Below are 144,179 nucleotides of genomic sequence, written 5' to 3'. Positions count from 1 at the left end.
AAAGACATCAACAGTCTGCATGAGGATATGAAGAAAAAGGATGAACTGGAGGCACAGTCCACCATGGCATCAGGGGCACCAAGACGCTCTCTACCGCCACCAGCGTCGTCTCATTTTTTTATATTTTTTTTTACCTGTGCTGTCAGCATGCTGGGCATACAACACAGAGTATTTGTATGCCTTTGCATCTAGGACAGAGTTAGTCTGTAAGTGGAGTTCAAGTTCTCAACCTGCAATGCAACTCTTTATTAATTATTAAATCATCAAGAACTGCTGCAATAACTCTGTCCTGTGGATGACCTGTAGAATGACAAGAGCACAGTTTTGGTTATGGAGAGTCACCACCAACCCCCCTCTTTGGAGAACTATTTATCATGTTTGGGTCTATAAACAACTGATCAGTACTCCAAGAGGGGGAGAATCACCACGGTGAGACAAATAAACATAGAAACAAACAACATTTACACAAAAACATGAATATTGGACAACAACATGTATTGAAAAACTGAATTAGGTCCAGGAAAATTGGAACTACAACTGGTCACGTGGCCTCTTCCTGTCAAAGTTATGCCAGTAAATGAGGGAGGAAAAGAGAGGAAAGCACCCCAGGTTGCTGGGGTGCACTACAAGCAGGTGTGCGTGCGCCCGTGCGTGTGTGTGTAAGATGTCCACCAGAGAGTGTACATGACTTATCCCAATTGGTACTGGGGTAGAAGGTCGGTATTATGTCGTGGCCCCTCCAAGCAACCCAAGGGGCTCCGAAGCCCCCCGATCTCCACAGCCCCGCGGACATCCCCCGGCTGCATGAGATCCCTGGGTACCCAGCCCTGAGGCCACGGAAGATCCCCATGCCCCAGAGAAGCCAGCAACTCCCACGCCCAGCCCGAGGAGCATGACCAAGTCCCAGGGAGACCAACCCCCGGGCACAGGCACAAGACACAGCCGCCGGCACAGGCGCAAGGCACGGACCGCGGGCCTGGATCGCGGCCCCACGGTGACAGACAGACCCCCCACCCACGCCCCGCACAAGGAGGGAGGCCCGCTCCACCGCAGCCGACTAGACTTCGCGTAGCAGCAAGTGCCCAGCGCGGTGTACCGCGATGTTACACCCCCCCCCCCCCGCGATGCTGGCAGGCTGCCAGGTATACAGGCCCTCCGCCACCCCCAGCACCCGGGGCGCCCGCCGCGGAGAAGCCCTGCCGCAGAAGCAAAAGGCCAACAGCTGCCCCCCACACCCCAACCCACACCCACAATGACAAGCAGTCCTCCCAGGGGCCCCAGAAGGCACCCGGCAGCGCTCTCCGCAGCTCCGCCAGGTCGCAGCACATCCCAAGCCACCAGGCGCAAGCCGTCAGGACTCCAGCCAGGCCAGGAGGTGGGGCCCAACCATGCCCCCACACCGACCCGCCAGCGACCGGCCACACTGGGGAGAAAAAAAAATAAAAGGAAAAACCCCAGCTCTCAATGTGTGCTGTTGGTAATTGCAGTTACAATTGCGGGGTTGGGGGTGCGAGTCCTTCAGGCATGTCGAACCGGGATCACTCGCACCCTCCAGTCCCGCAGGCCGTGATATAATAGAGTGTTGTTCGGAGTAGGATTGGTGTGCCACTGTATGTGTTGTAAGATAATGTGCGAATTTTTGGGACTGACGACAAGCACGCTTGGGCAGGAGCGTGACAGGCAAGATGGCAGCTGCCCGCCACATCCCCACCCACATGGCCTGTACCCCGCCCATCTCGCAAGCCCTCGGTCTATTGTGTGGTGTATGTGCTGAGTATGAGTTTTGGCACTGGGAGAGATAGGCGAGTTGCAACCGGATCGATCCACCGGCGCAGCAGGCCGGGGAGCAACCACGCAGACCCCCTCCCCCCGGACCCAGTGTGCCCACCTCCCGTACCTGGTGGCAGCCAACCCACAGCGATCAGCCAAGGGCGCAGAGCGTCTGCCATGTGCCTTCGCCATGTTGGGCAGCTCTGTGTCCCCATCAGGCCCCTGGTCAGCCCCCAACCGCTGAGCATACGGACTACAGAACAGAGGGCGGCAGACGGCTCCCCCACCCTCAGCCCGACCACCCAGTGACGAGCACCCCACGCACCGAGAGCGTCAGAGGGCAGGTACCTCGGCAGCCCAGTTTGATGAGAGGAGACTGCCACCCACGAAGGAGGCCACATGGTGAGCCCCACACCTAGCACAGCCAGCCAGCTTCAGGACTCAGGTTGACAGGACCAGACGGAATGCCTAACCAGCCCCGGCACGACCGGCCACCCCCCCCCCCCCCCCATCCAGGGGATGCAGAGGGACACGCAGCCGCAGCCACCCCATCCGCGGCCGAACTAGCGACCCACACCCCCCGCCCCCAACCCGAGCCCCAGAACCCACAAACCCACACACGGACGCCAGTTGCAGGTACTCGCCGGGAGCACGTCCCACCCCCCCCATCCCCCCACCCCCGGAGACAGGCCAGCTCAACTCAGGCAAAGTAGCGGGCGCCACCACCCAGACCACCCAACTCCCTCGTGGGGCCCCGGGATCCCCCAAGAACACCGGCCCACGCACCACGGATGTCCTCATAGCCGCCCATGCAGCCACCCAAACGTGGAGCCCCAGCAGACCAGGAGTGCCTCCACATACCCCAAAGCGCAACGACATTGCACCGACTTAGGAAGACTCAAGTATTAAATGATGGAGTTATGTCACTGATAAAAGTAGCCCATATTTCATTAAATGAATCAACATTGTTTTGGGATATTGCCAATAGTTTTTCCATTGAGATGTAATCTATTAATAACTGCAACCATTGGGATGTGGTGAGATTATCTCTATTTTTCCAATTGAGTAATATAGTTTTCTTGGCCATTGTTAAGGCGATCAAAATCGGTTGGTGGTGTTTCAGTGGTGGGTCGACTGAGGAGAGGTCACCGAGAAGACATATAGATGGGGAGAATGGAATGCGGCAACCCAGAAGGGTTGATAGCTTCTTGGTGATGTTGGTCCAGAATGCTAGGATAGGTGGGCAGAGCCAGAAGGCATGAAAATAGTCTGGTGTCAAGGGAAGAGTGGGGCAAATGTCTTCATCCACAAAACCCATTTTGAACATTTTGTGTTCCGTGATATGGGCTCTGTGCAAGATCTTATATTGGATGAGTTGCATTTTGGAGTTGCGGGTCATAGAAAAGGTGTTGCTGCAAATAAGCTTCTACAGGTTGATATCGGTGGGAACAGCAAGGTCTCTTTCACATTTCATTGTAGGTAAAGATAAGCTGTCGTCTATTTATAATAAAAGTTTGTATATTCTGGAAAAGGGATTTTTCAAGTGACCAATATGAGTGAGATGTTCAATCATTTCAGGTGGTTGTAGGATGTTGTTAGACAATTTGATTTAAAATTGTAGAGACTGCTGTAATTGAAGGAATTGAAGGAAGCCGTGGCCACTGATATTATACCTTTGGGTTAAAGTTGGGAAGGATATAAGTGCATTGTTTTCAGTGTGACCACTGAGTTTGAGGAATTTCCACCAGGTTGACAGAGTTGTTGCCATATGTGGGTTTTTAAAGCAATTATGTTTCCTTATAGATTCGGTAATGAATGGGAGATCAGATGATGATAACTCCTGACATTCAGATTGTTCAATGTCTCGCCATACATGGGCCAATTGTTGCTCTGGTTGTAACCATTTAATTATAAATTGAAGATGGTTTGCTAGATAGTAGTATCTAAAGTTTGGGGCTGCTAGGCCTCCACAGTCGGTTTTTCTGTCGTGTTGCTAGTTTAATTCTCAGTTTCTTGTATTTCCAATAAAATTAGTTGACTATTGAGACGAGAGTATTAAACCAATGTACTGTTGGTTGCACGGGGGTCATTGAAAATATATCGTTTATTTTTGGAAGTGTATTCATTTTCACTGCTGTTATCCTACCAAAAGGGGGGTGGTAGCTCAGGCGGTAGAGCTGGTCGTCTAGTAATCTAAAGGTTGCTGGTTTGATCCCAGGTTCATGCTGTAGTGTCCTTGAGCAAGACACTTAACCCCTCATTGCTCCTGATGGCTGCGTCCGGTGTTTCAATAATTGTAAGTCGCTTTGGATAAAAGCGTCTGCTAAATGTAATGTAATGTAATATAAGATTGAACACCTCCGGTAGGGATGGTAATTGGGTTCCGTATGTACAGTAGGATATCATCTGCATACAAACTGATTTTGTGAACAGAGTTTCCTGTTTGTATACCTACAATATTATTGTTTTGACGGATGGCCGCCGCGAGGGGTTCAATAAAGATGGCGAATAGTAAAGGGGAGAGCGGACATCCTTGTCTTGTGGCGTGAAACGCAGTGAGGTGTAACTGTTGGTGATGACAGAAGCAGATGGAGAGTTGTAGAGGATTCTGATCCATTGAATGAGGGACTCTCAAAAGCCAAATTTGTTGAGGATTGAAAAGAGATATGTCCAATTAACTCTATCAAATTCTTTTTCGGCATCCAAAGAGGCAATAATAGTATTAAAGTTGTTTTTTTTAGATATACACATCAGACTGAATAAACAACGCATATTTCTGGAGTGTCTGCCTTTGATAAAGCCTGTTTGGTCTGGGTGAATTATGAATGGAATTACTTTTAAATTTCTGTTGGTTAGTGTTTTACTTATAATCTTAAGGTCGCAATTAATAGGTCTTATGGGTCTGTAACTGGAGGTGAGGGTTTGTCCTTTTTGGGTTTTAGCAAAACCGAAATTAGAGCAGTATTCATGTGCAGAGGCATGATGGAGGTTGACTTGACCTCTGTAACCATTCTGATGAATAATGGGAAGATAAGTGGCCAGAAGTGTTTATAAAATTCCACTGGGTAGCCATCTGATCCAGGTGATTTATTGTTGGGCACAGAGATGTGCGCTTTCCTGAGTTCTTCAAGAGTAAGTGGTTGATCTAAGGTGGTAGCCTGCTCCGTCGAAAGTTTAAGAAGGTCCATATTATCAAGGAATGAGTGAATGTTTGATATATTCGATTCATTATCCAAGTGATATAGGTTATTATAAAAGTCTCTAAATATGTTATTGATGTCTTGCGGAGAGTATGTTCTTCTACCCTGTGAATCTTTGATGGATGAAATAAGTGATTTTTCTCTATCAAGTTTCAATTGATTGGCAAGAAATTTACCTGATTTGTCATTGAATTCAAAATAGTTTGCTCTTGTTCGTTGCATAAGGAATTGTGTCTTTTGATGGATGATAGTATCAAGTTGAAATGTAATTGTCCTGATCTCATTTCGGATTTGCTCAGAAGATGAGTGGGCTTGATGAGAGTGCAACTCCTTTAGTTGCTGTTAGAGTATATTTTGGCATTCTTGTCCTTTCTTTTTCTTGTGAGTGTAGAATGAAATAATACTACCTCTTAGAACTGCCTTAGCTGTTTCCCAAAGTAAGCATGGTGATATTTCTGGGGAGCCATTCAGTTCAATGAAGGAAGTTCTCTTGAAAATAAATGATTACATTTTTTATCTGTCAAAAGTGAGGTGTTAAACCACCACCTGCCCGGAGAGTTCCGGTTTGTTTCATTTATCAGGTTGAAAATAATCGGCCCGTGATCGGAAATTACAATAGGATGGATTTCTGGATTAGTGATTTTGGACAGAGCAGAGTTACTTGTTAAGAAAAGGTCGATTGTAGAGAAACTTTGGTGGGGTGGTGAGTCATATTTGTATTCTCTAGAATGTGGGTTATTTGATCGCCAACAATCCCCAAGAGCAAGATCACTCATACTGTAAATTGTTTATAGTGACGAATGCCAAGATTTGGAAATATTTCTGGTTTGAGAACGGTCTAAATTTGGATACAGTACTGTGTTGAAGTCTCCTCCCAATATGATAATTGATTCAGAAAAATCTAAAAGTTTTGAAAATATATTGTGAAAGAAATTTGGGTCATCCTCATTGGGGCCATAAATATTAGCTATGATTAGTTTGATGTTACCTAAAATCCCATTAATCATTATGAAACGCCCTTCTGGGTCTGATATTGTGGTTTTATTTTGATATGGGATACTTTTATCGATCAATATAGATACACCTCTTTTTTTCTAGTTGTATGATGCGGAAAACATTTGATTAACCCATTTAGCTTTGAGTTTGAGGTGCTCAGATGCAGTGAGTTTCTTGCAGTAAATAGAAGCTGGGGTTCATCTTGGTGAGGTGAGTTAGGATTTTGCTATGTTTAGCAGGTGAGCCCAAGCCTCTCACATTCCAACTAACAAACTTAATGGGTGTCAATGAAGCTAGTTAGGGGGTGATGGCGCAGTGCATCCAAGGCAATAGCTATACTACCGTTCCCATGCTTTCCCATAGATAAGTCGGAGCTGCCCCGCAACCACTGATTAGGACTGTCAGCCAGCGCCGCCTCTGGAAGGACAGTGCTCTCCTGGCTCGGCTGCTGCTGCTGTCCCTCAGAAGGTCCTCTGCTGCCGGACCTCCATTCATGCTCATCGTTGGCTCCTCCATGGTTCGATACATCACCCTGCCTGCAGCAAAACCCCTCTGCTACTCGGATGCCCGCGTCCAGGACATAGACACGAAAATCCCACAGCTGGATCAAAACCCATCTGCCTCCACTGTTCTCATCCCCGTCGGAGACAACAATCTCAGGAACAAACAATCAGAAACACTTAAAGAGGACTTTACGAAGCTTATTGACAGTCTTCTACAGGTGGCCGTAAAATTCATGCGTGTCCTTCAGCTACACACATGGCTAAAGGGATACTGCTGCTCCCTCAACATACCATTTGTGGCCCACTTTGGCACCTTCTTAAACCACCCAAACATCTTTAGACATGATGGAGTATATCCAAACGTTCACGGATCACGTCTCCTCACCATGAACATGGAATTTATGTTGAAATCCTCTCTTCACTACTGATCTTTGGAGAGAGGCTGCGGAATAGCTTCTCTGATATCTATAGCTGAAAGGAAATCCCTCTTGGAGATTTCACGTCTTTTGAACACCTTGCTATATCTATAAACTGTGGTGCTCCGATTTTATTCATCACTGTCTATCGACCACTAAAATCTAAATGAGGCTTTCTTGATGAATTCTCTGAGCTACTGTCCAAGGTCTCCACTGATTATGATTGTGTAATTATCTCAGGTGATTTTAACATTCATGTTGACAAACATGAATGACCCAGATGCTCAAGACTTCAATAGCCTATTGGAGGCATTTGACCTCACTCAGCTTGTTTCTGGACCTCCCCACAATAAACAACACAAAACTTCAGGTTCAGCATGAAATTTACAAGGATAGACTCAATCAGTACAACATAGAAATTAAACAGGCCAGATAGTCTTTCTTCTCTAAAATCATTAATGAAATATCAACAATAGGTACTTAAGTGCTCTTCTCCACTGTTGATCGATTTATTAATCCACCATCTATAGCCCCAAAAGAGATGCTCGCCCCTGAAAAATATGAAGAGTTCGATACATTCTTCAGTTACAAAATTATAGCTATCAGAATGAATATACAGTGGGGCAAACAAGTATTTAGTCAGCCACCAATTGTGCAAGTTCTCCCACTTAAAAAGATGAGAGAGGGCTGTAATTTTCATCATAGGTACACTTCGACTATGAGAGACAGAATGGGGGAAAAGAATCCAGGAAATCACATTGTAGGATTTTTAATGAATTCATTGGTAAATTCCTCGGTAAAATTAGCTGTCATTAAACCACTCCTGAAGAAGAGCAATCTTGATGCAACAGTAATTGCCAATTATATCACTTTTCGAAGCTGCCCTTCCAATACTTGAAAAAACAGTTTGCCTTCAGCTTAACAACTATCTAACATCAAACAGCCTTTTAGGCACTTATCAATCTGGTTTTCGACCTCACCATTACACAGAAACAGCACATATTAAAGTTGTGAACGATCTGCATATAAACACTGATTCTAAAAAAACGATCTGTTCTTCTGCTCCTAGATCTCAGTGCTGCCTTTGACACTGTTGACCATCATATTAAAGAGATTCCAAAAATGGGTTGGCCTATCTGGCCCGGTTCTAAACTGGTTCAGAACCTACCTACAGGCAGTTCTTTGTGTCCATTGGAGATTTTGTGTCGAACAAAGTGGATAATATATGTGGAGTGCCCCAAGGTTCGATTCTTGGCCCATTATTGTTTAACCTCTATAAGCTCCCACTTGCACATATTATAAAGAAACACAAAATAAATTACCATAATTGTGCAGATGATTCACAACTGTTCATATCTCTATCTCCTGATGACCTACTCCCATACACTCCCTGATAGTGTATGATATCCCCTAATGATATTTGTGCATGGATGTCACAGAAACTTTTACAACTGAACAAAAATAAAACAGAAATACTCATCTTTGGTGCAAAGGCTCAGGGACAGAAAATTGCAGCTCATCTCAGTTCCCTGTCTCTGGAGAGCAGAAATATGGTTGCAAAATCAGCCTTCTCCCATCTAAAAAACATTTCAAAATTAAGAGGCCTCCTGTAAAAAGCGGACTCTGAAAAATGTATCGATGCATTCGTAACGAGTAGATTGGACTATTGTAATGGCCTATTCACCGGCTTCCCAAAATCAGCTGTGCAGCATCTACAGTAATTCCAAAACGCGATTGCAAGCGTTCTTACTCGGACAAAAAAGTTTGAACACTTCACACCTGTTCTTAGATCTCTACATTGGCTCCCTGTTAAAACTAGCATTGATTTTAAGATTCTGCTACTTGTATATAAAGCTCTAAATTGCCTTGAACCTCAGTATATAAAACAAATGCTCATTATACACAAACCAGCAAGAACTCTCCGGTCCACAGGCACTGGTCTTTGAACCATCCCTCATACCAACTCTAAAGGAGGGGAGGCTGCCTTCTGTATGTATGCCCCAAGTAAATGGAACACCCTGCCTGAGGTCTCTATGTTGTGAGATTTATGTGTGTGTGTGTGTGTGTGTGTGTGTTCTGTATGCTATGAGATCTGTTTATTATGCACTGACTCTTGTTATGATTGCACAGCCATTTTTTTTGATTGTATTTCTCTGTAAAGCGCATTGTGTTGTCTTGGTATGAAATGAGTTTTATAAAAACAATGTCACTTCACCTGACCTTGCACAATGGTCGAAACCATGCCCATTTGTGATAAGCAATCCTAACCAAAGCAACCCTCCTGTTGGTGCCAACAACATCCAATCATGGGTTCTCCATAACCCTGTGGGGGTGCTCATAAACTCGAGCTTTTTGCTGCATGCGGACAACATCTTCTTCCATGGGTGCAGCCTCAGGTATGGTCAATATTGCAGCTGTACTGGAAAAAACTGCATCTAACAATTAAACTGAAGAAGAGAAGTTCGAGAGAGTCGAGGTCTGAAGATATAAGACTTTATTATCACTTGTAAGAAGGGACAACAGAATCTGAGTTGGTTTGGCAAAGAACTGCCGAGCCGCTCACGGACTCCTTCTTTTAACCTCTTTCTGTTGGTCGAGAATGTACACCTGTTTACTCAATTAGGATCCCTTCCTTCCTCCTATACGGTCAATAGTGCAAAGAAGCCATTTGTCTGCATTCTTTGACGTCAGTTACAACAACAAACCTCCCGACACTAGTCCAGGCCACATTTTATGAGGGGATGTTTGCATTCACACACCTTCCCATGTCATATGGAATGTTCTTCCTTATTTAATGGTAGAATATAATGAACATATTTCTTTTAAATGTACTAGTAAATTTCTCCCATATATCCCCCCTTTGGGACTTATTAAGTCCCAATGTCAATTACCATTATCTTTAATAACCCAAATTTACAGAAGACTACTTGCCGGACTGCTAGATAAATGAACAGTATTCACATTTGATTACCTGGAAAAAACGTCTTGCTTTCTTATCATCACAGGAATTTCAACCTGTTTCAGGATTTTCAACCTGAACCTTTTACTTAAGCAAGTAAAAAAAGGTTACCAAATGTGCGATACCCTATAAGTGTTTCAATCCTCTGAGTTGGTACCCAAAATGAAATATATAATCGAATATAAAAACATGCAATACAAAAATTAAAAATAAACATAAAAACCTTTAGCATACTTATATCAAATTGCATATTATTGCAAAACATCTTAACATGAGTACAAGTTAACTTAGTAAATCACTTAATAATCAGTTAAGCATAATCAGTTCAGTTATAAATGTCATGTAAGCGGCAGCCTGTTATTTAAGTATTCCCAACATATTCCCATTCTAATCCTTTCTCCTCACCTATGCCTTTGGACAAAAGGAACATTTGTTTGTTTAGCCTAGATTCTATCATGGACCTTAGTATTGGAATACAACAACAAAAAATCAATCCCATCATTGTGAATACAATCAAAAGAATTAATCCTATTTGAGCCAATATTGTTCCCCATTTTCCCATACGCAGTTCTAGCCATGACATCCAATCATTCCCATGTCCCGCATTGTCTTTAACCTCCTGTCTTAGCTTTTTAAGTTTATTCATGGCAAGTGTGAATGTTCCGTTTGGTGAAGTATTATTTGGGATAAAGGTACAACACATTTCGCCTATGAGTTCACACACTCCTCCCTTCTCCGCTAAGAGCCAATCTAATGCTTGCCTGTTTTGCCAAGCCACAGCGCTTGTGGCTTCCAACTGTTCACCTAGGGCGGATAGAGCATCATCCGTATAGTTAATAAATCGTTGTTGATTATAATAAATGTAGTTAATCCATTCTGCGTTTTTTACTAATCCTATTATCGGCATGATGGCTTCAAATCCTGCAGCTACTTCGTTCCTGGCCTTGTATATGCTTGGTATACCTCTGGGTTGTCCTATTTTATCAATTTTAATTCCCTCATCCGGTTTGTATTCTCTTTTTTTCCTATCTAATCTATTGGTCTCTAAATTTTTGACATCCCTGTCTAATGCCGGAAGTAACACAATTTCCGTTACGACTCGTACTCTTGCACACCTTCCATACCATTGCACAGGTAGCATGGCACGAATAATTTTGGTCCCACAGATCCAAAAATGATCTGCTATTACTTAATCCTGCTCTAGTAGTACACCTTCATACCACATGTTTGCCATAAATGATTCTGCTGCTATTCGGGCAGGGTCTGTTGGATGTTTATCACTTTTTATCATCGGTGGTGGGCTTTTGTCGGTCTCATACATGGCAACATTCCAGATTGTCTTACATTTAGCTTCTTCCATATAGCCCACATCTACGGCATTATCTAGCTTTTTGTCGTTTTGATAACAGTCTAATCCTTCCTCTACGCAAAAATCTGTTCCTAACGGAAGTGTTGCCTTGCCTACTTCGTGGGTCAGAGTTACATCCATTTCTATACATTTGTTCATTGTAATTCCCACAGGCCAATTTTCGTGTATCAAATATTGGGAAAACCTTTCTGTTCCAAGAAACATTAAACATCGTAGCGGACACAACTCGTAATGATATTGATTCTCGTCCCAGGATATACTCGTTGTTACCCGTGAATTATTTAGTTTGGCTAGTCCTTCCATCACTTCCTCCTCTGTTCCTTGAATCTGTTTTTCGTTGGTTCTGCATTCTTCCCAATCATGTTCATAGTTTACTACATATGATGCACTTTGACGATTTTTACTACATAAATAGCAATTATCTGCATCTATCTGTTCCCCAGTAAACTTAACCCATTTGTACCAGCTATTTCCTATTGCTTGATCATACAACCTGTCAAAAGTTATTTCTTTAATTTTTCGTTTGAAGTGATCAGATGTATCTTGTTTAACAGATATATCCTGTTTTATGGCTCTTGTTGTTTTATTTGATCTTTTTTCAGGATGGACATCCTCTATTGCTGTTGCCTCTGTGCTTAAGACATTTTCTCTTGGAGCTATTGTGGTGATTGTCCCTTTCGTCTGAAAAATGGATACGGCATCATCTGTTGTTATCACACTACCCTTTACGGTGACGCTTGTTATATTAGTATTATTATTAATTATGTCCGAATCCATAGTTAATATTTTATTTGCCTTGGTCATATCATTATTCTCTTGTATTATGCAAGAGGCATTTCGTCTTAATAAGGAAAATATTTTTGTATCTTCACGTATATTTGGAATCTGCAATTTCGTAATTTCTAGTCTGTAGTGGTTTATCTCATAGTTCCATTGATTTGTAGGTTCGACTGTAAAACACCAGTATGCATGAGTCTTTGAAATACTTATTTTGCATTGTTCTTGTCCCCAGATAATTGGTTTGAACTTCTTAAGCATCATTACCGCACATTGACGTTCTCCATCTGTCATAACACTTAAGATAATTTGTTCATTGTCAAATTTTACTTCTTGTGGGGGTGTTTCAATATGTAAGGCTTGTCTCTCTGACCTCTTTTTCCTTACACTGTTTACTATTCCTGAATACCTCGGGGCTAGCCTTTCCTGCAACACTGTCATGTTTTCTCTGTTGTTACCATCTGATTCCTGGTTGTTCCAGGTCTGCTCTGTTAGTGTGATTTCATCCTTCCTCCGAATCCGTCCTTGGGCCACTGGGGTCTGCCCAAAGCCGTAGAGGATCAGGAACAGCTTCATCAGCTTCAACATCATCATCATCCCGGCTGGGCTAGGTCTGGTCTTGGGGTGGTGGGTCAGTATCGGGTGCGTCTGCATCCGACTCCTCCCCACTCTCTTCCCTCGTCCTGGGTTGCGCAGCTTTCGTGCAGTGGTTGAGGTGGTACCAGGTGGAACTCCCTTCCACCTGGATGGCAGTTGGGGTTGCATTGGTGACTTTGTATGGTCCTTCTCTCCTGGGCTCTTTCCACTTTCTCCGGAACACCCTTAGGTACACCTGGTCGCCTGGTTCCGCCCCCCTTGGTTGGTCGTCTTCTGGTTCTGGTACTCGGTTCTTCTCCTGTTGGAATATATGCTTATGTATTCCAGTTAGTTGCTTGATATATTCTCTAATTTCTAATTGCAATTGTTCCAGTGGAGGACCCTTATGGGGTCCTCTGAGGTTAGGTGCAGGCATGGGTCGACCCGTGAGCATTTCGTGCGGAGTTAAATGTGTCATTCTGTTAGCTTGCATGCGATAACTCATTAGTGCTAATGGGAGTGCATCTACCCAGTTCAATTTATCACTTGCACAGATTTTGTTAATTTTTGTCTTGATTGTTCCATTCACTCTTTCCACCATTCCTTGTGATTGAGGGTGATACACACAACCCAATCTTTGTTTGACATGTAATTGCTGTATTACTTGTTTAACAGTTTTTTGGATAAACGCAGAGCCGTTGTCTGAGCTTATTTCTGTTGGAATTCCAAACCTTGGCATGACCTCTCTGGTCAAAGATTTGATTACTGTAGCCGCACTCTGATCTTTTGATGGGACTGCCTCCACCCATCTGCTAAATCTGTCAATGACTACAAGCATGTATCTTTTCCCATTTACTTTTTTGATCGTGTCCACATAGTCTAAGACTAGATGTCTGAATGGTCCCTCTGGTGTTGGAATGTGTCCCAATGGGGTGGTGATTGTTTTTCTTACATTATTTTTCGCACATACTTCACATTCATTGAGCTGATTTTCAACCATTGTTTGCAAGTATGGTGACCAAAAACCTTGTTTTCTGATTCTCCTTACTACTTCCCCCCTTGCGCAATGGTCAAAACCATGCGCATTAGTTATAAGCAATCCTAACAACGCGGTCGGTGCCACTAACATCCCATCATGAGTTCTCCATAACCCAGTCGGAGTGCGCACCGCACCCCTCTTCAGCCACATGTTTTGCTCATAGACACCAGCCTTCTCTTGCATGCGGGCAACATCATCTTCAGTAGGTGAAGCCACAGGCATAGTCAACACTGCCTGAATCAAAACACAACTGTTAGAGGCTCTCTTGGCCGCCTCATCTGCAGCACTGTTACCTTTTGTGACATAGTCATTTCCTTTCTTGTGTGCCTGACATTTGATTATCGCCACTTGCTTAGGTAGCAACAATGCCAACATCAGTTCCACAATCTGATCACAATGCATTATGGGGGACCCATCAGTCTTCTTAAAAGCCCTCATTTTCCATACTGCTCCGAACAGATGACACACACCATGTGCATATGCAGAATCAGTATATATGTTCACAATTTTACCTGCCCCTTCCCGGCAGGCAGCTGTAAGAGCTTCCAATTCAGCCACCTGTGCTGAACATGGTTGTTTACAATAAGAACTTTGAATGACAGCGAAAGTTCTATCCGGGTTTTGTCGTACTACTGCAAATCCTGCATGGTTACCCAAATGATCTCTGTAGCACGAACCATCTACAAACAACTCCTCCTCAGCCCCAATTAGTGGTGTTGACAACAAATCAGGCCTTAACTTGGTAAACGTCAGAGAATCGGTCACACCGTCGTGTGACATCCCTTCAAAATCATGCGGAATTTTTTCTGCTGGGTTAACCGTTGAACACCTTCTGATGGTAACATCGGGGAACGTAAGCAAGGTCAAATATTCCAACAACCTTGCGTTTGTCAACACAAATTTCCCCTGTTCGATCAGTTCAGTAACTTTATGATGTGTAAAAATAGTTACCGGATATCCCATCGTGATGGACGAAGCTTTGTCATAAGCATACTGTACCGCAGCTAATCCCTGATAACAGGGTGGGTAGCCTTGTGCTACTGTATCCAATTTTGAGATATAATATGCTATGGGTTGATTTCGCCTCCCACTGCAGGATTCTTGCATTAGTATTGCTGATGCGTACCCCTGACTCCTATTTGCTACATACAATAGGAATGGTTTTGTATAGTCTGGAGTTGCCAATACACTTGCTCCCTGAAGTTCTCGTTTGATGCTTTCAAACGCTGCCAATGCATCTGCATCCCACATAAGTTTAGCTTGAAGGTTAGTTGTTCCTATGTTCTTCATTATTGCTCTTAATGGTGCAGTTTTAAGGGCATAGTCCTCTATCCAATCTGAACTAAACCCTGTCATCCCCAGAAATGTCATCATTTGTCGTACCGTGTCTGGTTTAGGTGCTTTGCTAATCCCCTCGAGCTGATTGGGTGCTATGGCTTTAGTTTGGTGTGCTATCAGCCTCCCCAAGTATTCAACATCTGTCTGGCAGTATTGTAATTTTTTCCTGGATCGTGTTAATACAGCCATGGAGTCCTCATGACACTGTTCCAATGTAGGAGAACAGATCAGGAGATCATCCACATACTGTATCAGTGTACCATGTAGTACCAGTTCGTTCAAATCACTTTTCAACACCTGATTAAACAAATGTGGAGAATGTTTAAACCCCAGTGGCATTCTTGTATAAGTGTATTGTTTACCTTTATATGTAAATGCGAACAAATGTCTGCTTTTTTCTGCAAAAGGTACACTGAAAAATGCACCACATAAATCAATCACTGTGAAATACTTGGCATCAGGAGGAACGTTGGTCAGCATCGTGTGTGGATTTGGAACTTCAGCCTGCATGTCCTCAACTACGTCATTGACAGCTCGCAAATCATGCACCAACCGCCATTTTTGTTTATCTGCTTTTAGCACAGGAAGCAAAGGAGTGTTACAGTTACTTTTTGTCTCTATTATAACACCTGCCTTTATTAGTCCTTCTATGGTGGAAGCTATGCCTGCCTCTGCCTCGGGTTTCATATAATATTGTTTTCGCCATGGCAGTTGAACGTTTGGTTTGGTTTGGATTTTTACCGCGTTAGCTGAATGCACTAAACCTACATCGGTGTCAGATTGTAACCATACCTGTCCAGGTATCGTCTCTTCCATTTCTGTCCTCAACTCCATCTGTCTGTCCCTGAGTAGTTGTCCTGCTGTTAGTGGTTCCTGTTGTTTTTGAATCACTTCCACTTCCTGTAAAATGCCTGTTATGTGTGTCTAGCACAATATCTTCAAATTCTTGCCCCCAGGTGTTTAGCTTCGAAACCCTTGTTTATCAGTAGGGTAATGTGAAGTGCTCTGTCAGTGTCTGTGAACCAATCTTTGATTGCTGTCGACTGATCCGCATCTTGTGCCGTCATAGCAGCACCTTGTGGTCCAATTACGATGTGTTGCGATTCAATTGCCACTTTTTTTCCTGTGGCTTTCTTTTGCCATTCTTTTTCCAATTGCGGGTCCTGCTGTGGATCATATATCAGGGTGCAATGATATCCTATCCTTGACTCTCTTGCTTGGGGAATTTGAGCTCTAATGTATTTTCCCCATTTGTCCACTGTTTTGCTGACTTGCTCGTGGAGTAAATATTGGCAGTGTCTGGTTTTGATACCACCATTTGAGGTGCTATCCCTGTTGATTCAATCAGTATGCCTTGTGGTGTGCATAATATTTGTATTCCTAATTTACAAAGTGCATCTCTTCCTAATAAATTGACCGGTGTGGTGTCTGAAACCAAGATGGGTATCGTAGCTACACGTTCGTGTAGCTTTAATGTCACTGGAGCTGTCATGGGTGTTAACTGCGTTTGTCCCGGAAATCCTACAGTTTTGGCAAATTTTCCTGCCATGGGGAGATGAGAGGCATCTTTTTTACTTAGACATGTGTAAGTAGCTCCAGTATCAACCATCATTGGTGTGCCTCTATCATTTATCAGAACCTGCAGTGTTGGTTCCGCTTCAGCATGTTTCGTAATTGCTACATGCTGACCCTCCCCCTGAGGATTCTCTGGGCACCCCTAGTACCCTTGACCCATAAACGGTCCTGTCTGTTTCCACTGACCTCTTCCTTGACCTTGCTGACCTTGCCACTGCTGTCCCTGCTGTTGTCTTGGTGAGGAAGGGTTGGTTAAACACTCGTTTCTTGTATGTCCTTCCTGGTTACATCCCCAACATACTATAGGCCCTCTGTACTGTCTCGGGGGCCCCCGTCCCATGGTGTAACTAGACTGTCCCTGCTGCTGAGCATACCTTGGATATTCCCGCTGTCCCCTATACTGGTTCTGTGTGTTTCCACCCCTCGGATTCCCACTATTCTGCGTATAAACATTAACCACAGGTGGGGTGAGTGACCCTTGGCTCTGAGGCTGTTGTGCCGGGGGGGGTAGTGTCTGTTGAAGAGGTTGGATCTGTGGCGGGGCCTGTTGGACGTTTTGCATTGTTGCAACATCTGGTTTCACAACAACCGCCTGCTTTTTCTTTACTTTCTTCGTGAGTTCTTCTAGCTGAAGCTGTGTCCGCTTTCTCTGCACCTCTTTGCTTTGTTCTTGAATCTTCTGTTCGTTTTGTCGATATCTCTCCACTGCGTGGACCAGATGATCGCTGAACTCTTTATGGGGCATTGATGAGGTCAGTCCCACCACATCTCCTAGCTTGCTTTTGACCGGGCCAGGCAATGCTTCTACTATGGCATTTCTGAACAGCATCGAGATCAATCCATCATTTTCTGGATCTTTCTCCGTCTCCAATTGCCACCTCCTAACTTGGTTCTGCAGGAATGTTGCAGGGTTCTCTGTGTCGCCTATTGTGTGACCCCACAGGATCTTGTGGTCTATACAGATTGGATACTCGCATCTGAGTGCTGTCCAAGTTCTTTGTCAATAAGCGTCAAATGTGGTTCCATCAGAGGCCTCGTCCAACAGTTAGCTCAAACCCCCGTTTGTTAGTATGCTCTTCATCTTCTCTATCCCCAACACTCTGGCCAACAAAGCTTTCAGATCACCCACCGCCATTATATTCCCTATGGTGTTTTCCTCAAACATCCCTATCCACTTTGCAGCCCCTTTGTTAATATTAGGTAACTTTTTTACCAATCCTTCTAAATCTTGGGACCCCCATGGGATATATTGGGCTTGTTGTCCTTTTACCAGGATAGGATATATTCCTGAATAAGTCTTAGCTGCTCTTTTCTTTCTTTGTGATCTCCTAAGTTCCTCTTGCAAGTCGAACACTAGGGGAACTTGCGCTGATATACTGCTGCTGGGCTCGGCCCCCTCCCTTTCTTTCCCTGGTGTCCCACTGAAGCTCTCTCCCTCATGGCTGCGCTCCACTGTCATCTCCATCTGGCTGTCTTTTAACCTTCTTCCTCTATTAACCACCTCGTCTCCATCACTATCACTTCCGCTATCACTACTCCACTCGTTTGCTGTCCTTCTAAGGCCTTTATAACAGTCCATCTGTAAGGGTGGTCCTCTCCCTCTCTGTGTTCTACAAGCCTTATCCCTCTCTTTGTCCAGCTTAACCTCCCCTTTAACCTCCACCGTACCTGTTATCATTTGGTACTGTCCTGTGTTATATGGAGGTGGCTGAACCTTTTCAACTTCCTCAACTCCACTCAACATTTCCCCAGCTGTTCTTTCTCTCTGCCTCCACTTTGTACCTTCTTTTTGGAACATTGCTAATATTATCCTCTCTCTTTCTCTTTTCTCAATCGCTTTTTTCCCGGTTTTATTTATTTTGTGATTCTTCATCATCACCTGCATTTCTTCACACACCGTTGCATCAAATGTTCCTCCCTCTGGCCACTTTGTTCCCCATTTGGCAGTCCTCTTACCCCATTTGGCTGAGATTTTTATTATCTCCTCTTTATTTAAAGGGTTTTTTTTAGTCAATATTTCCACGACTGTAGGGGCCATGATACTAAATAATGTATGTAACTATTAATTATCTAGTTTTATTCTGTTGTTATTCACTACAGTTTACGTTCACGCCTTTTCCTCTGTCTTCTCCAAGTGAATGTAAAGCTGCTCCACTCCCTTTTTTTTTTTTTTTTCTGACTTGCGGCCCCGGAGCTCCTCGACCCCCACCTTTTCTCTTGTCTCCTCTCCTCCTTTCTAACCCCTGACTCTCTACAGGCTTCCCAAGCCACTCTGCTCGGCCCTATTATTAGAAATGTATTTTATATTAGTTGTTAATTACAATACCTTATCTTCACCTATATCTCTATCTATTACTTCTAGAACTCCTTCTCTCAGCTAATTCACTACAATAGACGAAGACAAACACAGTTCTCTGACTATGCAGACCCTTTCTCTCTTGAAAGGCGGTATCCCAGATTTACCAACACATAACAAAGCTCCTAACTAACACAAAACAACACAAAATAACTCTTTCGACCAACTGGGCCCTCTCGTCAGAGGGAGTACCCCAGATTTTTAAACTTCAAAACAAACTTAAAATAGATAATCACATAAGTGATAAGCCTCTGAGCACTGTCCCTATGCTTTTAATGGACTTTCTATATGATTACCCGCAGACAAAATTAAAGAGATCTATACAGGCCGTCTCTACCCTGCTTACCAAAAATAGATCTTATACAGGAAAAACAAACTTATAATAGATAATCACATGAGTGATAAGCCTCTGAGTACTGTCCCTATGCTTTTAATGGACTTTCTATATGATTACCCGCAGACAAAATTAAAGAGATCTATACAGGCTGTCTCTACCCTGCTTACCAAAAATAGATCTTATACAGGACGTCTCTAACCTGCTTACCAGAAATAAAAGAGATCTATACAGGCCGTCTCTACCCTGCTTACCAAAAATAGATCTTATACAGGACGTCTCTAACCTGCTTACCAGAAATAAAAGAGATCCATACAGGATCGTTTCCACACTCCGCTACAATGTGTATAAATCACAGAGCGTTGTGTGTGCATGCATGCGTCAACTTCATTCCAAGCCACTCTCTTTCTCTCTCCTCCTTCTTTACATATATGCTTTTGGTTCTTTTTGGAGAGACACAACACCTACCACCGGGCGTGAGAATCGGGCAGACAATGATCACACAAATTTACTAAACTAATAGGTAAGAACAATGCTTACCTTTTCAAGTTGGGTGGCCACCCGTTTTTGTGTGACCCTTGCCGGTCCCCGACCCACAGCCCAGCAGCTGGCGGGTCCCTGTTCTTCAATCCTGCCGACAACGCCAAATATGTAGTGGAAAAAACTGCATCTAACAATTAAACTGAAGAAGAGAAGTTCGAGAGAGTCGAGGTCTGAAGATATAAGACTTTATTATCACTTGCAAGAAGTGACAACAGAATCTGAGTTGGTTTGGCAAAGAACTGCCGAGCCGCTCACGGACTCCTTCTGTTAACCTCTTTCTGTTGGTCGAGAATGTACATCTGTTTCCTCAATTAGGATCCCTTCCTTCCTCCTATACGGTCAATAGTGCAAAGAAGCCATTTGTCTGCATTCTTTGACGTCAGTTACAACAACAAACCTCCCGACACTAGTCCAGGCCACATTTTATGAGGGGATGTTTGCATTCACACACCTTCCCATGTCATATGGCCCACAGTCAACAAAGCACTTATTCATGTCTTTGCTGACCCTTGTTTCACACACACTTACTTCATTCCTATAGCATATGGGCAAGATAACGAATGTTCTTCCTTATTTAATGGTAGAATATAATGAACATATTTCTTTTAAATGTACTAGTAAATTTCTCCCATACAGCATTGTTACCTTTTATAAGATATCATTACCTTTCCTGTGTGCCTGCCATTTGACTATTGCAACTTGTTTAGGCAGTAGCAATGCCAACAGAAATTCCACAAAATTATCACAATGCATTATGGGGTACCCATCTGTTTTATTAAATACCCTAATTTTCCATACTGCTCCAAACAAATGACATACACCATGTGCATATGCACAATCTGTGTATATATTTACAGTTTTTCCTGTTCCGTCTCGACAGGCAGCTGTAGGAGCTCTCAACTCAGCTAACTGTGCTGAACATGGCTGTTTACATTGAGAACTTTGAAAAACAGCAAACGTTTTGTCTGGGTTCTGTCTCATTACTGCAAATCCTGCATGGTTTCCCAAATGATCTTTGTAGCAAGATCCATCCACAAACATCTCTTCTTCTGCATCAACTATGGGTGTTGGCAATAGATCTGGTAATCAAAGAATATTCTTTAGGGTGACATTCCTGATTGCATCCCCAACACTCCGCCTTCTGTGCTGGCTAGGGAGTCCCTGCTGCTGATCATATCTAGACTGTCCTTGTGGCCCCCCATATTGGCTCTGTCTGTAGCCATAATTTAGATTGTTCCATTGATTTGGATGTTGCCTGGCATTCTGAGCATATACAGTACACTGACTATGGGATTAGTGGGTGACCCTGGGCCCTGCAGTTGCTGTACTGGTTGTGAACCTGATTGAGTGAGCGAGGCCATTGGGTTCATCTGGACTGCAGCTGCCATGCCTTGTACTTTCCTTTTGTCCTTGTCTTTACCTGTCAGCTCCTCCAGTTGGAGGCGGTATCCCAGAACAAAATATCACTTCTGACCAGGCAGAACCTCTCTATTAGAGGCAGTATCGCAGATCAAAAATTCCCTTCTGACCAAGCAGACCCTCTCTATTAGAGGCTAATCTTAGAACAAAAACTTACTTCGGATCAAGCAGACCTTTAACAAGATTTGTCTTCTTAAAGCTGTATCTCAGAAGGACAACTGAAATCACAGTCCTTTAAGAAAATATCAATAAACCAATAAAGGCTTCCGAAAATATCAGCAATAAACTACAGAGCTTTTCAAAAAATATCAGCAATAAACCATAAAGCTTCTGAAATTACCTGCAATAAACCACAAGACTTCCGAAAATATCAGCAGCAATGCATCACAGAGTTTTCAGGTATATCATCAATAATTTAGCTTTCAAAAATCTTATTTGCAATTTTTAATAAATCACAAAGCCTTCAAATACTTTTATGAGCAGTCTGGAATATCACCTAAGATTTCAATATTGTTATTAGCCACATAGTAAATTACAAAGCTGTTGAAAATACTAGCAGTAATTTATCGAACCACAAAGTTTTCAAAAATATTTTCAGCAATTGAGCAAAGCACCAGGCTTTCAAAAGGTTTCATTGGCAATTTAGTAAAACACAGAGCGTTATGATTAGTGCATGCACATTCATCCACGGCTTCCTCTCTCTTTTCTTTTATGTATACAATGGTTCATCATATGGCCGAAAAGAAGAACAGGGGGAAGGCATGTCCGGAGACAGCAGGAGAGGAAGAAGGGTTGGAGAGTAGAGTTGAGAGTCGGAACTTTGAACATTGGGACTACGAAGGGTAAAGAGAGAGAGCTTGCTGCCATGGTGGAGAGAAGGAAGGTAGCTGGACTATGTGTACAAGAGACCAGGTGTAGGGGAGTAAGGCCAGGAGTATCGGAGCCGGGTACAAACTATTCTACCATGGAGAGGATGGCAGGAGAAATGGGGTAGAGATAGTCTTGAAGAAGAATATGTCAAGAGTGTTTTGGAGGTGACAAGAGTGTCGGACAGAGTGATGAGCATGAAACTGGAAATTGATGGGGTGATAATGAATGTGGTCAGTGCATATGCTCCCAAAGTTGGGTGTGAGATGGAAGAGAAAGAAGAATTCTTTAATGAGTTGGATGTAGTGGTGGAGAGCGCCCCCAAAGGAGAGAGAGTGGTTGTTGGAGCAGATCTCAATGGACATGTTGGCGAAGGGATCAGAGACATAGGTGATGAGAAGGTGATGGGTAGGTATGGTGTCAAGGAGAGGAATGTGAAAGGACAAATGGTGGTGGATTTCGCCAAAAGGATGGAATTGGCTGTTGTGAATATGTATTTAAAGAAGAGGGGGGAAAACAGGGTGACATACAAGAGTGGAGGAAGGTGCACTTGGGTGGACTACATCTTATGCAGGAGGTGCAATCTGAAAGAGATTTGTAACTGCAAAGTGGTGGTAGGGGAGTGTGTTGCTATGTAGCATTGGATGGTTGTCTGTAATATGACTCTGGAGGCCAAGAAGAGGAAAAGATTGAAAGAAGAGCCAAAGATAAAAGGGTGGAAGTTGAAAAAGAGGAGTGTTGCATGCAATTTTGGGAAGAGGTAAGGCAGGCAATTGGTGGGAATGAACGGTTACCAGATGACTGGGAAATAACTGCAGAAGTGGCCAGGGAGACGGCCAAGAAGCTACTGTATCATGTGTGTGTATCATGCGGGAAGAGGAAGAAAGACAAGGACTCTTGCTGGTGGAATGAGGAAGTACAGGAGAGCATAGAGGAGAAGAGGTTGGCGTAGAGAAATGGGATACTCAAAGAGATGAAGAAAGTAGACAGGAGTACAAGCTGATGCGACACAAGGCGAAGAGAGAAGTGGCAAAGGCAAAGGAAAAGGCATACGACGAGTTGTATGAGAGGTTGGAAAGTAAGGAAGGAGAAAAGGACTTGTACCGATTGGAAAGACAAAGGGACCGAGCTGGGAAGGATGTACACTAGGTTAGGGTGATGAAGGATAATGATGGGGATGTGCTGAGTAGTGATGAGAGTGTGTTGAGAAGGTGGAAGGAGTACTTTGAGGAGTTGAAGAATGAAGAAAAGGAAGAGTGGATGATGGCCCACATGACATACCTGGGGTAGCATGGAAAAGTTTAGGTGAGATGGCAGTGGCATTCCTAACAAGACATCCTAACAAGACAGTTTAACATCATCCGGGAACGGCAGAGAATGCCGGAGGATTGGAGAAGAAGTGTACTGGTACCCATCTTCAAGAGGGAGACGTACAGAGCGACAGTAAATACAGGGGAATAAAGTTGATCAGCCACAGCATGAAGCTATGGGAAAGGGTAGTGGAGGCTAGGTTAAGAGGAGTGGTGGGGATCACCGAGCAGCAGTATGGTTTCATGCCACGAAAGAGTACTGCAGATGCAATGGTTGCTTTGAGAATGCTGATGGAAAAGTGCAGGGAAGGCCAGAGGGAGTTGCATTGCATCTTTGTGGATTTAGAGAAAGCATATGATAGGGTGCCGAGAGAGGAAGTGTGGTATTGCATGAGGAAGTCAGGGGTGGCAGAGAAGTATGTAAGAGTGGTACAGTATACGTATGAAGGCAGTCAGACAGTAGTAAGGTGTGCAGTAGGTGTGACGAAGGCATTCAAAGTGGAGGTGGGATTGCATCAAGGATCCGCTCTGAGCCCTTTCTTGTTTGCAATGGTGATGGACAGGTTAACAGATGAAGTCAGGCATGAATATCTGTGGACTATGATGTTCGCGGATTACATTGTGATCCATAGCGAGAATAGGGAGCAGGTTGAGGAGAGTCTCCAGGCTCTCCTCAACCTGCTCCCTGGAGGCATGCATTAGAGAGAAGAGGAATAAAGTCATCAGGGGTAAGACAGAATACATGTGCCTGAATGGGAGGGAGGGCGGCGAAAAGCTGAAAATGCAAGGAGTGGAGGTGGAGATGGTGGATGAGTTTCAGTACTTGGGGTCGACCATCCAAAGCAGTGGAGAGTGCGAGGGAGAGGTGAAGAAGAGAGTACAGGCAGGGTGGAGTGGGTGGAGAAAAGTGTCCGGAGTGATCTGTGATAGAAGGGTTCCAGCAAGAGTGAAGGGGAAGGTCTACAGGACGGTAGTGAGACCAGCTATGTTGTACGGTTTAGAGGCGGTGGCACTGACAAAAGGGCAGGTGGCTGAACTGGAGGTGGCAGAGTAGAGGATGTTGAGATGTTTTCATTGGGAGTGGCAAGGATGGACAGGATTAAGAATGAGTACATTAGAGGGACAGCTCAGGTTAGACAGTTCGGTGAAAAAGTGAAAGAGGCGAGATTGAGATGGTTTGGACACGTGTGTAGGAGAGATGAGAGTTACATTGGGAGAAGGATGCTCAGGATGGAGCTGCCAGGCAAGAGGAAAAGAGGAAGGCCAAAGTGAAGGTTTATGGATGTGGTGAGGGAGGACATGCAGGTGATTGGTGTCAGGGAGCAAGATGCGCAGAACAGAAGGTATCGGAGGCAGATGATCTGCTGTGGCGCCCCCTAACGGAAGCAGCCAAAAGAAGAAGGAGATGCTATGTTGGTCCCTTTTCTTCAATCCTCTTCAGGACACAAATCAATGTCATGGAAAAACAACACTTAACAAATTAAGAGAAAGATTAGGAAACCAAGGAATTAACAAAAATACCTTTATTAACACTTTAAACAAGTAGTATGAAGGCCAAGCAGTTCTGCAGAAAAGCAGATTTTCACACACTTTTATACCTTTGCACACGCCTATTCTTGGGGCTCCCCTTTCTGGATTCAGCTCCACATTTGTTAGAAAAATTATTTAGCTGAATGCCTTGATTTCTAATAAACAATGAAGAGGAAAAAGTTCTTGGTCTCAAAGTGAATTTATTATCTTGTACAAGGGCCGGTTGTACAAGGGTTGGATAAGAGATGCGCTTTAGAGCAGCTCTCTGGGATCAACAGTTTATTTTGGGGAGTCAGAGAATAAGTTTGGCGTCACAGATTCAAGATAAGGCAAACTCTGTGAAGGAGTGGATGTTGATCCCCCTTTGTACAGCTATCTCTTTAGATAGTTCACAGTGCGTCCTGGCTGTGGGAATTAACACTGTGTGCTGATATTTGATTCCATAGATTTAGATATATTGTTACACACACAAGTTTATATGGTCATGGTCACATAACATAGCAAAGTAATTAGGAAAATTCCCATCAGCCTCTGAAGAATCCTGTTTCTGTATTGCCCACCACCACTATTTTCAAACCTCTAATGCTGACTGCATGTTTTCCGGATGCTGATGTTCACTGGGGGGCTCAGGAGCTGTCTCCTAAGCTGTCTTTACGCCACAATTAGCTTGCCCTTCATGACAGTTTGAACATAAAAAAGATCTAACCTTACCCTCTCTAACCCTGCAGATCTAAACTTACACCATATAGGCAGGTTTCCCTACCATACTAACAGTTCAATGCTTAACGCATAATTTACGTCATTATTTAGAAGTTAGGTAACATAATTGACCATGAGAAAATGGATAGTTGATCAAGTGTTATTGATCAATGCCAGTCAGGCTTCTATTAGCTTGATGACTGCTGAGATCTCAGGCTTAATGTTTTTAGTTATTAGTTGTACCTTTAAGGGCATAAGTAAAAATTATATAAATAAATTAGGAATATAGTATTGAACGCAAACATTTTAAAATAGTTTGGTATGTGATTCACATTATTTTTTTTACTTACCCTCTCTAGTTGCTTAGCTTGTTTTTGAAGTTATGTGGAGCCCCCGGTAATGTTTTTTTTTTAGCCCCATTAAGTAAAATTATTTTGGCTGATTTGAGTTTATTAATGCCAGCACATTCATTTGAATGTTGATAGTTTAATGATCTGCTTGGGTCATAGATAAACAGGACTTCCTAAAATACTTAGAACAAGATGGTCACATAGTTTATTTTTTCCTTAAACTCCAGCCGACACAAAATAACGTTCACTATTGGAGTCATGACATTTATTTTTGTTTTTACTTTTCTCCTCAGGGTCGTACCCTGACATGGCATTTTTGGGCTGTTGTGATTATTGTTGTTTTCTGATCGTGGAATGAGGCAGCGTCCGCCCAGCCATTAGATGGGAGAACGTTTTCATTGCTTTCAAACAATCTTTTGCACCTGCTCCATGTTGGGTTTGCTGGATTTCTTTGACTGTGGATGAGGGAGATGGGTTTTATGTTAGCTGTGTTGTTGCAATCTCATGGAGATTAATTATGTCCTGTTGCATACTATACTCAGAAACTTGGTGCCAGGGTTATTGCCTTGATTACATGCTGTAGCCTTTATCTTGCTATGAAGCAAATTGGCCAATTTCTCTCCGGCAATGTCTCTCCATCATCAACATGTGAAACTTTCACCTCGCTCATGTCCCTTTGAGGTGGTGCACTGACCTACCCTAACTTCTCTTCTTCCCTCTAATGGAGATCCACATGACTGCTTCAGCCATTGTGGCTTCGCGCCCCCCAGATCTTGCTACTGAAGCTCTTAAAAAGTTCAACTACGATAATTTAGACTCATGAGTACGACTATTAGTAGGGTTTTCATTTTTCATTTTGTTTGTCTGTCCTTGTATAAACCGTGTTTGTCTATTTTGTACAACTGGTTGTGTTTGTGTTTCTATTTATTGTAAACTGTCTTTTGTTTTATTTTGATTACATTAATATGTGACCCACCGCAGCAAAACCCACCCTTTTGCGCATTACTAAAATCGCCAGTAGCAGCAAAATAAGTTGAAAAAACCTTTCTTGAAGGAAAATTAGATTTTTCCAGATTCGTGTTCCTTTGTATGTTTTTTATATGACAATATGAAACCGTTTTAATAGAATTCTACCTTTAAATCTTACGTATTTTACACACACACACAGAGACAAAGTTGTGGAGGGGCCGTATCACTGACGTCACCGTTCACGTCATCGACGTCATTCGGTTTCACTTGTCTGTGAAAATTCCATGCTGTTATTGATTATGAGAAGCGGGTGGGGGAAGATCTAAATCATATCGCGGAGCTCAATCTGACCAGTGCAACAGATCCAAGTCAGTTTAAGCAGTGCGCACTGGACTTCATTTTTCGCGATGATAGTCAGTTCTCCGACAGCGACGGCGAATCTGATATTACTCCGGACTTGGAGAACATTTCAAACAGCGGATTTCAACCCGAATGTGACGATGAAACAGAATATTTTCAAGAGCCACGGGAGGAGACCACCGATGCGCCCGTTGTTGTTACAACGGAATAAGTTGGCGACGTGATGAAGTCCGTTGAGGTTGGTGATTTAAAGTGATGATGATGTGGCATGGCCCCTCTCCTAACACTATATAAACACCGGGTCGGAGCCTCAGTGGTGAAATAAGCTAAGGTGACAGTCCGGAGCTCGGTTTAAAACACAGTTTTGGGAATAACCATTAACCATGGACTCATGCCAAATCATGGCGCAGATCCCAGGGAGAGGGAGACAGGGGGGCAAATTGCGCATTGTGCATTACGCATGGAAATGGAGTGATCGTGGCACAATTTGGACTAGGAACTATCCTCAAGGAACCAAATTCAAAACCAAGTTGCTCCCGTGGAAAAGTAAGTGAATGTTTTCAGGTTCACTCTTATGGTTGTGAACTTTGTAATCTGATTCTTTCATATTGCATGGAATAGAAGTCGGTGGTTCGGGGACACCAGAACTCACTGTTGGGTCTTCTGGAGGTGTAGTGGGCCTAATTCATAAGATGGTAATAACCTCAGTGAAATACTTGTGCTTGCACTTGTGGTGGTTGTCACAGCTTGGTCGCCAACTAAGCCATTTAGAGCTGGTTTCTGGAGATTTACATATGATGGCACTGCCTGAACCCTACACAGGCCTGCAAACATTGTGGATAAATTGTTAGGCAGCAATCGTATTGGTTCTCAGAAAGTGACTGGTTGAGTGTGATCACTGCAGGTCAATTCCCTGGATCGAAAATTATGGCTAATTTCCTGACTTTTCTCCAATTGTTCACTGCCTTTTGTTGGTGGTGCTCTTTATCCTGTTTGTGTTAATTCTGTAACTCATCTATTGTTATGCCGCTCTCTTGTTAAGGTAAAAAGCACAAAAATAAACTGCAAAGAAAACAACAATTTCTAGGCCCACCTGAATCTGTCTCACTTGGCCGATGAAGTAAGCACATCTGCCAGAGCCAAGAACTGCAATTCCCAGGGGGCATGGCATCAGCAGGCCGCTGATGACATCATCACCATCACACCTGAGGCCCAACCATATTAATCAAAGCACCTCCTGCTGCTCCTCATTTTCAAAAAATATGAAGCTGCACAAACAAAAAAAAAACTGCACATACACACACACACACAGTCATGCGCTTGTACAAGGTGTGCCTGGAACACTAGCGATCGTCTGTCAATGTCAAGGCAACCTGAGCCTGCATCCCTGTGTTGACTTAGCAGGAAATGGAGAGAAGATGTGTCCTGTTACAGTACTGTGCTAGTTCATTTCCTTTTTAGCAACAGGACACAAAGTGAGCTCATTCTAAAATGGATTATCATTACCATGATATTCCATATTGACACATACAGATGAGCATGGGTTTTGGTTAATGACTAAAATAAAAATGCATTTGAAATAGCAAGAAGCAAGCCAATCTCAGCTGACAATTGGTTTAAAGGATAAATTCGCAATTTTTCATACCAGCTAGTAGCTACTTTCATACCATACTAGCACAACCCCGCTGAATGTACGATGTACTATTGAGCCCCTTCAAACTTGCTGCTGCTTCTCACTGTGTTAAACACACATTTTAGTATTTTTTGCAATTTTAGAGCTTACAGAGCTTATTGTGCATATATGTATGACTGTATGTATATGTATGTGACAAATAATCTCTTGAAGTTGAACTTGAACTTGAACTTAAATGCAGTGGGCAGGGCAAACAGGGGCCAGTATAAACAAGTATAAAAAAGACAGGCCCAGCATTTTAATAAGTCCTGCGTTGAGAAATGGCAAACCTATCTTTTAAGGCAGGGAGACATCGAGACAAACACATTCACTGGGAAACAATTTCGAGTCTCTAATCCGCCTGATCTACAATTCCGGAGGTGTCTTAGGAGTTGGCAACAAAATAGCCGCGTGGACTGTGCGGTATCACGAACAGCAGATCTCTGTTAAAGGACCTCAGTGCTCTCACAGGTTCATACAGGTGTCCTGACCATTAAGTGTTTTGAAAGAGTTGTAGTCAACGTCATAGGGTATTCACGATTGTCCCGACTTTAAATAAACCTCAGGAACCATTTTCATGTATATTCATTCATGTTTTGGCCAGCTCCCGAATGGCCATAATTCCCCTGGGGTCCAGATAGACACCAGACTCGGAGAACACCACTCGGAGTGTACTTTCCACTCATCCCCATTATCTTGTTCCTTTTTAAATACGCAGCACTTCTGTAGGGTATTCATTCGTCTCTTTTATTCATTACTCAGCTTATCTGTTTATACTCTTCCCTGTAAACATGAAGCTTGCTGCTCCTAATTTCTGCCGAGCTGCGGGAAAACTCCACAGGATGACAGTTTACGATGCCACACCAACTCCTGCTGCTTGAGGGTGAATGGAATCTCCAGTTATTTAAAGAGGACCTATGATGCAAAACTATTTTTTTCAGTGCATTTGCTCATACATTTTGATCTCCGACGGGCCTACCAACACACAAACTGCGAAATATGACAACCCAGTCAATATTTTGTGGGCTGTCTATTTCAAAAAACATGTGGTGAAATAAGCCTTTCAGACTTGAAGTCCCTTCCTAGGTCAAGAAGGGCTTCTGTCAAATGGGCACCGCCCTCCATCTGAGAGTAACTCCACCCATGGCTGGAGGGTGACCGGACCCACGAGCATCTGCGCTAAGAGCTAATCATGGGAAGTGCTCTGTTGTTGGCTGCAGAGACCACTACAAATCATTTAAAAGAAAGAAGAATGAATACCAACTTTCCGTGATAAAACCGCAGACGATGGAAAGGTAAGTACTTGCTGTGTGTTTCTATCTTTCTGTGTGTGTGTGTGTGTGTGTGTGTGTGTGTGTGTGTGTGTGTGTGTGTGTGTGTGTGTGTGTGTGTGTGTGTGTGTGTGTGTTTGTCCACGGTAGGTTGACTGTACTGTGCATCTCTCCATACAAAAACGTGGATGTGTTTATTTCATTTTATTTTCTGACGTTTCCGTAATTGAATAAAACCAAAAAAAACAGGCCCGCCGTATCCTGCAGTGCTCCAAGAGCCAAGCCGGTCCAGACCCCGCGGTGAAAGTCAGAACAAACTTTAAAATTAGACCTTGTAGATCGAATATAAGTGAAGATTCAGCAACTGGATTGCTTATTTCTTGCCTCAAATTTGTTCAGAAACTGATTTTAGTGGACTGATAAGGTGAAAAGATCAAACCCCATTGGCTCACACGATGTAGAACTTGTGCTCAAACCCCATTGGCTCACAGAACTAGGGGCCTCAGGAGGGTGCCTCCACCCACAAGTAAACAGCCCATTTTGGAATACTATGGTTTTGAGGCATGTTACAATGGCTTCAATGCATAATCTGAGTGGTATTTTCAGCAAAAAACTAGTTTTGGGGACTTCAGAGACCATATATGAATCTGTTGAAATTAAGCATAATAGGTCCCCTTGAATGATTTAAGAGGTTGTCGGCACATTCATAAACGGTTGTCATAGCACCTCTACATAACCTATAACTGAAATGTAATGGGTTCTATGCCACTGCTGTAAAATACCCGACTTCTTGTCTAGTTCAAAATTAATACAAAGTCATACACAAGTCATACATATGTGCATGCAGTAGAGCACACACAGAGTTCATGTCAAACTTTGAATGCACCTAAGATTTTCACACTGCAGGTACAAGTTGCCCAGATATGTTTTTTGGTTTTTTTAAACAATGTGAACAGAAAAGATCCCACTGAAAGTGATCTTTTATTTGCAGTCTTAAATCCAACTGACATCCCACCTGTGGTGACGCGACCTCAGTTTGGGCAGCTTGTCAGGTCAGAATTGTTGTGACTTTTACATCACTTCCTGCAGTCAAATGTAGCCCTCGACATTCACATCACAGTCCCATCACTACTCGCCAGAGGTGAAAATAATGAATTACAAGTACTCTTGTTACTGCTGTAACAGTAATTTTATTTATAATTATAATAATAATAACAAAATATTATTTACAGATCACTGCAAAGTCTGGTGGTGACACCCCTTATAAATGCGCTTCAATTGCACCAGATTCCTGAAGACAGTCGCGCAGCACTGCCTTTTTTATTTTGGTCTCTGCGCTATTATCCCCAGCTCTCAGCAGACGCTAATAGCTTCACAATAACTGTGAATGTGTATGGCTATTAGTGCCGATGGTTGTGAATTGCGCACTGTGGCAGTTTAACCTGCCACACACCACCCGAATGGTGTTTTCAGGACCCTCTGACACAGAGACACAGGCGATGGGTTTGAAAAGTACCAGTTTTATTGTAGAGAGTGGGCAAGATGGAACAAGAACAGAGCAGATGGAAAACAGCTCCTCTTCTGTGTGTTTGTGGGGATGGGGTATTTACCTGTTGCTCATTGATTGGTCTAATGATCAACAGGCCACAGCCACCCTGATCCCGGGCCCAATTACCTAGGCCCAAGACAGGTGTGGCTGCTTAAACCACACCAGCCCTACACCACAGATGCTTTTTGCAATGAGGTTCATTTGTATAGAAATTTTGCAGCAAATTATATATAATACCAAATTTACCAAATATGCAAAAAAAGCACCGGTGCACTGAAATACTATTTGCGTGGCAGGGCAAATAGGCATTAGCAGTGCATTTCACCATTTGTGGGTGCTATGTGAACTAGATGCTTGCTTTTTCTGTTATTTGCGCTGGTTTATCAGCCGCAAAAGCCACGCAATCCCTTTGTGAAATCTTCCTACAGTATGGAAACAGATCATTCACTCTCCTGTCATGAGAACCAACAGCTGTCATCTCCTCATCCCCTCTTCTCCCAAACCACATTAATAGTTGGGGACTCCATAACCAGAAACATCCATTTCTTCAATGCAGCCACACACTGCTTCCCTGCAGCCACAGTCCGTGTAATCCTGGGTAATCTCCCGGGGCTGCTGCGTTCACTCCCGTGTTCTATAAAAAGACTAATTGTTCACCTAGTGTCAAGCGATACAGCTCGTCAGCAGTCTGAGCTGCCCACAAATGATTTTAACAACTTTTTAAAGTTTTTAAGTAGTTGTGGAAAGTCTGTTTTTATTTCCGGTCCTATTCCCACACTGGCCCGTTGAGCAGGACGTTTCAGCAGAATCCTCAGCCTCCACACTTTGCTCCAGTCCACCTGCAGACCTCACAACATCGGTTTTATTGACAATTTGAACCAGTTTTGGGATCAAAACCACCCCAACAGGTTTGGTAGCCAAATGCTAGCAGGCAACTTGCACATCCCATCCCTCTTCACATCCCATACACCCTCCCCGAAAGCTCCATCTCCATCTACAGTATAGTAGCACCTCAGAGTACTCCCCCCACCGCAAGCTCCCCTTACCGGTCCTATATGTCACCCCCTCACCGGGCAACTTCCCCATACAGACCATTATTGAGGACTATTTGTCAGTGAAGACTGCGCATCTAAAGGTGGAAACAAATGGATCACTATGGGGTGTGCGTTGGGAACCTCTGTCAGCTGCCTCGCGCCTCTGCCTGCTCTGCTACTATTCTGCCTTCACCAGTCAAAATGCTCTGATCAATGCTCGGTTTATTATTAATAAGTCATTTGTCCTTAATCATTAATATTGCACTGAAAGTATGGACTTTATATTCCTGACTGAAACATGGCACCAGAATATGGATAATTCCCATCTCATTGAACTTTGTCCTGCAGACTGCTCTTTTATCAGCAAACCCCAGCTGAGGGGTCATGGTGGTGTACTTTCATTTTTTCACCTTTATTTCATTCTCGGGGATACATTGAGAGGTGAACCCTCATTTTTAATGATGCAGAGATAACATTAGGCAGAAAAGTATTACACAAATAAGAAAATTAAAAAAAATAACACAAAAATCAACATTGCTTAAAACAATCCCTAGTTAAAACAATTAAATTCTAAAACAATGAGATTTGTAAGCATATTTTTAAAATATCCCAATGGTATCAATGATTCAATATTTAAATTGCATTGTAGGATATTCCACTAGTCCAGAGTACAACATTAAAAAGCAGTCTTTGTGAGTTCGGAGCTGAGTCGGGTTTGATAGTGAAGTGATATAAATTGGTATTATTTACACACAGATTCATTACATTTTTTTCGGGGAGCACTTTGCAAATGAACATATGCCAGTGTTGATTTGGACCCGCAAAGAGAGAGGGCCAGCCAACTTTTCAGGTATCACCAGTAATAAAATTAAGAGCAGAGTGATATATAGCGTCTAAGGGCTGAAGGGTGGTAACAGCATCATGTCTATTCACCGCGTTCCAAATTATTATGCAAATGATATTTTTTTCTGATTTTCCTAAATAGTTGATGCAAATGACAGTTAGTATAATTTTGAAGTCATCAAACCTTAGGGTATAATTTGAATGTTATTGAACAAACAAGATGAAACAATGATAACAGTATTTTTTTCAAAAATAAAAATCTCAAAACGCACTGTTTCAAATTATTACGCACAACAGAGTTTCAAAACATTTTATAGGTTGTAAAGAACTGAAAATGGTCATTTGTTGAATTTGCAGTATTAGGAGGTCATATTTACTGAAATCAAAAGCTATTTCAATCAAAAACATCTTAACAGGCCATCTTTGATATCACCTTCACAATTCTTGCATCCATTGAACTTGTGTGTTTTTGAAGACTTTCTGCTTGAATTTCTTTGCATAATTTCAGAATAGCCTCCCAGAGCTGATGTTTTGATGCGAATTGCCCCCACCCTCATAGATCTTTTGGTTGAGGATGCTCCAAAGGGTTGAGGTCAGGGGAGGATGGGGGCCACACCATGAGTTTCTCTCCTTTTCTGCCCATAGCAGCCAATGACACAGAGGTATTCTTTGCAGAATGAGATGGTGCATTGTCATGCATGAAGATGATTTTGCTACGGAAGGCACGGTTCTTCTTTTTGTACCATGGAAGAAAGTGGTTAGTAAGAAACTCTATACTTTGCCAAGGTCATTTTCACACCTTCAGGGACCCTAAAGGGGCCTACCAGCTCTCTCCCCATGATTCCGGCCCAAAACATGACTCCGCCACCTCCTTGCTGACGTCGCAGCCTTGTTGGTACATGGTGGCCATTCACCAACCATCCACTACTCCATCCATCTGGACCATCCAGGGTTGCACGGCACTCATCAGTAAACAAGAATGTTTGAAAATTAGTCTTCAGCTGCTCTCTTAATCCTATTAATTTGTCTGGCAGAAACCTTCCTCATTATGCCTTTATCTTTATCAGCCACAAATCTCTTCACAGTACGATGATCACGCTTAAGTTTTTGTGAAATATCTAATGTTTTCATACCTTGTTCAAGGCATTGCACTATTTGACGCTTTTCGGCATTAGAGAGATCCTTTTTCTTCCCGTATTGCTTGAAACCTGTTGCCTGCTTAATAATGTGGAACGTCCTTCTTAAGTAGTTTTCCTTTAATTGGGCTCACCTGGCAAACTAATTATCACAGGTGTCTGATTGATTTCAGTGATCCAAAGAGCCCTGAGACACAATACCATCCATAAGTTTAATTGAAAAACAAAAAATGTAATGTTTATGACGCTTAAATCCAATTTGCGCTAATAATTTGGAACGCGGTGTATATTACATCACCATAATCCAAGACAGAAAGTAATACAGTCTCAACAATTATTTTTCTGCTAAACATGGGAAAGAAGGTTCTATTTTGATAAAGAAAGCTGGAAAGTTTCGGCTGCAGCTGTTCAACCAGTTTATCAATATGTGACACACCACAGCAAAAGCCGCCATCTCGCGCATTTTTTAAATCGCCAGGAGCAGGCAAATAAGTTAAAAAAAACCTTTCTTGAAGGAAAATTAGATTTTTTCAGATTCGTGTTCCTTTGTGGGGTTTTTTTTATCTCTCAATGTATTTTCAAAACCCAGTTTGATTTATAAATAGTAGAAAAATGTTAAAAAGTGGAGTTAGATATTCACATTCGATAACATGGGGAAACACAGTTCACTTACCGAGACGCGGAACAGCGCTGAATAACGCCGAACGATCGTTTCCTTTAAAGCGAGCATCCAGATGAAGATCATTCATCCATATTCCATGTGATGTGAAGTCACAATGTGAGCTGTATGTTATGTAGCCATGACGCTTTGTTTGTCCGCCAACCCCATTTGCATTCTGGGAGCTGGCTGGATGAACCTGGTGTGGGTAAAACTTTGGGGGTGATTATCTCAGAAACACGGTTTGCCTCTCCCTTGTCATTAACAAAAAATTACCCTAAATTATGGGGTGGGTCACATATGAACTTTAAAAGTGAGTTTGGTATCATCAATCCAGATGCCTAAATATTTAAAGCATGGGACTCACTCAACAGCTGTGCAGAGTAAAGTGCTAATCTGAAGTTTGCTATAATCGATTTTTTATAGCCCGATTTCCATTATGAATAGCATATATTTTGTTTGATCAATAAGTGCCTCTTGAAGAACATTAAAATAAAGTTGCAGATTGTCAATAGCCAATTGTATGGAGTCAGCCCAACAATGAACGATAGTGTCATCTGCGTACAGATGGACACTATTAGTATTCAAAGAATGGACAATATCATTGATATAAAATGTGAAAAGGACCTGTCCTGAAATCGAACCTTGAGGGACACTTTTTGTTATCGATAAAATGCTGATTGAACATTACCCATTTTCCCACACTGCTGTCTATCAGAGAGGTCGTTTTGGAACCATATATAAGCACTAGGGTCACAGCAAATACTTAGCAGTCTGTTTAAGCTGTCATCCGCAGCCGGTTCTTGACCATGCCCCTTTGTCCACCACATACCGCCACCGCCCAACTTAGGCCCAGGAACCATCCGGCCGACAGCCGACCCCTCCCGCACCCCCAGAGAGGGAGAGAAAGTCAGCCACGAGCATCTGCGCAGCCGGCCTATGGACCTGGAAGTTGGAGAGCCATGTACCGGTGGAGCCACTGCAATGGGGCATGGTCCAAACAGAGGATGAAAGCTCATCCCAGGAGGTAGTAGCGGAGGGAACCAACTGCCCACTTGATGGCTACACTCTCCTTCTCTTGCTCTGAGAGCTTGCAGCTGAGGTACAGCACCAGACAATCAGGCCCCTCCACCTCCTGGGACAAGACTGAGCCCAGCCCTCTGTTCAAAGTGTTGGTCTGCAGACAGAAAGGGAGAGAGAAGGTAGGGTTAAACAGCACTGGCTTCCCACAGAGAGCTGACTTTACACTTGCAAACGCCTGCTGGCACTTCTCTGACCACTGGACCAGATCCGGGCTGTGCTTGAGTCCCTGAGGTGGGCTGGGCTCACCGCCAACCCAAAAAAGTGTGTTGTGGGACAATGGGATGTACGGTATCTGGGGTATCACTTGGGCGAAGGCCAGGTCTGACTCGAGCTTGGTAAAACCGCTGCGGTCGCAAACAAGCAGAGACCCAAGACCAAGAAGGAGGTGAGACAGTTCTTGGGGCTGGCCGGCTACTATAGGAGGTTTGTCCCCAACTTTTCAGAGCTAACCAGCCCCTTGACAGACTTAGATGCTCCAGATCTGTTCCAGTGGTCAGAGAAGTGCCAGCAGAAGTTTGCGAGTGTAAAGTCAGCTCTCTGCGGGAAGCCCGTGCTGTTTAACAGTAACTTCTCTCTCCATTTCTGTCTGCAGACTGACCCGGCGAACAGAGGGCTGAGCTCAGTCTTGTCCCAGGAGCTGGAGAGGAACTTGCGGCTGTACCTCAGCCGCAAGTTCTCAGAGCGGGAGTCGAGGTACAGCACGGTGGAGAAGGAATGCTTAGATATCAAGTGGGCAGTCGGTTCCCGGTACTACCACCTGGGACGAGCATTCACCCTCGGTTTGGACCACGTCCTGCAGTGGCTCCACCGCACGAAGAACACAAACGCCCGGATCACCCGGTTGTACCTGGCTCTCCAGCCCTTTAACTTCTGGGTGGTCCACAGGCTGGCGGCGCGGATGGTTGTGGCTGGCTGGATGGCTCCCTGGCCTAAGGCATGCAGTGGTGGTATGTGGCGGACAAAGGGGCGTGGTCAAGCACTGGCTGCACACAACACCACGGTTCCTTTTTCGCGGCCTCCAAGCTGCCATGGCAACCAAGGCGCTGATTGGGCTGATTCGAGGCAGGGAGTTTTCTTAATGTTTGTCTGTCTTACAGAGGGAATCGTTGCACAGGGTCATGAGCAGCCCAGCAGCGGAACACCATTCCTCCTGCGCCGGAGAGGATCATTATTATCCAAATTATTATAATCATAATCCTCAGTTGTGACATATAATTGTGGGCCGTGTTGTGAAACGGACAATAAAATTCTCGCCATGTGGGCGCACCACAGCCAGAATGACTCCGCCTCCCTCCCTAAACCCTTACCTGTGGGCAGAGACCCCCACAACACCAAAACTGAAAATAAAAGAAACTACCCTGACACAGAGCAAACAGGTCACAGGTGAGGAGGCTGGGCAGCTGTGACAAATGTAACACTCACTGCTTGTTTGTAGTACTTGCTTCACTTCACTTTATAAAATAAATGAAAGCCAGAACCCCAAAAACAGCATCCAACGTGCGCTAAAATGACAAATCAAACCAAATAGCTACTCGTTTGGTGCCACATCCTTTGCATTATCTCCAAAGTTATAGTTAGTTCGCGATAGAGACATACTAAACTACTTATAATCTTAAGTGTAACAGTGAAGACTCTGTTCGGTGGCTCTCGCTGGAACCATGGAAATATTGACCGCACTGGCTGCTGGGACATTGCGGCAGGCGCGCGAACACTGACATTTATATCCACTTAAAATGTTCTATCTATTCTATCTATGGATGAAATTCATACTGAGGGTATGACCCTCTATCCCTATTCTTGCCCATCCTTGAATTTAATAGACCATTCAATAGAAAAAAGCGAAACCATTATCACACTTTTATCCCCCCCCCCCCCCCCGCCCCCCTTTCTAAAGTCGACGAAAACCTCCCCATTCAAATTAATTGGTTTAAATTTTGTTTTGTATAGCATGAAAAAAGTCGAACAATTGTGCTCCAGGACATGATTCAATAGATGAATGAGAATGAGAATGAGAAAGAGACCGGGTTGTGTAGCCAGGAGGACCAAAGTTCCAAGAACAATGCCAGTGACAGCAGTAAGTAATATTTTGGTCGCTAAAATGTCTGAAAATTGTCCAGGGTAACTTTTACAACCTGCCTGTTTTGTCTGATCAACAGAAACCCCCAAAAATATACCTGCCCTGAAGAGCAAGTTTTGAGGTTAAAGTGATCAAATTGGCAATAGCATTATCTGACTTATGTCCTGTGTTAAAATAGATTGAATCTATCATGGTATCCTCACAGTGGTGGCCTGCTGGCCACAAACCTTTCACTTGCTCTTAAAATATCTCTGTTTAAGGGTTACAGTAGTCTAGAATATCCACACATTATGCTTATAAGTGGTGGTATCATGGGCTGGTGTTTTTGTATGTGCGTCAATGGGGCAGGGGTGGTGGAGTATCGGCGGGGTGATTGTGGTGGGCTGGTCTAGGTAAAAAAGTCCAGGGCCATTTTTTAGTCCCAGTCCATCCCTGGTTCAGTGTTTCATTCTTTTTCATTCAACTGAGTCTTGAAACATTCAAGACTCAATTGAATGCTTGTGTGCCTGGTTGCAGTTACAGAGCCGCAAACAAAATTAATTGACTGCTTTGTCGGAGTGACTTGCGAATCCCGGATAATTTCAGAGATTTGTTTGCTATGTACGAATCGCTCACAATTCATACATCCCTAAATCTTCAAATCCATCAACAATGAGGTATGCATCATGGCTTTGACTAGTAATGGTGTCCTTTAAACAGGCAAGTCTTTTCTTTACTGGAATCGGTACATGGTAAAGGTCTAATGGGAAATAATTGCCCTTGAAAGAATGTTCAGGGCTTTGATTTCCACTTCAATCTGCACACATTCTCCTTACCCACCTCCCTCATTTATGCATTCACCGTGCATGTTTGGTTTTAACTTCCAGTTTTCCCTCACGTCTGCACCTATTTGCATGTATTCTGTCTCTCCCTCTGGTCCGATTCCAAAATAGATGGCTCGTGTTTTAGCGGATATTCAAATCCATTGTATTAAATGTCAAAGACAATGTGTCACCATCTTGATTTCTCTTTCAGAGTGAAGCACTTTTAATGCTTCCTTGTATTTTAGTGTTTTGCTATTGTTTGTAGCATGGAAAGTGTGTGTGGGTCTGAATTTGTCACATGCGCAATTATACAATAATGTTATGCAGTGAAATTCTCATTGGAAAGCTCCATAAAAACTGTGCAGAATACAAGGAAATATGAAAATATAAATATAGATAAATACTAGCCTTCTAAAAAAAGAAGCAGAGCAGTAGAGGTTGATGATATTAACAAAAAGCCACAGTCAATACCTTATTAATTTATTATTGAAGAGCTACTGTATACTAGATCATGTTTTTTGACTAACATGAATATATGAGTGTTCTGTAATAAAACACACCAACCCTTGTCATGATATAAATGCTACTGTACTTTACAAATGTGATTAAATGTGCATTACAGATAGAAAGTGTGTCTCAGGACCATCGGCCGGTATAAATCAGCACAAAGCGTGTAGGGAGAATGCTGAAAAAAAAATGTGAGAAAAACCAAGCTGGTCCCTCAGCACCACCAGAGTGAAGCCACGTTCATTTTCAGAATGGAGACGCCCCATCCTCACCCTCATTATTTTGGCCAAAATCTACTGCTAATCGCCACCCAAACTCTAGTCCTCATCTCACCATTTGCGCTGAAATTGCCTCGTGTCCCCCTAAAGTGTTCTCTCCCGCACATAGATCCGGCCTTGTGAGGGGTTTTGAATGTCTCTCTTTTGCACTGTGTTGTTTTTAGTTTTTTTTACAACCACAAAACAATGGTTTCTTAGTACAACAAAGCCTAGAAGAACGCTTTGAAAGAAACATTGCTTTGCGTTGCATCTCTCCAACTGATGTCAACATCAGCCCCTGCCAAAATCATGTAATTGCTGACAGAATTCTGTGCAGCAAACTCTGCAATCATCCTTTAAAAGGTGATGCATGTGTGTTTGTGCCCACATTTAGAAGAGACCCACAGGCCGTCATTGTGTACATGTACAGTATTAAGGGTGTCCGTGACAAGCTGCGATTGTCAGGACGGGTGTGCATGCAATGGTCTGGGGATAAGAGTAAACACGCCATAAAAACCTTGATTTTCTGAAATGGAATGCCAAAAAGGATTTCAGTTGAACCTGTTAATGAGCGGTCAAGCCAAATCTTTGAACTTACTCCTAAACCTACAATCAATTTCTTTGCTCCAGTGAGATTCACTTTATCCTTTGTTATCGGCATGCACATATTTGCCCATATTTGGCAAATAGACTCAACGATAATTATTGCCCTTCAGATCAATTATTCAATTAATAAATTCAAATGAATAGAGCTGGACCCATATTTCTCTCGAAGTACTTAATTTTAATAAGCCAACCTTTGCAACGCCCACCCACCCTAAAGAAAAATAAACAAAAGAAAAACCTTCTAAAGAGAAACTCTAGGAATAACCAGACCGTGCATACTGGAAATTAAATCGCTCTCCGTCAACTTGAGCCAAAAGATAAATCACTGAGTTACGATAATGCTCATGGTTTGGAGTTCAGTGGAATGGATAGTTTGAGTGTCAAAGGAGGGGAGCAAAAGTTTGTTCCAATTGTCAATTCCTTAATGAATGTCATTTGAGTTGAGTCCTTGACCTTCGAGTCTACACTGAATGCCAGTAAAAGCGGGCGAAGGCATTTTATTAATGCTTGAAAATGCTTAAACTTGTAAAAAAAATAGATTGATATATAGATAGATAGATAGATAGATAGATAGATAGATAGATAGATAGATAGATAGATAGATAGATAGATAGATAGATAGATAATTCACCGGAGGGAAACTGGAGCGTTGCAGCAACAAATATAAAAATACAGAAATAGAAATCTAAAAAAAAAATGAGATAAAAAATGTATGAGAAGATTGAAAGAAAAATTGTAAATATAACAATGGACAAAAGTAACCTGAAAACCGTATTTATTTGGCAATATATAAAAATCTAATGATAAACAATAAATAGAACCTAAAAAAACTAAAAATCTTCATCTTATCTGTGGCCTTGAGAAGTACTTTCATCTGCGCTGGCCCAGTAGTTGACGGCTGTTGGCTGCTGCTACACCTGCGTGGTGGCCCCCCACTGGAGTGGGGTGGGCAAGACTGATTGAACCTATGTCTACTCCCACTACAAAGCTCATACATCACACACATTTTGCAGATACAGGGTCCACCACATGCTAAACACAACGGCTGGATCTGATTGGCTATCCAGTCGTGAAAGCGATAACAATGGATTTTTTTTATAGATAAAAATTAAAAATAAAAATATAAAATATAAGAATATTTAAATATATTTGACTTATATTGTAAAATATAATGCAATGCATTGAAAATAAGTATAATTAAAAATAATATAAATACAATTAAAAAATACTAAAGCAAGACGCCTAATTTGCAATACAATAAAAGACCAATATGTTCGCCTTTTTCTTCAAGAATATATTATAAAATATGATTATACATAATTGTTTTTCAATATTCAGAGCCATTTCAATATATTACTAAAAAGTAATTTATGGAAAATATATGTGTGGCAGTTTTGTCTACCACCCGTCACCTAAGTGGCATTTTCGGGACCTCCAACACAGAGACACAGACAAGGGGGTTATAGACACCAGTTTATTGTAGAAAGTGGGCTGGTTGGAATAAGCCCAGGAGCAGATAGACATGTGTCATGACAAGGGCACCTCTGAGTATGTGTGGGGATGGGTTTTTTTTCCTGTTGCTCATTAGACAACCAATGACCAACAGGCATGCAGCCACTCTGATCCTGGACCCCAATTACGGAGACCCAGGTCATCCCCACACCACAATATGGTTTTTAGAAGAACAAGATGAACAATCTTTAATCGTCACACAGCACACCACACTACAACACATGCACGCACACACACGCACACACGCACATGCTATGGATGGTGGCCGGTGAAATGGTTCCTCTGCATTTAACCCATCCTGGCTTGTCCTTCCTCTGGGGGCACAGCCAGGAGCAGTGGGCAGCATTCATGGACGCGCCCGGGGACTTGGTGATGAGTGTCCATCGCTGGTCAGACGATGATGTGTGCATGTTTTTGGGGGGGTCCTTACTGACGTTAGGTGGAGGAAACCCCATGTGAGCACGGGGAGAACATCCAAACTCCACACAGAAAGGCTCCTATTTGGGAATAACCCGCCGGAGCACGGTGCCAACAGCTCCCTAGGCGGGAATCAAACCCAGGACCTTCTTGATGTGAGGCAGCAGTGCAATGCGCCACCGTGCCACATATGGTTTGTATATTGTTGTATTATTTTTGTATAATTACAGGTCTCTATATTGGTGTAATTACTAGCTGGAAATATTGGGAGAAGTGTTTTTAATTTACACAACTAAGAAAAAACATAATTTCAATATATTTTTATCTCAATAAATGGGAAATATATGGGTCGGTAGAGTTTTCACTTACGTTGATTCTAAACTTTCAGTAGTTGAAATTTTACCCTATCAATGCTGACCTTTCAATGTGCTCTCCCATTAGATTGCACTGCTGGCAAGCAGTAAAGGTCGAAGTTCTGTGAACAAAAATTAAAACAAAACATTTAATTATGTTGAATTAGATATTGGTTATAATCACCACCAAACATAATAACATTTAAAACGTTTGAACAAGCATGACGTGATTTAATTCACACAACTGGAAAACCAAGTCGCCTCACCTGTATTTCATAGGTGGCTGTTTTATTCCTCTTCATTTTAATTATTCCTCTGTAGCAGTAGGTTGAAAACTCCTGGAAGATTAAGACAGGGAATGTGAGAGGAGAGTTTGGAGTGGAGATATACTCATACAGAACAGAATTAGGTCGATAAGTCTCCTATCTGCCAGACCTTGTTCCAGTACTTCACTGCCCTGTTATCTCATCTCAGTCTGAAGGACTTATAGATGCACAATGAGAAGCCCCAAGGCTTAGAGATTGAGACAGAGAGAGAAAGAGAGAGAGAGAGAGAGAGAGAGAGAGAGAGAGAGAGAGAGAGAGAGAGAGAGAGAGAGATAACAGAGTGGACGACAAAAAGCTGTGATTTCATACGTGACTATTACTATGTACATAAATTGGGATTTTAACATTGTTTTTATCAGGCTTTAACGTCCGTTGTAGACAATAAAGCCTGTGAATGAGGTTTCTAGAGACTAGAAGAGTCTAGAAACTCTGACTTCATCCAATATGATTGTTCCGGTTAGGTTGATACGGATGCACCTGTGCACCAGTGTATTAATTTCAGGTACATTTATGTCCCATTAGTAGGGATTCAAGTAATGGTCATTAATATTTTGAGCTTGTGAAATATTTTTTGAATGTGTGATAAAGTTTTGCAGCTGTATAAATCTTGTGTGTATGTGTGGAAAAGTTTTTTGCAGACATATAATTTGCACGTGTAAAATGTATTTGTAGATTTGTTGTGAAATTTGCGTCGAAAGTAAGTACCCGTGTATCACCATATTTGAATTTGTAAAAACATTTTGTATTCATAAAAACTTTTTGTGTGAAAGCAATTTGTATGTGTAAAAACCAGTGGCATGGTTATGGATGGGCTTTAGCTCCTAATGTCTGTAGGGTAGATATGGACCTATAATTAATGTTTATATTTTAAGTTTAAGGTTAGGCGGCACCAGGTTTTTTTAAAAAACATGGAAAATTTTTATTTAGTTTATGGCCGCACAGCCTGTGATCCATAGCTCTCAGGAAAGCAAGTTCTTTACATTCAGGAATTCTCACACGATTTTTCAGAAAAATAATCAACTAGTTGTTGATTGTTCAAACAATAAATGTTTATTTTTAATAACAGAGTTTAATAATATACCCTCCCCTTAGACATAAAAAAAATATATATATATCGTCCCCTGAGACATAAAAAGACTGGATGATATTCTTGGTCAGCTCAGGTCCTCCACCTGCTGCCTGGACCCCCTCCCTACCATTTTTTTAAAACTGTTTCTAACTGCTTAGCACATGAGATATTAGAAATTTTAAATGGCTTTATTCAATCAGGTACTGTATATTTCCTGTAGCATTTAAAACAGCTGTCATTAAACCACTCCTGAAGAAGAGCATTCTCGAGGCAACAGTTTTTGTCAACTACAGGCTAATTTCCAACCTGCCATTCCTCAGCAAAATACTTAAAAAAACAGTTTACCTTCAGCTTAACAACTATCTAACTCAAACCTATCAATCTGGCTTGCGACCTCACCTTAGCACAGAAACAGCATTTTTTAAAGTTCTGAACGATCTGCACATAAAGGCTGATGCTAAAAAAATATCTGTTTTTCTGCTCCTGGATCTCAGCGCTGCCTTTGACACTGTTGACCATCTTATTAGAGAGATTACAAAAATGAGTCTGCCTTCCTGGCCCGGCTCTAAACAGGTTCAGAACCTACCTACAGGAGAGGCAGTTATTTGTGTCCATTGGAGATTTTGTGTCAAACAAAGTGGATATTATATGTGGAGTGCCCCAAGGTTCAATTCTGGGCCCATTATTGTTTAACCTCTATATGCTTCCACTTGCACATATTGTAAAGAAACACAAAATAAATTTCCATAATTATGCAGATGATTTACAGCTGTACATATCCCTATCTCCTGATGACCTACTCCCCATACACTCCCTCACTCAGGGTATTACTGATATTAATGCATGGATGTCACAGAACTTTTTACAACTGAACATATATAGAATAAGATAAAACAGATATACTCATCTTTGGTGCAAAGGCTCAAGGACAGAAAATTACATCTCATCTCAGTTCTCTGTCCCTGGAGAGCAAGAATGAAGCCAAAACTCTGGGTGTAATCATAGACGCGATCTAAATTTTAAGAGCCATATCAATCACATCACAAAATCAGCCTTCTACCATCAAAAATACATTTCAAAGATAAAAGGCTTCCTGTCAAAAGCAGACTCCAAAAATTAATATATGCATTTATAACGAGTAGATTGGACTTCTGAAATGGCCTATTCACCGGCCTCCCGAAATCGGCTATGCAGAGGCTACAGTTAATCCAAAATGCGGCTGCACACGTTCTCACTGGGACAAAAAAGTTTGAACACATCACACCTGTTCTTAGATCTCTACATTGGCTCCCTGTTAAAACTTGAATTGATTTAAAGATTCTGCTACTTTCTGCTAATGCTACAAATATGCCTTGCCCCTCAGTATATAAAATAAATGCTAATTATACCCTAACCAGAAAGAACTCTCAGGTCCACGGGCAGTGCTCTTTTAACTATCCCTCATTACAACTCTAAAGCAGGGGATGCTGCCTTCTGTATCCATGCCCCAAGTAAATGGAACACCCTGCCTAAGGACCTGAGAGAGGCCCCCTCACTGAATACTTTTAAAAGCAGGTTAAAAACCTTGCTACCACATCTGGTTCCGGTGATGTCTTTGTGTGTGCGCGCCACTTTGTTGAATTGTTTACCAACTTTGCTTGGTTTGGATTTGGGATTTCAGATTGTTCGCACTGTGATATCCTTACTATTTCCTGGCTTTGACCTTTGCCTGAACTATTTTTGGTATTTTGGAACATGGATTTGAGCTTGGCTAGCACTCGGTTAGCGCTAGTTGTTGCTCCTGTTGTTGTTGCTGTTGTCGCTATTGCAGTTGTAGTTATTTTTGTAGTTTTGGCTGCTGCTGTTGTTGTTGCTGTTGTTGCTGTTGTTGTTACTGCTGTTGTAGTTGCTTTTGTTGCTGTTTTTGTGTGTGTTTGTTTTCTATGTTGAGAGATTTGAGTGTGTGCTCTGTATCCTGTGACATCTGTTTTTTTCCGGACTGACTGTTCTTTTGATTGCACAGACATTTTCTGCTGCTGATTTTATTGTTGTTTATGTTGTCATGCTGTTTCGGCTGTTTCTGTTGTTGCTGTTGTTTTTGTTGTTGCTGCTGTTTCTGTTGTTGTTTCTATTGTTGCTGCTATTATTGCTGCTGTTTGTGCTGATGTTCTTGTTGTTTCTGTTGCTTCTGCTGTTGCTGCTGCTGTTGTTGTTTCTTTTGTGAGATTACAGTGAGGGGATCATAATAATGGTGTGTTTTTCAGAGAGAGATAGAGAGAGAGAGAGAGAGAGAGAGGGAGAGAGAGAGAGAGATTCAAAAGGATCTCCTTCCTGAGGTTTGAATGAAAACTTGACACGTAATTTACAGACGTTAATTAAATCCCCACGACTGGATTGAAATGAGATGGTGTACACTGTTGACTAAGTACAGATGAGGAGATTTCCGGGTCTGGTGAGAGCTATCACTTCCGGTTCGGATGATGTCTTTGTGTGTACGTTACTTCGGTGAATCGTTTCCCCACTCTACCTGATTTTGGATTACGAATTTGAGATTATTCGCACTGTGATATCCTTACTATTTTCTGGCTTTGACCCTCGCCTCAACTGTTTTTCGGGTTTTGGAACATGGACTTTGGCTTGGCTAGCGCTAGTTGTTTCTGCTGTTGTTGTAGTTGTTTTTGCTGTTGTTTTTGTTGTTGCTGCTGGTGTTGCTGTTGTTTCTGTTGCTGCTGCTGTTGTTTTTTCTGCTGTTTCTGTTGTTTCTGTTGTTGCTGCTGTAGTTGTTTCTCCTGTTTCATGTTGTTTTTGTTTCTGTTGTTGTTTATGTTGCTGCTGTTTCTGTTGTTGTTGTTTTTTCTGTTGCTGTTTCTGTTGTTTTTGTGCTGCTTCTGTTTCAGTTGATGTTTCTGTTGTTGCTGCTGCTGCTGTTGCCCCTATTGTTGCTGCTGCTGTTGCTGCTGCTGTTTTGGTTGCTGCTGTTGTTGCTGCTGGTGTTATTGTTGCTGCTGCTGCTGTTGTTGTTGTTTCTGTAGCTGCTGCTATTTCTGCTGCTGCTGCGGGTTTTTTTTTGTTTCTGTTGTTGCTGCTGTTGTTGCTGCTGTTGTTGTTGCTGCTGTTGCTGCTGTTTAAGTTGTTTGCTGTTGTTGTTTTTGCTGCTGCTTTTGTTGTTGCTGTTGTTTCAGGGGCATTTTTTTAAATGAGCATGTTCTTTCTTTGATTGTATTTCTTTGTAAAGCGCATTGTGTTGTCGCAAGTCTCTGCTGCTGGCTGCTCAACAACTACTGCCACTTTATCTCCCCCTACTCCTCCTCCTTACAGACCCCTTGTCTGCTCCTCACCGCCTCAATTCACACCCACCTACTCCACCCCTCCCCCCTGCTCTACATCATGTCCTCCAGAACGTGAGGACCCCACCCACCCCCAACTGTCACCTCTACAGTGTCCTTCACGCCTGACCTGGTGAGATGACAGCTGACGAGACTCCACTCCGGCAAAGCTGCAGGCCCCGACGGTGTGTTTCCCAGCGTGCTTAAAGCCTGCGCCCCCCAGCTGTGTGGAGTACTCAGTCAAGTCTTCAGCCTGAGCCTGCACCTCCAGAGTGTCCCTGTGCTGTGGAAGACGTCCTGCCTCGTTCCTGTGCCGAACACGCCGCGTCCCAGCGGCCCTCAGGACTAAAGACCGGTGGCTCTGACGTCCCACATCATGAAGACCTTCGAGAGGCTCGTCCTGGAGCAGCTAAGGCCTATGGTCAGGCCTTTCATTGATCCACTGCAGTTCGCCTACCAGCCCCGCCTGGGAGTTGAGGACAGCATCATCTACCTGCTGAACAGAGTCTACACTCATCTGGACAAGCCGGCGAGCACTGTGAGAGTCATGTTCTTTGATTTCTCCAGTGCTTTCAACACCATCCGTCCGGCTCTACTGGGTGAGAAGATGGCTGCGATGCAGGTGGAGGCCCCCATCATGTCCTGGATTGTTGATAACCTGATGGGCAGACCACAGTATGTACGCCTACAGAACTGTGTGTCTGATAGGGTAGTCAGCAACAGTGGGGCCCCACAGGGGACTGTCCTCTCTCCCTTCCTCTTCACCCTCTTCACCTCAGACTTCAACTATTGCACTGAGTCCTGCCACCTTCAGAAGTTTTCTGATGACTCAGAAATAGTTGGTTGTATTAAAAAGGGTGATGAGCGTGAATACAGGACTGTTGTGGGCAACTTTGTCACCTGGAGTGAGCTGAACCATCTGCAGCTCAATGTGACTAAGACAAAGGAGCCATAGTGGATCTGAGGAGGGCAAAAACACCCGTGACCCCTGTTTCCATCCAGGGGGTCCCTGTGGACACTGTGGAGGAGTACAAGTACCTGGGGGTGTACTTCAATAACAAGTTGGACTGGACCAGAAACACCGAGGCAGTCTACAAAAAGGGCCAAAGCCGACTCTATTTCCGGAGGCTGAGGTCCTTTAACATCTGCTGGACGATGCTGAGGATGTTCTATGAATCTGTTGTGGCCAGTACAATCTTCTTCACTGTCACATACTTGAAAGTTGAAAAATTTCCTGTGTACAGCCCTTTTCTCCAGGGAGCTGCTCCGAAAGGTAATAATTGTGAGATATATTCCCCCTCAGCCCGCAATTTTAACTGCAATTACCAACAGCACACATTGAGCACTGGGGTTTCTGGGGTGGCACTGATGGTTTGGAGAGGGGGTGTGGTTGTCAGGGGGCAACCAGGTGGGCCTTTCTGCCGGCTGGGTTTATGTCCGGGCGGCTTGCTCCTGGTGCCGGGTGGTGTCTGGTCTGCTGCCACCCGCTGCACGGCTGCAGGGAGCGCCGCTGGGTGTTTTCCAGGGCCCCTTCGAGGCTGCTCGCCGTCATGGGTGTGAGTTGGGGTGCAGAAGGCATCTGTTGGCTTTGCTCCTGCTGCGTTACAAATCTGCGGCAGGTGGAGGAGGAGGAGGGCCCACATATCGGGCTGTCTGCAGCCGTCGGCAGGGGCGGGGCTGACATCTGGGTGTCTTGTGCCAAACACCTTTTCTGCTGCTTACGATATAATTCCAACCTTATACACCAGAACTAATTAGGACAAGTCCCAGACACTCACCGGTGGACACATCACATGCACACACATACAGGCAGACTCAGCCCAGGCACACACACACCACCAGCACCTGCTTTGAACACACCCCCGAACACCCTCCTTTATTATTGTAAATCACTTGCATGTCAGTGTGTCTTTATGTCACTGTTGTTCTTCTGTCGCAGGACGTACTTGGGTAAGACCGGTGCGGCAGCTAATAGCACATCATTCGTCTGGCCCTGGCCCTGGCCATTGAGCCGTGTCAGCACTCCTATGTGATTCAGCAGCAGGGAAAAGGAGATTGTTGCCCTCTGGTGAAAGTTGTCAGAGAGGGACAAGGCAGCAGTCTCCTTCTCTCCACGGCACCAAGACAGAGCTGCTAGGAGAGCACTTCTGTGCCCTGACAGACAGGTGCTCCGTCGAGGACTAGCTGGCTGAAAAGCAGAGGAGTGATCCTAAAGTTAAGTTCTGTTATGATTTAAACAGTCAGCTCCTTCATATATTTGTATGCATGAATACATTTGTAACTTTCTGACCCCCTTCTTTACTGTCTGCAGAGTCAACCCAGCCTGCTAGGGTACTGCAAAAACGTTTTTTTTTTTTTTATGCTTTCCTCGTGTGTGTTTTGACTGTGTTATGTAAATTTTAAATATATCCATTGTCATTTTCCTTGTCCTACCTCATTGTAGTTATGAGTCAACAGTTTACATTTTTGAACAAACATGGGTGCTCTTTGACATGAGATGAACTGAACAAAAACATCTTGTGTTGTGCAAATTAACAACAAATAAACAACATTTTATTAAAAATAAACATAACATTGTAAAATAACACAACATTATTTTTAATGGGTGTCCTTCATAGAGCCATATTTCTTTTTGCAGTCACACATCAGATGTGTGAATCTTAAGTTTACAGTTAGAAAATCTATCAAATCTATGAGTACAAATCAGAGAGAAAAGGAGAGAGAGAGAGAGAGAGAGAGAAAGAGAGAGAGAGAGAGGGGGGGAGGGAGATTCATAATCTCTTGTTGCCATGGCACAAGGGAGTCGCCGCAGCAACATCACATCCAGCGCTCCCTGTAATCTGATAGGATGATGACGGGAGCCGATAAAACTGACAAGACGCACAACGGGACTTCCACTGAGGGCTGCAGACACACACCCACACACACACACACACACTTTCAGACTGCAACTGGACACTTTCTGGCCAACACACTGGCATCCCTGGACATAAGCACAGAGCAGGACAGTCTCGATACACACACACACACACACACACACACACACACACACACACACACACACACACACACACACACACACACACACACACACACACACACACACACACACACACACACACACACACACACACACAGCCAAGGAGCCAAAAAAACTGAAAAGGAACAGTTTTGTAAAACAACCGGTTGTTTCTAAACTAAAACCGTAGAGATTCTTTCATAGAGAACCTACAGAGTTTACTGCATTTCCTTTGACATGAACCAGAGCACCAGTATGAACCAGCTCAGAAATTGTAGACATATATCTATATATATGAAATGGATGTTGTTGTCGTTTTGTCAGTCATTTTTTTCTTCTTCGTTACGTTAATCGGTTGAGGTTTATGCAGTTTGGAAAATGGTACGTATCCGTGACCGTAAAGCCAGGGGAAGAGCTGATCTTTCTGGCAAAAAAAGGTCAAATGTCATAGGGATAAAAATAAATACAACAAGACACAACAAAATATATATATATATATATATATATATATATACATACTGTTTATATAAATACAACATAATAGATCTAGATGAAATAGATATTTAAATTCACAAAGTCAGTCTTCAAGAGGAAAGTTTATACAGATTTTGCGAGATGGGAATAGGTGGGTGGGGTGGTCATTGAAGGCGACTAATACACTTGTGACTCGTGTTGAAATAGCTTTTTTGAAAAGGTTGTGTTTGGAACAGGAAACGGACAAAAGAAGCGTTCGCTTGTTTGCTTTGTCTCTTCGTGCAACCCCTGAAAAGGAGATTTTACATATTTCAAGGCTTAAAAGTTTTCCCCATTGGACTGGATTGAAGCACAGTGAGAAAGCTGCAGCAGAGTGGTAAGTTTCATAATAGTAAAGTGTTTAGCGTTGCCTGGTTCCCCTTGTCTTTCTTGCGAGGTCTTCACAGTCCATATCACAAGAAAGACTAGTCTTTCACAGCAAGCATTTGATTTGAAACTTGACGGACACAAACACCTTCAGCCAATCAGATTAACAAAATATATGACGCTGTGATAGCGTGCGGCATGGACACAATCTATGTCAGTGATGATCTTGGTATATCCGTTGAATATCCGCAAAAGATATATCTGTATATACAGGAATATCTGCCGAAAATATGATTCTTGTTCGGGAACATCTTCTTTGTAATCAACAGGGCAAGCTGATAAATCAAGCTCTCCCAAACCAGTCAGAAGAACAGCGAATACATCATTTCCTCCAATAAAATCAACCGGTGCAGACTTTTGTTGGTGTATCATAATAATAATAATAATAATAATAATAATAATAATAATATTTTTCTGCTCAAATTGATGCTATGGCTGCATCAGCACGATCAACTTCGCCAGCTGCCATGGTTGTTGTTCTGAAATGTGGCGCGCTCCTACTCCATCATTTACTAACCCACCTCCTAGAACAACGGCAGCCTTCGATTGGAGAGAAACCACTGAGGACCAACCAACCCCAGACCTTACATTGTATGCCCAAGGTCTGGCTCTCGCGAGGCTACGTTCTGCGAGGAACAACTATAAATGATGGGAACCAACGTTTTAATGAGAAGAAGCATAGCCTGTCTATCCTTTAAGAGTCTCTAATTAGTCTAACTTGCATGTCTTTGGAGGTAAGAGCAAACCAACCGACTGCTCACCGTCCCAAAGTCCAGAGAGATGCACCACTGCGTCTCCACCACGTTAAGTGCACTAACAACCACCTTAGATTAAGGAGATTTACTCCCCATTGGCATGACTGTACAGTAAACCACTAAGGCCACTATGGTTTCCATTTCTGGCACACTCAGCAGTGCACACACAACCGCACACACAGACAAAACCACACGTGCACATACGCCATGACAAGTCATGCACCTCAACTGTGTGCCCAATCTTGTTTCCAAGACAACAGTCTCCCAGCTAGCCAGGCAGCGCTGACGCCCAGGCTCCCTGCCACCAATCCTGTTTTTAAACTGGGGCAATACTTTTTTTTTTTCCCAGAATAGTTTATAATACTCATATTGTCGCCGGTGTCTGCCTCCTCGGAGAGTTCACGCTTATGAGGAATATGTTTCTTTGACTTTGTCAGTGTGTGAAACGAGCCAACAATGCACTCGGGTTTTCTGGCTTTGACGGGTGGTATCTCTTTAATTCCTAATGATTGGTACGCTACCCCCTCCCTCCCTTTGAGTCTAGGTCAAAAAGCGATGTTTGAAAAATGACAAAGTGACATTTGATGCGATCCTGAGGATCAGGAGACCCCAAGGTCGCCTACGTGGGAAAGAATACATAGCATCCATGGAAAATTTAAGTTATAGGTCTGCACACACACTCCTGTATCTCTTTACTTCCTAGGAAAGAAATAGGTCAGCTACATTGATGAGGGCAAATCCGCATCTTGTGAGAAAATGAGAACTTAGAATAAGAACATCGAGAACATAATTTCTGAGAATGTATACATGTTTTTAATTTGCCAGAAGGTATTTAAATGTTGACTTTAAAGCCCAAGCGAGGTCAGAGGCCCTTGCCGATTAACTTCTGTTGCGTATCTGATCTACGAAAGAATTCTCCAGGACAGTGTCAAGTGATAATAGGACGCAGGTAAAAATAAATGACACACTCCCATTTATACACCCCAAGTTATATGTGGGGGAGGTGATTACTACTGCCTCTTACTGCCATATTCATATGCAGTTGATATCTTAAGCTGCAAAAGGGAGTAAAAATGATCCAATTGAGGAAAATTAAAGGTTGATACAGAAACAGTAGCACTTATAGTAGTCACTTGTCTGCCAGGTCCAAAAAGTCCAGCTCTGTCCAGCCACCGGGTCAATTATAGTAAATAACCTCCGCCTAGAAAAGGGGAGATAAAGGAAGATATATTCAGCTATCCAGCCAGATACAGATGTAAAGATATACATCGAGTCCATTTGAAATTTAGCCTTTAAGCCAAAGCTTGAGAAAGCACTTTCCTGGTAGAGCAAGCAATGTAAAGAGACATTAAAGATGACATGAAAGAAAATGAGCAAGGTAGACAATAGACAAAATAGCCTGGGGAAAACAAATCACTTTGAGTGCAGGATATTTGATCCAGTGCCGATCTTCGGACCTTTGGTGTAACAGTGTAAATCATGAATGAAAAATACAACAATTTACAACAATTTATACCCTTCAAACATCCCCTTGGCTCTTTCCTCTTATTTGTTGAGTTAATTTCTTCAAATGTCTTCCTCTAATTCATCCACAATTCATCTGCCCTTCTCTGACCAGACAATTGTACACCAGTTGGCATGCAGCTTGGGAACAGATCAAAGAGAGGACTTCCTTCAAGAGACCGCATTAACATCGTGGAGACAAGGGCACCAAGTTTTTTATAGACTATAGAGGGCGGCAGCAACAATGTGAGACACTGCATCAGCAAAACTGGATAATCGCCAAGTCCACCTATTGTGATTTCGCTTACAGTCTTGAATGTTGTAATGCCCTTAGATATTTTTTTAATTCTTGGACAGGCGATAAGACAGGGACATGTCTCCTACGACACGCTACCCAAGGACTGTTTCCAGGGCCCTCTGGCACAGGAAACAGACGACAATGGGTTGTAGACATCAGTTTATTGTAGAGAGGAGGCTAAGTGGAGTTAGCCAGGAGCAGATGGAACAGGCTTTGGCAGGGCTCCTATCCTGAGTGAGTGAAAATAGGGGTTTTAACCTGCTGCCTGTTAGCCCAACCAATGAGCAATAGGTATGCAGCCACCCTAACCCAATCACCTACATCCAGGTCAGGTGTGGCTGCTCAAACCCTCCCATCTTTACACCAGATACCCCCAACACCAAACTGAAGCCTACCCCCCCCCCCAAGCAGAGAACAGAAATGAAAAAAATAATAATAAATAAAAAACTTAAAAAAGACTGTGACACAGGGTTACTATGCCTAAAACGACAGACTCTGAAACAGGGTTCCCATGCCTTATACAAACAAATCTTAAAAAAAAAAAGATTAACAGGTCCTCTTGCAGTCCCTGAAGCAGCACGGTTGACCAGCCTCCTTCCACCAGTGTGATGACAGACTGCCCCTTCCTCCCTTCCGGAGCCTCGTGCTGCGGCACTGGCTGGTGACGACGTGGCCGGACATCAAGGCTACGGGAGCTGCTTGAAGGGGTGGCCTGGCTGCTGGGCTGCAGGATGGTCCTGGCGGTGGCTGCTGGGTGGTGGAGCTAGCCACAGATGGTTACCCATCGTGGTTGCTGCAGCTGCTTCTCCCTCGGTCATCTGCTGGACCCCTAGGTGCTGCTGCTGCCAGTTGGGGAGGGTTAGTGCTGGGGCCGCGCGCTGCCACGCTGGTGGCTCCAGGGCGTCTTTGGACGGCCCTTCTATGTCCCTTCCCCGTGCCAGAGTCCCTGTTCAGGTTCCACTGTAGAAGTTTCTCCTACCAGAGGCCACCCACGTGGCCTTTCCAGGGCCACGGATAAGACAGGGACATGTCTCCTACGACACGCTACCCAAGGACCGTTTCCAGGGCCCTCTGGCACAGAGACACAGACGACGATGGGTTGTAGACATCAGCTCATTGTAGAGTGGAATTAGTCAGGAGCAGATTGAACATGTCATGACAGGATTCCTAACCTGAGTGAGTGAAGATGGGGGTTTTAACCTGCTGCTTGTTTGCCCAACTAATAAGCAACAGGTATGCCGAAACCCTGACCCAATCACCTAGATCCAGGTCAGGTGTGGCCCCTCAAACCATCTCCACACTACATCCACAATGGAAGAAAAAGGAAGAACTGGATGAAGAGAAGAGAGAGGCATGAGGGAGAGCCAATGGACTGGACTATTCCCTTGTCATTCCCTCTATTCTGGCTCATACATAAGTAATGTCTCATGACCAAGTTATTCAACACTTCATTGATTAGTTTAGAGTGTATTGACCAATAAGCATTAGAATTTGCCTTTGTTGGCCTTCAGCAACATCTCTTAATTGTTTAAGCCCCAATTCAATCAAGATCTCCCCAAGGCAGATTTATTTCCAAAGCCCTAGTCAAATATGAATTCCCATCTTGATGGACCAAAACAAATAAAATATTGGTGGGCCTAATGATGGACGAGATTACCAGCACCTATTAACCCTATTAACCCGAAGACCGAAGGGAATTCTTTTACTAATGCACCTCTTTTCCCCAGAGGTGTCATAGCAGGGTTTAGACGGGTGTAGCTCATCAACATTTATTATGGGTCTGTTTGCTTACGATATGCCGGCGCATATTGTAAGGCGCATATAACGCATAACGTATAACGTTATAAGTACTGTCTTAAACTGGTGTACTGGCATAACAAAATGGAACAGACCCATAAGTAATGACATTACTTCCCTCCCATCACTTTTAAACAATAAAATACTTACAGCCAGACTACAACATCAAACTGTGTTGCATTCTGCCTCTGTCTGTCTGTCTGCCTGTTTGCAGAATATCTCAAAGACCTATGAAGAGATTTGTTTAAAGTCTTTTGATTGAAAGAAAATGACTGAAAGAAAATTTTGAAATCTGAAAGTGATGAATCTTGGCACATTCATGGCTGCCATGATGATGTGATCTGATCATACTGTGTGTGTGCATCCTCATATTTTATTAAAGTTTCTATATTTGAGAATATTTAAATAATAACAAAACAAATAAATAAAAATAAACACACAAAAAAAACAACTTTTTGATAGATAAAAAATGTAAAAGATGATTAAAAGATGATTCAATAACATTTTTGGATGGATTTATAATGCCTAGTCAGACTTCTGTGCTTGTTTTGGTGAGTAACTTTAAAGAAGTGTAAAACAGACAAGTAAAAAATAAATAATCAATGTTTTTTTTGTTTATTATACTATCGGCTGCATAACTGCCTGTCCCGATGTAGTCAAAAAAGTAAAAAAAACACAGATATCAATCTGGCTTTGATACCGTTATGCCGTTTTATCACTATGTCACAAATCAGCAGCAGGACTGCTTTCCAGCATTATGTGAGGTCATTTGGAGTCACTGTGCTTTACGTTATCTGCACGTGAGAGTGAACACAAAGAAATTTGGAGGAGGGTGGAGATTCGCGGACCATAGCGCTTAACATGAAAGAGAAAAAAAACTGTCCCTTGTTTACAACTTTCTAAACAGCAACTTGTGTTTGATAAGGAAATCTCAAACTGCACGATGGCACCGTTCATGTATTACTCCAACTGCTCCCGACCTGTGACAACATAAAGTGAGCAGGACTACTGAGCCGAACCAGACTACTGAGCCGTACCTTTTTGTTTGCCGATCGTGTTTTAGTTCAAGGTTTCAGTGGATGAAAGTGAACACAAACAAGTCATTTGAGTCATCACGTCTCAAGTCAAGTCAAGTCACGAGTCTTTAACTTGTCCAAGTCCATTCTCAAAGAATTTATTTTCTGTCAAGTCAAGTTGCAAGTCATCAAAACAGTGACTCAAGTTGACTCAAATCCACATCTCTGGTTAATGGTGCGTTCCATGTTGCAGAACTCGGAATAACCCAACATCCTACTTGTAAAGAGGAAGAGAAATGCTGAGAAAACCGACCTGACATTGTGGCAACATTGCTGCTAGTTAGCCTAGTACTACTCCATGTTGAAGAAGAACAAGAAGAACAAGAAGAACAAGAAGAATTTTTAATTATCACACTACAACACATGCACACACACACATGCACATGCTTTGGATGGTGGCCGGTGAAATGTGGCCTCTGCATTTAACCCATCCTGGCTCGTCCTTCCTCCGGGGGGGCAGCCAGGAGCAGTGGGCAGCATTCGTCAAGGCGCCCGGGGACCTGGTGATGAGTGTCCATCGCTGGTTAACAGTGATGTGTGCATGTTTTAGGTGGGGGTCCTTACTGACGTTAGGTGGAGGTAACCCCACGTAGATAGTGAACAAAGTTCCGTTTGCATGGGTTTTTATTTGAAAACACATCTAACTCTGATCTACACTGCTCTGTAGTTTTAGCCCCTGTTCAGATGCTTGAAGAATTCACAAGCTTGGTAAACATATGCACATTTGCATTCATGTTTTCCAGAACATGCAATGGAACAAATTTAACTCTGAACTGGGGACTACCGATTCAGAATTACCGAATTCCAAGTTCATTGAAACTCGGCATAGCTGAGACGTAAGTTAGCTAAAAGACTGTTATCTATTTAGCGTGTTTTGTTAGCATGAAATTTAAGAAAAATAATGTGTCTCAAAGTTATTCTTTATTTACTTTGTATTTGAGCAAAGTTTAGTTAACTTATTGTTGGTGGTAACACATTTTTATATTAATTAATGTGATGAAAATGCAAAGCTCTAATCGGTTATTTGCTTTTTGTACCCCTTAAGAGTCGAATCTCACACATGGTGCTGAATCATCGGCCACTGCTCCACAAAGCTGCCTCTGCTGGAATAACTAGACGATGGAAAGGCAAGATAGAGGAAGAGGCTGCAAATAGACATTCTGGTGACAAAGTTGTAATTTAAACAGGAGAAATGAGGAGAAAAAAATCTGCTGATAACTATATGGGAATGATGATGACACAAACAAAGCACTCCCCCGTGAGAAATGAAAAGCGGACGAGTTAATAAAAAATATTCAAAACTCGGAGACGGAACATTCATTTGCATCTGGTGCGGAAAGCGGTTCAGGATCGGCAAGGGAGTTCACTGCATGGATGAGGACAATGGCTGGAAGAACATTATAAACAACAAAGAAAGAAACAAAGAGAAAAAAAAGGAAAGAAAACGTAAGATCGGAGTGTTTAACTTGACGCTGTCACCGCTGAGGTAATTTTAGGCCTGTTGTGTTTGACGTAAATCAACTAGATGTAATGATAAGGTTTGAGTTGAAACTTTCAGGAAGAATATTACCACTGGTTGGGAAGAAAAAACATTATAGCAGCACTTAAGAAGAAGCCTGTCTTTGTTGTTGAGACTCAGTTGATGCCCGACTATGGAAAGAGGCAACTGCAAAGGATACGGTCATTCTCAGTGGAACATATCAAGAATTTAATTAAAATTACTACGTACACCAGTCAAGCATAGTGAGGCGTAATTAATTCCATTGTTCCACTTTGTCAGGGCAAATTTATGTATATGCAGAACTCCACATTAGGATAAACACTTGTACAGTTTAAAAGGAAATGGAAGACAACATCAACATAACAAGACAACATTTCAATATTATTTCCATTTTCGAGTCATTGGGGTGCTAGATACCTAGAAGGTCCACAGTGCAATGTTTTACCTGTTTGGAAATAAGATTAGACTCAAGAGCCCCAGAGACAACCATGATACGTTATATGTGACCGAGAAGGCTAAACATTCTGTTCCATAGTGTCCTTCATTCAGCATTTAACAGGGGAGGTTGACCAAAACTGGGACAAGAGGCAGGCACTAGCTGGCAACTGAATGTCAGTGCTTTCGTTCAATTGTAGGCGGAGCCCAGAGTTGACTGATTATCACAAGCCAGTAAAAAGCAGCGCCTGCATCTGAAATATCAAAGAAGCATACTATTGTAGTGAGATGGGGCTTCTTCGAGCACGCAGGAGATTTGTTTTTGCATGGACGCACCCTCTTCATTCATCAGAGTGCTCAACTTTACATACCACCACACTGGTATCACGGCAGGCAGGTCACTAACGACACACACACTCTCACTCCTGGTGCAACAATCATAACATAATCACAACACATGAAAGTAATAACAATTTGGCTAACTAACACTAACAACAGCATGACCATTAACATTACTGTAACTAAGAACACATAAAACAATCTTTTTCCCCGACAACCCCAAAACACACAATAACAAAGCATGCTGGGAAATCTCTGCCCCACCTCTGTTCCCCAACACGCTACATTGTGCCCACCTGGCTGGTTAGCTGTCCCCAGCAACCCGTGTCCACCACAAAGTCTCTGAGGTGTTGGGGGAGTTGACGCTTCCGCTGGGCCCGCCCAGGGGGCCCCTCAGCTGCTTCCCGTGGTGAGGCAGACTGGAGGCTGCCCCTCCGCCCCTGACTCACCCTCAGACTGAGCCAAGGGTCGGTAGGGGGCAAGCCGATCGCGACGAAGAACCACCACCCGGTTCCTTTTGATCAGCTGCACCATGTACACCACATCAGACAGTCTCTCAAGGATCGTACAGGGTCCCACTCAGTGGCTCATCAGCTTCGGGGAGAGGCCTTTCTTTCTATCCAGGCTGTAGACCCACACCTGCGCCCTGGAGGCAAAATCCTCCCCTTTGGCGCGCTGGTCGTAAGCCCTTTTCTGATGGGACCCAGCGTCGGCGAGAGCTTGCCTGGTCAGTTCATGTACCGCCCGGAGCCGCTCCCGAAGGTGGTGAATTAACAAGTCAATATTCAACATTTAACAGCATATATGTGTACCTATGGTGTAGACACAATGGTTAAAAGCTCGAAATCTATATGATACTAAATATATAGGAATCATTTGCATTTTTCTTGTGTCTGACTGTGTTGACAAAAACTAAGTAATGACAGGAAAAAAAATTATTTTATGAAAACAATTACAAAATCAGGAGGTACCAAAAAAGCTGAGACCTTGTTTTATAAATATATATGTTTATATTTCTTAACATTTAAAAAATTTTCTTTTCAAAATTAAAACCTGTTTTATCCAAATTCTCAAGAATCAGTGTAATAAAGATGTTAACAAATAAAAAAATCCAGCTTATTTTTTCTACAATATTGTGCCTTGTTAAGATGTAGCCTCCTGCATGCAGTCTGCAAGCTAAAGTGTTGCCATAGCGACAGCAGCAGGCGGCTATGATGAGTGAAAACACGTGCGGTGGTGGTTGCTGCCTCCGTTCTGATGAGGACTGTTCGCCTCTCCAGACTAACATTACTTATATGTCTACGGATATGACAGGATATCACACCAAAATCCGCAAGAAAGCGAATTTAAACAAAATTGGCCGATTTTACCTCTGATGCATTTTTCCAACTCATCTGTCTCCCTGTTTTATTTCACGCAAATTTTCTTTGGGTCTGCTTTAAAGTTTGTTGAATGGCAACACACGCTCTCCCTTTTCTGCCGATGAAACAATGCAGTCATGAACATTTATAAATTAATCATATCTCCTCCTCCTCACACAGATAAAGAATGACTCCTTCAAAGGACTTCCTCTCTCAATTCTCCATTTTATTTACGTTATTTCTTCTTCCCACCAAGCGGCGGAGCCTGTTTTCTCTCACTGACTATGGGCGTAAAAGCATGGAGAAGACAAGCTGAACGGGAGAACCAGTTCATTGCGAGGTCACACATCCACTCAAGACAGCGGCCATTGTCCGTGGGCTCTTAAGGGGTTTCCAATTAAGCTAAGCTGTGTAATATTTGTAGATGGAAGGAAAGTGGAGGATACGCCAACATAAATACGGGGAGGAGGGGGGCACACGTAAACCCAACAAAACTGACAGCTCCCTAAGATTCAACCCCCAAGGTCCCCGAGGTGCAAGTGACTGCCATGCTCTCGTAAAGCGCAGCATTCCCTTCCATGAAATTTCGTACCGTCTTTGTTTCCCTCGAATGCCGAACCACGGCGAGATGATCATACTTGCATCTTCGCTTTCTGGTTCCTCTGCAGCGGCGTCCTTCAATGATCTTCTCGTGCTTAAAAGGGTGTGGTGTAGCGTACCTACTCAACCGCCAAAAGAAAAAGGTGAACCTGGGGATAGAGTGCTAACGTTGTAGCATAGCACCACCTTCTGGCAAAACCAGGCAATGACACTGAAAATAATCAAAAAATAAACAAATGCATCTTTTTCCTCAATATTAGTCCTGTGTAACAATCCCCAAAAAGTCCCTTAAAGGTGCGTGCGTGCGCACACACGATCCCTCACTGTTTTAAGTTTGCCCACTGACAAAGAAATGAACGGTCTATAATTTTAGTGGTAATTTTTGGTGGGTTTATTATAACAGTGAGAGACAGAATATCAAAAAGAAAATCCAGAAAATCACATTAAATAAAAGATATACATTTTTTTGCATTTCATTGAGTGAAATAAGTATTTGAACCCCTATCAAAACATGACTTAGTACTTGGTGGAGAAACCCTTGTTGGCAAGTACAGAGGTCAGACGTTTCTTGTAGTTGATTACCAGGTTTGCACACATCTCAGGACGAAAGTTGGACCACTCCTCTTTGCAGATCCTCTCCAAATCTTTAAGGTTTTGAGGCTGTCGCTTGGCAACTCCAAGTTTCAGCTCCCGCCACAGATTTTCTGTAGGATTAAGGTCCAGAGACTGGCCAGGCCACTCCAGGTTGTTGACCTTAATGTGCTTCTTGGGGATGGTAGCTCAGGAGGTAGAGCTGGTGGTCTAGTGATCCAAAGGTTGCTGGTTCGATCCCAGGCTCCTCCTGCTAGCATGCTGTAGTGTCCTTGAGCAAGACACTTAACCCCTAATTGCTCCTGATGCCTGCGTCCGTCGGTGTTTGAACAATTGTAAGTCGCTTTGGATAAAAGCGTCTGCTAAATGTAATGTTCTTCTTGAGCCATGGCTGTATGTTTTGGGTCATTGTCGTGCTGGAAGACCCATCCACGACCCATTTTTAGTGTCCTGGCTGAGAGAAGGAGGTTGTCACTCAGGATTTCAGGGTACATGGCCCCATCCATCTTTCCCTCGATGCAGTGAAGTCGACCTGTCCTTAGCAGAGAAACACCCCCAAAGCATAATGCTTCTACCTCCATGCTTGACAGCGGGGATGGTGTTGTTTGGGTCGTAGTCAGAATTCCTCTTCCTCCAAACACGGTGAGTCGCATTGATACCAAACAGCTCGATTTTAGTCTCATCTGACCACATCACCTTCTCCCAAGCATTCTCTGAATCATTCAGGTGCTCATTGGTAAACTTCAGACAGGCCTGTACATGTCCCTTCTTGAGCAGGGGGACCTCACGGGCGCTTCAGGATTTTAATCCATTATGGCGTAGTGTGTTATCAATGGTTTTCTTGGTGACTGTGGTCCCAGCTGCCTTGAGATCATTAACAAGCTCCCCCTGTGTAGTTCTGGGCTGATCCCTCACCTTTCTCATGATCATTGATACCCCACAAGGTGAGATCTCGCGTGGAGCCCCAGACCGAGGGAGATTGACGGTCATTTTGTGTTTCTTCCATTTTCGAATAATTGCTCCAACAGTTGTCTTCTTCTCACCCAGCTTCTTGCCAATGGTCTTGTAGCCCATTCCGGCCTCGTGCAGGTCTACAATCTTGTCCCTGATGTCCTTAGACAGCTCTTTGGTCTTGCCCATGATGGAGAGGTTGGAGTGTGATTGATTCTGTGGACAGGTGTCTTTTAAACAGGTAACAAGTTGAGACAGATGTCTTTTATACAGGTAACGAGTTGCGATTAGGAGTACTTTCTTAAAGCGAGAGGGCTAATCTGTGGGAGCCAGAATTCATTATGGTTGGTAGGGGATCAAATACTTATTTCACTCAATGAAATGCTAAATAATTTATATCTTTTATTTAATGTGATTTTCTGGATTTTCTTTTTGATATTCTGTCGCTCACTGTTATAATAAACCGACCAAAAATTACCACTAAAATTATAGACCGTTCATTTTTTGTCAGTGGGCAAACTTAAAAAATCACTGAGGGATCAAATAATTATTTCCCCCACTGTAAGCATACATACACACACACGTGTATGTGTATACATATATGTTTGTTTGTGTGTGTGTGTGTGTGTGTTGTGTGTGTGTGTTCCTCCTCACCCGCATCAATGAGCCCATGGGTGCCCATGACCCTGTCGTCGATTCACCGGTTGGACTACTTTTGATAGGTACTAATCACTGCATACCAGTAACACCCAACAAAACCGGTCTTTTAGGAGATTATCTGACCCAGTTGTCTAGACATCACAATTTGGCCCTTGTCAAAATCACTCAGCTCCTTACACTTGCCTATTTCTCCTGCTTCCAACACATCGACTTCAAGAACTGAATGTTCACTTGCTGCCTAATATATCCCACCCCTTGACAGGTGCCACTGGAACAAGTTGAGAAATGTTATTCACTTCACCTATCAGTGGTTTTTAATGTTGTGGCTGATCAATGTGTGTGTGTGTGTGTGTGTGTGTGTGTGTGTGCGTGTGTGTGTGTGTGTGTATGTATGTATATATATATAAATACACACACACACAGTATATATAAAAGGATTAACTGGATTTTGAATTTAAATTGCAAGTTACATTTATATAATAATTTATATTATTAAATTTTTTATATTACAGAAATGATGTACATGAAATTGAAATAAATACAAAAAAGATACATGCTAAATTCAGTCTCCAGGATATCCCTCTCAGTTCACTTTCTCTTTGTGATTCAAAATTAATTCTAAAGTTTGTAAATCCAATCGTTGAGCCTTCTTTGTATCAAAGTTGATTTAAGGAGTGCAGTGGACCTGAGTGCTCAACGCACTGCAACTTAAGCAAACAAATGCAAATAGATAAAACACAAGCAAATTACGAAAAACAACCACATTAACAGAAAACACAACCGCATTAACAGGAACCATAAACGCATGAACAGAAAACACAACCACATTAACAGGAACCATAAACGCATGAACAGAAAACACAACTGCAGAAGCACTGATTTATTATTATTACATTTAGCAGACGCTTTTATCCAAAGCGACTTACAATTATTCAAACACCGACGGACGCAGCCATCAGGAGCAATTAGGGGTTAATTGTCTTGCTCAAGGACACTACAGCATGCTAGCGGCTACATGGGATCGAACCAGCAACCTTTAGATTACTACACGACCAGCTCTCCCTCCTGAGCTGGTTATTGAAGTTCGCGAATGATCCAATGCTTTTGGGTGAAAAGGGGGATTCACTCACTGCGAATGTGATTCTGAATCACGTTTGCTCGCAACTGACTGAGAGCTGAACTGAACTGACTCTTTGAACGGAGCGTTTCAGGAAGCGATTCAGTTCGGTTCAATCACCCAACAGATTCCAACTGTTCGCAAACTTCACCACACTATCATGGGGTCGGTAGAAGCTGTTCTCTCTGGAACATCGCACAATGGGATAAATAAAAAGTGTGGATTTATATAAAAGTTGTTTTTTCTATTTATTAACTGCATGGAGGAAGCAGAAGGAGGATTTTCGACATGGAGGTCTCGCATGGCGCGACAGGTCTGTGATAGTTGCGGCTCCAGATTGTTACTTGTATAAATTCTTATAAATAATTACAGACAACATAATTTAGTTTGATATATTTTATTGCTGATGAAGTGCATCCGATGTAGCTCACTTCCGTAATGTAGTTTTGTTGTTGTGTTTTCTTTTAATACGTTTGTGTTTTTTGTAATTTGCTTGTGTTTTGTCTATTCGTATGTTTTTTTTAAGCTGCAGTGCGATGAGCCCTCAGGGCCACTGTGAAGGAGGCCTCCAAAGATACATTAGAAAAAAAAATGCATCAATCTCACCAGAGAAGACGATTCGGCAAACAAAAAAATCTAACCAACAATATGTGATAAGAAATAGTTCCCAATCGGCACTCGCAACTTCTATATTTGTTCTTTTGTGTTTGGGCAGGAGCTTAATTATCTGCAGTTTATAATGAGTCTTAAATTTATTTCATTTGGTACCCAATTAAAGCGGCCCATCCCCATTTCCTTTGTTATAGGACCGGCTCAAATTTTATCATATTATTTTATATAATATTACTTTATATAATATAATATAATATTATATTATATATTTTAATCACAATTGATGTGATTATGTATATCATTCTTAATTTATATATTTATATATTTTTTACAATCACCCTGACACACCAATTAATGTGCATGTCACACAGATTACATAATATTTATATTCTACTTGATGCCTTTAGACATGTTTAATGCCATTTTTTCACCCACTGTTTTTGTTGCTAAAACAAATACATGCTCATACATAGGTCATTTATTGGATAGCCTTTTTATAAAGGCATATCTTGTGTTCTTCCGTTTTTACTTATTTCCCGATTATGTCTCTATTTTTGGCATGTTATAGGTACAGGTAGGTTTTATCCAATTTTATGCCCATAGTGTTATTGTGTTTTTTGTTTGCTACCTTGTATTTGGCATTGTGATTGTATTTTCTGTCACTTATCTGTGAGGCACTTTGCAACAGTGCGTTTTTAAAAGTGCTATATAAATAAAATATACCTGTAATAGATTGAATGATGAATAGATGATAATGAGTGTTTGACATGTATCCATTAAATAACGTAATTGAAACAGGGTGATTGGAAAACCCATTTTCAGAAATTAATGACATAAATATAAATACAACTTTATGGAAAACTGTTTAGCAAGTATTGGTTATCTACAAGTCATACATTATGTAGCGGTTGCCTGCACATGGCCAACATTTGAGTTACAGTCCATAACTGCCAGTTGCATGCGTGCCTTCATTGTACTGTAGGTAAAGCGTAGTCTCTTATGAGTATACTTCACCAATGAGCTGTGAAACACCTTCAGATCACCTACAGCAAAAAAAAAACATGGTTTTGTATTGAACCATTACAATGACAATACCAGCTAAATGATAAAAAGGTTTAAAGACAAGCACGCAACATCTGAAGAATCTGAGAGGTTGTGAGGTATGAGGTTCGGCTTTAGATTTCTTCGAGAATACCAGTCCTACAAGATGAATAGAACACTAGACCAAACTTGTACCTGTGTGTTTGAGGAGTGCCGTCTCATCCAGGTATTTTAGCAGGTTCTTGTCCAGTACCACACATGAAGGTGTTCTGACAAACATGAATCAAGAACGTTCATCAGCGCCATTGTCTGTCGGAGCAGATTTGCCAGTCCTGCTTTCGCTCCATAGTCTGCATGATCAATGACTGGTGTCAGATAAGTGGATTGTAATGAATAGTAAGTAAGTCTCCTTTGGTATCCGCAGATTCAGTAGTTTAGCCAGTACCATATGGAAGGAATTCTGTCACAATTCACAAATACAGTATATATAAATACAGAGGGAATTGTGACGTAGCTTTACTTCCATTATTCCATGAGTTAGCTAGCCGTTAGCAGGTCGTGGCAGGACTTCCATAGGCCCGTGTGTCGATTCAAGCACCTCCACTCGACGGCCATTCCAGTTCCGTTGGTGATTACTCGCTTCTCATCGATAGCCGCGCCGCATCGCTGGCACGTTTTGAACAGTTCCATTATCATGGATTCATTCACAATGCACTTCCTCTCTGGCCAATGACTGTTCCCGTTTTCAGAGGGGAGGTCCGCATAAGAACCATCGCTTGACATGGGGGTACCACTGGTTAGGACAAAAATGTCGCCCTGTGGTGCATAAAGTGAATTGATACTGATTTCCCCTGGTTCTTCCTTTTCTGCAACTGCCGTCTTTGAGAGACGAGAGAAAAATATATTATTTCAAAAGTATTGTCATGTTACTATTGAAAGGTCGAGACAAGCCGTTTTATCATGTGATCTATAACAAACCGGTCAATTTTTGAGGATAAGGGTTTCTAATGAGTAACTAGTACTTATATTTTAGTAGTAATAGTAGTAAATAGTAGTTTTTTATTACTATTTGCGATTCCAACAGTTACTAATAACCACTTTAGTTTTACCAGTGAAAATGTATTAGGTACTAGTATTTACTTAGTACTAATAGTAACTATTCCAATTGTTACTCGTAACTATCGCAACCATTCTAGTTTCTAAAAATGTAATACTAGTACTTTCATACTATTAATGAGGACCACAGCAAACCAGAAACCACCAGAGCCCAAACCAGAGTTGCTAAATGGCAAAGACGTTGAAAGAAGTTACCAACAAGGAGCTAATTTTAGTCAAACTAATTTGCTCAGTATTGATTCTTGTCTGGCAAATCTGCGAAGAATTAAGAGCATATTGTCGACCACAGAATAGGTTGCAAAAACTAAAATCATCAAATGTTCTTTTGTGACGCACCAATACATGCTTTGACAGACAAGTTATTTATGTATCCCCTGTATATAGACTGAGTGATAGAGAAAGAGATAAATTATTGATTGAATCATATACAGGATGTGAAAACTAGTAGTAGCCAAATTTGGCCTAAAAATTCCAAACATGGCAACATAGGTTCCGAAAGTCTGCTTCATGTTTAATTTGAATATTTTTCAACGTTTATTCCCCGAGACTAACTTATTATTTCAAAATATACTAGTAGTTGCCATTCCCACAGTTACTAGTAACCATTTTAGCTTCATTCGTCAAAATGTATTAGGTACTGGTACTTATTTATCAGCTATAAAAAACTTTTATAATTGTTATTAGTATCTATTTCTGTGTTACTAGTAACTGAAAATATAATAATAGTACTTATTCATTAGGGACTTTCCATTTTCCAGTTCTTACTCGTAACATTTTTAATTAAACGTCAAAACTAAGCTGTTTTGACTAGTATTTCTCATGACGGGTAAAACAATTATTTTCTAGTAGTCATAGCAAGTGCAGGCACTGGTCACCAATGAATAAGTACTAGTACTCAATTAATAGTGACTAGTAGAATTGAAGTAGATACTAGTAACAATCCGAATAGATACTAGTTGGAGGCTAAATTGTCCAAATTGTGACAATTAACATTGCAATAGTTGCTAGTAACAATTTGAATACTATTACTACTGTTACTACTATTGAATAAATAAGTATAAGTACCTAATGTATTTTGACTAGTAAAGCTAAAATGGTTACTAGTAACTGTGGGAATAGCAACTAGTAACTAAAATATAAGTACGAGTTATCTTTAAAAAGCGTTAAAACGGATTGCCATAAATGTTTCACCGCTGTATCGCTAACAGTACATGGATTTGTCGTGAATTGTGATGTGATGTGATTCCATTTTATTATTTACTTCAATTGATTGGACTCTCTCTAGCCGGCCAGATCCAATTTCATATGAGAGACTTTGTAAAACCTTTAAAATGACAAGTCAAATCATTATAAGCACGGTAGTTGGAATCATAAAATGCGTATATGAATCAGCTCTGAACATACACATACCTCGGGTTTTGACCATCTAGGAGGAAGTACTGTATAAAACTCAGATGGGGATGTTTTTGTCCATGACATCGCCGATTTGGCGCGTTCTGGAGCGATGATCCGAAGTTGGGATGGAAATGAAGAGTCGACGTCCCATAGTGGTTCAGTTTTGCATTTTTGGGGCGGGGGAGTGGACTGTGGTACGCCGGCAAGCTCCTCTATCAAAGCCAAGCCAACATCATTGTCATCATCGTCAAAGGGATGGTCCATAACTTCTGTTTTTATTCCATCCGTTGCAGATACAAATTGTTCCTTTGGAAAAAGTTATGACCCAGTGTTAAATTCAGCAGCATATATACCATTGCACCTTCAATAGAACATGGGGCCCATTTATAATTAGAAAAGTAGAAATAAATGTTCAAATAAAACAACAACTACGGTTGTCTACTTTAATAAAACTGTAAATATACATGGTTTGACACAGTAATTTGCCAGTTACGGCACTGTTACACACCATCTACTTCTGACCACATGTCTAATCTAATGCAGTGATTCTCAAACTTTTTGATATCTAGGACCCTCAGATAGATAAAGTTAAGATGGATAAAATGCAGACGACAAATTAAAAACGCATTAGCCACATAAGATTTTATCTCTGGGACTGCCCAATCTAGTTTGGGAGATATCAGTGAGATACATACTCTAAGGGCACTATTGTCTTAATAACGGCAAAGTTTAATTATTGCGATGCACTCAAATAATTGCCATTAGACGATCATGTTATAACTGCGACGACTCTATCTGAAACTATATATCTTCTGGGATTTTAGCTATCGTAATATTGCAACATTGTTTGGAACTTTGTAGACTGTTCTAATCAATGCTTGGTCATAATAGCCACATTAACACAAATATTTGTTGTGTTCATGTCTTATGATGTTCATGCCCAAATATATTGTCAAATTATCAGTATTGCGGAACTTGCCAGGAAATCTCGCAATATCTGTTTTATCAATTTAGATATCGCTTGGAATGTCGGTTGTCGTAATCTCGCAAAATTGCGAGACTGTAGATTCATGAGTTACGGTTCTGCACATGCTCACATTGGTCGTGCCTAAATGCGTCTTCATTGGTCGAGCTACGTCACAACTGTAGCACAGTTATTCTTTATATTTAGCTACTCATTTTCATTACCTTTACAGTTAACCTACACATTTTCTTCATTTTTTCTATGCCCAAAGTCAATTTACCCATAAGAATTTTGCCACAACTTCTGCTCTCATGAGAGTCAAACATAGGGCAATTTGAAATTCCAGATAAAATTGAGGATAGGTTTAGAACAGAAGGTCCAAAGTTTGGCTAGAAGTGTTCCAGAAAGAGTCTGGTTTATCTTGGATTGCATACAAATTTCCATTTTAATAATAATCCCAAATTGTGCGTCTTTGAAAGAATGCAGAAGCATCTTGGTATTTTTTGAGTTTCTCATCACCCGATGGGCAGGATGACTGGTGGTGGGCTACATTGAAATCTCACTAGTATATTACTGGCAAGTATATTACTGGTTACTTTATTATTGGCCAGTATATTTCTGGAGTTTTTGATTAGTTACAAAAGACAGCTTTTTGAACCGTAATGGATAGGGGTGGGAATCGCCATGGATCTCACGATATACAATATTATTGCAATACTGTTTCAAATCAGACTGTCCGCCTGGCATGAACTCTAGAATGGCGGATTGTTTGAATATATGATCACTTATTTCTCCTTCACAGTCCAAAATAATCAGTTTCTGCTAAAAGTTTAGGCCTGAAAGAGGCCATGCAGATAAGGAATATCGATTATTTTGTCATCTATAACGGCTATAGTTTAAAAGTTTGTTAACAATATTGGGAAATATTGTTCTGATCTCGTTCCAAGATGCCGCCGATGATGGTGAGATTTTCTGACCGGTCTCATCAATGCACTTTTCAAGCCTCAGAAGCAGAAACTTGCATACTCAGTGACCAAGATGGTTTCCGAATCCAAACCCATACCCCCATATCGGCAGAAGAGCTTGGTAAAGCCGCCAGCGCAGTCCTGAACCCATGCACTTCCATCGCCGTCTCCACTGCCCACATTGTGGCATGGCAGCAGATGATCCACAGAAAGTCAGGCTGCACCTCTCCTCCTCCATTACTGACTCCATGAAAAGGGATGGCCCCATCGAGCTGCCCTCTGCATGTGGGGAACATGAAGAGGAAGTCAAAGGAGACTTTGAATTAACGATGTGGAAATGCTCTGTTCTATGTTAAGTGTTTCTACATCAAACACAAACATCAACTTAAGAGCTGTCTTCCCACTGAAACTCAATTGACATTTCGATTCACGCCACGGAAGCAGCAGATTCCCCCTGCCCTTCGGTCTCCTCCACTCATGTCTTTCCAAAAGATGTGTGTAGTGAAGATGTGTAGTGATGAGCCCACGAGCGCCGTTATGCATCGTGTGGACACGCCGGAAGGCACTCCTGCCTTGCTTGGTGTCTCGTTTCCTCAACCTCTGGTGTGTGAGGGTATATGAGGGGTATGACATTTATGAGAACCCACCTCCTAAATGGAGACTTGTGAATGCCGATGTCCTCGCCCATCATACAACCCCTCCCCCGGCAGAGTCCGGCTGACAGTACGTGTGTAAGGCACTCACCAGAAACTTCTACTCAGCCCTTTCGGTCCGAGCCCCCCATGGGTCGCCGCGGAGAACTTTGCCATAGGCGACGGTGGCAGGGGCCCTGGCTTGGCTCGTCTCGATGACAACCACAAGCGCATTAAATAAATGCACGGCTGCTCTCAAGCACTACTAGGAATGGCAGCGTGTATGTTTCATGGATGGCTGGATGGACAGGTTGATCAGCAGGGGTTACACAATGCAGTTTGCCTAGCACCTCCCCATGCTTTCGACGGGATTCTGGAAACATTCCTGTCATCCAAGGAACAGCATCGAACTCCTGTTGAAAAATGAAATTTCTATGGTTCCGCAGGGAGATGAAAATCATGGGTTTTATTCCAGTTATTACCTGGTTCCGAAAAATACGGGAGGAATGAGGACCATCCTCCATCTACTGCTGTTCAACAAAGCGATAATACAAAGGTCCTTCCACATGCTGAAGATAAAACAGGTGCTGGAATGTGTTCACCAGGGCGACTGGTTCACTTCCATCGATCTGAAAGAAGCAAATTTATTTTCCATCATCCGAAACACAGGAAATTCCTGCGTTTCTCATTCCAGGAGAACCAATACCAGTACAACCGCCTGCCATTTGGTTATTCCCTGGCTCCTTGCACTTTTTCCATATGTGTGGAAACAGCTCTGCAGCCGTTACACAGGATGGGGAGAATGCTTTTTTTATCTGGACGACCTGTTTTTGCTGGCTCGTTCCAGGGAGGATACGGCGCTACAGACGTGGCCCCGGTCAAGCCAGGGTTTCATAAATTGGAAAAAGAGCTACCCATTTCCTTCCCAGCTCGTTGTGTACTTGGGAGTGGAATTAAACTAGGCCGAAATGAGAGGCGGCTCTCACAGCAGAGGGTGGAGGCACTGACAGTTCTTCTCCGCCATGTAACGCCCCAAAGGGTGGTGACAGCTCTCTCTGTCATGCGGCTGCTGGGCATGATGTCTCTCCATATAAATGCACTGGAACTCCTCACTATGTGGAAAGTGATCTAGCGTTTTGCTTCGCTCTTGAACAATCACCACGTTCTGATCCGTACGGACAACAAAGCGATGGCAGTCTATATAAACAGATAGGGTAGGGTGCGTTCAGTCCAGCTGTTGAACATAGCCAGATGACTGCTGTTCTGGGCGCACACACACTTACTCTCCATCAGAGCAGGGTATATTCCTGGCGTACTGAACAGAGGGGCTGACATTATGTCAGGGGGGGGGCCTCGACAGGGGGATTGGAACCTTCATCCCAAATTGGTCACCCAGATTTGGAACAGGTTCGGCGAAACAGAGGTGGATCTGTTCGCTGCACGCGGAAACGTGCGGTGTGCTCTTTGGGGGGATCCTCCGCTGGGAGTGGACATGTTTGTGCATCGCCATGGCCCAGGATGCTCCTTCACGCCTTCCCACCTGTCCCGTTGGATCCCCGGTTTCTGGACCAGGTGCAAGGGGAATGGCTGGCAGCTATTCTGATAGCCCCGAGTGCACAGGCGCATCATGGTTTCCACGCCTGCAGCAGTTAGCAGGCCGGCTCCAGGAACTTCCGTGGTACGGAGATGCTCTTTCCAATGCAGAGGGAGCGATCTGGATGCTGGCTGCTGAATAGGAATGTTTAGAGAGGCTTGGTCTCTCTCAGGACATTGTGCGTACTATCCAGGGGCACAACAGCCACCTCCACCAGGGTGTCATATTCTGCCAAATGGGAAACCTTTCAACGCTGGTGTATGGAAAAAGACCTGGATCCCACGACATGTCCCTTGCCTCATGTTCTTTTATTCCTACAACTGTTGGTGGATAGGAATCTGGCTGCCAGAACAGTTAAGACTTTTGTGGCCGCTATTTCATCCTGTCACAAAGGTTTCGGTGACAGATCGGTGTTTAGTCACCCTTTATTGAAACACTTCCTAAAGGGTGTGTGGAGACAGACCAGTGTCACCCTCCTTGGCTCCTCAGTAGGCCATTGGCTCTGATTGGCCCTGTGGCGTACAAAGGGGCGTGGTCAAGTACCGGTTGCGGATGACAGCATCACCAAGCCACCAGCCACCAAGCTGCCTCGAGTCGGACCAATCAGCGCTATGCGCTGATTCTTGGGTGTTTTTCTTAATGTTTTGTTTGTCTTGGCATCTTGGCTCCTGAGCAGCCCAGCAGAGGAATATCATTCCTCCTGTGCCCGAGAGGACAATTATCAACTTCCATTATTATAAGACTCCTCAGATATATATATATATATATATATATATATATATATATATAAATATAATTGTGGCCTACATATCACATATTGCAATGGACAATAAAACTGTCGCAATGTCAGCGCACCACGGTCCGAAAGACTCCGCCTCCCTCCCTTAACCCTTACTTGTGGGGGTCTCTTCCCACAGGTAAGGGTTTGTGCTTGTGAATGGTTGTGCTTGTGGTACTGGATGGACCCAGCGATGTCATGATCTCCGCCTTCATCTACCTTCCCCTCCCTCTCCTTACCTGTCTCATTAGTCCAACTCCATTCACTTGCGCACACAGCTGTTCCCGATCAGCAATCTAACCACTATATAAGCCTCTCTCACCAGTCTCCATTGCCAGATTGTCTTCGATGCTTGCACCAGACTCTCCAGCGTTCTCTGGACTGATTTCCCGCTACGGACTCTGCCTCGCTCCAGCCACGTATCCTGCCTGCCCCCCGCCTGTCTTCTGTCTGCATTCCCCGTTATCGAACATGCCTGTCCCCGACAACGTATCCTGCCTGCCCCCTGCCTGTCTTCCGTCCGCTCTACAAATCAAAGACATTACCAAATATCCCTGCCTGTCTTTTTGCTGCAATTGGGTCCTAACCACACCCGTTACAGTACAATCTGGCCAACAATGGACCCAGCACACAACCCCTAGCCGCTGGCATGCCTTCGAAGGGTGGAGTCACAGCTCCAACAACAGGAGGCTGTCCTAGCCTCCACCTCAGCGGACGTCCGGCTAGCAGCGACTAGCCAGGAGCAAGGTCTCGCTCTTGGTCAGTTCATCCCGCCGCCTGTTTCCCCCGGCCCACCTCCACCAGCACCGGCCCAGCCTAGGTAATCCCTGGAGGTAGGGGTTCCAGAACGCTACACCGGAGATGCAGACGGCTGAAGTCCGTTCATCACGAACTGTTCCATCCTCTTCGCTCTGCAGCCCCACACCTTCGCCTCCGAGGAGGCCAGGGTGGCGTTCACCGTGAATCCCCTGACGGGCTACGCTTGGCTGTGGGGAACAGCCGAATGGGAACGACGCACACCAGCCTGTTCCTCCTTCCACGCCTTTGCCGCCGAGCTCCGCAAGGTGTTCGGGGTGACATCACAAGGTCCCGATGCTGCTGGTGGCCTCCTGGGTCTCAGTCAAGGGTCCCACTCCGTGGTTGATTACGCGATCGACTTCCGCACCCAGGCTGTGTGTCAGAGGCAAGTGGAGCGCCGCCCAGCAAGCTGTCTTCCAGGTTTCTCCGGACCGCCAGATCTTCCGGCCCGTCAACCCACGAGTGAGACCTCTCCCATGCAAGTTGGCCAGGCCAGCCTCACCCCGGAGGAGAAGGAGAGACACCGGGTGGGCAACCTTTGCCTCTACTGCGGTCTAGCTGGACACTACATCTCCGGGTGTCCGGTAAAAGGGCCGGGCTCGCCAGCCAGGGAGGAGGTCCTGGTGAGCCACACCTCCAAACCCTCCTCCAACCTACGCCCCCTGTGCCAGGCTCAGCTGCTGCTGCCCCAAGGCTCACATTCCCTCGCCATACTTATTGACTCTGGTTCCGATGTTAACATCATCGACGATAACCTAGCACGGCAGCTGGATGTTGGTTGAGTTCTCCTGCCTTCTCCGGTTCCTGCCACCGCCCTGGATGGCCTCCTCCTGGTGACCGTCACCCATCAGACAGTGCCCATCCGCATGCTCCTGTCCGGAAACCACCACGAGACGATACAGTTCTGCATCCTGCACTCACCTCGTCACCCTCTCCTCCTGGGGTTCCCCTGGCTCCGGCTTCACAACCCACACCTCGACTGGACCACAGGGGCTATTCTGGGATGGAGTCCTGCGTGCCATCAGGTCTGCCTGAAGCAAGCCACCGCACCTCAGCCATCCACCTGCTCCAGCTCCGCACCCGACATGTTGGGGGTCCCCGCCGAGTACCTCGACTTCAGGGAGGTCTTCAGCAAGGCCGAGGCGACATCCCTTCCCCCGCACAGGCCATATGATATTGCCATCGACCTCCAGCCCGGCTCCACCCCCCCTAGAAGCCGCCTGTACTCCCTGTCCGCCCCGGAGAGAGAGGCCATGGACACCTTTATTAACGACGCTCTGGCGGCGGGCATCATCCGTCCCTCCTCATCCGCGGCGGGGGCTGGCTTCTTCTTCGTGGAGAAGAAGGACAAGTTGCTTCGCCCCTGTATTGACTATCGTGGTCTCAACGACATTACGGTCAAGAACCGCTATCCCCTGCCCCTCATCTCATCAGCCTTCGAACTCCTGGAGGGGGCCACGGTGTTCACCAAGCTCGACCTACGCAATGCCTACCATCTGGTCCGGGTTCGAGAGGGGGACGAATGGAAGACGGCGTTCAACACTCCCTCCAGTCACTACGACTATCTGGTGATGCCCTTTGGCCTCACCAACGCCCCCGTCATCTTCCAGGCCCTGGTCAATGACGTGCTCAGGGACATGCTCAACAAATTCGTGTTCGTGTACCTCGACGAGATCCTGATCTTCTCCCGATCCCAAGCTGAGCACGTCCACCACGTCCAGATGGTCCTGCAGCGCCTCCTGGAGACCTCACTCTTTGTGAAGGCGGAGAAGTGTGAGTTTCATGCCCCGTCCGTCTCCTTCCTGGGGTACGTCGTAGGGAGGGGGACCATCCAGATGGTCTCCACCAAGGTCTCCGCCGTCACCACCTGGCCCGCCCGGGACTCCCGCAAACAACTCCAGCGCTTCCTCGGTTTTGCCAACTTCTATCGGAGGTTCATCCGAGGCTACAGCACGGTAGCTGCCCCTCTCACAGCCCTAACCTCCTCCAAGGTGCCGTTTCTGTGGTCCGCCGCCGCCAACGACGCCTTCCTGGCCCTGAAGGCACGGTTCACTTCAGCCCCCATTCTGGTATTGCCTGACCCCGAACGGCAGTTCGTGGTTGAAGAGGACGCCTCCGACGTGGGAGTCGGAGCTATTCTGTCCCAGCAAACCGCCTCCGACCAGAAACTTCATCCCTGCGCCTTCTTCTCCAGGCGTTTGACCCCGGCCAAGAGAAACTACAACATGGGGAATAGGGAGCTTCTTGCCGTCAAATTGGCCCTGGAGGAGTGGCGACCCTGGCTAGAGGGAACCCAGCTGCCATTCCTGGTGTGGACTGATCACAAGAACCTGGAGTATATCCAGTCCGCCAGGAGACTGAACTCCCGTCAGGCTGGTTGGGCGCTCTTCCTGACCAGGTTCAATTTCTCCCTCTCCTATCGGCCGGGGTCACGCAATGTCAAACCCGACGCCCTGTTCCGGCAGTTCCAGGAGGAAGACGCTGCTGACCCCGACACCATTCTACCGTCCTCCCGTCTAGTCGCCACACTCACCTGGGAGGTGGAAGAGAAAGCAGAGCCGCCGCCCAGGACTAACCCGGACCCAGTGCATGTCCGCCCGACCGTCTGTTCGTCCTGCCGGACCTCCGTTCACCAATGGGCCCACAACTCCCGACTCACCTGCCACCCGGGGATCCAGCGGACGAAGGAGGTCGTCCAGCGTCGCTTCTGGTGGCCCTCCCTGGGTGAGGACGTCCGAGGGTTGGTCAATACCTGCCCCACCTCTAACCAGCACAAACCCTCTCTTCTTGCTCCTGCCGGTCTTCTAAACCCACTGCTGGTTCCTCATCGCCCCTCGTCTCACATCTCCGTGGACTTCGTCACTGGTCTGCCACCGTCTAGTGGCAACACTACCATCCTGACCGTGGTGGATCGGTTTAGCAAGATGGCTCACTTCGTGCCTCTACCGAGCTCCTGTCGGCCAAGGGCACCGGCATCCCGGTAGATGTTGTATCTGACCGGGGCCCCCAGGAGTTCTCTTCGCTCCTGGGGGCCACCGTCAGCCTGTCCTCAGGGTACCACCCCCAGTCCAACGGCCAAATGGAGCGGAAGAACCAGGAGATGGGGGTGGCCCTTCGCTGCATGACGTCACAACACCCGTCGTCCTGGTCTGAGCAGCTTTTGTGGGTGGAATATGCCCACACCCTGACCAGTTCGGCCACAGGCCTCTCCCCCTTCCAGTGCGCCTACGGCTTCCAACCGCCTCTGTTCCCAGCCCTTGAGAAAGAGGCTTCCTGCCCGTCCGTCCAGGCCTTCATTCGCCGCTGCCGCGGGACCTGGACCCGGGCCCGGCCACCCTCCTCCGAGCCGCTAGCCGCAACACCTCTGCCGCCAACCGTCGCCGCTCCCAGGCCCCGGAGTACCAGCTGGGCCAGAAGGTCTGGCTCTCCTTCCGGGACCTCCCCCTGAAGGTGGAATCTAAGAAGCTGGCTCCTTGGTTCATTGGCCCGTTCAAGATCGAGAAGGTCGTCAACCCGGTAGCGGTGCGGCTCAAGCTCCCCAGGTCCATGCGCGTCCATCCCAACTTCCATGTGTCCAAAGTCAAGCTGGTCCGGGAGAGTGCTCTGGTCCCCTTGGCGCCTCCCCCGCGCTTCATTGACGGGGGTCCTGCCTTTTCTGTCCGCCGTCTCCTACGTTCCAGCCGGCGTGGGAGAGGCCTGCAGTACCTGGTGGATTGGGAGAGTTACGGTCCGGAGGAGAGGTCCTGGGTCCCTGCGAGGCACATTCTGGAATACACCCTCATCAGCAGGTTCCATCAGCGCCATCCTCACCAGCCCTCCAGACCGGGTCAACCCTCCCGACGGCAGACCCCACCACCGCTCTTGTCTGTGCCCTCCAGCGATGGTTCAGAGGCGGACGATGTCGACCCTGGGGGTCCCTCCTCCAATGAGGATGATGTGGCCCATTTAGCGGAGGACAAGGAGATGGACGGGGTCTCCGACAAGTACTACTAGTGACTTTGTGCTGGAATTGGGTCCTAACCACACCCGTTACAAGCGAGGCATAGACTACAGTATATCTTGCTCCGACATTTAACCCACTATTGATCTTATACAACATAGAACGTTAATTTTGTATGGTAACTCCATATTCTATGGGTATAAGCACAGCCCTTTTAGCTATGGGCTTCATTGGCCCCTGAAAATGGCTGAAGAAAATATGCAAGAGTAGTCTTATGTGTTACGAGTCACTTAAAGAAAATGTTTTGGGCAATAATTAAGAGTATACCCACTTCTCCAGGCACCACGACACCATTGCTTTGAGTTCATGGTGTTCACGGTGCCAAAAGGTCCGTCTTCCCAGGTCTAATAAAGACCATGACAGAGGGCCACCGCATTTGCATCCTTTGGCAAATAAAATGCTTTTTAATTTGAAAAATGCTCATTCTCTCTCGCTTACCACTTTCCCACCGGGCCAAAAACCCGTTAACACCCGCTAACATTCATCATTACTGGGAAAGGTTACACCCGGGTTTCAGTCCCAGGACAAATTACCCTGCAATAGACACCGGTTTTTATCGGCTCCAGCTCCGATCGGCTCTGAGGGAAACATGACACCCAGGTCGACACGCAAATTTTCGCCCCTTTAACCAACGCGATGAACACGCATTGAAGTTCTGGACGTTGGCGCATAAATAGACAGGATAACCATGCTTCGATCTTTTCATATCCGATTTAGAATCCATCCATCCATCCATCCACTTTCCTCTGCTTATCCGGTGCCGGGTTGTGGTGGCAGCAGGCTGAGCAAGGAGCTCCAGGCCCCCTTCTCCCCGGCAACGTTTTTCAGTTCCTCCTGGGATACCCAGGCCACCTGGCGTTCCCAGGCCAGCTGGGATATGTATATGGCCCCCCAGAGACTCCAAGAAGGCCGAGTACTCTGAACTGGTGTTCGGTGTATAAGCACACACAACAGTCAGAGCTTTCCCCTTAGCAACTTGTAGTCGCATAGAGGCGACCCTCTCGTTCACTGGGGAGAACTCCAACACAGCGGCACTCAGCCGGGGGCTCGTGAGTATCCCCACACCTGCCCGGCGCTTCTCACCCTGGGCAACTCCGGAAAAGGAGAGAGTCCAGCCCCTCTCCAGGAGTTTGGTTCCAGAGCCACTGCTGTGCGTAGAGGTGAGCCCAACTATATCAAGTTGGTACTGCTCCACCTCCCGCACCAGCTCTGGCTCCTCCCCGCCAGAGAGCTGACATTCCACGTCCCTAGAACTAGTCTACGAAGCCAAGGATCAGCAGGCTCAGGCCCCCGCCTTTGCCCGCCGCCTGGCTGACATTGCACCAGACCCCAACGGCTATCCCTGCAGGTGGTGGGCCAACAGGGTGGCAGCTCCATGGTGTTTCTTCGGGCTGTGCCCGGCCGAGCCCCATGGGTCAAGGCCCGGCCACCAGATGTTCACCGGCGAGCTCCCCTCCCAGGTCTGGCTCCACGAGGGGGCCCCGGTTTCCCTATTCCGGGCGAGGTACCATATTGCCTTGGTTTTCGTTTCTGGATTTAGAATCCGAAATCAAAATCAGAAGTTATTGACTTTTTCCTGCATGCGGGAGCGTGAAATGTTTTGATTGTGGGGATTGCTCCGTGGGGACCACAGCGGAGAACCCCCACGCTCCCCGCTGGGCTCCAAGCCACTCTGAACCAGAGGAGTGTCTCTGCCCCCCTACCACCCAAGGACCGGTGCAGGCGGCATGCATTGCGGGCATGGACACTCTGTTCTGTTTCTACTGTTTTTTTTCTCAACCACACTGGAACCATGACACACCCCTGTGTTTGTGATGTTAAACATGACACACCAGACCAGAAAAAAGGAAAGGCATAGTCCTCTCCTGGCAATGGGAAGGCATCAGTCGCCTATTTTTAGCGGGTTTACCTGCCTTAAAAAAAAAAACCTGGTATTTGGCTAACTTTGGTGTAAAAACGGTATCTCTCTCTCTGTGTTTGAATAATGCGTGTAGCCTATTGTAATTGTCCTGTTTTCCTCTATGTTTTACAGTGTCTTAGTTTCAATCCTAAAAAAATGTATTGTTAATTTATTTTTCATCATATAATAATGTATTACACCGGAATAGAGCAAAGGGGTATTACCATTACTAAACTATACCCTATGTACACGTAGCCGTCACCAATATAACACAAACACCACAATTTATATCCAAATACCTTGAGTTTATCTTAACAACGAAACACAGAGACAATTATACTGACGTAGTATAGAAGGATCATATTCCCATTGCGCTGGTTACTACTTCAACATTTGCATCGAAGAGCAACTCGACCAATGGACACGTTCAGAACCGTGACTCATGAATATTCATATTTTACCCCAACGCGCCCTCGTATCCGTAATCTCGCCGGCCCGTACCGCCTGGTCAGTGGTTGCCAGTTCAGCTGGTGTCGGCACCGCGGTGCTCTTCAGGGTTTTCCGCACCGCGTTCTCCCGGTAGTCTTCGTCGGTGAAATGGGCCGCGCACACACGTAACTGCCGCAGACTTTCCCAGGGTGTGTTGACGTCCATGCGGACGGCTGCGAGCCACATCCGCGTCCGGTGCCGATCCCTCAAGGGGAATCGATGGAACTGTTCGGACCATCGTCGGTTTCTGTTGCCGCATCCCGGAAACACGCACATACGAACCATGTTATTTCAAACTTTGAGTGTACACTGTGTTAGTGTTATTTTCCTGCCACCGCCATACTTCCTGTCCCGCAGCCTACAAGCGGTGACCAGCACGTATCGCTCCGCCACGGCACATAAACAATATATTTATGAGCGCGCATGCATGCATGTGCACACACACACATATATATATATATATATATTATTTTATATTATTATTATATTATATTATATTATATATAATATATATATTCATATTAAAAAACAGATACATGCGTGAATATACTTTTGAAGATAACCTGAAGTAAAACTACAAACACGTAGACAATGCAATTCAAAGATATAGATATATAAATAAGGATCAATTCAGACCGAAATGTGTTAACGTTGCACTTAAAAATATAAATATGAATGGGTGCTAAAACAAAATGCATTTTCCCTGTGTTTTTTCCCCACGCCGGTAGACCGACATGCCAATTGACGTTCAACACACTGGAGCATAATGTGCTACTGCGCAATGTAAACTCAGAATCCGTCTGATTCGGGTTCTAGTCCCCTGAAACTAGTCCCTATTCACATCGATAGGCTATTATGAAATATTAAAAAATATATAAAATAATAATTTTACTGTTGGTAGTTTGGAAAAGAAATGCATTTGCTAAGTCTCAAACAAACATGAATCTCATATTACAATAACATATATATATATATATATATATATATATATATATATATATATATATATATATATGTGTGTGTGTGTGTGTGTGTGTGTGTGTGTGTGTGTGTGTGTGTGTGTGTATATATAAATAAATAAAAATATGATATGATATGATATGATATGATATGATATGATATGATTGCTTGAATTTCAGTCCGATTTTCGTGAGATTAGTGTTTGTCACGTTAGCTTTTCCTGAAATGTGGGGTATATTTTGCACTGAAGGTAGACTGTGGATTTGTTCTCCATTAAACACCTTAAATATCGAGACAGGATATATAAATATTATCTTTTTTTTTTTTGAATAATCGAAGGAAATAGAATGCATTACATTTCCGAATGGGGTAAAACGATAAATCGAACAAGCAAAAAAAAATATTTCTAATTGGAGATTCAATAGGTGGCGCTATTTCGCGTCGTCGGTTACCAGCTGCGACTGACAAAAACACGAAGAAGAATGCGGAAGTAGTGGAAGAGGAGTCCGATGTGTAGCTGTAGTGATTTGGTCGATTCGGGAGCGTATTGTGATTTGGATTCTTACCTTATGATTTGGGTTTGGTTGTGTTTCTAGTTGTGAACACAATGAATACAATGAATACAATATCCAGATGAATCTGACGTCAACAACAACACCGCAACCAACAACAACAACAATAACAACAACAATAATAACAACAACAACACACCACCACCGAGGGTGTCGTAGTCTGTGATGCCGCCGGAGAGAACTCTGTCCAACCTGCGGTCGAGAGCTGAAGGTGGGAAACCAATTATAACCCCACCCCCCAAAAAAAATCAATGATTTGATGGTTAACCTGCTTGGAAGCATCTGTGTGTTAATGTTGTGTCTGTAGAGACGTCAGTGAGAGAAGTCTCCCCAGCCCTGGATCATTGTTGATATGTGTGTGTGATATTTATTATAACAGTCATTTTAGTTGGATGTGTGTTTTGTGGGAGAAATAGATCAATTAATTGATATATAGTTGCAAATTTACTAACAAATTGAAAATATTTATTTTATTTTACCGGTTTAGTCTCATTGAGATTCAGAATTTCTAACAAGGGAGACCTGGTCATGAAAAAAGCTGACGTTGTAACCGATTACGCAACATAACACGTTGAAAGCAGGGTTCTTACCAGGTCCCTGAGGTGCTTGAATTTCATCCCCAGAAATGTAAGTTCTGGAATATCTTTAAAATAGCCCCCTTTTGTGCTGAAGTGCTTGGAAAAAAACACATTTGTTGAAAACCTGTGGTTTTGTTATTCAAATGGTAATGTAATAATGTATTTTTGTCAGAATCGCTGTTAAGACGTATGCAGATAATGCCAGGAAAATGTAAATCCTATCCAGCATGGTTGGAAATAGACACCTTTCATAATAGATGACAAAGAGATTAGTAATGTATATTTACATGTATAGTATATACTAAGAAATAGTAGACAATGAGATTAAGATTAATTTATATTTTAATTAAGAAAGATCACATTGAAAATGGATTATTTGTTTCGCGTGAAGTCCTTGAAAATGGAAAAAATAGTGCTTACAGTACTTGAAAGTCCTTTCATTTTATTTTGTAATGCCAGAATGAACCCTGTGTATGTATGAGGAAGAAGATATCTAATTATATTGTTTGTGTCCGATATCAATTATCATCAAATAAGCAAATATAAAATTAAATATGAAATAAAGAATTTAAAAGCCTATTCAGTTTTGTGTCTCAAAGTCAAAAAATATCAGTGAAAAGGCTTACAAGGCTTAATTTACAGTTACCGCCTGACATTTTTAACAAATAATGTAAAAAATGATCAGCTGAATCAGCTAAATCAGTTTATTCACGTACATCTATTAAGCTTCAGCTCAATAGACATACGTGAATAAACAAAACATATATATCATTTTTCACAAACTACAAAACTATAAATGCATGTATCTCAATGTTTTCTTCACTTCCCTCTAAAAACCTTATTTGTCATTTAACCATATATATCTCCGTAAGATATATATGTTGATTTTTATGTAGAGGACAAGCGTTAAATAGCCTTTACCTTAAATTAAGATCTCAGTGTGTACACTTTTCACAGGTCGAGCCCCCCTCCAATGTACGTTGCAATGTTCATTTAGACCCGTAGTGAAAAATCCTTTTGTATCACTTGGGATTGTGAGTGAAATGTAAAAGTCCAACGATTAGACTCCTGATCCCTGTCGATAATCTGTGAACCTTATGGTTACTTTGGGAAACATTGCATCCAGCTAATTGCCAAAGCAGATAAGTGAAGTAGTCATGTGAGCGGATTAAAACGGCGTCGGGAAGAATCCTTCAATGAATCACCCAAAGGGAGCGTGACTGCAGAAAAGTTGTTTGTAGGAACGCGTACAAGTCCGCTTCTGTTTGAATCTGATTTTTGAAATGGATTGGTCTGTGAATACAAAAGCAGATAAAAACAGTTTCACCTATGAGGTTATTTTGGGTCACTGGAAAGTCAACTCAAGAAAATTAACAAAATAAGTTAAAAGACAAAACAAGAGTATAAAATGCAGAATTTGACTGTAATTAACTCTTACTCTTAATTATTATTTTTTCTTTATTGCCACTGAATAAGGCAACAGATACGAGCGTTTACAGGCTCCTCGTGCCTTATCCAACTGTCAAAGATTTACTGTCCATCCCCCTGACACACACCCTAATCCTAACCTAATAACTGTACATCCCGGCAAGCTGTGGTCCTCCCTGTCTGTAAGCGATTTGTTTTTGACTGGTCATGTTTGAGGAGGAAGCGACGTCAAAGAAATGGGGTGCTCCGTCTCAGCGTTGACGTCCACGTGTCTTGCAGGCTACCAGAGGACGCGGGATACGCCGCCCAGGGACTGCCCGGCCTACCACGACGACAACGACGATCTCCGGCTGATCTCTTTAAACCGCCCTCAGCTTGCCAAATTCTGCACCAATCGAGTCTGGTACGTGCAATGGAAAACAATCTGCGATGAGTGCAAAGTCATTGGAGAAAAACAGCTGTTACATAACCTACACGAGACAATGCGCTCAACGACGCAAAGCTCATTTATGACTCCAGCAGGGCTCCAAAACCTGCGTATGGTAGGTAAGCCAACAAGTTGTGTAAGGTCACAAACTTGTGTCCACATCTTGTAGCTTGCGTAGGGTATCTAACAGGCCTAAGTGTTGTGTTGGATTTAGTCGAAGAAATAGAAGTGTTTTTTGTGTGATTTTTTTTTTTTTTTTTTTATAGACGTCTTAAGTCTCCATTGTTCAGTAAAGGTAGTGGAGCACTATGGACAACATAACCAAAAGTTAAGAACTGTGTATCTGTGGATCCCTGGAGATTATTGCTATTGTTATAATTGTGTTGTATTCAAATGAATGGTGAAGAGAGTTAAATCAATCGTCATTTTCTTGAATTTCCCCTAAGGCAGCTTTTAATGGTCGGAGCAAAACATCCACCGGTTTCAGAGTTTAACTCTCTATGAGCACTTTCGATTTGATGCATTTAATCATTCTAATTCAGTCTTGTGCACACATCTCCTCGCCTGCAGCACTGCCAAGTACAATGCGCTTACCTTCCTACCTCGCTTCCTGTTCGCCCAGTTCAGGAGGGCAGCCAACTCCTTCTTCCTGGTCATTGCCCTCTTACAGGTAAGTAACACATGCTTCTTATGTGGGTTTTTTTTATTTTGTTGCCTTTGTTTTTATGCGTGGAATCACACCAGACATCTCTAAGGGATCAAAATGGATTATACATCAACTACCCTGTTCTAATGACCTCGATATGGCAACTGACAACAAAAGTTGGCTTTATACTGCGGTATTTCACCAGACATAGTACGTCACTGTGGTACTTTTCACCCATATTTGAGTACACTATGGTTTTGGACATACGTATATCTAATTTGAGATACGCAACAGTATGCCTCTATGCTCGGACGCAGCAAAAGTAAAGACGGTGAGTCAATATGTCATGACATCACGCTTCCAAAATCAGCTTCCACTGAGACACTTTCAACAATTATATATATATATAACAGTGGAATAACCAAAGTCCACACCATCCTGTAAAAGTAAGGGATCAGAGCAGCCCTTGCTATCAGCCTTTGTGCATATCTTTAAGATGCTTGTTTGTTTGTTATTAATTTCTTTAACCTGTGCTGTCAGCAGGCTGAGCATACAGAGGGGATGGGTTGTTAAATTTACGTATTTTAAGGGTTAGACAGTGTGCCTGAGTCGTCTCTATTGAACATTTTGAGGAGTTCCAGTTCTCCTGCGTACAGTACCTGTCCTTCTACATAGGTGTGCAAAGAATCTTGTTTTTCTCTGCTCATTACCTGTCATTACCTCGTAGCAAATCCCAGACGTGTCTCCCACGGGGCGCTGGACCACCCTGGTTCCACTGGTTCTCATCCTCCTGGTGGCCGCTGTGAAGGAGATCATCGAGGATCTGGTGAGATCTGTGGATCCGTGGGATCCACAATGGAAAAACCGTGGGAAACATTTCCCCGAACCCAAAAGATAAACAAAAAAAGGAAAGGAAACCAAACAAAGTGCAAATGCTTTGTTCTAATATTGTGAAATTCCCTTCTCTAAAGTAACCTGCTTTCTGACCTATTTAATTTGGGGTTTCTTGGTGACATAAGGTGGTGTGGATTATTAAAAAAAAAAAAAAAAAATCCCATCTGAAGGTATTTTCCTTTTTCTGTGGATGTTGATCCACATCGACAGTTTGACCACAGCTAGCTACGCTGGGTTTTTGAGTTCACTGTGGCTGCCTTTTTCTTTTCCTTCCCCTTCCCTTCTTTACATTTTTACTGGGAAAGGCTGACCCGCCACCAATGATGGCAACGGCACACAGAGGAGCACACAAATTACACAAATACATTGAATGGCCGTTTCAGCTAGTGGCAGCTAGAAAAAAGTGTCAAATGTAGGATTTTTATTATTATAATTTTTTTAATCGTGCAAATTGCCACTTTAAAATAAAATGTGCCAAAGAAAAACCTTAAATAAAAAGCAAAGGCTGTATAGCTGGATGTTCGGGCTGTAGTATCCATAACCAGGGTTCCAAAAATTGAGAACAAAATGGCCTTTTAAAGTAGCACAATATTGCCACGTCATCACTAATCAGAGCTCAGGAGCTGCTCAACCAGCGTGAATCCTTGTTTATTGAGTGAACCAGGTAGCAACATACGCAAAAAAAAAAGGAACACCTAGAAGATCCATAGAGCACACAAACCCACACGCCTTTCACAACAAAACCTTTTTTTTTTTACATAAAACACTAGAACACCATGAGGGACATTCCATCAAAACTTCCATCTTAATACTCTTGGTTCATTCTATTTTGGAAATAAATCCCCGAAGCGTTTTAATTTCCTTTAATTAGATTAAAATCACCTCCTCTAGGTCCAAGACACACTTAATGAAATTGGGATTGCTAGCCTTTTTATAGCGCCTTGTTTAAGGAATATCGCCTGTAGCTTGGCAAGCAGTGAAAATGTTTTATGTTAGGGACTAAATTTGCCATTGAACTCTTTCTCCGGACAGAAGCGCCACAAAGCGGACAACGTGGTCAACAGAAAGGAAGCCAGAGGTGAGATATTGGTGTTTCTCGTTTGTAGTCTTAACAACTAAGCACATTTTATTTGACTATTCAGTTGTGACCCTTGAAATCCACATTCAAAAGCTAGGTCGAAACCATAATGTTTCACGTTGAAAATGGTGGATGGAAGAAATGGGACAGTTAAATTGAAATGTGTTCTCATGAAAAGTTTTGGAACCATTGACTGGGATTAATCATATTCCAACCATGTGATTCAAGATCGTGTGGCCACATTTCTCCTGACCATCTCTTAAGTTTTCTGTTTGTTTCTTCTGTTTGTGACTGCCCCTCCCCGCCCTTCGGCCATAACTCCAGTTCTGCGGAATGGGATCTGGGACAGCGTGCACTGGGCCGCGGTGAGTCCCCACAAGGAGGTGTGATATCGCTGACACAAAACGGCCATTTTGTGTGGGTTAAATAGTATGTCCTTTGCAGGTAGAGGTAGGGGATATAGTCAAGGTTTTGCGGGAGGAACACATCCCGGCAGACTCAGTCCTGCTGTCCTCAAGGTAGCCTTGCCCCTGCCCCTGCCCCTGGCCCTACCCCTGGCCCTACCCCCTCCTCCACGCCCCACCCTGTATTTATCTGATAAATGCTCTCAAATGATAGGTTTGACGTTTTTCAACCCTTGACCTTATTACAATTTTGACTCCGATCATTTATTACGTACAATGTTTAAGCCCTGAACATTTTTTTTTTAGAATCAAAAATCCATTTCAAAATCAGAAAGCTCACTGTGTATTCAGACATATATTCATATTCATAACATATATTATGAATTATGAAACATATACATATGTTTATGCAGAAAAATAAATTGTTGCAAACCATACTTTTTATCCTGGTTTTATTGACTCTTTTGCACTTCTGCCAATTCGCTCTTTTGACCACTTCCACGCAAATGTAAGAGACTAGAAACAAGAAGTTTTGCCGCTTCTGTTTCGCTTTGGATGTATATATATATATATATATATATACTGTATATATATACACACACACACACACACACACAGTTATTTAAAACACATAAAAATAAGTACACTAAGTAAAGGAGATTTAATGTTTTTAAGCCTTAAACGTTTGCCCTTTTGGACTGTATTTTAAGCACAGTGAGAAGGTGCAGCAGAGTGCTACATTTCTCAATAGTAAAACAAGGTTGTGCTATGAACAGTTATAAGTGATTGGAAACAACATTTTTATCTGGCATGGGTTGAAAAATAGCGCACCAATCTGAACAACTAAACCAGAAAAACTGATCTTGTCACTTGGTTAGGTGAGGTTTAAGACCAGTCCCCCCCCCCCCCACCCTTTACCCCCGTTTCTTTCAGATTTGCTTCTCTAAAAAGCAACCCAACACGCAAATCAAACCATGGGACACCAGGTGGAACACGGGCTATAGCTTTATCTGTTTGTTTTTCCAAAATGTGTCAACTGCAACAGAAAGTAATCTCTTTCGGGGACTACGGCGGAACCCAGGATGTAGCATTGGTCTTGCACTCTGGTCTCTCTTGCTCTGTCCCTTCTGCCCGCCGTTCCACTACTGTTTCTATCTGGACCTCTCTTGTTTGTTTCCGCTTCCGTCTGCCTGTTTATTTTAATGTCGTTGTTCCCACTTTGTCCCCAATTGGGACCCGTTAATTCCTAGGTGACGGTGGGGGACATTGTCCGACTGATCGAGGGGGACTCCTTACCCGCCGACCTCGTCTTGCTGTCGTCAAGGTCTGGGCCGGTGCTAGCAACAGACATTTACCTTTCAGGGCTTAATCTACCTTTATCTTATTTCATACTCGCCATTGCCCTTGTAATGTTGGCTAATATCAAGGGGGTGACATACGGACAAGGTTTCATGGCAAATTTGGAGATGAGTATTATTTACATGCCAATGGGTAAGGAGGGCGATAGAGCCCATTGCTTGCTGGAACATCTGGAGGAGTGAAATGGCTGAAATATAAACGGATTCTGTGATTATTATTTCTTATTAGGTCTCCACTAGTTTGCCAGTGGGTAGTGAAGTGAGTTGCTATCAAGGCTCTTGCATCTAACACCACAAAGTGGTTAAGCTGAGCTACGTAGCCAAGTGCCCAACTGTCAGAAACGCCAGATAAAAATTTACTTTTCACTGTGATGTCACAATTGCGGTTTGAGCCATCGTCACATACGTCCCATGTTCATATACATCTCCAAAATTGTATTTTTAAAGCCTTTTTGCAATATGAAAATTAGTCACAATAACTGAAATATGATTAGAATTGATATTATTTACATTGAACATCAAGTTCTTTGCACCACCTTACACTAGCTTGTATCGTTTTGAAAAGCATTTTGGCTGCGGACAATGTCAATATAATATCAATATCAAATTTCAGTATAGCAACATCACCTGCAAAGCTCGCTCCCCAATTGTGATTTAATAGATATCAAACAATTTCTGAAGTATTTTACGTATTATCTTGGTTAGCCTTCAAATGTTCCTCAAATAGCCACAAATGCCCAAAAGCTCTGCATGTGTACCATTGGCTGTCGAAACCAAAGTCACCAATTATAAAGTGACTATTTCGCTATTGTACTGTACCAATAACGCTCTGCTCTGGCTCCACACTAGCGAGCCTCACGCCATGTGCTACATTGAGACCTCCAACCTGGACGGTGAGACCAACCTGAAGATCCGACAGGCAAGAAGCATGTACTGTAATTCAACAAGACAATCCTATTGCGATATTCTTTACCCATTTTAGCGCCTCACAAAATGTAGTGTATAGTTGAGGGACGGTTTCAGAGGAATGCTTCGGACTGAGAGGCTTGACTGAAGATCTAATGTCACACCTTTTTGGCCGGCAGATGAGCAGTGAAACTGCTGTGAATGTCAGTCAAATGAAAATCCAATCCAATTTTAAATGTGTTAAAATGTACTACTATTGATGACACACTAACATATCAGCTGTGAGTCAAAGCAATGTAAGTGGCACTTTATTGTAGTTATAAATAGCCATTGTGTGCCATTACTAATCTCTCCCTGTGAAAATGTGACCAGGGATGATATAATACAATAATATTGCCCATTGCCCAATATTGTTTTCTTTTACTTTTCTTTTTCTCTCGCTCTCTCAGAATGAACTTTTATCTGGAATGGGTTTATGTTCTGTTAGTTAAGATGGATAGATAAATGCCAATATGCAATATACCTAAGAATTTGCTGAAATCTGGCAATATACAATAAACCAAAAAATTAATCAGAAGATAGGAAAAACTGGAAATTTACAATAAACCTAAAAAATAACAAAGAATTAGATAATAAATCAACCTAAAAATGTACAATACACCTACAAATAAACAATGGGCAACAAAAAACTGGCAATATACAATAACCTAATGATAAATATAATCTAAAAGGTAACAAAGAAAACCAAAATAAAATAAACCTAAAAATAAACAAGAAACAAGGAAAATGTCACTACAAATATAATGATATAATTAATAATTTCTTTCTTGGTATTTTCCCCGCATTTTTCAGGGCCTACAGGTCACCGCCACACTGAGGGACACCGACAGTCTGATGCAGCTCAGCGGAAGTCTGGAGTGCGAAAGCCCCAACCGCCACCTCTACGACTTTGTGGGTCGAGTCCACCTCGACGGCCTCCGGTGAGAAGTCACTGGTGATCACTTTACCTGTCTTGTTCTGAAATGTGTTGAATAATAATAATAAATGTTTGTAATATTTCATTTCAAGCTACTTTTTAACAGTTGCCGCTGTACATCCAAAGTCTGACATTGGCGACAGTAGGTTGCTAGTAGTAAACGTTGCAACTCCCTGTTTCTAGTCCCTTATGTTAGTGCAGATGAAGCCAAAAGAGAAAAGTGGATGAAAAGTGCAAAAGAGTTAATAAAACTCCCTGAAGAAATGTATAAAAAGCAAGGTTTATGGCCATTTTATAAGGCTTTAACGTTTGCCCCATTGGGTTACATTTAAGCACAGTAAGAAACTGCTACATTGGCGTTGGTTGTGCTGTATTATAAATGATGGTAACCATCATTTTAAAAGGCCTAGGTTGAAAAGTAAACCTATCCTTTTAATTCTTCCATCAAATAGTTTGCCCAGCCAATTCTGACAATCTCCTTGTTCTCATTTGCAAAATCTACTTTCACTGCACCCTAAACATTTCGCCCTTCGGGATGACCGTGGATAATTTTTTTTCTTTGAATTAGTTTTGTTTTCGATCGAGGGTTTGGGCCGTCGGATGGGGCCAAAACATGGACATTTCTCACATGCAGATCAGTATTTCTACAGTAAGAAGACCTTCATCTTAACTGTCGGCATGGCTGTCTTTCTTCATTTTGTTGTTCAGTCCCATCCCGGTGGGCTCGGACCAGATCCTGCTGCGCGGCGCCCGGCTCCGCAACACGCAGTGGGCGTGCGGCCTGGTGGTATACACAGGCCACGACACTAAGCTGATGCAGAACTCCACGCGGCCGCCGCTCAAGCTGTCCAGCGTGGAGCATTTGACCAACCGGCTGATCCTCTTCCTGGTGGGCTGTCTGCTGGCCATCTCGCTGGCTTGCTCCACAGGCCAGACATTGTGGAAGAGGACGTGTGGGGACCACGCCTGGTACATGGATCTCAACTGTGAGTCTCCCCTTAATATCGATGCGTTTTTTGCTAAGCATTGAGGAGTTGCACATTATTGAATTGTCGATATCTGTGGCTAGAATCTCTAAGCCTAGAATCTCTGTGCTTAGAATCACGCTTAAAAATAAACTTTGTCAGGAGTTAGCGCATACATGAATGGTGTGATCTTGCTCAACTCTCGATTAGCAGCTATGAGAGCACGGAAACTCGGATTGTTTGAGTCCAGGAGCAAACGTGTGGGTTTCTAAGCCTTGGCAGGATTCAGTAGAAATGTTTTTGGGGCACATGTTGTTCAAAATCCAAACCCGAAAATGTTTACATTTTCAGTTATGGTTTAATCAGAGTCATTATTGAGTTGACATGATTTTTTTGCTTTGCGTTTCCTTGACCACTGGTTTGTTACCAGCTCCAGGTACAGTACAAGTACTCATATTATGAGCCTCCTATTGGTTTGCTTTGGATGGTAGTCTGGGTTTGTTTAAAGTCCACCTCCAGTGCTTTTAAAATGTTTTATTTCATTATTTTCTGAGCACCAGACATTAAAAAAAGAGTTCTCTTTTCGAGAACAAGTCTATTGTTATTCGTGTGAGTCAGATATCAGCATTTTCAGGTGACGGAGGAGTAAAGCCCTTGATTAAAACTTTTTTTAAGAGGTGCTTTGTTCACTTTTTCTCTTCATTATTAACACTGATTGCCATGGGCTAATACATGACATTTAGTTCCAGATGGCCTTTTTGGAAATATTGAGGTGTGGACTTGGATGGAGGTGTCCTTTAACTTCCCATTAAACAAAATCTCTCTTGCCTTCGAATTTAGCTATAGTTTCCAGTTGTGTAATGTGTCTACCTATGTACCTGTGTTAGAACCACTGTCAATTGGAATCATCTAGTCTTTAAACCCTGCAAAACGGCATCTGGGACCCGATAGGAACCCAAACTGTGTTAGAGCCATTCCTATAGCAATAAAGGCCAGGGAAGCTGGGGTTTCCTCTCACGCCCTGTTTCCAACACCCTCTCAACAGACGGCAGCGCTGCCAACTTTGGCCTCAACTTCTTGACGTTCATCATCCTCTTCAACAATCTGATACCCATCAGCCTCCTGGTGACCCTGGAGGTCGTCAAGTTCATCCAGGCGTACTTCATCAACTGGGTGAGAAGATAGATTTCCCACAGTCATTCCTATTGATGTTGTCAGTGTTATGCCTTTTTATTAGCATCTTCACACCCACAAATCAGTCTATGGGGTTTATTCAATAATTTCAATATTTGAATTTGCCGTAATCCATAAGGTTATTTTGTAAAAAGAAAAAAAAAACATGTATTCCACTCAACCCAGACAATCTTATGGATTTCAACTTTAAATATGGGTGTATGTTGTTTGTTTGTATATATAAAGTAGACCTTTTTAGTTGAGTAGACCATTTTGACACCGTTCCCCTGTGGAAAAAAGACACTTCACTTACACCTAGAACTATACATTTTTATGTTAAATTTAACATTAAAAATGTATATTAGAGGGTATTTTTACCTTGATAAGTATAAGTGTAGTTGCAGTAGTAACGCTAAAAGTAGCAGCGGTAGTAATTCAAATAAAAATAACGAGAGGTAGGAACACCGAATCATTAAAATGCTTGGTTCTTCTTCCTCCAGGACGTAGATATGCATTATGAGCCCACGGATACGTTTGCTATGGCGAGGACATCCAATCTTAATGAGGAGCTAGGCCAGGTACTTGAAATTTAAAGTTGCAATGTGTGAAACTCTGCTCTGTAACCCTACTGGTAGAAAATGGGTATAACAACAACAAGTCCTTAAAGTTCAACCCAATCTTCTCCACTGACCAATCAGGCAGTAAGGCCCAGAAGCTTTAAAATGATGAATTGGAATGGAAGGATTTGCTTCCATTAATTATTTCATTAAAAATCCTCAGAGGTGAATTATTCATTTGGAAGTTATATGCAGTTCATGAGAATGACTTCCTGTTTTTCCCCCAATTATTGACAAACCGCCATTTTCCTGGTTTTCCTTGCATATTGTGACCAGGTTCGTACAATTATTCTTCTTCTATTAGAAACTGTGTCGCCAATGTGTCTTTGCAGGTCAAGTACATCTTCTCAGATAAGACGGGGACCCTGACCTGCAACGTGATGCAGTTTAAGAAGTGCACCGTTGCTGGGGTCACCTATGGGTGAGGACGGCCTTGAACCCTTTTTTATTTAAGCCTAATTCTGCCTCCCTTTTACACATGTTTACTCACGTCCTTACAAGATCTTCATTTCACTTCAGTTCAGATTCACTAACAAGTATGAAATTTGTTTTATAAATGTCTAGAACATATTTGACGTAACCTACAACTGCTTTCTATTTTTGTCTCAAGACTCAAGATAAAACACAACTTTTTTTCCAAAAATGGGGAGGAAATGATGTAATATGAGATGATAATTTATGATAATTTTCTATATTGTTTGGATTCATTTGACATCACTTGAATCACCATGTTTTCCACTGAAAATAAGGTCTTTAATTTCATTTTTTGAAATTGGCTTTCAGAAGGTCTTACAAAGATTTATCTTAAGGCCGTGGCATATTTCTTGCGTTCCTTTAAATAGTGACTAACTCGTGTCTTATGCCGTTTGCTCAAAGGCACGACAACGAGGCAGCTGAGGAGGAAGGCTTCAACGATCCAAGCTTGCTCTCTAATCTTCAGTCCAATCACGTGAGTGGAATTCCGCTTCATCATCATTCCGTCATCTTCAGCCTTTCTAAATGGATACAGATATGCAGAGTTCACACACCCATCCTTAAAGTACTGGAATTTAACTTTCTAAAATGTGGCCACTGGAATACCTGTAAATCAGGTAAATCAGCCTCAAAACTCTCCACCAACACTAGCGAGTAAATATTTGATCGCTATGTATGTATAATACTTTGTGTTTTCAAACAGAATTTTTATTTTTATTTTTTATTCTCTCTTTTGAACCCTGGATATATGTGTGTGGTTCCAGGTGACTGCTCCTGTGATCTGGGAGTTTTTGACCATGATGGCGGTGTGCCACACTGCTGTTCCTGAGAAGACCAGCGACCAAGTCGTCTACCAAGCCAGCTCTCCGGGTACGGCTTTCGCCTATGTCCCCTTTGTTTTACACTTAAAGTGACAGGAGAAAAGTCTGCTCCTCTGCATTTAACCCCCGACTGCTCACAATCAGGATGACGTTGTGTGCATGGGGATTTAATGAAACCACGAAAAAAATGCTACACTAAGCCGTGAGTGCTGCGCGGCCATCGTGTGGAAGAATAAAATGCGATGGCGCTAATGCACGGTTCACACAGCCCTTGTCATGTTTACATAAAACCGATCCTCCTGGTCAGTTTGCTTTCGGGGTTTATTCCTCTCTTCCTAATCAGTATGTTTCTCACCAAGATGAAGGAGCGCTGGTGAGGGCGGCGAGCAGCCTGGGGTTTGTATTCGCCGGCCGGACACCGGATTCAGTTATCGTTCAGGCCGTAAGTGGGACCACTTGGGAAAAACTCTACAGTTTTAGCTCAACTGTCGGGGATGAACCCTGTGTAAATTGTTTTATATAATGTATTTTGTAGTCTCATCAGCAAAAGGCATTGAAATACTGCAAAAAAAACAGTCGCAGCTGTTATGCACTTAGCCACCTTTATGTTAAGCGTCTGTCCTTGTGGCAGGACATCTTAGTGCCAAACAGGTTATGAGCCAATCAGCTTCCACTTTATTAAAAGCTTCCTAATCCGAATCAGGCATTAATCAGAATGTAAACCAAAGCAAATGAAAAAAAATATTTACATGTTATAATATTTTGTCACAATAAAATTGACATGTGTTATGGCGTTATGATGTTTTTATGCAATGTTTTTTAAATAACATCACAGAGAAAGGTCAATGTATTATGGAGCATTTAACCGTTTTAGAGACTCAGTTTCAGTTTTTACTAGCTGGTCGTCTAGTAATCTAAAGGTTGCTGGTTCGATCCCAGGCTCCTCCTGCTAGCATTCTGTAGTGTCCTTGAGCAAGACACTTAACCCATAATTGCTCCTGATGGCTGCGTCTGTCGGTGTTTGAATAATTGTAAGTCGCTTTGGATAAAAGCGTCTGCTAAATGTAATGTAATGCTTCTGTTGTTGGTTGCTGTTGCTGCCACTGTGGTTGGAGTCGCTTTAATTGTTGTTTCAGGGGCATTCTTTTGTAATGACCAGCTGACAACTACGTTCTCTCTTTCTTTTTTGTATTTCTTTGTAAAGCGCATTGTGTTGCCCTGGTATGAAATGCGCTCTATAAATAAAGTGTGACTTGACCTGACTTAAATTTGAACGGGAGCCAATGAAGCGAGGCCAGCATGGGGGTGATGTGGTCTGCTTACGGATGCCAGTTCTGAGTCTCGGGGGGGCATTCTGGACAAGCTGTAGACAGGAGAGGGAGGAGCTGTGTGCAGTGAGTTGCAGTAGTGTAGCCGGGATGAAATCGGAGCATGAATTACTTTCTCTACATCATGGACAGAGAGAAAGGACTTGATTTAGCTAACTGCCTGAATTGGAAAAAGCTTCCCTTTAAAACAGAGTTGATCTGCCTGACAAATTTGAAGGCGGAGTCGAACAGCCAACCAAGTTTTTTTACGTGTCGTTTAGTAAAGGAAGATAGTGATCTGAGGGATGTACAGATATCATGAATGTTGTCAGGGGGTCAAAATAGAACTGTCAGTTTTATTGTCATTTAACAAGAAGGTTTTTGGATATCCAGGATGTTATGTCTTCAAGGCAGACAAACAAGGGTTTGAGGGAGCATTTTTGATTTGGTTTTAGTGGGAGAAACAGCTGGGTGCGTCGGCATAAAGATGGAATGAGATGCCATGTTTCTGGATAATGGAAGCTACGGAGAGCATGTACAAGGAAAATTGAATGGGACCTAGAATTGTCCCTTGCGTGGTCACGCAGGTGAAAGGGGCAGAGGAGGATGAACGATCGCCAATCTGAACTGAAAAGGTTCTATCTTGGAGGTATGACATGAACCAATTCAAGGCCGATAATCAAGTCATGAAATGAGAATTTTGTGGTCGACTGTGTCGAAGGCGGTGCTGAGGTCCAGCAGTAAAATAGCGCAGTCCTCAGAATTAACAGTTATATGCAAGTCATTTGTAACTTTTAACAGAAGAGATTCTGTGCTTTGACGTGCTCTGAACCCAGACTGGAGCACTTCTAGGGATGCATTGTCATCATGGAAGGATTGTAATTGGTGAAAGACAACCTTTGCTAGAACTTTTGAAAGGTAAGGTGATTTAGAAAGTGGTCTAAAATTGGTGAGAACTGTGTGGTCAAGATTTGACTTTTTGTTGATAGGCTGAACCACAGCTTGTTTAAAATAAGATGGAAGATAACCAGTACCAGGATAGCTATTGATAATTGACAGAATGCTTGGGCCCAACCTGTGAAAAAGCCTCTTAAGGAGGCGTGGGGGAACAATATAAAGGGTGCAGGTTATCGGTTTCAAATGGGAAACAATTTCCAGTAAACAACACACAGGCTCAAACTGACATAAGACAACAGTAGGCACTGGAGAAACAGAAGGATTTGAGTATTCGTAAACATGGAAAGGTGCACAAGAGTATTTCTATACGTTTCTACAATTTTTTAAGCCATAATTGCGGGGAAATATTATTTAGTACCTACATAATCCATGAGTATATTTTTTAGGTTTGCAATCCTCTGTAGTGGAAAAAATGATGAGTGTATCTAGTTGACGTGTATGGGAACGCGATTCTATTTTCAGTTCGAATCAAATTCGAATGCATGCCGAGATGATCACCAGTTTATCTGTTCCATCTTTTCTCATTTGACAGCTGGGAATGGAGCAGCGATTTGAGTTGCTGAATGTCCTCGAATTTTCAAGGTAACCACAGTCGCGGTCCCTCGACTACCTAATTTCGATGTTATTTTATTTTTGTTATTGTTTTAAGAATATACAATACTTTCCGAGTTTTGACTTATCTTCACTGCAATTTCCCAATCTTATTAATTGGTAAGGGATACTGTACTGCGGAGTGGTCTGGTATCACCCTGAAGGGGGTTATTTTAGAGATAATAGCCGGCTCTACATTATGCCACATATTACGCTAACCTACTTACTGTTATTAATGGTAAACTATTAAATTGCTGAATGGGATGTTGGCAAGAGCATGCAGGTGAAGTGATACGAGAGACGCGAAACCAGACGCAGAAGTGCTTGCCCGTGATTGCCGCTATTGCCAAATAAGAAATTTGTTTATTCCACCAAGTGCATTTTCGTTATACAAGGAATATGTCATGGTGGGGATTCACGAGTTTCTCTGCAGACGAGTAGCATTAAAAAAAGGAAAGAACAGTCTGAAAAATTCAAACTAAAATTGCCAAATATACACATATAGCCAACAATACAGAACAGAAAATGCCAAATATATAAAAATATACAAAATGCGATTCTCTGCAGTGAATAAATTGTTGGTATAGGTATAAATGGTATTGATTATAAGTTATGGCTATGTACTTATTAAGATATGACAAAGTTAAGCATCAGAACCGAGTATTCCACAGAGCCCTGTAGAAATAAGTTGAACTTACTTGAACGTATCTTATTTTCGTACAATTATTTCACGGGCTGCTTGAGTGATTCCCACGTTTTTCTGTCCACATTAAACAGTGCACGGAAACGAATGTCTGTGATTATGCGCACCCCGTCTGGGCAAATACGTCTGTACTGCAAGGGCGCAGTAAGTATAAGGGATCTGACACCCATCCTTACATTATTCCTTGTCACCTTTTTGGTGTTCTCTGATAGAGGTCTAAATGTGCTTTCCTTCAGTGGTTTCTGTTACATCTCTTTGTGTTGACCTGGTAGGATTCAGTCATCTATGAGAGACTGGCAGACATCTCCAAGTACAGAGAGGAAACCCTGAACCACCTCCAACAGTTTGCCACAGAGGGTAGGTCATGCAATGCAAAGGCCGAGCATTTATCCAATGTGGTAATTACATTCTCTGTTTTAGGGGAATTGTTTCTCTCTCTATTAATTATTAATTGCTCTGTTTCTCAGGGCTGAGGACTTTATGCTACGCTGTAGCCGACATCTCTGAGGAAAGCTACTCAGAGTGGTGGGAGTTACACCAACGGGCTGCCACCGCTCTGACTGACAGGGCGTCCAAAGTAGAGGAGAGCTACGAGCTCATTGAGACGGTAAGTACACCATAAATGACGCAGACACATTTCTGTCTTCTGCTGCTCTTCTCATTGTGGTTGAGCGCAATCCAATGGGGTTAATCTCCTAAAGAAAACAAAATGGTTGCAAATCGTGCGTTATTCGTTTTGTTGACTCTTTTGTACCTTCACAAAATCCGCTCTTTGGCTACCCCAACATTGATGTAAGAGACTGGAAATTGCGGCACTTCCTAGCGGGCCTACTGTAACGTTACGTATTGGACGTACTGCGGCAAATGCAAACAGTTTGAAATAAAATGTGATATTACGAAGAAATGCATGACTATAATGTATGTTCCCCGTTTTTGAAAAGTAGATTTAGCATGTTTATTTTAAGGCTTAAACATTCGACTGCCTTTACGCACACAAACCTGTCATTTAAATTTAGAGAATATTTTAAAGGATTGGGCCTTTTTGGTGACTTTAATTTGCGGCATTTACATGAAACTAATCCTGCTTTTGGCTTGATGGTTTAGAAGTTAGAGCTGCTGGGAGCCACGGCCATAGAGGACAAGCTGCAGGACGCCGTACCTGAGACCATGGAGACCCTGCTGAAGGCTCACATCAAGATCTGGATCCTCACTGGGGACAAGCAGGAGACGGCCATTAACATCGGTTGGGATGCCCCCCCCCCTGCACGCACGCACGCACGCACGCACGCACGCACGCACGCACGCACGCACGCACGCACGCACGCACGCACGCACGCACGCACGCACGCACGCACGCACGCACACACACACACACACACACACACACACACACACACACACACACACACACACACAAGGGCTGGGCAATAAAACAATCTTGATAATTTTTTTTTTTTTTAACCTGTGCTGTCAGCATGCTGGGCATACAACAACAGTATTTGTATGCCATTGCATTCAGGACAGAGTTAGTCTGCAAGTGGAGTTCAAGTTTACAACATGCAATGCAACTCTTTATTAATTCTTAAATCATCAATAACTGCAATAACTCTGTCCTGTGGATGACCTATAGAATGACAAGAGCACAGTTTTTGGTTATGGAGAGCCAGCACCAACCCCCCTCTTTGGAGAACTATTTATCATGTTTGGGTCTATAAACAACTGATCACTACTCCAAGAGGGGGAGAATCACCACGGTGAGACAAATAAACACAGAAACAAACAACATTTACACAAAAACATGAACACTGGATGACAACATGTATTGAAAAACAGTGAATTAGGTCCAGTAAAACTGGAACTACAACTGGTCACGTGGTCTCTTCCTGTCATAATTATTGCAGCAAATGAGGGAAGAAAGGAGAGGAATGCAACCAGGAGGGTGCTGGGGTACACTCAAAGCAGGTGTGCGTGAAGGCCTGTGTGTGCCAGTGTACATGACTTATCCCCATTGGTACTGGTGTAGAAGGTCGGTATTATGTCGCAGCGCCTCCAAGCAGCGGAAGGGGCCCCGAAGCCCCCCCGAACTCCACAGCCCCATGGACACCCCTCGGCTGCAGGAAATCCCCGGGTACCCTGCCCTACGGCCACAGAAGACCCCCGGGCCACCAGAGAAGCCAGAGGGCCGAGGAGCAACCCCCACGCCCAGCCCCGAGGAGCATGACCCAGTCCCAGAGAGCACGAGGAGACCCCGTACACATACAACCAACCCCCGGGTGCAGGCACAAGACGCAGCCGCTGGCACAAAACCCGGGCCACGGGCGCAAGGCACGGACCACGGGCCCGGATCACGGCCACACGCCGACAGACCGGCACCCGGCAGGACCCCCGCGCCTACCCACGCCCCACACAAGTGGAGGCCCGCCCCACCGCAGCCGACCAGACGCCCCGCCTGGCGTGAGTGCTAAGTGCCACGTAGCAGCGAGTGCCTAGTGCGGGGCACCTCGATGTTACACCCCCCCCTCCACCGGCAATGCCGGCAGGCCGCCACGTATACAGGCCCTCCTCCACCCCCAGCACCCGGGGCACCCGCCGCAGAGATGCCGCGCCACAGAAGCAAAAGGCCAGCAGCCGCCCCCCACACCCCAACCCACACCCACAACGGCAAGCAGTCCCCCCAGGGGCCCCGGAAGGCACCCGGCGGCACCCGCCAGGTCACAGCACATCCCAAGCTATCAGGCGCAAGTCGTCAGGACTCCAGCCACGGCGATTTCCAGTCCGCAGCGCACAGCACGGATGAGGCCCCCCAGAGCTGATGCAGCGGGTCCTCCTCAAACAAGAACTTGAACTCGCCCTCCTCCCAACCCGACTCCAGCCTGGCTCCCGCAATAGGAGAGCGATTAAAGAAAGAATCAGCGATTTTCAGTGATGTCTGGTCTGACACGGCCAGAGGAATCCCTCGGTGCAGTTTTATTTCCTTTTTTGTTTCAAATTATAATAGATAAAAGAGGAATATCTGCAGTCCTGATATATTTATATATTATTTATTTCTCTTTTAAGTTTACACAATTTTTATTTTGTTTTGTTTATTCAGTGTTTAAGGTAAAGCCATGAGAATACACTTATACCTATAAATTGAGCATTATTATTATTATTATTATTACTATTATTATTATTCCATATATATCGTGATAATTATCGACATTGATCAAAAACACATCATGATAACATTTTTGGCCATACCGTCCACCCTAACGCACACATCTCTATAACACATTGTTGTTACTGTAAGACATTCCAAATCATTTGTGTCACTAAAGCCGATCGGCGTTGTTCCTGTGTCCCATTCCAGGTTATTCTTGTGGTCTGCTAAAGAAGAGCATGGTACTACTGATAGTCAATGAAGAAACTCTGGATGTGAGTAAGGCTCACTTACAATTCCCTTCCCTTCATCTAGGGAATCACCTGTAGTCCTCCTCCCCAAAGATACAAATTCTCAAAGTATAGTTGGCCACTTATTTATTTTAGGGTTTGGTTACTCTTTAAACTGTATACTGATGTGTTTACTTAGATATTAGATACATAAAAATGCCAGGAAAAAATCTTGACGCCTTTTTCTTTAATATCTTACTTCTGACATCATATTTCTTCTGTTGGGCGTATTCTCAGATGCCGACACACTTGTTTATCTCAATATTTGAATATGCGATACCAGTGTATATAAGCGCATAACTACTTGGATGGTGTCTCTTTGAGAAAAGTGAGCCAAGTAATATTTAGAGAGAAAACCAATGGGTTCCCCAACAGGGGGTTGCTCCCAAGCGGGACATTGCCATAAAATGGTTTAGAAACACCTGCTCTTGTCTACCCTTTTATCGATATGTGTCAGCGCATGTGTGTTTTTGTGGACCCACCCGCAGACGACGCGAGACACTTTAAGCCGCCACTGTGCTTCGTGGGGGGGGGGCCTTGACCGGGAGCTGGCCTTGGTGATGGACGGGCGGACCTTGAAGCATGCACTCAGCTACGAGCCGCGGCAGTACTTCCTGGAGCTGGCGCTGTCCTGCAGAGCTGTCATTTGCTGCAGGTTGGAATGCATTGACACCCATAGCCGCTTTCGGCCACGTAAAGCTTCCGCAAGTGTATGTAGCTTAAAGGGTGATGGTGGCGTCACAACGTTAGCAACTATCACGTTGAACACCAGAGAGCAGAATCATCTATCCCACTTTGCTTGCTTGATTTTGACACTGACATTTCTTCAGGGCCAAGATATGCAGTGGCAAGTAGTGCATAGCAGCCATAGAGTTATATGATAGAAGCAGGACAATGGACAGAAATTAGATTCAAATAGATGAAAAGCTCCAATTGCTGATGCTGGCTGTTCAATTTGCCAAAGGCCAAACAACTCTGCCGAATACTTCCTGCAACGAGCATGTAAAAAATTTGGAAGATGTTCTTATACATATGGCGACTGTACTGTATTGTATTGTGACCATTAGCTGCGTCTCGTTACACTCCTAGATGCCACAGTTTTTGGCCGTCCTCTCTGATCAAGGTCAGATTGTATAGATGCAGCCTAAGCAGGGTCATGTCGCGTGTCCCGTTTAGGGTGTCCCCCCTGCAGAAGACAGAGGTGGTTGATTTGGTGAAGAGAGAGGTGAGAGCCATCACCTTGGCCATCGGCGACGGGGCCAATGACGTCGGCATGATCCAGACAGCCCATGTGGGCGTGGGAATCTCCGGGCACGAGGGCCTGCAGGCGGCCAATTCCTCAGACTATGCTATTGCCCAGGTATCCACACCTCTACCTATGTCGCTGTAATTTATCATTCGTTGACATTGTATTCAAATACACTATCGCAACGCACTTCCTATTATATCTTTCAACCCAGACCTTATTAAAATATTGGTTCCAATCATTTTTAACTGATCATGGCACAATCTCTCTGAAGTCACTCTTTCTATTGAGAAACTTACCACTCTATTCAGCTTCTCACAAATGCAGTCCAATGGGCAGAGTAGGAACAGTTAGAAATAATGGAAATCAGTCCTGTCACGGGTCCTGAAACTTGATTTTTTGTTGTTGTTGACGCTATTAATTCTGTGTTTTCAGTTCAAGTACCTCCGGAATCTGCTACTGGTGCACGGAGCGTGGAACTACAACCGGGTGTCCAAGTGTATCCTGTACTGCTTCTACAAAAACATTGTGCTATATATCATCGAGGTGTGTCAGCTCACCCATATTATTGTTCAACTAGTTCAAACATCATATGAAGCTGAAAACACGAAAACCTTTGTGTGTTTTCAGATATGGTTTGCTATCGTCAACGGATTCTCTGGTCAGATCCTGTTTGAGCGTTGGTGTATCGGTTTATACAACGTCGTAAGTTGCAGAGCTCTTTCCTTTTACGACTGTGGCCTTCTGTCATCTTGCTTGATTACCTTTAAGTTAATCCAGGTTTTTGTGTTTTCGCTGTGTGCGTGTGTGTGTGTGTCACAGATCTTTACAGCCATGCCTCCCCTGGCGCTGGGTATATTTGAGCGCTGCTGCAGGAAGGAGACCATGCTAAAGTACCCCGAGCTCTACAAGACCTCACAGGACGCCCAGGGGTTCAATGCCAAGGTAACCACGAAAAAAAATTAATAAAGACTAGCACAAACAGTAGTGTTGGCATTAAGTGTGTGCAATTTTTGGAGAGCTTGAAGCTTGAAGCTTGAAGAGGGCCTTAATGCAAAATCAGGTTTTGCTCACAATTTATGGTCAAAAAATCTATCAGTCACAAAACTTGTGAAATCGAAAGGAAATATCAAGGCGAATCGCACCGGAATAACCGGAACTTACCTGAGAAGCGAGCAATATGACGTTATCGATCCCTTAAATTCCTCTTACAAATATCCCCATTTGTTTGGATTTCTTGGGCCCCGCCCTACAGCTCGGAGCAATGGGCACTCAACTATTTGAATGAGAGTACATTTTTTTTGTGTCGTGTTATAGCAGAGATGGAAGAGTACACCTCAAAAGTTAACGTCAGTTCAAATGACAACTCGTTACACCCACCCGGCAGAACCCCGCCCACTTTCTGAGGAGACAAAACTTTAACACAGCGGATATTACCCAACTCGATAAAATTGAACCTAAGATTTCTGGTTTCATGGACGGGAAACAAAAAAAATGTTTGTTATAATTTCGGCCTCAATGGAACCTTGTAGAAATGTGTCAGGCGGTTCTTCATTCTCGTGGTTTGTTCTTCAGGTGTTCTGGCTGCACTGTCTGAATGGGCTGCTTCATTCGGCGGTGCTCTTCTGGCTCCCCTTGCTGGCCTTTAAACATGGTACACGCAGCATTATTTCAGACTCTTCAAACTCAATTTCCTTTGTAACATGGTATTGAAATTAATGTCTGGTGGCATTTAGACACTGTGGCGTGGAACGGAAAGACCGCCGACTACCTCCTGCTTGGGAACATGGTTTACACAGTAGGTTTAACACCTGGGGCCATTGTCAGAGGTTTACCGATGTTGTTTGAAATGTCACAGTCCTGACTTTCTCTTTTCTCCCATCCCTGCAGTGTGTGGTGGTTACTGTTTGCCTGAAAGGCGGTCTGGAGACCGCGTCGTGGACCGTGGTACGTTGAGTTGACAAAAACTTGCCTCAAATATTGTTGGTATACATTCAGGTTGTTCGCTGTTGTTTGCTGTTCTTGGATACGATCCACACTCCATGGAAGAAGAAAAAAATAAAAACCTTTAAAAAAAAAAAAAAAAGAAGAAAAAAAAGGCAGATGCAAATTGTAAATAAAAACATGTGATTTGCTTTTGTTTGCCTGTCAACGGTTAAAGGTCAGCAAAGGTTTTGCATTAACATATTACCGGACTTTTGGCGCCAAAAGTTCGACATTTAGAGCTCTAATGAAAATGGTACATGACAAAAAGTGACGCAAGATTATGAAATCATACATGTGAAATACAACCATTTCTTCACACTCATTCTACCTGTTCTACACACAAACTCTATATATTATGTGCAACTCTTATTCTATGCAGATCCATAGAATATGCAGCTGAGAGCATCAGCTATCCATAGAAAAATCCTTCGAGGGGAAATTGGATACAATTCAATCCACAATTCAGCCACCCGACAATACAGCCATCATATGACTGTGTTATTCCATTTTGAATGGTTTTTTTTTAAATGGAACTCAACCTCACACCTTGCAGTTCAGCCACATTGCTCTGTGGGGCAGCATCTGCCTGTGGTTGCTCTTCTTCTGGCTGTACTCCAACCTGTGGCCAGCCATCCCCATCGCACCCGACATGCCTGGAGAGGTAACGTTCCCAGCACTTCAGAAAACATACTTCTCTTTTAACCCTATACGGGGGTTCATGTAAAGTCTTTAAAGTTTTGACATGTCCGTGAGCTTTAAAGTGGCTATCCACAAGGTTGTCCATGTTTACATCTGGGTTTATTGTCATCTTCACTCCTAAGACTGCCCCACTTTAGTTTGACCATTGAATTACAAACAGTCCATTGGTTGGTTGATATCTGTATTGAACTGAATTTCAAATGTAATAAGGCTGTTAAAGACTTACTACATGACCATTACTGATCACAGTGAGGTTAAATAAAAATGAAAAGTAGGCATACACCCCATATTGATGATAAGTACACCATAGATTTCATTAACTCTTTTGTACTTCCGCAAATCACTTCTTAGCTTCTTGGCTATATCCACGCTTACGTAAGAGACTAGAAACAGGAAGTTGTGCTGCTTCACTTGGACCTTTATAATCTTCTTTGCATGTTTGGCCAGCTAGTTGAATACGAGCCCAATGTTGACCCAAATGCACCTTGGCGTCTTTTTGTGTGTGTCGATTCCAGGCGGAAGTGATGTTCACCTCGGGCGTGTTTTGGATGACCCTGCTCCTCATCCCAGTCACCTCGCTGTCATCAGACGTGCTCTTTGCAGTGTGAGCTGCCATTTTAATATCTGGCTTGTATGAAGTGGCTCTGGGTGTCAGGAGTTTGGCACTGGGGATATTGTCCCAACACTGATATGCTATTTTAGCTTGGTATCAGATCAGATATCCGATATCCCGCATCAGAGGTGTCTGTGTGTTCCGAGTGAACGAAATACATGGTTTATTCAAATTCTACCAGAAAAAAATCTTTAACATTTCCACTTCATGAAGTCACAGTACGAACCTTGAATTCAAAATCGGTATGTTAAATTTAACATTGTTAAACGTTAAATTTTGTCCCAAAAACATGTAAACATCTGATAATTACTTTTTTCGGGAACATAGATTATCCTTTTGTGCCTATGCGACCAGGGTTGACTAGCAACCAATCAAAGTACCCATCAGGGTAGGGGGGAAATAACAGATTTTATTGATTTATTGAGTTCACATAAGTGAGGTCACAATCAAACAAGGTTCCACTGCATATGCATCATATAGTGCTCTGAAAAGCGTCTCCTTCAGAGTGTTATATGTACACATAGACACACCCAAACATGCAGAGATATGTATACACACACAGACACGCTGCAGGTTTTTTCTCCAATGACCAATATTCCTTTTTTTTTTCTGCATTTATCTCAGGGTACGGAGGTCCATGTGGAAGTCGGTGTCGGATGAGGTGCAGGAGCTGGAGGCCCGCGCTCAGGACCCTGGAACTGTGGTGCATAGCAGGTGATTCATCCCTTGGCCAATTTTTTTTAGCCACACCAACTCCTGAATGGCTATTTTTAGGTTGTTGGCTACATTACTGCTTCTCAGTGTCGAGAAAGACCGGCTTGACTTAGGACCATTTCCACAAGCAGGACTCTAAAAGTCATTATTCACTTGTATTCCATGGCCCAGTGGCCTATAAAAAGCAGTACATTTTTACATTGAATGGCTAATTCTTTGTGGATGTATTCCCGCCTTCCTGTGTATTTTGAATTAAGCTATGGCCCATATTTAGCTTGCAATTTCTTTTCTCTGGATGGCAGCTATTTTGTTTGGGGGTTTAATTTACTTCTGTGTTCTGATTTTATTTGTGTCTCCTAGTTTCACGGAAAGAGCACAGCTGCTGAAGAACACGTTTCGGAGAACATCAGAGCCCGACAACGCTCAGCAGAACCTACTACGTGAGTGATGCATGCACACACATAATATTTCACATAATTTTTTTTTTTGTTATCTCCTTCGAAAACGAGAAACTCACAAAGCTTAATCTTAACTGAACTCACTTCTGGACTGTCCAATTAGTAACAACATTGTTTTTGGCCTTTCTACCCCCTCAACTATCTACTAAAAGGCATGCAGGGGTTGACATTGTCCTTCCCGGTCTAAAGGTCAGTCAGGTGTTTATGTAGGTGGTTGAATAATTTCATAAGTGAGTTTACTAAGGTACCGAATAGACCCCTACTGTTTGTGTTAGATACATACAGTATATGTATATCTTGTAGTGGTAGTTTAGTACCATGTCTACCTGTCGTCCTCTACTGTTTTCTTGGTTCATCCACTCAAAAATATGTCATTTTCAGCTGGTTGGAACTTCTGTTTGGACTGTAAATCAGTCTTCAGGGAAATGCGGTGCGGAATTAGAAAGATGCTACAGTCACTGCGTTATGATTGACATAATGATTGACACCAAACTACCAGAGAGTGTGTGACTCGTTGCACGACAATGGTAAATGGACCGTCTTCTATAGCGCTTTTCCAGTCTTGCGACCACTCAAAGCACTTTACAATACACGCCTCACATTCACCCATTCATACATCGATGGCAGCGACTATCATGCAAGGTGCACACCAGCTCATTGTCTTGCTCAAGGACACTTCGACATGCTGCCAGGAGGTACGGGAGCTTGAACCAGGAACCCTCTGATTACTGGACGACCCACTCTACCTCCTGCGCCACCGTAATTAGCGCCGTGACCACCTAAATATTGGGTAGATGTGAAAGGTGAATCAATCAAGTGAAATTAAATGCCTTTTTGTAAAAATAAATACGATTAAACAAACAAAATACAAACAAAACACGATTAATCACATGCATAGTCGATCAGGATAAATCAGAATTTTTTTAAATGTTATCCTAGATTAAGATTTTTTTCTACTAAAAAAGCAGTGCATGGTTATAACCATACTATATTTTGATTATTGAGTACAGAAAAACAGTAATAATCACAAGAATTCCTATTTGTTATCAAGAGGTATTTAATGGCATTTTCACCTTAAACACGCTCTTATTCCTATTCCTTTCTAAGGCAAGCAAGCCTGTTCACATGAAATCATAAAATTAAAGCGTGGAAAGCGATAGAATGAAAAAATATATATAATACATAAAATAAAAAAAAATAATACATTTGCTGCAGAACCACAGTTTGGGAACCTCTTGGATATAAAATGAACTTCATGTAACATCGAGCCTTTTCATATTTAAACATGTGTAATTTGATTGTTTGTTTAACAGTATTGTAGTCAGAGTAATTGCACTTTGAAAACAGTCCCTTTTATGGCATTAAAACAGCAGCTGTCAGCAACAAAGCAGCAGCACATTCCAGGTAAGTAAGCAGCCGCTCTGTGTGTCACTTACAGAGGGAGACAAATGTAGAAAGTGCAAGTAAAATGTACATGTTTTTAACGCATTAACTTTGACAGCCCTTGTGTACATCTGCCTGTATATCTGCTCTGTATGTGGTCTTGTCTGAGCAGTAATTTTGCTCAAAATCTACATAACCAAAGACAGAAATTTGTTTATTTTATCTTTCTAAATTGATAGAACCACATTTAGAGTTCTAATTTCTCAAGAGCTCAACATTTCTGTTATAGATTAATAGCCGCCATCAATCTCCCTCTTCTGTGGACATCCTTACCACGTTTTGATGAATCAACTAAACAACTAATATTCTTTGCATCCAAGAGGGGGGATAATCAACACAACTGAAAAATTGAAACCAACAACATGTATTAGACAAAACATAATTAAATCAAAATTTTGAAGAACAGCCTCTTCCTGTGACAACTATAGCAATAAAGGAGAAGAAAGAGATGTAGGAGGATGTTCGAGGGAGTGTTTGAGGCACATGCGGCTAGTGTGTGTGTGTGTGTGTGTGTGTGATTGGTCCACCCATGAGGACCAACTGGACTGGTCCTCATGGACCAGTAACCAGTAACCATAACCCACTGGATTAGTCCCAATTAATACCCGTGCATGAGGTCAGAAACTTCATGTAGTGCTTCTGAGCAGCAGAAAGGCTCTGCAGCCACCAACAACCTTTGCAGCCACCCACGAGCCCTGCAGCCACACAGACATCCCACGACTTAAAGAACATCCCGAGCCCAAAGTACCGCAGCAGCAGAAGATCCACAAACCGGCAGAGAAGCCACAAGCCCACAGAGCAGCACCCACTCATGCCCCCGAGACACAATAGAACAGTTCCCAAATACACAAGATGAGCCTGCACCACTGAAGCACACACACAACTCATCCCCATCCACAGGCTTTGGAAGTACCCGGGACGCAGACGGCAGACCGACACCCTGCCAGAACAAAAGAAGCGAGGCAAGCCCCACGCAACTCAATGCACAGAGCCTTCTGACAGCAACCCCCCCCCTGCCCGTTTTGGGCAGGAAAGAGTGCTGCCAACGTCCCAGGGCAGCCAGACATGCGGCCCCTCCACCGCACCTGAACGTAGAAAGGCCACGCAGCGGGAGCAAGGCCTACAACTGCACAGCAATCCACCCCCACCCCCTGCCCCCCTCCTGAATGTGTTTAAAACGGAATGAGTTCCAATATTATGCCCGCCTGGCAAAAAACATAAATACTCTGGCCTCCAGGTCCTGCACCTCGTCCGACACTGACTTCCACATGGACCTCCGTACCCTGAGATAAATGCAGGGAAAAAAAAGGAATATTGGTCCTTGGAGAAGAAAACCTGCAGCGTGTCAGTGTGTGTGTACATATCTCTGCATGTTTTGGTGTGTCTATGTGTACATACAACACTCTGAGGGAGAAAAAAATTCAACACCTGTGTGTGGAGTTGTGCATTTATGTATAATAAATGCACAACTCCGCACACAGGTGTTGAATTTTTTTTTATTATTTTATTCCACAAAAGTACATAAAAGCCTGCAATAGAATATAAATAAAATTTTAATAAAATAAGACTCAAAAAGATAATACAAAGAGGGGGTACAAAATACAAGGGAAAAGATTTATGTATGTGGGAAAGGTTATTTGTATATACAGATATGTGCAGTAAAGTGCATGTGAATAAAGTGAGTATGGAGAGATACAGGACAGTAAACAACAGTACGACACAGAAATACAGTAACACCAAACATAACAGCAATAACCCAGAACAATGATACAGTATGCAGTACAGTATACTACATACAGTACAGTAAGGCAGTGGGGCCTGTGTGGCTGTCCCAGTGCTTTTTGTTAGGACCCCTGGTGAGTTCAGCGATGACAGTCCTTATGGCTTGCGGGAAGAAACTCTGTCTCTCTTTCCTCGCCGTGTGACTGCGGAGGCGTTTGCCCGACCGCAGCAGCTGGAACAGTTGTTGGGGTGATGAGGATCTTTCATGATCCTGCGGGCTCTGCTACTTCACCTGGTGTATAAGTCCCGCAGGGAGGGGAGGGTAGTTTCAGTGGTACGTTCGGCTGAACACACCACCCTCTGCAGGGTCCGCCTGTCCTGAGCAGTACAGTTCCCAAACCAGGCAGTGGTGTTGGCTGTCAGGGTGCTCTCCACGAAGCCCATAACGAGTCAAATGAGAGTCCCTGTCCTGTTCGTTTTGGACTTGGTTGCTGAGTGTCAACGGAATGCAATGGTACACGGTATGTTATCGGACTGCTCGGTCCGCCCCCTGCGGTTCGATAGGTACACATGAACTGCGGTATCACAGTTGAAATACACCAGACACATTGGCGCAGCGTATGGTGCGGCATGGCGTGCCATACGTGCTTCTTCCGATTGAATCCACTGTTGAAGCTCCAGTGGCCACATCAGCTATGCGGTCTCTAATTTTGCTGAAGAGGTCTTTTTTTTTTTTTTTCTTTTTTTTTTTTACTGCTTGCGACTATGCAGCCTTATCAATAGAAACACAATAAAAATACACAAATCTTTTTGTAAAGAGTGCAATCAATCGAGGTGTCCAGTCGAAAAATAACTCCCTGGGATGGCCATGTCCCCAAGAGAGAGTCAGGGAGAGTGTTACCCCATTACGCACGGTTTCATTCCATACGCACTTGTTTTGTTCCATAAGTGGACGTAAAATAAAAACGCACTGTTTTTGCCCGCCGCTCGCAGGAACCCCATTGATGGCGCGCACTTCGTTAGCACAAGCATTGTCGGTACCGTCTGAGAAGGACACGGGTGCGCAAATTGCGCCAGGTCTCTCCCTCTCCTTATTCCCCCTTGGGATGGCAGCTGCCTATATCGCCTATAGGAAGAGCTCTGCTAGTTATTTATGGCAGACTAGTATAAAAACATTTCACACATTTTTACTTTTATTTGTTTATTTTTCTTAAATACAAGATACAGAAACCATATTGTTACCGTGGCCCCAAAACCGTGATACATACCGAACCGTGGGCCCACTGTACCGTTGCATCCTTAGTACACACACACACACACACACACACACACACACACACACACACACACACACACACACACACACACACACACACACACACACACACACACACACACACACACACACACACACACACACACACACACACACACACACCATTTGATTGTAATAGTAGGGGAAGGTGCATGTGTCTTGTGCAGAAGTTGATCACTTCTTGCAAGTGTAGTGGCTGTTTCCTGCCATTTCGCAGATGTAATCAATACTATTTTGTATTATAATACCTTGGAATATTTTGGGTTTTGGGAATATTTTCTCACAATGCCTGGATGATGAGGCTAGGCAACAACTTTTTCAACACCTTTTTTCTTTTTCTCATCGGCTAGTGGACCCAATGCAATGACATCATAATCACATTTTGGGGATTATTTATCTAAAACATGTCAGAATGTTCTGATTAACATCTGCCACGGTTTGAATAGGTTGGAATAAACACAACTGCGGATGGACACATTTCCTTTTGTTTCACTCTGAGAGCTCTGATGGCAGGGAACGGACTTCAACCTTCTTTTCTGGGTCAACCTCTTTTTGGGTCAACCTCCTTTTCATTTTTTTATTTGTTTTTTGTCTAATTCGTGCTTTCACCACCGCCATCGTTGTTTTGCTGTTTTTTTTCTGTGCAACTCGCTCTTGAAATAGGTGTGCTCTGCGCCCCCTAGTGTCATGGAATGTGATATAAATAAGTAGGCAGAGTTCTTATAGAGTATTCTGACAATGGCGTGAACATGTTCTCTGGTGGTTCTTACAACTTTTAAAGTATGCCTCCACCTTTAGTACTTTTTTCATAAATACAATATTTGCCTAGTTGAGACACTAACTCATATTCGCACAAGACAGTGGCCTTTACTGTGTCTTAGTCCAGACTCTGCTCAATGAACAGGCTAGAACACTGTGGCAGTTTCTCCTACCACACGCCAGCCAAGTGGCGTTTCCAGGGCCCTCCGGCACAGAGACACAGATGACGATGGGTTGTAGACATCAGTTTATTGTAGAGAGTAGGCTTGATGGAATTAAATAATAATAAAATATAATAAAAATATGAATCTCCCTCAGACTCCCCAAACGGTGAAACCAGTCCAATGTGCCTACTGACATCAAAACTGTCATGAGAAGAGGGGACATGTGATGAACTAAGACCAGCAGATGGACTACAGGCGCTAGGGGAACGATGTTCCATTTCTAGGGCCCTCACTTGTATCGCTTCACCTCTAGCTGCTTGATGTGAAGAGTGAGCTCTTCTATAGTATTTCCAGCTTGGACTGGAGGGTTGGCTGGAGGTTTGGCGGACATGGTCTCATCTGATCACTCTGCATCATTGGTCATGGATAAAACATACAGTACCCCTCTCTTGCAGTTTCTCTCCCAGGAGTTCCTTTAATTCCTGAATATCCAGAAAATTGGCAAAACTTCAGTAACTTCACTTCTAGTGTTAGTGAAATCCTGAAATATAGACTCCACATTACCCCCACACAAGAAAAAAACTACCAAACAAAAACAAGTACTGATCAAATTTTCCAAATTACACTAAGGAATTGCACCAGAAAAGGGAAAGTGTACCAACCCCCAATTTCTGTTAAAGGCACAACATAAACATACACCCCCCTCCCAGAGAAGACCAGTCCAAAACACTCAAAATCGCAGATCAAAAATATTTTCTTACTCACTTAGAACATAAACTTCAGGGTGGGCGTGGCCAAAACAACACACAAAACCAAGCTAAACCAAAACCTCTTAGCTAATACTGTTTTCACACCAAACTTAGCGGGTTTACCCGGGTTTTAAAAACCCGCCTAAGCCCGCTAAAAATAGGCGATTGACACCTTCCCCATTGCTGGGAGAAATGCCATGTTTTTTTTCTGATGCGTCACGTTCGCATCATGAACAGGTCGGAAAAGGGGCGTGTCATGGTTTCAGTGTGATTGGAAACAAAACAGTAGAGGAGACAGCAACTTACACAACATCAGAAAACTGTAAAACTTTCATGATCGTTCATGAATGACCCAACACTACAGTAGTAGCTGCATGGAGCTCTCGCGCACGGATACTCCATGCTCCCCGTGCCCCCGGGCCTGTGGTGAGCAGGGACCAGCTTTGGGGAGCTGCTGGAGTGACTCGGAGTCCGGCGGAGAGCCTGGGAGTTCTCCGCTGTGTTCCCCACGTTGCAATCCCCACATTCACAACATTTCACAGGCCCCCTATGCGGAAAGAAAAGTCAATTACTTCTCATTTTGATTTCGATTCTAAATCGGAAATTAAATGATGGAATGATACACATATTCCTGTCTATGTATGCGCCAACATGTGGGACTTCCAACGCACGCCGCAACACGCCAGGTAAAGGGGCCAAAATTTGTGGGTCAATCCGGTTGTCATGTTTACAACAGAGCCAATCGAAGGTGGAGCCAATTAAAACCGGTGTTTGTTGCAGGTTCATTTGACCCGGGACTAAAACCCGTGTTTTATCTTCCCCACTGATGACATATGCCGGATGTTAGCGGGTGTTACTGGGTTTTTGGTGCAGTGGGAAAGGGGTATAACAGGAGTAAAGAGGGACCAAACAAAAAATATAGGGACCCGACTTGACGGCTGTGAAGGAGTCAGACTACTGCTACTGTCCGCTTAAATTCTCCGTCCAATAAGCAGACAATCAGCAGCCCGGACCAATCCGCAGCCAATCTACAATCCTCTAACTCTAACACACCACAACAGAATATACAACAAATACAATACCCCACCAAAGTGACCCATGGCTATAACAATATAAATTATTCCGTTGGTTTTTCTCTTTATGGTGAAACATAAGAACACTGTAACTGCTGTAATTCTGTATCTGAAAGAAATGAGCCTAACTTTTACTTTGCTTTGCTATGTAGATGGCTACGCCTTCTCTCAGGACGAAAATGGCGCCGTTTCCCAGTCCAAAGTCATCCGATCCTACACCACCACGGAAAAGGAAGCCACGTAGGCCCTGGTGCGTCTCACCGAGCGTAGCCTGGGGTATAGAGTGTACAGTGCTGTTTACTTAAGTTAATGGCCCTCCTGTCTCATTGCACTATTTTTAAAAACATGTTGTTATTGGAGGAGGTCTGCAAGAATAAGTGAAAACTTATTTAAGGTACAGGCTTTCCAAGAGAAAAATGTGCATTCTGACCTGCACAGGTTTAATGCTGTTCACTTTCGGACAGAAGGAACAGACCTTGGGTCAGCTTTTATAGGAAGTATGTATGCCTGTTTCTGTGATGGCACTCATTACGTCAATTTCTGTAACATAAAGTTTTGCCAACAGCCACGCGTAGACTTTACGGGTGAACTTTATATGTCAACTTTTCAAATGTTAGAAGAGTTTGCGATAAATGCAGACTGATGCAAAGACCACGATGTGGAAAACCCCCCCTTTGATTGTGTTTTTTAGACATGAAAAAGGGTGAATCTTATTTACTTGAGATAAGCGTAATGTCTTTCTAGTATTTATATGTATATATTTTTTAACCAAAATCATTTAAACTTTGTATGTCTTTTGGTCGCTATAATGCTCACTGGTTGACAGGTTTGGACCCTTCTTAACAGTTTGTGGTCAAAGATGGTTACTGAATATAATGCGCAGCATAAAAACGTACATTCATGTGACTCTCCAACTGTGAAATATCGGTTTTCGGATTCCGGAAGGTTCTCTATCAAAATACCACTTAAGCTCCATTAATCAACAAAGTCACTGTCACTCACTGGAGTCTCACTGGAGCATTGTAGCTAAATAATGCTTATTTCTGTGATCAGGATGCAATCCCTTGATGGCTTAATTTTCAATTTCAAAATCAGCAAATACAGAAAGACAATTCCCTAAAATTGTAATGGTTTGACATTTTGCTGAATTTGACAATTGGCCACCCATTCAATTTGCACTAACTGCAGTTCTAGCGCTCCTCAACGCTATTTTCCAAAGGTTGAATCTTTCTCTCTGTAATCATCTTTGTGTATCCCTGCGTCCAAAATGGCATACTACGTACTATTCACTGCATTTTTGTATTACCGTCCTGCGTACTTTAGTATGCAAGTAACAATATTACTACGCTGTCCACTACGTCCATTATGCTGCATATAAACTTTTAGCAGCGTCTTGCCCTCACAATACATTGTGAGATAGGCTTGTCAGCATAGTGTGTAGTGTTTGCATACAACAATATTTAACTGGATGTAGTAGGTCATCTTGGTACTTTTCACATTGTATTTGATGCAAAGTTTGGTTTCAGACGTTCTAAAAACGTTAACATGCAAATTTTGCCGTACTAAATAGTATGCGATTTTGTAAGCAGATTGAGTATTTATCTTGGCATGACCAGATGTCTGTGTAACCACACATTCCATACACTCAAGTCCCTATGATGCTGCTTTCTGAAGAACATTTTTATAAAAATGTACTGAGCTGAAGGGGTAGAAGCCTTAAAGAAAGATGTAATCCTGTCATTTGTCTTGACAAGATTTTGCTTTTTGCACTCCAGGTGTCACTGTTTTTGAACTAAATTGCATTGGAGCTCACTGTCATAACCATATCAAGTCCAATGGCTCCTGTTTTTTGCACTGTTAAGCGGTTCTCAACTGATCTAGGCTCAGGAGGGATCCACATTTGTCCTTGGTCATTAAGTCACGACCCAAACATCATTTAATATTTGAAGCATATTTATTTATTTGTTGTGCATTTTTGTGGTTGTATATACACCCGATGTCCATTAGATAGGCAACCCAGTGTCGGATCGGGAGACACCAGTTGTGAACTACTGGCTTAGTGTAAAGGGTTTCTTTTTCTTAATATTTCATCCATTTTTAGGTGTAACACATGGGGATGTTTTTTTTTTAATATATATTTTACACGTCATTAAGTCCACGTGTTCAGTGTTTTAACTGCGATGCCATATGAGTTTGTAATGAGTGTGTAATAAAGTTAATTGAAATCGGATGTGTGCGTTGAGTATCTCCTTTTTTTTAAATCATGTTCGTTTAAGTACTACGTGACTCACTGTGGCTTTGGTCACATTTTCAGCATGCATCTACAACGTTTTAAAAACTACTGACATATATATATATATAATTTTTTTTATTTTATTTTTTTTAACTGTGCTGTCAGCATGCTGGGCATACAACACAGAGTATTTGTATGCCATTGCATATGTGTGCACACTGGTTGTATGTGTGCATTGTTTGTATGTGTGCGCCCCTGGGGTGCGGGGTCTCCTCGTGCTCCCTGGGACTGAGTAATGCTCCTCGGGGCTGGACGTGGGGGTTGCTCCATGGCCCTCTGGCTTCTCTGGGGTCCTGGGTGTCTTCTGTGGCCGCAGGGCAGGGTACTTAGGCTTTCCTGCAGCCGTAGGGTGTCTACAAGGCTACGGAGTTCGGGGGGCTTCGGGCCCTTTCCGCTGCTTGAAGGCGCCGCAACATAATACCGACCTTCAACACCAGTACCAATGGGGATAAGTCATGTACACTCACCGGTGGTCATCATACACATACACACACACACACACACAAACACACAAACACATACAGGTGGTCCTATCACACACGCACACACCACCACACCTGCTTGGAGTGCCACCCGCAACCTCCTGGTTGCATTCCTCTCTTTTCCTCCCTCATTTACTGCCATAACTATGACAGGAAGAGGCCACGTTACCAGTTGTAGTTCCAGTTTTCCTGGACCTAATTCACTGTTTTTCAACACATGTTGTCGTCCAATGTTTATGTTTTTGTGTAAATGTTTGTTTCTATGTTTATTTGTCTAGCCCGTGGTAATTCACCCCGTCTTGGAGTACTGATCAGTTGTTTATAGACCCAAACATGATAAATAGTTCTCCAAAGAGGCGGGTTAGTGGTGGTTCTCTATAACCAAAAACTGCTTTTGTCATTCTACAGGTCATCTACAGGACAGAGTTATTGCAGCAGTTCTTGATGATTTAAGAATTAATAAAGAGTGGCATTGCAGGTTGAGAACTTGAACTCCACTTGCAGACTAACTCTGTCCTAGATTAAGGCCTAGGTTAAAAATATATATACAGTCTATCTATCTATCGATCTATCTATCGGGTGGCAGGTGTCAGAAAGTCTGCTGAGAAAATGTTCTGCTGAGAAACTCGCTCAAAAACCCACGGACGCAAAAAAATACGTGGCTATATTCGGGGCAGTTCAGACACGCTGTCGTCCAAGTTTCATTCACATCGGGCTGAATTTGTGGAAGGAGTTATGAAAAAACTTTTTTTCAACCCTGTTAAGGTCCTGTCAACATGTTGCAAAATACTGATTGTTCACAGAGAAGCCTAAATGCGTCAACATTCCATGGCACGGCACATGAACCAGATCCAACTCACCACACTTTGGCTGTGGAGGGACAGCACTCTCTAGTTAACTTTCTCAGATGTCTTTTAGAAAAATAATTAGAGACACGGACTCCCGAAATACAAGCAGCTTATTAACTGTCCGATCAGGGAGGTAAACACACTGGATTACCGTTACACCACCGTCCACAACGTGACACAGCCGCTGTTACGTCATATCCCTGTCTGAGAGGACAGCTGTATGCCGACATGCACAAGGGTGATCAGAGATATATATTTCTACAGATATCTATGTCTCTATTTAGATATTAAGCCAAATTCCCTGTCACACCGACTAACCTGGACCCCATGCATTGCTGCCTGCAGCTATATTTTATAATGACATTGTAGAATTACCTTCCCCTGCTCCTGGAGTAGCCATGGTCGAGAACCGGCAAAGGTATTATACCATTAGGTTGGACTTTGTATTGGATCCTGAAACTGAATTGTTGTAAGATACCATCTTGTGATTCTGTTATTGTTAGATGTCCAATGCCCATTTGATGGCAAAACATTCCTTTTCAAATGTGGAGTGCCGACAACCCACTCTGATTCCTCTTTGGTTGGAAAAAGGTTGCAAAACTTCCCTCTGGGTGCCCCCACAATAGAGAAAGCAGTACAACATGTCCTCTAGAGTGCCGTCGTGATAGAGAAAACGGTGCAAAGGGCCTTCTAGAGTTCCCCTACGATAGAGAAAACAGTGTAAAGTGCCCTCCAGGTTGCCCCTACAATAGAGAGAAATTGCGAGAATTGCAAACACTGCGAACCCAAACTGCCATGTGTGAGGAAAGTTACAAAGCAGCCTGAGACTAGACTATGTTTTAACATTTATACCAAGTGTAAATGTTCAGAATCGGACTGTTAAACAAGTTACAAAAAGCATTATTTAAATGCTTTGAAAAGAGACATTTAAAAAATTATAAACACGCTCTCATTGGCCACCTGCTAGCCTATACAGTACATTCGGAAAGTTTATAGACCCCTTCACTTTTTCCACATTTGTTCTGTTACATCCTAATTCTAAAACGGATTAAATTCATTTTTCCTCATCAATCTACACATAATATCCAACAACGACAAAGCAAAAACAGTTTTTTAGAATTGTCCGTAGATCTGGAAAACAGGATTAAGTTGAGGCTCATATCTGGGGAACAATATATAAAAAAAAAATTCTGCAACATTGAAGGTCCCAGGGAAAACAGTGGCCTCCATCATTCTTAAAAAGAAGACTTTTGGAACCACTCTTCCTAGATCTGGCCGTCCAGCCAAACTGAGCAATCGGGGACAAAGGGTCTTGGTCAGGGAGGTGACCAAAACCCAATGGTTCCAGAGTTAAAAGGCACATGACAGCCCGCTTAGAGATTACCTAAAGGCGCGTAAAGGACTCTCAGGCCATGAGAAGCAAGGTTCTCTAATGTGATGAAACTCAGATCAAACTCTTTGGCCTGAATGCCAAGCGGAAGGTATGGCGAAAACCAGGCACTGCTCATCACCTTGCTCATACCATCCCTTTTTTTGCGGCAGGGACTGGGAGAATAGCCGGGATCGATGGAAAGATGGATGCAGCAAAGTAAGGAGAAAGATACTTGATGAGAGAGCCTTGATGAGCTCCAGAATGCTCAGGACCTCAGACTGGGGCGAAGGTTCACCTTCCAACAGAACAACAACCCTAAGCACAACGGCAAGAAAACACATGAGTGGCTTTGGGCCAAGTTTGTGAATATCCTTGACTGGCCCAGCAAGAGCACAGACTTCAACCTGATTGAACATCTCTGGAGAGACCTGGAAATGGCTGTGCTCCGACACTCCCCATCCAACCTGACAGAGCTTGAGAGGATCTGAAGAGAAGAATGGGAGAAACTCCCCAAATACAGGTGTGCCAAGCTTGTAGCATCATTCCTAAGAAGATTCAAGGCTGTCATAACTGCCAAAGGTGCTTCAACAAAGCACTCAGTAAAGGATCTGAATAATTTTATTACTTACTTACTTTTAATTGAAGCATATTCTTTTAATTGAAAAATTTAATTTGATCAATTTTAGAATAAGCCTGTAACATTACAAAATATTGTAAAAGTGAAGGGGCCTGAAAAACTTCAGAATACACTATACACGGGCCGAAGAACTCTTAGGGACACACTTGCACACGATGAGCCTGCTGTGATGGAACAAATTTTCTCGACAAGCAAAAATAACGGGGATCTCGCAACTCTGGCCTGGTCTTGCTGAATAGTTAGACCAAAAACCACCTGACCTTGTGAAATCACAAGTCTCCCCCACAATAATCCACAGTGGGTTAAGAAATGGTTGCCAGATGGTTACCAGATGGTATGAGTTCTACCACAGCAGGCTCATCGCACAAATGTGTCTAAATGAAAGTATTTAAACCTTTATTTTGAAATCAAAAGGCTCTGCAACATGTAATTTATATTTTAGTATTAGATAGACCTAATCTAAGTACTGTCATTCACATGGAAATTTTTAAATTTCAATAGAAAATATTTTATTCATTTTGATAATTAAATCTGATTATTGTCAAACCCATGCACACTGAAACTGGTTGTAGAGATTGTGGAAGTTCTGACAGGGTTGTTGGTGTTGTGGGGTTTGTCATCTGTAAGGACATTTGACAAATTTCAAAGAACAGAGGTCTTTTATATTTAATATTATATATTATTTCAGTTATTTTTATATATATATATATATATTTTTTTTACTTGTGCTTGTTATTCTTGTTCTTATTTTAGTCAGTAGTGTTTTTGTGTTATTTCTTATTTATCTTTGTAAAATAAAATAGGTGTCAAGAGCTAAAACTCCTAGACCTATTTAATGACTAAGATTATCATCAACGTTTATTGTCAACTGTGGCGAATGATATCCGATGATGATCGAAATTAAAATTGATTATTTCAAAATAATTTGTAGATGTTTCCTGCACTAGAGGATGATTCTTCTTTGATAGAATGGACACCAACATTTCCTGATGTTTCTTCATGAACACTTGAAGCTGTTGTCCCCATCTTTATAGAGAAAAGAGAAGGTATCTAACACCTCTGTTGTAAAATGTGTGGCAGAGCCTCACAATAAAGACTACACTGATCAGCCACATTAAAACCAGACAGGTGAAAGGAAATACATTGCTCCTCTCGTTCCAATGGCACCTGTCAAGGGGTGGGATATATTAGGCAACAAGGGAACATTCAGTTCTTTAAGTTGATGTGTTTGAAACAGGAAATATAGCCAAGTGTAAGGATCTGAGTGACTTTGACAGGAGCCAAAAGTGGCCTGGATCATGTTTTCTTCCACATTATGGGGATGGAAGGGTGCTTGTGCATTGTTTACCTGGGAAAGAGATGGAACCAGGGTGTACTAGAGGAAGAAGGCAAGCCAGCGGAGGCGGTGTGATGGTCTGGCAATGTTCTGCTGTGTCCTGGGTCCTGGCATGCACATGGATGTAACCAAAACATTGTTGCAGACACAAGTACACCGTTTCATGTCCATAGTATTCCCTGATGGCATTGGCCTCACTCAGGAGGATAATCATCCCGGACACACTGCCAACAATTTTCAGGAATGACTTGAGGAACATGACAAAGAGTTCAAGGTGTTGACTTGGCCTCCGAATTCGTACATCTGTGGGATGTGATGGAACAACAAGCCCTGCTGCTAATGTCTTGGTGCCAGATACCTCAGGACATCTTCAGAGGTCTTGTGGAGTCCATGCCTCGAAGGGTCAGAGCTGTTTTGCCGGCACGAGGGAGACTACGCAAAGTGGTTAGTTGTGGTGGTGTTAATGTTGTGTGTGTGTGTGTGTGTGTGTGTGTGTGTGTGTGTGTGCGCAATATTCGGCAGGTGGTTTTAATGTTGTGGCTAACTGGTGTATATTCATTCAGACAGGGTGATTAAAATTTTAAAATGTAATGTATTTTTTGACTGTATATTGATAGAATTACAAAGTGGAACTCAGACCGCTGAATAATGACACTGTGGGCCAAGCTTCCTCAAATCAGCCTGTTCCCTACCACACTAGGAGGAAAGCTTTAGTTGCCATAGTAACCTAGCTGGCATCTTTCTTAGTTGGCTCTCGGGAAATGGTCTTAGGTCTTAAAGTGTGGCTTGTCACTGTAGAAACTGATACAGGGTTTAATGAACGTTTTGAGTTATTCCAATCAAGTTAAGACAAAAATGCATGAAAATGTGCGCGCCTCGTCGATGACGTCAGTGCGGCACACGCGCCAGCGTCGGCCAAGCCGATTTTGCGCGAGGGCGCGCATATCCCAATTTTTGGGAGCTCCACCACGTGCGCTGCGGGTTCAAGATGGACGCGGCTGAAGGGAGGTTGAGCAAGTAGCTCCGCGGGTACAATCTGTGCTACGCATCCATGCACGACTACGAAAACCACCAGACGGCGCGGCAACGCGCAACTATGCCCCCTCCCCCCAGCTGGTCGTGTGGGCTTTTGTTTTGACAGCGCTGTCCCGGATGTAGCGCGACCCGGAAAGCGTTTATTTGCTACGAGAACCGGAAATGGCCACAGTAAGCGGCAGCGGGTGATTGGTGGTCGCCGGGACGCGTGTCAGCGTGTGGACGCGGAGCAGGAGGTGAGGCCCGAGCTGCTGCCGTCAGGGTGGGAGTGGTCGTGCGGGCTCCGACATGTCCGGCCCTGACGAGCTGAGATTTGTAGCGCTGCCTTTTTTTTTTTTTTATCTCCGTCGTTTCTAATGACCTGACGTACCGCTATGCTGTCCGCCCTTTTCCATGTTAATAGAACGGGCGTACACAAAATAAAATAAATAAAAAAGCAGATAAAGCCAGTTGTTAAAAAAAAAAATACTATTTTCTCTTCCTATAATGTTTTGCTTTATTGACGAAGAAAAAGAAAGATTCAAGATTCAAGATTCAAGATTTTTTATTTGTCACATACATATACATACTTCCATACATATATGCAGTGAAATGTAATGCAACGCACCCGGTGATAGCACACAAGAAGTCCTAGGAAAAAGTACAAAAATAAAATAAAATAAAAAGTAGAAAATTCCTTTCTAATAGACCGACTAACTGACTCCTAAAACGTAATACAGTAAGTGGAATACTTATAGAATAAGATAAAAAATATATAGAATAAAATACAATAAAAAATAAATTGAAATAAAATGGAATAGGTTGAAGGAATATGCCTATGTATATACAGATATGTGCATTTAGACACATATCGTACATAGAACGAAAACATAGAAAGAAAATATTGTGTATACATTTCTGATTTAAATTATTTAATATGTCTTGTAAATAATATATTCTATTTTGTCTTAAATTATAAATACGTTGTGATTTCATCTAATTTATTATCATATTTAGTTCTACATTTTTTTTCTCCCTCCTTGCGCGGCCTTCATTGTTTGCCCTTTAATTTCACCGCACCTTACTTCTATGATGCATGTGACGAATATATAACTTGAATCCTTAGTTGCATACCTGTAACCAGCCCTTTCACTTTGAGTACAGGATGTACTATTTCAGGCAATTTGGTACACCCTCAACACCGCTCACCCACTTTAGATAAGGACACAGGAAGCCGTTTGCCACCTGATTTCTTTTTTTATTCGTTTATCCTACATGCACATAAAATATCTGTCTTTATAAAAAAGAATGAACAAATATTCATACATTTCAGTTGTGATTTTATTTCTTGTCTCACTGTGGTCTAGGTGGGAAAATGATCCAAGAACTGGACTGAAATTTGACGGAACAGATGTGACAGTAACTGGACTAACTTGTTACCAGACTATAATGTCAAGAGATTTTTTTTGGATTAAAATTACTCAGCTAGGGATATATGGTAGAGTAGATTCGGAGTAGAATATTTCACAGTCATTATAAAGCATCATCCATCATTCAATTTTTTTTAATCTACATAAGCAAGGTTAGTAGTGTCTGTCTACAATCACAGTAGACTTGGCTTGAGTCTGACCGTTTGTCTTAAGGAGACCCATTTACTGACCCAGTTAAACCTCCCCCTAGCAAGGACATGAGTTGAGAAGTTAACACCTGAACCACTGCTGCTTCACAGGTTCGGGTGCAAGCTGTCATGGGCCCGGGTGGCGGCAGCAGTACCTCTCGCAGCATCCCGGTGGTGTTTGTGTGCCTCGGCGCCCTGCTCTTTGCCAACGTTTTCATCTACATATACCTGGACTCTCTGTATCAGAGCGACATGCACGCCTGGTCTCCTCATGTCGGCTGTCCAGTCAGACACTTCAAAATGGCCACCATGAAAAATTGCTCACCTTGGCTGGAGTGTCCGCAGATAAAAGCAGAGGTGCGCAAGCTGAAACTCATCGGCCAGGGGGCGGTGAAGCAGGTAACTCAAACTCCCAGATAAGATTTCTGAGATTTTTTATATATATAATTATAATTTTTGTTTTGTCAGTAACGTCAACCTGACCTGAGCCATGCGCCTCCCTCCCCAGGTGTATCTGTCTGAGTGGAGGAGTCAGAAAGTGGCCCTGTCCACACTGGCCTCTCCACCATACCTGGAGGACTTCCTCCATGGCCTGTCCATGCTGCAGGCCCTACAGGGCCCCCTGGTGGTGCAGTTGGTCGGGCTGTGTCCAGAGGAACGCACCCTGGTCACCGAGTACCACCCGCTGGGCTCCCTGCTCAACCTGGATGCCGTGCTGGCGCTGGACAGGCACCGGCACCACAACACCTGGCAAGTGCGCCTGAGGCTGGCTGTGGACTATGTGTCCATCCTAAGCTACCTGCACGGCAGCCCTGCTGGTTGCCGCATCATGTGCGACTCCAACAGCCTGGAGAAGACCCTCTCACAGTTCCTGCTGACCAGCGACTTCCACCTGGTGGTAAACGACCTGGATGCCCTGCCAGAGGTGGACGCGTCCAGAGGCATGCTGGCCAAGTGCGGCCATCGGGAGCTGACGGGGGACTTTGTGGCACCGGAGCAGCTGTGGCCCTTTGGCGGTGACAATTACGGCGACAGTGTGCCGTTTTCAGACCAGCTCATGCCCGGATACGACGAGCGCACCGATGTGTGGAAGATCCCGGACGTGACGCGGCACCTTATGGGGAGCGTCCCAGGTGGCGACGTGGTCCATTTCCACCTGTTTCAGGTCCACGCGGAGTGCAAGAGGAGAGACCCCCGACGTCGGCCCTCCGCTCGGGACGCTTTGACGGTCTATAAGTCTGTTTATGCCAGCATGGTGCGTGACACCGCCAGCTCCAGAGACATGCTGTAGAAACGAGACGTGCCGGTAAATATTGCAAATATAATTTCTCTTTTGCCAAAAAACAAAGATATCTAGTTTTGCACTTGTCACTTTGACAGTGTTTCTCATTGTCGAATAAAGTGGAAGTGTGAAGTGATGACCCTGAGATATCATATCAAGGACCAAGATATAATGCATAAATAAACACACAGGTTTCATAGAAATTAGGGATCTCGCTATTACCGTATTTCAACTGCAATTATACATAGATATTCTATCTATAACTTTGTGTAGATTCTATGGATTAGGCTATACAAATATCTATCATATATCTACACCCACAATTGAACAACAAAATTAAAACAGACCCCGAGGGGGCCACCGACCCCAGTTAAGAAATCCCTGATTTAAGAAATTTTTCCTCTTTGAAAAAAACAATACTTATGGAAAAATGTAGTATAGATATTACTTTCTCAACCTGAACTTATTTATTTACTTATTTATACAGGAGGCCACATGGAATTGAGAAATGATGCTGATGCTTCCTGGTAGTGAGTCAGAACATGGAGGAGACATGACACACTCTGGTGTGATGCACAACCAAGATCAACACCCACATATGGCAACTGCCCGGCGCCTCATGAATTTGTGTAGATAACTAAAATGATTCTTAAAAACTTTGCCCTATTGGACTGCCCTGAAGCAGAGTAAGAAGCTGCAGCAGAGTGGTACGTATCTCAAAACTTAAGCATTAATGAATAATGATGAAAACCCAACGTCTTACTTAAAGCCATTTGCGAAAGAGTCGCTGAAGATATTGAGATATGGGGAAGGGTGGTTCTTGGTGTCATAAGAATAGTTCCATGAAGGTATTAAAGGTCTTTTAATGTTCGGTAACTTGCAGCATTCCTTTTTCTTTTTTGCAATGGCTATCAAGCCTTTGGAAATAGTCCAAACACCGGTACTAGTTCCAGGTGGTGTTATAGTAGATATTGTGTCATTTGTGCTTTCTGGTTTGTCTATTATTGTAAGTAGTCATTGCAACCAATCAAAGAACAAGTTTGAGTAATGTGGAGATTTATTAACTTTTTTTCATAACAAAATGTTCATTACAAAACAGATTGGCACATTTTCACAGTGTACAATATACCACAGAATATGCAATGGAATTAGGCACTTAACAATTAAAACTTCTTATGCTGTCATACAACAAAATGTATAGGTACTCAGTAAAAAAGAAAAAAATCTTTAGAGAATTACTGTAAGTCACAGATACAGCTATGCTGGTTATGTTAGTCTGTTACCCATCAGATTTGATTGGAGCCATTCACAACACTTCAATTAGCACTTTTGACTATAACATATGTTTTGAATATTTCAATATCGTATCTGTGATATGGCCGTGCACTCAAAATTTTGTGTATCAGTTAAATTTAAAGTTGCATTAAGCGAAGATCAAGGAATGACGATTTGTGTAAACAATCATTCAATTTCATTAGCAGAAATATAACTTAATGTAGTATTAAACAAGAAGCCAGGTAAAGCCACCATAACCTCTAGGAAGTGCGGGTACTGGCATCAAACTTCGAACGAGGAACAAGATCGGCCACACAAAGTTTTGAACAACAATCATGTGTAATCCATCCATTCCTTTTGTAGTCTGGTTTAGAGCTGATTATCTTTTTTCTTTTTTTTTTTGTTAATGGTTTAGTATCGTGGTCAATTGAACTCATGGCGCTTGTCCCGACTTCACTGATCTGCACTTGTGCTGTGATTTAGTAAAGTGCTCATTGCTCTAGGTCCTCTCAAAAGAGAAAAGTCCATTGAGCCCTCGGTGGCTTTGACATTCGGCGGGTGCTCAGAAAAGGTCCTCGCTCCAGGTGGCGTCCAACTCGTTTTGCTGGATGTACTTCAGAACGTCCATTTGGTCCTTCAGCTCGGGCGTCCTGGGAGAGGCCCCGAGCCTCGTTTTTGGAGCCAGCGCTTTCCCTGTTGGCTTTGGCTTTAAGTCTGGCTTCGGCCTCGACGCCGGCTTGTCCTTGAGTTGTTTTGTCACCTGCAGAAGCTTGTTGAAGTCCTCCTCTACCCTGCAAACGAACAAGGAGGTACTAGTCATGAAGACAGATTGTTCCTGGGCAACTTGAATCCCTCTCCTACGAAACCTTACTGTAGTTCCAGAAAATTTATTTTTGGCTCCTCAGAGGATGTGCAATCAAGAAGTATAGTGTGAAGTCATAGTTCCACAATGATTACCAGATAGGTTGACCTATCAAGATAACATATTTATATACAAGTTCAAAACCAGTGAACCTATGCTTAAAAAAATACTTTTGGATGTTTTTTATTTGCAATTATATGCTTTTCAGGGACATGCAAATAGCACAGTGACCTGAACCCAACTAACCTGAAGAGTGCATCCACGTCCTCGTCCAGTTCCAAGCCTGCGGAAGTCCCTTTTTTCTCATATGTGGTTGGAAGAAGTAGCAGGGAGTCTCTGAGTGTCACCGTTCCACCGAGGTCTGGATCGTCAAACAACTTCAAATTGCCTGTTTCAAAAGACGTTCCCCATTCGCATGTCACGATGGTATGTAGTGATATTGCTGAACGATGTCAATATCCTCCAACAATCCTGCAGTTTTATCAGGTTTTTGTAACAATTGCTAAATATAACCTACATATCACCAACTAGGGATGCCATGGTACAGTGGGCTCACGGTTCAGTATGTATCACGGTTTTGGGGCCACGGTAACCGTACGGCATCATATTTAAGAAAAAAAAATGTTTTAAGCATACCTTTCTTCCGGATATGAAATAAGTCCGTATCCGCAGGCTTCTGAGGTTGAGGTTTCGTCTTCAGGGCTGGCTTGGTCTTCTCCGAGCACCTGGTCGAAAGCGTGATAAGCTGTCTTGAGGATCATCACATTAATGATCATGTTGTGTCTGAAATGGGTCACCGCATCCTTTTTTACTATTGTTCAGCAGACTAGTTTATGACTAAGAAGTATTAAATAGCTAATATGGTCTTGAAAGTTGGGTTTAAGGATAGGTTCAAATTCAAGGCTCACTATTCAAACATTGTCTTGCATGAACTAGTGTTGCACTAACGATTATACTCTCCAATCGCTGTCTTATGGAAATATATTATCAAAAGATGATTAATGAAATTTTGCCCATGTGGTTTTCCAATAACTGCCTTTGCAGAACTGCAACAATCACACTTTGATACAAAATGAATATGTCTCTATTGTACGACCAGGACATTTAGAATGATGAAGGCCATTTGAATGTGTTGAGCTCGCTACGTTACGGCATAACTCTCAAAATTAAATAAATTGATGGTAAAAAAAAGTGTTATCGTCTATGCAAGACAAGGAGATAAAAAAAAAAATTCCTTTAATGTTGAGTGTTCATTGGGAAAAATAACTGGCCCTTACTTTGTGTCTCCTAGAGGTCCAAGGAATGGCATCTCCACTTCCTCGCCATCTTCTTCATCATCCACTTCATTAAACGTTTCTCCTTTACTGCACTTCCTAGGCTCGAGCACTCGCTCTGAACTAGCAGTGGACACCTCATCGATTTGGAAAAAATTCACTTCCTCCTCATCCTCCTCATCCGCCTCTTCCCCGAGTAAAACATTCCTGCTTCGGAGATCTGCTTCAGTAGTGCGACCACCTGACAAAGACACACACTCTATCTTTACACCGCGTTCCAAATTATTATTGATTTCAGTGATCCAAAGAGCCCTGAGACACAATACCATCCATGAGTTTAATTAAAAAACAAAAATGGAAATGTTTATGATACTTAAATCCAATTTGCATAATAATTTGGATTGCGGTGTACATTCACCTTTTTATTTGGAGTTTATCGTAAATGATGGTTCCATAATGTATAACTGTTCATAGATCAACTTCGCTGTCAACCACACTATCCCCACACCACAATATCCTTGTGGTGTGGGGATGGTGTGGCTGGAGCAGCCACACCTTACCTGGGTCTAGGTAATTGGGGCCCAGTATCAGTGTGGCTGTAGACCCTGTGCTCATTGGTTGGTCTAACGAGCAATAGGTAAAACCACCATACACACACACACACACACACACACACACACACACACACACACACACACACACACACACACAAGACACACCCTTGTCAGGACATGCTGTCCATCTGCTCTGGGGCTTGTTCTCTCAAGCCCCCTCTCCACAATAAACTTGTGTTTTGTCAACCCCATCGTCTCTGCCCAAGGGCCTTGAAACTGCCAGTCCTTTTTGAAAACGGGAAACTCGCAATAGTCACACGTGTCTCGGTGAACTTTTTAATCAGTTTTGAATGACAGTAATATCACATTTTATTTAAAACTACTTTTTACAATTGCAGCAAAACACCCAAAGCATAATGCAGAGAGACTAGAAACAGGAAGCTGTACCGCTTCATACTAGCAACCTACTGATGCCAACTTCACGTTTTGGCTGCCTTGTGGTAATTGCCAAACTCTTGTATAAAAAATTGTTTGAATTAGAAGCTGCAGTAGTATGGCAAATTTTCAACAGTAAAGTTCTCAGCGAGGCTTTGCTTTGCTAAGAACAGTTAGAAATGATGGGAATCAACCTTTTGCATTCATTATTTATATTGACGGTATGACACATCAGAACGTTACCTAAGAATTCCAGCACCTCTGGGCAGATGGCGAGCGTGGGATCCTTTGCCATGAACTTCATCAGTTCATCAAAGGCCGCCCGGCGCTCGCGAATGTCTGCCTCGCCCACGAACAACGCCTTACGCGGCATGGCCGGCAGGGTGATTTTGGGATACTTGCTGACAAGTCTGTGATACAACTCATCTATGTCACTGTACTTTTTGGACACCTGGATTTGAAAAGAAAAGACTAAGACATAGGAATGCAGAGATATCAGGTTTTTTAACAATCCGAATACTGCCATTTTCCAGTAATTGTGGGGACTACATTTTATTCACTGCTTTGATGGCACAGACTAAGACATTGACATGAAACAGTGACTGAGTTTGGAAAGAAACATGAAAGGGGAAGTCATTGCAACTATGTGCATTTTTCCGCTGTCTCAGCATTATTTCCGGGAAAGGCGGACTCAGGCACCGACAATGGAAACGGTAGAGAGAGGAGCACATGCCTAACCACCAAATACATCAAATGGCTGTTTCTTAAAAAGTACCGACAAATAAAGTATCAACCATGGGATTTTAGATTTTTTAACAGAATGGACAACAAAATGGTCTTTTATAGCAACTTCACTGAAGCCACTCACCATCAGCTGCACAATGTCTCCCACCCTGTGCCTGGGAGATTTGAAGGTGGCCAGCCTGGTCACCACCACGATCTGGTACTCGACATGACCGGACATCATGGCCCCACGGACCTCCTGGTAAAGTGGAACCAGCATGTCGATGCCTGTGGTTTCATTTTGCAAGGCCCTAAGATAAGACTTTCATATATTAATATGCAGGCAGAACTGGACAGAACAGAGCAAGTCAAGAAAATAGGTAAAAATGAACAGTTACGTGGACAATAAGATCAGGTGGCAGGTACACTAAAACCATGTAGAGTATGTTACATTAGTATATAGTAAATAGTGCATAGTAACAGTATGTAATGATAATATTAGTAGCAAGTGGTATGTTGAAATGTACTGATATATACAGTATACTTGTGTGTGTGTGTGTGTATATATATATACACACAAACACACAGTATGTGTACGTGTGTGTAGACATCAACATGAAATAACACATTATTTAATTATGTAGTAACCAAAGAGGTGTCAAAATCAAAATATATGTTATACTTATACTATTATTTTATACTTATATTCTTAAAAAAATGATCATAGCTTTTCAATTTTGACTAGTACTGTGTGTTATAAAGTAATATACAAGTAGAGATACATAAATAACGTTAAGCTAGCAGTATAGTAGTGCTAATAAAAATAATGGCGTTATAATAATACTAACAGAAATAATAATAATGAAAATAATAATGGAGGCACACAATTTCAAACGATTTTCCTTTCTTTGAATAATCTTCCCTTTAAATTGTGTTTAAGGTTTTACGCGAGTGCTATTTTATGTCATTGAATGATATTTTCATTACCCGTGGTTTATTTGATCGCCTTTTGGATTCCGGCTGTTTTATAACGTCCATTGTTTGCATTACTTTTACTGTGATTTGTCTTGAAAACCAAAATGTTTCAGAGTTTTTGAACATTATCGACCGAATGACACGCACAGCGTTACAATCGTTTCCGAATGTTGACATTTTGGACTGGACTCCATTTCTCTCGACCCATCTCTACCGCTTGATCACATTGATCCACAATGAATCCACTACTTTGAGAGGTTCTCACTAATCTAGCCACAACGTTGGCTCCTTTTCTAGTACCTGGCTGTTGTCACTCCGCTGGGCATGACTCAGATCAGTCCAGAGACGGTCAATCCGTCCTCTTGTTGACGCCAGTGGTTCAGAGAGGTGTTCAACCAGCTCCCAGTAAACAGTCCGTAAAGCGCGGAGGTCTTTCCCGTCTCGGGACTTGACCGTAACCCCGCCCACATGTATCATAACCACGCCCATTACCAACATGGCCCCGCCCGCCGATTCCATGGCCAATAATCATCAGGGCGCCGGTATAAAAGTGGATGAGATACAAGATGAGGCTTTTTTCATCACCGTGGGGAAGTTAAGGAGTCAAAGCAAAATAACAATAACTAGTGAACAGTCAAAGTCAAGAAAGGTGTAAGGAGATAACATTTTTAAAATATAGCATAAAAAATGGCCCTTTATTTTTCTCGTCCTTCCAATGTTATGTTATTTAGTTTATCTTATAACTTGTCGTTATATCTGGTGTTTGCCATTAGGTTTAGTGTATATTGGCAGTTTTATTTTTATTGTGTACAGTTAATTGTATATTTTCCAAATATTGCCATTTTATTTTTTCATATCGAGCTGCTGGGCTGTTGCAATTTCCCTTTGGGATGAATAAAGTATCTATCTATCTGTCTATCTATCTATCTGTCTATCTGTCTGTCTGTCTGTCTGTCTGTCTGTCTGTCTATCTGTCTGTCTATCTGTCTGTCTGTCTATCTGTCTGTCTGTCTGTCTATCTGTCTGTCTGTCTGTCTATCTATCTATCTATCTATCTATTTGAGTACGGGTCGTGGCAGCAGTGCAGCAATATCAGGAACGCAATAATGTGCAATGGCATCACAACAGCATTCTGTCAATCCAGTGAGTAGTAACTGAGTTTCATTTAGGAGGATATAATGTACATTTGATACAACACAGACAATTATATCATATAATTATAGAACCCAGAATCACGAGTTGTAACAAGTTATTAAAATATATATAAATATAGTAGTATATATAATAGTAAATATAATAGTTATTGATGTCCTATTTCCTCGAATAGTGGCTGGGGCTTTTATTTACCTCAACTGCAGAGGGTACCAGGCCTTTATTGGAAGCGAGCTTATATTGGAGGCAGGCTTTTATATTGAATTCCCTCTGTTTAATAAGTATATTTGAACATATTTTAGTATTAATTTAAAATAAAAATTCCGTATGCGCACCATGCCATGCAAACACATGTATTGTGTACAAAGAGAGCTTGGTAGCTACCCTAAAAGTTGCACTTGTGGTGGAAGCAAATCGGGGAATTACAGTTTTCCAAGCTCACCTTCAACGAGCCACTTCCTGCTTGGAGTGCTGGAGAGGGAGAGTGCTCAGAACGGGGCATTTGCCCCAAGAAGTAATATGCGATCTGCTACACGTCTACACAAAAAAGAGTAAATTAACACAACATTCACACACATATATGATATAGTTATGGTGTATATTGTGTATATACTCGTATTGCTACTTCGAAAAGTTATTATAATTGTAATTGTTTTAAGAGCAATACCACAGATATTTTTACCTTCTAACAAACATCTACAATAAAAACACAATGTTTTTATATTGTTTGTTTGGGAGCAGAGCTCCGCATCAGAACAATGCAGCGGCTCCGGACAGTTTTTCCCCTGGTCTGGATTTGAGGCAGGCTTTTATTTGTTTGTGTAAACCACACCTTCATTAAAGGCCCGGTTTTTATTTGAGAAAATATGGTACATACTTTGAACTTGGCATGGAATGTAAATGAGATTACTAATGGCAGGTTAAGTTGTATAAGGATGACTGGTCCATAGAGCTTCTAGCCGGTGTGGACAATGATCCAAGAGTCATTCAACATTTATTGAGTGGAGAATGGATGAATGGGTGGAGGACTGGATGAGTTTTCTGTACAATAAACAAACATAAGTCAATGTGTATTTCATAATCAATATTTTGCCATGCAAATCATAACTAAAAATAATACATAAAAGTACATATTTTAGCTTACATTATTAATGCATCCACTAGTGCATGCACTGGCGCAATGCATTGCACTGCTGCCTCACAGCAAGAAGGTCCTGGGTTTGATTCCCACCTGGGGCGCTGTTGGCACTGTGCTCTGGTGGGTTATCTCCCAAATAGGAGCCTTTCTGTGTGGATTTTGCATGTGCTCACATGGGGTTTTCTCCACCTCACATCAGTAAGGACCCCCCCCCCAAAACCATGCACACATCATCGTCTGACCTGCAATGGACACTCATCACCAGGTCCCCAGGCACATCCACAAATGCTGCCCACTGCTCCTGGCTGTGGCCCCAGAGGAAGGACAAGCCAGCATGGGTTAAATGCAGAGGCCTCATTTCACCAGCCACCACCCAAAGCATGTGGTGTGCTGTGTGACAAATAAAGATTCTTCTTCTTCTAGGTTAAGAAGAAATCTTTAAAGCCTTCATCGGGATCCTATTTTATAGGAAACATAAGTTGTCATGATCCTTCTCCTGCCTTGATCCCGTCTGTCTCTGTCTCCCTCTAGCCCTCTCTAGCGCCCCCTGTCTGCCTCTAGGTCCCTCTGTCTGTGTTCATGTCACTTCATTTCGCTGTCACTGCCAACCTGTCCCCAGTCAGTAATCGCACCACCTGTCCCCACCTCGTCACTCCCCTTGTATTTAACCTGGTGCTATTCACTCTGTTGGTGTCGGCTCGTGCTGGTATCGCTGCTTGCTTGTTGCGGTTCTGCCGAGGTTGCCGTACAGGTTCTCCTCTCTTAATGACCTACCGGTTTAATGACCGTTCAGACTTACGACCAGCTCTCCAACCAGTGTATTGTGCGCTGCGTGCACGGCATCTTAGCCTCAAGCATCTCATCGCGCATCACCCTTTATATATACTGTAGCGTGTTGGGGAATAGAGGTGGGGTGGAGATTTCCCAGCATGCTTTGTTATTGTGTGTTTTGGGGTTGTCGGGGAAAGGGATTGTTTTATATTTTCTTAGTTACAGTAATGTTAATGGTTGTTAGTGTTGGTTAGCCAGATTGTTGTTACTTTTATGTGTTGTGATTATGTTATGATTGTTGCACCAGGAGTGAGAGTGTGTGTGTGCCGTTAGTGAGGTGCCTGCCGTGATAACAGTTGGTGGTTCAAAAGGCTGAGCACTCTGATGGTAAAATATTGCACCTGGTTGTGAAATCAAGTCTCCTGCCTCTTCCTAGCTTGCTACATTGGTGTCAGAGTGGGATGCAAGATAGCAACTTTGAGAGAGGAGATGGAAGAACTCACCATACACCCGCGGTACATTGAGGTTGCTCGGCCGAAGAAGAGACAAAATGTCCTGGTAAACACAGTTTATGTTTTTGTTTTATATTGTTATTTTTTCAATTCACTGATAATAAATTAACATACATAAATAAGTGTTGTGATCAAAATGAAAACAACAGAACAATCATTGTCCTTGTTTTTCTGGTTGATATACAGTATGTAGCAGACAGGGGTGTGGTCAAGCACCGGCCCAGACGACAGTCACTGCCACCAAGCTACCTTGAGTTGGACCAATCAGCTACCGCATGGTGCTGATTGGTCGAACAAATAAATGGGTCAGCGTGGTGTCTATGCCACCACACTTCAAACAAACCCTGAAATTGGATTATGTTTCCCAATGCTTAAAGGGGACCTAATATGCTCCTTTTTACAAGTTAATATGGATCTCTGAGGTTCCCAAAACATTTTTTTTATGTTTTTCTGCTGAAAATACCACAGATTACGTTCGGTGATGTCTATCTGGGCAGAAAAGTTTTGGATGGTCGGCTGACTATAGCCTAGCGCAGCATTGCCACTCCGTAGTCCTTTCCACTTCTTCCTGGCCCACACAAAGCGATAGCGCAATTGCTTCCAGCAATACTTGCATGTGTTCATGTCAGCATTAAAAGCTCCCGCAATCTCCCTCCATGCATTGTGTACTACATTTCTGTCGCAATACAGTGGAGACCCTGTGTCATTGTAGAAGTGCACTGAGCGCTATTAAATTCATGTTAATCTTCTGTTGCAGCTGCACTGGCCGTGTCACGTATATTTTTTTCAACTGTGAGTGGCTATGCGAGCCTTTTCCATAGAAACATAAGATAAAACTACATAGAATTGTTTTTGTAAAGAGTGCAATCAATTTAAATGTGTTTTTATATGAGCCTACATTGACCAAGAGACCAAGAGCTGCTGTCGGATTTGCTTATTGATCCAGACAAATTTTAAATAAAAAGAACAAACATATATGTAATACGTAGAAGTAATGCAATACAGTCCAGAACATCCAACTGACCAAATTCAACAATTACAGTTGTAGCTTACATTTCAATTATATTGTGTTGCTTGGTGAGGTCAACCAGACAGACACAATGAAGGAGATGCAGACAGAACCTCCGTGGATAGCCAAGCTGGTTTTATTGCCTGCTGCAAGGCTTGCAACTACCCCGGGGTTGAGTTGTCCGGTCGGAAAATAACCCCCTGGAATGGCCGTGTCCCTTTTTATTACAGACTTCTCTTCAGACACTATCTCTCGCTTTCTCTCGCACCAGGCACTCGCCTCACTTCCCTCTCTCCTCTCCCTCTACACGCCCCTTGGGACCTGCCCCCTAGACACCTGGGCCAATTGCACACTATCCTGGATACCTCCCCAGCAATCAGAAGAGTTTATTCAGTACAAACACCATACAATAGGCCTAGGGCCTGCGGGTGGTGGAGGGCCCATATATTGGGTGGCCTGCTGGCGTCAGCGGGGGGGGGGGGGGGCTAACATCCGGTTAAAAATCCGGGTGCCCTGCGCTGAGCACACTCGGCTACATGGATAGGCCCCCAGGGCTTGTGGCTGGGTGGTGTGGCTGTTCAGCTGCAGTGGTGCAGGCCTTGCTCTTGTGCGGGCTGCGGCTGGGCATAGATGATCATGGATTTAATAGTGCCCAGTGGACTCCAACACAGCATCTCTACTGCATTGCGACAGAAATGCAGTAAACAATGCATGGAGGGAAATTGCGGGAGCTTCTACGCTGACGTGCACATGCACATATTGCTGTCAGCAATTGTGCTATCGCTTCATGTGGGCCAGGATGAAGTGGAAGGGAATATGGAGTGGTGATGCTGCACTTGGCTCTGGTCAGCCGATGATCGCCTGTGGGGTGGGCAGTTCGGGCGGGGTGTCGGTCTTTCGGCATTGCAGTTACTGTTCCACTCTTCCTGGCCCTTATTATCTCTGCTTTTGCATGTTGTCATCCGATGTTTATGTTTTTCCGTGTACATGTTGTTTGGTTCTATGTTTATTTGTCTGAATCGTGGTGATTCTCCCCCTCTTGGAGTAGTGATTAGTTGTTTATAGACCCAAATATGGTAAAATAGTTCACCAAAGAGGGGGATTGGTGGCAGTTCTTTACAACAAAAAAACTGTGCTCTTGTCATCCTACAGGTTATCCACAGGACAGAGTTATTGCAGCAGTTCTTGATGATTTCCGAATTCACAAAGAATTGCTTAAAAACTTGAACTCCACTTGCAGACTAACTCTGTCCTAGATGCAATAGCATACAAATACTCCGTGTTGTATGCCTAGCATGCTGATAGCACAGGTAAAAAAAAAAAAAAAAGATGGCAATGGTGATAAATAAACAAATATTGAAGTATGCATATTAGTTATGCAGTTCCAATGTCTTTCTGCTTTATAGGTGTACTGCTAACATAGACCCCAAACAATGAACAGCCTATGCATACTGAAATTTAATAAACAATTTCATACATGCTTTTATTGAACAAATATTATATTATATATAGTGCACATGAATACCCAACCAATTAAACAGAATCAAAACATTAATTTAAATAAGACGGTATAACTATAAGAAATACATTTTTATTTCCCTGCTCCCTTTAAAATATTTTCTCCTCAACTCAACAAAAACATCTCTTGAAATAAAAAAAATATCTGGGGGAAAGCAACTTGAATAATTATATAACTATAAATGAAACATGGCAATTTAAATAACTGAAATGTCTGTTGTATTTTTGTCTGTCTTTTTACAAACAATTCCAGGAAGATCTGTTAGTGACGGAGCCTTTGGGTAATGTTGGAGCTCTGTTTGCGCGTGGCAGAGAGATTGCTGATGAAAGCTGATACACTTGTTGCCTGTTATTACTTTATTCTACAAGTTAGAAAGTGGATGTCTACTACCTGTCCTCAAATATAGTCCACAGAGTCTTGCCTCATGGTGTCTCTGTGGAAGGACATCACTCCGACTGGAAGTTCCCAACAATATGGTTACGTTCAAATGGACTAAACTTACTTAGCACTACCTAGCAGTATTTATTGTTACACTAATGTTGTTGTTACACTAATCTCTGTCGCAATGTAGCTTGAATATTATTCTCCCTTGTAAGTCGCTTTGGATAAAAGCGTCTGCTAAATGACTAAATGAAAATGACTAAATGTAAACACTGCATGTACCTCAGAGGCATTTCATCAACTTTCTAAACTTTTAGGACTAAAATAAAAAGGACACAATTCAGTGGCTCTGGAGCTCCAAGCGAACTCCATATGTGAATGTGACAGAATATGTTTTGGACTGATTTGGGGATAAGTAAGGAATGTCAAAATTTAAATTCTGCCAGCTTACTATGCATGGTCCGAGTGAATAAAATGATTCTTCTTTTCAAAAATTTAAAATAAAATAAATAAAGCCCTAAGCACCCTGCCCAGCAGCCACAGAAGATCCCCCAGCCCCCAGAGAAGCCGGAAATCCACGGAGCAACACCCACACCCAGCCCCAAGGAGCATAAACTAGTCCCATAGAGCGCGAGGAGACCCTGCACCATTGAGGCGCACACATACAACCCACCCCAACGTGCAGGCAGAAGACGCAGCTGCAGAACCTGGGCCGTGGACGACACCCACCCTATAGGACGCAGAAGGACACGCAAGCCCCACCACCCGCCCACGCGGCGAGTGAACCCAGCGGGGCCAAAACCTGATTCCGCAATCAGCACCCCCTGCCCTGACACGAGCCCCAAACCCACAAGCACCTCTCATAACAACACACAGATTTTGCATTTCGGAATTGCGGGACATAGAAAAGGTGTTGCAAATAAGCTTCAACAGGTTGATTTTGGTGGAAACAGCAAAGTCTCTTTGCCATTCCATGGTTGGTAAAGACAATTTGTCATCTGTTTTTAATATGGGTAGATGTTCATTCATCAGAGGTGGTTGTATGAGGTTGTTCGTTAATTTGATTTGAACTTTGAGAGACTGCTGCAGTTGAAGGAATTGCAGGAACCACAAAATCTGCTTTGTGCCAGATTGGAGTGAATTTATTTGGAGATAGAGTGTGACCACTGAGTTTTCAGGAATCTCAACCAGGCTGAAGTCGTTGCGATGATTGGGTTTTAAAGGAATTACATTTCTTTATAGATTCAGTAAGGAATGGCAGATCAGATATTGGTAAATCCTGACATTCTGTTTGTTCAATGTCCCGTCAGCCATGGCCCAATTGTCGCTCTGGTTGTAACCGTTTCATTGTAAATTGAAGATTGCTTGCTAAATAGTAGTATCTGATGTTTTCTGTAGAATTTTTCTGTAGTGTTGCTAGTTTAATTCTCGGTTTCTTGTGTTTCCAAAATAATTTATTGATTATTGAGGCTAGAATATTAAACCAATTTACTGTTAGTTGGACTGGGGTCATTGAAAAAAACTGCTGCTGTCCTACCAATTAGTGAGATGGGTAGGTTGTTCCATTAAGTGAGGTCTTCTTCAATGGATTTGAGCAATGGAGTAAAGTTAAGGGAAAACAAATCTGACAGATTGGTGGAGATATCAATACCAAGGTATCTAATGTTGCCAGTTGTAATGGTTAAGGGAAGTTTCTGGGTTACAGAATTGCAGTCCCCTCCACTGATGGGTAAGACTGTGGTTTTAGTCCAGTTTATTGTATAGTCTGAGATGGCTGAAAATTTAGATAATAGATTTGACACTTCTGGGGGGGATGATATTGGGTTCCGTAAATATAACAAAATGTTGTCTGCATACAAACTAATTTTGTGAACAGAGTTTTCTGTTTGTATGCCAATGATATAACTGTTTTGACGGATGGCCGCCATGAGGGGTTCAATAAAGATGGCAAATAGTACAGGGGAGAGCAGACATCCTTGTCTTATGTCACGTTGTAGACTGAAACGCTGTGAAGTGACAGAGGCAGATGGTGAGTTGTGCGAAATTACGATCCACTGAATTAGTGACTCTCCAAAGCTAAATGTGTTGAGGGTGGAAAAGCGATATGTCCAATTAACTGCTTTTTTGAGCTTTCAAATGCTTTTTTGGCATCTAAAGACGCAATAACAGTAATTAAGTTGTTCCTTTGAGATATGCTGATCAGACTAAATAAACGGTGCATATTGCTGGATGAGTCTGCCCTTGCCAATGCCTGTTTAGTCTGGGTGAATTATGAATGGAATGACTTTTTCCAATTGTGTTGGTTAGTGATTTACTTATAATCTTTAAATTGCAATTATTAAGGCTTATGGGTCTAGAACTGGAGGTGAGGGTTGGGTCCTTATTGGGTTTGAGCAAAACCAAAATGAGAGCAGTATTCATGTGTGGAGGCATGGTGGAAGTTGACCTCATCTCCGTAACCATTCTGATCAATTGTGGGGATATAAGTGACCAGAAGTGTTTATAGGATTCTACTGGGTAGCCATCTGATCCAGGTGATCTATTTCTGGGCATAGAGAAGAGAGCTTTCCCGAGTTCTTCTAGAGTAAGTGGTTTACCTAATGTGGTAGCCTGCTCTGTGGATAGTTTGGGGGGTCAATATCATCGAGGAGTGAGTTAATGTTTGATATATTTGATTCATTATATGAGTAATAATGAGTTGTATGAGTAATATGATGCAGAAAACATCATAACCCATTTAGCTTTGAGTTTGAGGTGCTGGGATGCAGTGAGGTAAGTTTCTTGCAGTAGACAGAAGCTGGGGTTTAGCTGGGGAGCCCAAGCCTCTCACATTCCAACTAATAAACTTAATGGCTGTCATTGAGGTTAGTTAGGGGGTGAAGGATGTGGATTTGTATTTTCCCATGCAGCAGCACAGTGCATCCAAGGCAATAGCTATACTACCGTGCCCATGTTTTGCCATAGATAAGTTTGTGATTTTCTTCTTCATGTTCGATTTTCCTGTTCTAGTATTGCAGGAAGTTTGTCGGGCTACATATCTACACAAAAAACTGACACATGGACAAAGATAAACATAAAACATTGCAGAGTCAGACATGCATATAGTGAGTGTACAAAGTGAGAGCGATGAGAAAAGTAGGGAGGGAGGGATTAGGGAGATGAGAGAGTGAGCAAAATTTACAACCTGACATAGATAGGATGCAAATTTCAACATCTCGCATCTCAGAATTATCAGAATAACCAGGGTATGGTGGAGGAGTCTCAGAATATCAGACCGTCTATATATAGTTTATCAGCAACTAGCGATACCCGTTTATCCTTCTGCCGGTTCTCCTCCAGGATTGGGTACAGCACCTTCCGCCGGTCTTTGATGTTCCGGGGGAATTGATTGTTAATACCCAGCGGGGTTCCTTTTAGTTCCCGTCCTTTGCTTTTAACCAGCTCCTTGTGCTTGAACTGTTCAACCTTAGCAATGATGGGACAGGGATGGTTCCCCACGCGCTGTCCCAGTCAATGAACCCGGTGAAGGGTGATCTGTTTCATGGTATCTGTAGGGAGTTTCAGGGCGGTGTGGAGGAAGTCTTTCATCATGTTTTCTGGGGTTTCGGTGTTGCTCTCAGGGATCCTGGAAAGTATTAGGTTGTCCCACATACTTGTGGATTGGATATCCAGGACAGTCTCTTTCATTGTTTTATTTCTTACTTTACAACCTCCATCTCCGTCGTGAGATGCTTCATGGAGGTTTTAAGTTCCGTGTTGTCTTTTTGCAACTCGCTGACCAAGCGGTGCGGGAAATCAAGTCTGGCCTTAATCTCAGTAATGTCTTGAAGAAGCGGACCAAGCTTGTCCAGCTTACCCAGCTTCTTGTTAATCTCATCCAAGACTAACCTCTACCGTGGTAGTGAGTAGGTCATCTGTGTCGATGGCTGAATTCTCTTCTTCCCCTTTGCCGGGTTGTTATGCTCCTGGTCCTCTTCCATCATGTACTAGTTATAATAATAATTTAATATAAACCTCAAGGTCCTCCACTTTGGATTTGCATAGTGTGTTTTTTGTTCTTTCTTTTCTGTTCTTTTTCTATTTTTTGCAATATGCTTTATTATTTTTCTGAGTTGGAGCAGATTGTCTGTGTTTAGTCCGTGCAGCTGGGCGCCGCCATGTTGGATCTGTACTCACTCGTACAGTGAGTACACTGTACTCACGCTCCCCCTCACAGCATCCATATATTAGCATCCACAGAGACTATATATTAACATTTCAAAAAGTTAATATATGGTTTCTTAGGGTCCACAAAATATCTTTTTCAAGTTTTTTGCTGGAAATACCACTCAGATTATGCATTGAAGCCATTGTAACATGACTCAAAATCATCGTGTTCCAAAACAAGCTGTTTTTTGTGGGTGGAGACACCTGAGGCCCCTAGTTCTGTGAGCCAATGGGGTTTTAGCACAAGTTCCAGGTTGTGTGAGTCAATGGGGTTTGATCTTTACTCAGTTGTATTTCTCTGTAAAATTTCACTGATTTATCCTTATCAGTACGCTAAAATCTGTTGCTGAACAATTTTGGGGCAATAAATTAGCAATCCAGTAGCTGAATCTTCATGCATTAGTTCTACAAGGCCTAATTTAAAAGTTTGTTCCGACTTTCACCACGGTGTCTTGAACAGCGCAGAGCTTGGAGCAACGTGGAATATGGTGGGTCTTGGGGCTTTTTTGTTTCATTCATTTACGGAAAATGTTGGAAAATAAAATAAACACATCTATGGTTTTGTTTGTATAAACGCGGAGCGAATCGAGCGCCACAGCCTATGTCATGGGGAATAATTTTTCAATTCTTATCAAAAAGGTGGAAGTCGAGGTGGATCGAGTTACGGGCACTGTAGGTATTTTCACAGAGTAACAAGCCGAGTTGTTTCTGCAAAAATAACTCCCTTTTCAGTTTATTCCAACATAATATATAGAATCTTTTTCTAACTCCTCCTACATTCCTTTCTATAGGTGATTGATGGGGGGGCCCTTCTAGGGGCCACTTTCCTGACTTCCTCTCACATATGCTTCTAATTGTGGCATACCCAATGCAAAAACATGTTTACTTATCCGTTGATTTTCCTTAAATATAAGCTTAAAATTATACTATACCTACAGTACAGTCAACCTTCTGTGGACACACACACACACGCACACACGCACACCGCAGTGTTCGGAGCAGTGCGGAGCTTGGAGCATGGTGGGATACAGCAGAGATGGGGGCTTTTTTTATTTCATTCAATTACAGAAACATCGGAAAATAACGGTTTTGGTTTGGAGAAATAACGGTTTTGTTTGGAGAAATGAGAAGTGGATCGCACGCCGCAGCCTACAGTACAATCAACCTACCATGGACACACACACACACACACACACACACATATAGAAAGAAGCACACAACAAATACTTACAATTCTATCATCTACAGGTTTGTCATGAACAGTTGGTATTAATGCCTCTTTCTTTTAAAAGATTTGCACTGGTCTGAAAGCCAACAACAGAGCACTTCCCATGCTAAGCTCTTAGGTTCAATGCGAGCGGGTCCGGTCACACTCCAGCCGTGGGT

General features: G+C 43.1%; 4 protein-coding genes and 2 long non-coding RNA genes across 8 annotated transcripts; 4 read left to right on the top strand and 2 right to left on the bottom strand.

Moving 5' to 3' along the window:
* Positions 1-66,219: 66,219 nt before the first annotated feature.
* Positions 66,220-81,157, bottom strand: LOC307239606. Its single transcript, XR_013844478.1, has 3 exons — positions 80,933-81,157; positions 68,816-69,106; positions 66,220-67,168 (listed from the first exon to the last, which is right to left on the bottom strand). It is a non-coding gene; the product is annotated as an uncharacterized lncRNA (long non-coding RNA).
* Positions 81,158-82,383: 1,226 nt separating this feature from the next.
* On the top strand, positions 82,384-92,384 carry LOC307238931 (phospholipid-transporting ATPase IA-like; the record flags this gene model as incomplete). The annotated part of the gene is made up of 11 exons (XM_080012085.1): positions 82,384-82,663; positions 84,738-84,861; positions 85,456-85,555; positions 86,259-86,357; positions 87,458-87,503; positions 87,828-87,868; positions 89,158-89,231; positions 90,115-90,184; positions 91,024-91,151; positions 91,856-92,133; positions 92,323-92,384. Exons 1-11 carry the CDS (start codon positions 82,618-82,620, stop codon positions 92,382-92,384), a joined length of 1,068 nt encoding a protein of 355 aa, XP_079868211.1. The 5' UTR covers positions 82,384-82,617.
* Positions 92,385-93,171: 787 nt separating this feature from the next.
* On the top strand, positions 93,172-94,324 carry LOC307239231. Its single transcript, XR_013844464.1, has 3 exons — positions 93,172-93,285; positions 93,786-93,863; positions 94,235-94,324. It is a non-coding gene; the product is annotated as an uncharacterized lncRNA (long non-coding RNA).
* Positions 94,325-94,761: 437 nt separating this feature from the next.
* On the top strand, positions 94,762-117,355 carry LOC307238930 (phospholipid-transporting ATPase IA-like; the record flags this gene model as incomplete). Its single annotated transcript, XM_080012084.1, has 22 exons — positions 94,762-94,851; positions 95,141-95,246; positions 95,557-95,639; positions 97,994-98,043; positions 98,830-98,899; positions 99,028-99,112; positions 99,223-99,362; positions 99,860-99,998; positions 102,105-102,169; positions 102,673-102,839; positions 103,361-103,544; positions 103,866-103,976; positions 104,061-104,135; positions 104,253-104,375; positions 105,006-105,084; positions 105,167-105,228; positions 105,321-105,377; positions 105,970-106,077; positions 106,631-106,719; positions 107,353-107,442; positions 107,803-107,882; positions 115,278-117,355. 22 exons carry the CDS (start codon positions 94,762-94,764, stop codon positions 115,367-115,369), a joined length of 2,145 nt encoding a protein of 714 aa, XP_079868210.1. The 3' UTR covers positions 115,370-117,355.
* A 5,892-nt stretch (positions 117,356-123,247) lies between these two features.
* Positions 123,248-128,484, top strand: pomk (protein O-mannose kinase). Of its 2 annotated transcripts, XR_013844471.1 has the most exons (5): positions 123,248-123,364; positions 124,837-125,124; positions 125,234-126,031; positions 126,495-126,714; positions 128,353-128,484. XR_013844471.1 is itself a non-coding variant. In XM_080012793.1 (4 exons), the coding sequence occupies exons 2-3, from the start codon at positions 124,855-124,857 to the stop codon at positions 126,014-126,016; spliced, it is 1,053 nt and encodes a 350-aa protein (XP_079868919.1). In that variant the 5' UTR covers positions 123,248-123,364; positions 124,837-124,854; the 3' UTR covers positions 126,017-126,031; positions 126,495-126,862. The 2 variants fall into 2 exon arrangements, 1 of the variants encoding a protein (XP_079868919.1); XM_080012793.1 differs by lacking the exon at positions 128,353-128,484 and having other exon boundaries at positions 126,495-126,862.
* On the bottom strand, positions 127,058-132,542 carry hs1bp3 (HCLS1 binding protein 3). 2 transcript variants are annotated; one of them, XM_080012791.1, is made up of 7 exons: positions 132,406-132,542; positions 131,276-131,441; positions 130,651-130,858; positions 129,422-129,659; positions 128,781-128,893; positions 128,391-128,532; positions 127,058-128,073 (listed from the first exon to the last, which is right to left on the bottom strand). In XM_080012791.1, exons 1-7 carry the CDS (start codon positions 132,429-132,431, stop codon positions 127,845-127,847), a joined length of 1,122 nt encoding a protein of 373 aa, XP_079868917.1. In that variant the 5' UTR covers positions 132,432-132,542; the 3' UTR covers positions 127,058-127,844. The 2 variants fall into 2 exon arrangements, with proteins under 2 accessions (XP_079868917.1, XP_079868918.1); XM_080012792.1 differs by having other exon boundaries at positions 128,781-128,869.
* Positions 132,543-144,179: the final 11,637 nt, after the last annotated feature.

This window comes from Zeus faber (genome assembly GCF_960531495.2).
Source record: "Zeus faber genome assembly, chromosome: 13".
NCBI lineage: Eukaryota > Metazoa > Chordata > Actinopteri > Zeiformes > Zeidae > Zeus > Zeus faber.
The sequence above is the reverse complement of the archived record's forward strand: the minus strand, read 5'-3'. Positions and strand labels throughout refer to the sequence as shown.

What these genes read in the sequence shown, in the direction of transcription:
- pomk (XM_080012793.1), top strand. Translation starts at nt 124,855, where the DNA reads ATGGGCCCGGGTGGCGGCAGCAGTACCTCTCGCAGCATCCCGGTGGTG. An exon ending in GCCAGGGGGCGGTGAAGCAG is followed by an intron (nt 125,125 to 125,233) that starts GTAACTCAAACT and finishes CTCCCTCCCCAG; the next exon opens with GTGTATCTGTCTGAGTGGAG.
- hs1bp3 (XM_080012791.1), bottom strand. Translation starts at nt 132,431, where the DNA reads ATGCCCAGCGGAGTGACAACAGCCAG. An exon ending in GAGACATTGTGCAGCTGATG is followed by an intron (nt 130,859 to 131,275) that starts GTGAGTGGCTTC and finishes TTTCAAATCCAG; the next exon opens with GTGTCCAAAAAGTACAGTGA. An exon ending in GGACCTCTAGGAGACACAAA is followed by an intron (nt 128,894 to 129,421) that starts GTAAGGGCCAGT and finishes ATGATCCTCAAG; the next exon opens with ACAGCTTATCACGCTTTCGA.